The sequence below is a fragment of the Garra rufa genome, chromosome 25 (genome assembly GCF_049309525.1).
Source record: "Garra rufa chromosome 25, GarRuf1.0, whole genome shotgun sequence".
Lineage (NCBI taxonomy): Eukaryota > Metazoa > Chordata > Actinopteri > Cypriniformes > Cyprinidae > Garra > Garra rufa.
Window position 1 is genome coordinate 36,472,562 of NC_133385.1, and position 116,520 is coordinate 36,589,081.

A 116,520-nucleotide genomic window follows, 5' to 3' on the forward strand; every position below is an offset into this window, starting at 1 on the left:
CATTATCGTTCTTTTTGTGAACGGGCCTTAACTGTCATGAACTGGAGTGCAGAGTGCGCATCGCAGAGCTAGACAAGATGAGCATTTGTGGTTAAAAAGTGTATAAATATATATATATATATATATATATATATATATATATATATATATATATATATATATATATATTTTTTTTTTTTTTTTAGAAAATAACCAATCGTTTCGCTGGATAAGACCCTTCTTCCTCATCTGGGATCATTTAGAGCTAGGGCTGGGCGATATGGCAAAAATGTAATCTCGATAATTTTTTCCCATATTGAACGATGACGATATATAATTCGATATAAGCTGTTGATGTTGCCAGCTTTAAAATAGTATCCCAACAATGACTAAAGCCACAAAAATTAAAGGGTTCATTAAATTACATTTTAAAGTATAGTTTATTAACAAAAACAGATTACAGATTTGGCCTTAAAAATTAAAACAACTTGCTGAAATAAATTTAAAAAATAAAAGTTGTGCCAGAGTATGGTAAATGAGAGTAAATGTACAAAATGTAAACATTAAAATTATTGTAAAAACATAATTTGTAACAATTATTTCTTTATTATTTATTATTATTGACACAATTGTTTATTTTCTCTATTATAGGTTGAGCTATTTAAATTAGAGGCAACCACTGCATTTTGAAACAGTCTACAGTATAAATGACAAAAAATTACGACACAGTTCTTTCTTAATAGTATTAAGTGCAGACAATTCAGCCATAATCAAAAGTAGGCTACTCTCTCATTATTCAAAGTGCAAATAGAGACCGCATATTTCAAGCATGATACAGAGCTATAGACATACACAACCTATCATAGTCTACATACTAATAACATCCTAGATATGTCATGTAGCCTCATTTGCGTGCATTGGGGAGTCACTCTCTAAACAAGGGGGATTAAAATTGCTTTTGAATGCGCGTGCGTTTTTTGCTTTCGGTTTCAGTTTTAACAATCGCGCCAAACTCTCAGCTGAGCTGAGAGTAACTTTTCAGATAGCCAAACCACTTTCGTGGTACCTTTCGTGCTACCTTTTTTTGTCGACAATTTCAACAACTTTGGATGATAACTCGAGGTTAGTTTCACTTTCGTCGCTGCTTCCACTCTCTCTCTTTTTTTTTCACGTCCTAAGCCCCGTTCACACTACACGCGACACAGCGACGCGATCCCATTCATTTCCATGGAGAGCTGGCGATTTCCGGCGACGAGAGCGACAGCGGCCGTCAGCGACCGTTGGCGACCGGATGTGGGCGTGTCAAGCGACGCGACAAAGTTCAGAATCTCTAAACTTTATGCAAATGAAGAGCGACTTTCGGGAGCGACAGCCAATAGGAAAGAAGGTGATAGTGCTCATGTGATCATTCTCCTTTCAGCTCCAGCAGAGGAGAAATTAATTCCTGCCGTTAGCACATACAGGGACATAAATTTTAAAAATGAGACATGGAAAGGGGTGGCCAATATCGTGGGGATTCCAAGTAGGTTTTTAATGAACTAATATGATGTAAAATTAGATATTACCTCTTAAAAAATCAAAACCAAAATGTGTTAAATGTATGACAACAGACAAAATCATAAATGATTAGACAGCAAATAAACGTACCACATTAAAAATAATATTAACTGCATTAAAATGAATTGTAACATGCTTGTCTTTGTTTCTAAAGTTGCTTTGGATAAAAACGTCTGTTAAATGATGTTACTAAGCAACCAGTAATAAGAACGCCCACTAGCGACCTCATCGCCAGCCTCTGGCGACATGCAGCGACAGAAGTCGCTGCTAGTGTGAACGGGGCTCTAGTGTTAAATTTGCTTTGCAAAGTGCGGTAGGAAATGAACTTTGCACTTTAACGTGCACACGCACGCTGATTGGCTGTTGTCGCATATTTCTGCTGTGTGATTGGCTCTTAGATTAATCCATATCGAGCAAAAAATGACTAGAGCATATCATCGTTATTAACATAAATTTTATCGCGATTCGATATGATATCGTTTATCGGCCCAGCCCTATTTAGAGCCCTTTGAAGCTGCATTTAAACTGCATTTTGGAAGTTCAAACTTGGGGGCACCATAGAAGTCCACTATATGGAGAGAAATCCTGAAATGTTTTCCTCAAGAAACATAATTTATTTACGACTGAAGAAAGAAAGACATGAACATCTTGGATGACAAGGGGGTGAGTACATTATCTGTACATTTTTGTTCTAGAAGTGAACCTTTAACAGTTTTACATGTGCTATGACTTACCTAAGCCAAGCCCAATCGTAAGCCTTCCACACAGAAGAACCTCTTTGCTGTGTGCGACGCTCAAGATGATTCCTCCAGCAGAGAAGATGAAGCTAGCAATCAGTATACAGATTCTCCGGCCGAAGAGCCCGTTGAGATACCCACCAGCCAAAGCGGAAACGGCCGCAGCACCGACGGTGACGGAGACCAGCAGCTCCTGCCATAGAGAGCTGAGGTTCATCTCCCTCTTGAGCAGGAGCATGGCTCCAGACACGACTCCCGTATCATAGCCAAACAGGAATCCTCCCAGAGCCGAGAAAAAAGCCAGGGTGTAAACGAAACATGGAGCACCTTGCTGGACAGACCGGATCTGATGTGTGGACGTTGGCGAGTCATGTTCTTGGCTGTGGGCCTGGGCATTTGATGGCGTCTTTATCAAGCTCCTCTTGTCCTCAACTCTCCTGTCTCCTATCAGCTCGTCCATTCTCTGTAGCTTATGCACATTGTCTCCTAAAGATCACATGATCAACATTAACAAAAGCCAGGTAGACCAACCCAGCTTGAACACGTCGGCAACACCTGACCTCAAACCATCAGAGTGATATTTACAAATCAAATACTGGAGGTTATGCTATTCTTTTAATGTATAGAGAGAGACCTTTCTGAGTGATTTGTTTATAACACATGCACTGGACAGGAAATCATAAAATATACAGTCCACAAGCAGTGATTCGCAAGCGAATTGTTGTTTTGAATCAGTTCTACCTAATGACTCGGTTGAACCGATTCGCATTTTTGTTTGTGAATCACTCGTTTCGCATTATCTCTAGTGAGCATTTTAAAATATCGTGATGGAATACTGTATTTTAACACATAAACACACACGTACATGCCACACGGTGGACGTCTGTAAACTGAATACAATGAATCAGTAAATGAATTTCGGATTCGGTTCGCTGAAGAGAACCGTTCGAACGAACCGATTCGCTGAAATGATTTAGACTTTTCGGGTTTAAAACACAAACTCCAAATATAAACAAGGCTCTACGCTGAAAGCTAGCGAAATCGTTTTATTAAGTCAAAATGTTTTTTTATTTAGTAAAATGCGAGCGATATCTCGGGCTTGTATATGCATGCATTTGCTACAACAAAATACATCGAAACTAAACGTGTCGCGAAATACGTTAAATATTTTACGTTTAGACAAAAGTCAAAGCTTTTTGATTTTATATTCATATTCTTATAACATTGATTAATAAACCATGAAAATGCATACTTCCTCTATGCACACACAGACATCTACTATAGCAATAGCTAACGCGTTTATGAACAATATAACAATATACGTGCGTCGTTACATATGCATGCAAACAGCTTAAAATAAGTATATTTGCGTTCTCCATTTGTGACCTACCAGCAAGACGCGTTTCTCGGTGCCTTTGCTTTGATAAGGCACTCAGTCCTTCTCTTGCTTTCACTCTGTTGTGCTCGAACAGGAAGTTTGTGAATTCTTGCAGTCATATGATTCATAACGCAGCGCCGAACTACAGGCACGAACATGACCGAGCTTTCTTCTTTTCACCACCGAGAATGAAATCGGGAACTAAAGCCTAGTCACATCAGCCTTTACTCTATCAGAACTCATGTTCTGCTTTGCATAAATATGGCAGAAGAGCTTGTGCGCTGTGAAACAGAAGATGATCTCCAGCAGCAACATTGTGTCCACATGGTCAGTGAGTATCAGAAGGTGGTTTAAACTTAAGTCAGATAGTATAAGATCATGGCTGATAAAGAGGAGTTAGGAATCAGGCTGAAGAAGCTTCTGGTGAGGTTGAACCTTCAAGAGGGGAAGCAGTTGGGCACCATTGTCCAGATCATACAGGACCTCCTGTTCCTGTCCCATACGGATCACTGCGGTGAGTTTTGACCACTGAAAGAGGAAATGTGTAGCCTGTGCTTTGTTAACATTTCTCATGCATGTTTTAATATATTCATAGACAGCTGTGCAAACGTCCAGAATAGACTCCCCCTCTGTGTGCTTTTTCCAGTGGGACAACTGCTGAGATATTTATAGATTTGTGTTCTTCTTTTGTCCTGCAGTTGAGCTCTTTGCCGATCAAAGCGTCCACATGCCTCTGATGCTGGTGCTGTCTTCGCATTTCAACAGCAAAGTTCAGCAGGTAGTCAGCATGCATCAAATTTCCTAGCAAATGCCAAATTAATTAATTCCATGAATTGAATAACATCCTGTCATCATTTAAATGCCCTCTCATGTTCTTCCAAACCATGTGACTTTTTAATACTGTGGAACGGAAAAGGAGATATTTCGAAGAATTCCCAGGCTGCTCTTTTCCACATAATGTAAGCGAATAGGGACTACGACTGCAAAATTATACAAAAAAGCACCTTTAAAATACATTGAAGGTAGATCATGTGCAAGTCATCTGCATAGTTCATGAGTTGAAGTCATAATTCATTGAAGATCCCATTTGTACTTTGGCACACTCTTAAAATCTAAAAAATAAAGGATTTCTTAAAAGTGGCGTAAAAGTGACATTTTTGGTTCCCCAAACAAATATTAAGTGAACAGTTTTAGAAAAAAAAAAGGTGTTGTTTTGGTTTGAAGAACATTTTAAATCATCATAAAAAAAGAATAAAGATTGATCTTCCCTGCTGAACAAAAACAGCTAAAACCAGCCTAAGTTGGTTGGCTGGTTTAGCTGGTCATCCAGTCTGATCATACCTGGTCAGCAGGCTGGTTTTAGATGGGTTTTGGCCACTTCCTTAGCTGGTCTGGCTGGGAGACCAGCTGGAACAACCAACTAAAACCAGCCTGATCAGCCTAGCTAGGCTGGGAGACCGGCTAAAACCAGCTACTTAAGCTTAAACCAGCTAAGACCAGCCAACTATCTTAGGCTAGTTTTAGCTGATAATCCACCTTGGTCTTAGCTGGTCATTCCTGGTCAGCAGGCTGGTTTTAGAGGGGTTTTGGCCACTTTCTTAGCTGGTCTGGCTGGGAGACCAGCTGGAACAACCAGCTAAAACCAGCTACTTCCATCTTAAACCAGCAAACCAGTTTAGGCTGGTTTTATCTGGTAATCCAGCTTGGTCTTAGCTGGTCAGCAGGCTGGTTTTAGATGAGTTTTGGCTAAGTTTTAGCTTGTCTGGATGGGAGACCATCTGGAACAACCAGCTAAAACCAACTACTTTCAGCTTCAACCAGCTGAGACCAGCCAACCGCCTTAGGCTGGTTTTAGCTGTTTTTTTTTTTCAGCAGGGTGTTGAAAGCAGTTATTTTGAGTTTGATGCCAAATGTTCTCCTCATTTGATATTGGAGGGGTGCATACAACATATTTGCCCACCGTCAACTATAGTTGCCGCACATTCAAATACAAATTTCAAGAAGAAAAAAAAGAAAAAAAAAAAATCCTGGGGAATATAAATGCAGAACATGTTCACATAAGACACTATTAACACAACTATGTGAATGAAACCATTCAGAAAAATTTGGGCACAAATGGGTTAAGTATCGCATTTGCATGTTCATTGGTTCTCTGATGTTGGTTATGGTCACATGACATTGGTACGTTTTTTATTTTGATTGTTTTTTTAAGTTATTTTCCTTTACAAACACCAGTTTGCTAAACCTTGACATAATATAATGTTTAATGCACTTCATGTTGTTAATAACAATATTTTATTCTTACTCTTTGTATTTGTATGTCATTATGGTACAGGATTATTCTATTAACAATTAATGTGATAAACAAGCAAAAGTAGTCTGATTATATGACCTAAAATGTGTAATGTAATGAATTACGTTACTAACTAAAATTTGTATCATGTAATTTGGAATCCGCAACGAATTACAATTTGTAAGTAATCTACCCATCTCTGTATATATGTATATATTTGAAATCTAATTACATTCTCACTTAAAAAAATAAAAATTACATTCTGTGACACAAAAACAGTATCATATATAAAATGATAGTGGATTTGGGCATCTGCCGTGACATTCGTTCCGCTATCACTAGAATATTGCACTCCTCTCAGCCAATCAGATGCGAGGACTAGGCTGTTACTTGTAAGATCTTTTCTGCTGTAAATGTAAAGAGCGATATTGTTCTCATCACAGGTAGGCTGGTCTCTGCTGTGTCGTCTGATGGAGATCTGTCCCGCCACTCTGGATAGTCTGGCCTGCCCAGTGGAATATGAGTTTACTGAGGTGCACAAGTAAGTCTCAATAAGTTTGTATGGCCTCCTGTTTATAAGGTGTAGTACACTGCACTATTGTATATTGTATAGTATATATACTGTTTAAAAGTGTTTGACTCAGAGAATTGATGTATGTATATCTGTGTATATATATATAAGAAATCTTGAATTAGTTCGGTTCAGTTTATTTCTATAGCACTTTTCACGTAATATACTGCATAATGAAGAAAGAGTGCATTAGAAAAACTCTCTAGATGTTCAAGTATATAAGCAGAAATCTTGGGTGGAACAGAGGCTCCTTGAGGAATTCTGGGCTGGCACATATTAGACAAATAAGTAAACAAGTTTATACAAAGTATTCATACTCACAGTCACAAAACAAAAACATGCACAGACAAATCCAAATTAACCTGCGACTCGTGACGATACATTGATGTCCTAAGACACGAAACGATCGTTTTTTGAACAGTATTTATATCATTTTTTACCTTTGATACACAGCCACGTCCAATCCGCACTACTTAAGACTGGTTTTGAGGTCCAGGGTCACATATAAAGAAATATAAAACGTTTTATGGAAGAAAGGCAGCTATAAAGAAAAAGTGGAAAAATAGCGAGAAATGCGAGGAGCCATTTAACAAAATATCCTTCATCCACAACTGGATTTAGCTGCAAATAATTTAGTAAAAATAAATAATTATTGATCATAGAACCAGTGTAGTGATGATAATATTGGACTGATAAGATCATACTTTATTTGTAGATCTAGTTAGAACTTTAGACACTGCTTTTTGAAGAAGCTGCAGTGCAGTGTACAGTGCCCTCCACTAATATTGGCACCCTTGGTAAATATGAGCAAAGGTGGGTGTGAAAATAAATCTGAGTTGTTTATCTTTTTGATCTTTCATTAAAAAAGTGCACATAATTCTAACCTTTCATTGAGGTAAAACAATTGAAAGTGGGGTAAACTCACTTTATGAAATAAATGGTTTTCTCTAATGCATGTTGACTACAATTATTGGCACCCCTAGAAATTTATATGAATAAAATATCTCTGAAGTATATTTCTATTCGTATTTTTAAAAAAGTTTAGCGCACCAGAGTGACTAGGAGCATGAAATTGTCCAGTCATGACTTCCTGTTGCACAGGATTATAAATATGAGGAACACAAAGGCCAAATTCCCTTAATCATCCATCACAAGGAGTACAAACAAAGAACATAGTTCTGATGTGCAGAACAAGTTTGTTGAGCTTCACAAAATAGAAAGTGGCTGTAAGAAAAGAGCTAAAGGATTGAAAATCCCCCATTCTCACCATCAGGGCAATAATTAAGAAGATCCAATCAACTAAAGATCAACAAATCTGCCTAGAAGAGGATGTGTGTCTATATCACCCTAATGCACAATAAGGAGGAGAGTTTGAGCGGCCAAAGACTCTCCAAGCTGGAAAATTGCAGAGAATTGTTGAGTCTTGGGGTCAGAAAGCCTAAAATAAAATGATCAAACAGCCCCAACATCACCACATGTTGTTCCAGAGCGTTTCAAGAAAAATCCTCCTGGCTCACCCAGTTTTTCAAACTCCAGCATATTCACTTGTCAGACATGATTGGGACGTCAAACAGGACTGGCTTCTATGGTCAGATGAAACTAAAAATGAGGATTTTGGCAGCTAACCCTCCAGATGGTTTTGGTGCAGACAGGGATAAAAAAGTACCCCATGCCCACGGTTAAAAATACTGCTGGGTCTTTAATGTTGTGGACCTATTTTTCTGCCGGAGGTCCTGGACATCTTGTTTAGACACATGGCTTCATGGATTCTATCAAATACCAGCAGAAAAAAACAAAACCTGACTGTCTCTGTTGGAAATCTTATAATAGGCCATGGTTGCATCTTCCAGCAGGACGATGATCCAAAACAAACATCAAAATCAACACAATTGTGTCACTGAGCAAAGAATGAAGCTTCTATGGCCGTCCCAGTTCCCTGACCTGAACCCTGTACAGAAACTGAAGAGAAGAAGCACCAACATGAAGCTGGAAAGAGAGAGATTCTGGAGAATCTAGAGAGATTCTGTTTGAAGCAATGGTCTTTGATCTCTTGTCAGGTGTTCTCCAAACTCATTAGACATTGTTGGAGAAAACTCAGAGCTGTTATCTTGGGAAAATGACGTTGCAATAATATGGTGCCAATAACAGTGGCCAGCGTGAACTAGAGAAAAACATTTATTTCATAATGAGATTTCACCCCTAGTTTCGATTGTTTTATGTCAATGACAGGTTAGAATTTTGTGAATTTTTTGAATGAAAGCTCAAAAGGATAAACAATGCAGATTTATTTTCACATCCACCTTTGCTCATATTTATCAAGGGTGCCAATATTAGTGGAGGGCACTGTATTTATGAATGCATCCAGCCAAAAGTATATTGCAAGAAATCAAGTCTCGAAGTTATAAATGCATGAACCAAATGTTCTGTTTGAAAACAATGTTATGTAACTTGAATATTTCTGAGGAGGAAGAATGTAGAGCTGATCATATCACCTAAAGGGAGCATGTACAAGGAAACAAGGGCTCAGGACCGAACCCTGTGGCAAGTTAAATTACTAGAGGTCCTGTTTTGGTTTTTCCTTCCCAGTAGAGGTCTGAGCAATACTTTTTTTGAATATTTAGAATTTTCCAAAAGCAGCAATACTTCGTAAAAAATAGGCCATTTGTATGAACACAACTAATTGAGGCTTTTCATGCAAACTATTCCTCTGTAAGGTAAAGCGTAATTGGTAGACACAAAAATTTCTAGAAATGTTGACAGAAAATAAACAAATAATCTTCTTTTTTATTTGAATCGGGTTTATTTGTTTTCAAGGGCAATATTTGGCTTTCTATAAGTGGTTTAATAACTAGATTGAATGGAATAAAAGAAGAGGTAACTATAATTAACATTGATTCAGAAACTACAGTTTGCACTTTTTTTAATGGTTTGGTGATTATGGAATCAAGCATACAAGTAGAACAAGTTTTGAAACTGCAAGGAGTTTTGAATGCCGAACCTTGTAAACTAAAGTCGGTTGTTGGTTGTAACACATCATATTGATACAGCAACCCGATTTTTGTTAATATTCATAAATTCATTGCTGCTATCCATGGTTTATGGAAGTGTTTGCATGTTTATTCATAGGCAGATTCTTAAGGTGCTTACAATGTATGCTAAAGACTCTAAGATGATGATGGTGGGCCTGAGAGCTCTGGCTCTGCTGCTGAAGTCAGGTAAGACTTGCTTTTACAAAATGTTTATATTTACATTGGTTCATCTGGGAAAAAAAATCTAAAAGCCAACCAGGAAACAATACTGTGTACCTAACCTATGTTTGTTGTTTGTGGGTTAGGTGAGATTGTGATGCGAGTTCTGTATGAGAAGGAAGATGATGTGTTTTTCTTGATTCTGGAGGCCATGAGGTCATTTGATGACAAAGAAGAGGTTCAGCTACAAGGATGTGCTGCTTTACAACTACTGCTGCAAAGAAGTAATGGTGAACTGTTACAAATTCCAATGTACAATAGTAATATAAGGCCCTTTGATTTCCGTGGTGAGGAAAACATGGACGAATTGCACAGTTTTGTCTACTACATACTACAGGACATGAACAAATAAGCTTCATCTCCAGAGCTGCTCTGAAAGTCACTTCACCAGCTTTACACCATTTCATTTGATAAAACCAAATACACACAGAAACTTAAAGGCCTTCAGTACAACCCATCAAAATAAAATATACTTGAACTTTTTGGTGAGGGTTTGAGAAATAAATTCTGCTGTCTAACAGTAATATATTTCCCCAATTTCTTCAAGTTAAGCAAAACTTTTAAGTATACTTTATGTAGTAAGTATACAACTATCAGTGTACTAGTAGTATACTTTTAAGTGTACTATTTCAGTACTCTTTGGGACTAAATTGGCCCACTTTCTAGTATATAAAAGTATACTTGTAAGTTTACATCTATGTTTTTAGTGTGTACTGCAAGTATACTAAAAGTGAACTCATAGGTATACTGATAGTTTACTAATTAAATACTTTTTAATGCATTTTAGGACACTGAAGTATAGTCTCAGTAAACTACTAGTTTAGTAGTTTTATACTGCAAGTATACTTGTAAGTTTTCTTTAAGTGAACTTTACATCATACTTTAAGTACACTAAAGTAAAGTAAACAAAAACATTTTATTCTAGCTTCATGCATTCTTTTATAAATACTTGAATGTGGGTAAGTGTCATAAATAATACAAATAAATAAATGAATAAACATTTTAAACAAAAAGCTAAAAAAAGCTATTTATGATAATCGAAACGTAGATGGAGTTGATCAACACCCCAAAGCTTTACAGTCATTATTACCTCTTCATGGGTCGACATTGTATTCAATAACGTTACACAGTTTTCCATATCTATGGTTTTGATGCTGTTTTATGTCTGATGATTGTGTTAGATGACATGTGGAAGCATCTGTTGTTTCGGTGTCTTCTTCACTTGTGTATTTTTTTGGAAATTCTGCACAGACTATGTGTAATAGCACCCCTAGCGAATAACAATGCAAACATGGATTCTCAGAGCACAAGTATAGCTCAAATATGCTTTTTCTAAGTATAAGTCAAGTACACTTACATGTAATTTTAATTATATTTTTACATACTTATATACTAGTATATAGAGCACATTTTTTAGAACTTCATAAGAAGTATACTGAAAGTATACTTTCCTATTTTTAAGTTTAAAAGAAGTGTACTAATAGCACACTTCGATAAACTTCTTTTTAATAAGGGAATGCATAATAACAATACTTATATTGCAGTTTATTTACGTTTTTTAAGGAAAATCACACCGTCTATGTTTTAATTTAAACAGTAGCTTTGTTGTCCAGCACTTTGTTTGCCAAATATGACAAACTTGTTTAAATTTCATTTGATTACATTTTTTAAAGATTAAATTAAAAAGGTTTTATGCACTGTTAATTTCTGTCTTATTAACCTGTGTGATTGTCAGTTTCTGATGCTCATCTGTTGGAGTTCATTGAGAACAAGGACCATGAGGTGATTTTAAATGCACTCAGGCGGTTCATGGACAGTGAGAATGTGGTGCTGCAAGCTCTGAGAGTCCTCATACCACTGGCTGCTCCAGGTATAACACACCTACTACAAACTCTATTCAGTTATACTATTAACTATATTTAATAAACTTCTCTTTCTTGAACCTAGCCAGCAATATTGAGATTCTGATGTCTAAACCCGTTAAATGCTACAGTCTACTATGTCAAGCTATGGACATGTGGCTTGACTCAGAGGCCATACAGGTGGCTGGTTGCTGTTTATTACGGAAATTTACATCAGGTGAGCCCAGGTTAAAGTTCATGCTGCTGTCATAACTTTTAAAAAGTTGTTTATTTTTTAATTATGTCATGTTTGTTTGGCATTTAACAGAGAGTTACCATAACATACTGGTGCTGAATGGTGTCCATAAGGTGGCGGTGAAAGCATGTGTCTCTTATCCTGAGAATGCCACACTGCAGACCGAGGCCTTTTCCTGTCTAAGTGCACTCTGTGAGTCATGATGAACACGGAAATTAACATGATAGTACAATATAGGTTGAGAAGCTGGCTCTCCACTGTACCCCTTAGAGCCCATATTCCATATTTACAGTGGGGGGGGGGGGGGATTATTTGATTATTTGACCAGAGAGAGACAGAATAACAAAAAAATAAAATAAATAAAAATAGTTATAAATTGATTTGCATTTGAATAAGTGAAATAAGTATTTGGTCCCCTGTCAATCAGCAAGATTTCTGGCTCCCAGGTGTCTTTTATACAGGTAACAAACTGAGATTAGGAGCAATCTTAAAGGGAGTGCTCCTAATCTCAGTTTGTTATCTGTGCAAAAGAAAACTGTCCACAGAAGCAATCAATCAATCAGATTCCAAACTCTCCACCATGGCAAAGACCAAAGAGATGTCCAGGGATGTCAGGGACAAGATTGTAGACCTACACAAGGCTGGAATGGGCTACAAGACCACCATCAAGCAGCTTGGTGAGAAGGTGACAACAGTTAGTGCAATTATTTACAAATAAAAGAAACACAAAATAACTGTCAATGTCCCTCGGTCTGGGGCTCCATGCAAGATCTCACCTCGTGGAGTTTCAATGATCATGAGAACGGTGAGGAATCATCACAGAACTACACGGGAGGCTCTTGTCAATGATCTCATGGCAGCTGGGACCATAGTCACCAAGAAAACAATTGGTAACAGACTACGCCGTGAAGGACTCAAATCCTGCAGCGCCTGCAAGGTCCCCCTGCTTAAGAAAGCAAATGTACAGTCTGAAGTTTGCCAATGAACAACTGAATGATTCACAGGAGAACTATGTGAAAGTGTTGTGGTCGGATAAGACCAAAATCAAGTTTTTTGACATCAACTCAACTGGCCGTGTTTGGAGGAGGAGGAATGCTGCCTGTGACCCCAAGAACACCATCCTCACCATCAAACATGGAGGTGGAAACATTATGCTTTGGGGGTGTTTTTCTGCTAAGGGGACAGGACTACTGCACCGCATCAAAGGGACGATGGACGGGGTCGTGGATGGGTATTCCAGCATGATAGTGTCTCAAAACACATGGCCAAGGCAACAGAGGAGTGGCCCAAGAAGAAGCACATTAAGGTCCTAGAGTGGCCTAGCAAATAAAGGGATAGTTCACCCCAAAATGAAAATTTGATGTGTATCTGCTTACCCCCAGGGCATCCAAGATGTAGGCGACTTTGTTTCCTCAGCAGAACACAAACAAAGATTTTTAACGAAAACCGGTGCAGTCTGCCAGCCAAATAATATGAGTGGATGGGCTCCAAACCTTTAAAAGTAAACAAAAACATGCACAGACAAATCCAAATTACACCCTGCGACTCGTGACGATACATTGATGTCCTAAGACACGAAACGATCGGGTTTTGTGGGAAACTGAACAGTATTTATATCATTTTTTTACCTTTGATACACAGCCACGTCCATCTGTCCTGAGTATATGGCTGGCAGACTGCACCGGTTTTTGTTAAAAATCTTCGTTTGTGTTTTCTGAGGAAACAAAGTCACCTACATCTTGGATGCCCTGGGGGTAAGCAGATAAACAACAAATTTTCATTTTTGGGTGAACTATCCCTTTAATTCCATAAAAAAATCTGTGGAGGGATTGCCAAGAAGGATTTTGCCACCAAGTACTAAGTCATATTTTGCGAAGGGGTCAAATACTTAATTCAGTCATTAAAATGCAAAGCAATTTGTTTTTTGGAATGCGTTTTTTTCTGGATAAACCATTATTGAATTTACTTGAGAAGCAGAATGGCTTAAGATATTAAGTCTTGTTTTCTAAAAAATATCTCAAAATGTTGTTAGTTTGTTGTTGTTCTGTCTCTCAATGTTCAAATAAACCTAACATTAAAATTATAGACTGATGATTTCTTTGTTAGTGGACAAACATACAAAATCAGTAGCGGATTGAATAACTTTTTGCCTCACTGTAAGGTGGATCAAAATCTGTAGTTTTTTTTGGCCTGCATGTTTTATGCACGGCTCTGTACTAATATTTTTTGTTTGTTTGTTTGTTTCCAAGTGGAGTGTATTGTACAGAATGAAGGGCTGGGCAAAGAGTGGAACGAGGAAGACGGAGGGAAACAGAAAGTTCTGGTAAAGAAAGAAGCCACCCAAGCGGAAGAGATGCTCATATGGAGAGAGGCCTGTTACACCGCTTTGGAGAGACATGCTGACGATGCCGCAGTGCAGGTTACACAGGACATGTTTTAGCATGCAATATGGAAAAAATCTTATCTCACTCTTTTGCTTTTACTATACTGGAAATTTAACTTTCTCTCCCTTCGTCCAATCAGGAAGCTGCATGTTGGGCCCTAAACAGCTTGCTGCTTCATTGCAACTCATCCAACCATGTGGAACTGGAAGGAAGGTTAGCATTCCTTCATATTCTGTGCTATATTAAAGGGAACCCTGGGTATTATAACATGTATTGTTTAATATAATGTAAATGTCTCTTACTGAATAACATAGTAGAAAACCCATGAACAATTAGCATTATTTAAAAAAATCCACAACGTTTTATACACATTTTGGACTGTGGGGGGCACCATTATGACATGAAATGGTTGCGCTCTGTGAGCTGCTTGTGTTTTTACCGTAACACAATTCAGAATACAAAACTTAAAATATAAAACAATAATATGATGGCTACAGCTACCGAAAGATCTTACAGGTGGCAATGGATGTAAGTGAAGGCTTAAACCAAATGTCATTCCATCAATTTTCCCACAAGAAGTCTGGATATCAAGTGAAATCCGCACTGAGAATCTCCTTTAATTGCTGCGGCATCATGACAAGCATTGGTTTTGTTTACATCCTGCCAGGATGGCATCTAGCGTTTCTTGTCTCTGCCATTTGTAAGCTCTTCCAGTTTACCAGTTTCCAGTTTTCCAGTTTCCAGTCTTCCGTCTACTAAAAACCTCAATGGCATCAGGGCTAAAGTGGAAAGAACAAAGACACTTATCTTTAGGAAGTTTTATTTGTCCACAGGCATCTTCCCATTGTTTTCTCCTCTTCTTATCGCTAGGAAAAACATTGAAGACTTACATTGCTTCTCCTATTGCCCTTAGACTGAAATTTACAACCAAAAGCTGCACAATGTGGCATTGTATCAGTATTTTATTGTGTGAGTTGTGTTGCGGTAAAAATAGCAACAGGTAGCAGCAGTAGTTCACTGAGGTCAACCATTTTACGTCATTTAAATAATGGCGCCCCCCATAGTCCAAAACATGTATAAAGCAATGTGGATTTTTTTTGTCACGTAAGTCTTTCATGGGTTTTCTGCAACATATTTCAGTAAAATACATAATTGACATTATATTAAAGGGATAGTTCACCCAAAAATTAAAATTTGATGTTCATCGGCTTACCCCCAGGGCATCCAAGATGTAGGTGACTTTGTTTCCTCAGCAGAACACAAACGAAGATTTTTTTAATGAAAACCGGTGCAGTCTATCAGCCAAATAATGTGAGTGGGTGGGCACTAGTGTTGCTTTCGTCAACGAAAATTATGACTAAATATGGTCGTCAACGAACCTTTATCACATGACGAAAACGAGACGAAACGAAACGAAAATGCTGGTCATGACGATGACTATAACAAAATGTATAATGCAATATCGTTGACGAATAAAAACGAGACTAAATGTGGTTTACAAAATAAAAACTATGCTAAAATGTCTCTTCATTTTCGGCGACGAAAACGAGACGAAACGAAATGTTATAACGTTAGATTGATGTGCGCATGCCCAGTAGCCAGAGCCTTATCCCTTCTAGCCTAAACCACAGGCGACGTCACTTTCTCAAGCCACACTCGCGGCTACAAACAAAGTTAAGTCTGACACAGAGAAAGGGACCGATGGCTGGTCAGCTGTGGTTCGTCTTTGGGAGAAAAAGAAGAAACGACTCATACATTTTTTCATACTTTTTAGTAGTGATGGGAAAATTAAGCTTTCCAGCACCAAAGCGTTCCCCTCAACTGGATCTAAAAAGCTTCATTACTCGAAGCTTTTCAACACGTTGCACACTAATGACATCTTGTGGTCAAAGGTGGAAAAAGTATCTTTTGCGTCCCAGATGTCAAAGCGATTTTTGGACAGTTTCATAAAATGAATCAATGTGTGCTACGAAAACCATAAGAATTATTTTACTTACACAAATTAATTAATTGGTAAATAAACTTATAAAAGTACAAGCATGATTTGTGCAGCCATAGAGGATCAAATAAATTAAGGATATTGTTAAATTGACTAATATTATTAGAAGTGCTTTTGAAGCGGGAATTACTAGAAAATGAACATGCACAAAACTACACGTACATATTTATTCGTATTATGATTTATTCTTAATAAAGAAGTGAATGACACTTGAATCCTGTGCAAGGGGTTCGTGTTATTTGAATCAGAATACGAAGCAGTCAGTATTTATTTTATTTCAATTTATGTGTGTGTACTTCTAACATGTTTGGTAGGTAAAATAAATGTTGTAATTTCAAATTAGAGCATCTTCCATGTCTGGAATGGATGTATTCTTGAGCTTATAAGGTAAGGTTGAAATGGGTTTGGCTAAAAGAAAACATTGGTTTCGTCTATACTTCTACTTATACTATTTTGATTGGGTTAAATAAAATTGCATTACTAAAAATAGACTAAAATACAATTTTCATTGACAAAAAATTGACTAAATGTCATCAGTTTTCGTCGACTAAAACTAGACTAAAATGTCATCAGTTTTCGTCGACTAAAACTAGACGAAAATAGTCATGGGTAATTCTGACTAAAATAAGACTAAAATGCTCAGACTTTTAGTCGACTAAAACTTGACTAGACTAAAAAGAATATGAACGTGACTAAAACTAATAAAAACTAAAATGACAGCTTCACACAAAGACTAGACTAAAACTAAAATTAAACTCGGCCGCCAAAAACAACACTAGTGGGCACCAGACCTTTAAGAGTAAAAAAAAACATGCACAGACAAATCCAAATTACACCCTGCGACTCGTGACGATACATTGATGTCCTAAGATATGAAACGATTGGTTTTTGCAAGAAACTGAACAGTATTTATATCATTTTTTACCTTTGATACACAGCCACGTCCATCTGTCATGAGCACGAGTTTGGCATCAGGCACTTTACACATGTACGCGCTCTGGCGTAGAATACGCAAACACCGTAAGGGGAAATCGGTGAAAAGTCCCGGATGAGTTTGTGCAAGCAAACGTAATCTTTTAGCTTTAAATCGGTTTGAACAATCAGGATACGCGCAAGTAATTACCATTTTGAATAGCCGCTACACTAGGGTGACCATACGTCCTCTTTTACCCGGACATGTCCTCCTTTTTGGCAATATAATATTATGTCCGGGGGGATTTTGTAAAATATCATAAAATGTCCAGGTTTTTTACCTCATTTTACTGACCGTCATTAATTCAACACTTTAAATGCAGCCACTGCCCACCGGCATTATTCTGAGGTACCTGTCTGATGACGTGAAAGACCCAATTGTCAAAACAAAACAAACGAGGAGCTGCGCTGCAAGAGCTGTGTGTCACTAACATGCCGAAACGCAAATGTAGTTTCACAGACAAATTGCAAAAAAAAAAATACCCGATGTTCATTCGTGGTCGTGATAAATGGGAAACATTGTGCACCCTCTGCAACTATGCTGCCCTCCAAAGGCAAAGTGCAGTAACTACACCAACACTGAAACAGAGAAAAATGCCTTTAAAGTTTATAGGCCAGCTAGTCAAACATGTTGACACTCTTGTTTCTCGGAAACACTCTCGTTTCTTTGGGACAAAATTGATCAGGTGACTTTGCCACAAGACAGTTACTGCACTTTGCCTTTGGAGGGCAGTTGCCAATAAAGGCAAATCAATTTAAATAAGAATTTAAATAAATGTGTGATCTTTTTGGATTCTCAGAATATGGTCACCCTAGCTACACCCACAATCTCTGTGCACTGTGTAAACAACGAGTGTTGTTTTCATGCGACAGATCGCTTCCGGCGTTTGCGTATATTACACCAGACCGCGCTCACATGTAACGAGCCTGATGCTGAACTCGTGCTCATGACAGATGGACGTGGCTGTGTATCAAAGGTAAAAATTGAGATAAATACTGTTCAGTTTTTCGCAAAAAACGATCGTTTCGTGTCTTAGGACATCAATGTATCGTCACGAGCCGCAGGGTGTAATTTGGATTTGTCTGTGCATGTTTTTGTTTACTTTTAAAGGTCTGGTGCCCATCCACTGCCATTATTTGGCTGACAGACTGCACCGGTTTTCGTTAAAAATCTTTGTTTGTGTTCTGCTGAGGAAACAAAGTCACCTACATCTTGGAAATAACCTCTGTTATGATAGACTAACCTCAGCATACTAGTGTAGTTAACACAGTTATCATCAGACAGGTCAGGTTGCTGAATACTGGATATGTGATGATATTTAAATGTAGGCGGTCATATGTTAATGAGCTCAGGTTGTGATGTCATAACTATGAATATTTGGTTTGTTTCTGTCCCACAGGCCTCCTCTTCATTCTCTCGTCATGGCTGCCATGCTTTTGCATTCATCCAGTGTGGGGGTTTTCCAAGCTGCTTCCTGTACACTACACACACTAATAGAGCGCCACAGTAAGCTGAGTGCATTTATTTTTGGTCAAACACAACAAGATCCTGGCACGGTTGCTAAAGGTGCACGGATAGTACACTATTTTGTACTATGATAGTGTAGCCTACTGTGTGCTTTCACTGCCCACAGTCCGGCATTTAATAATTAGCAGGTATTCTCTAATACATAATTAGTGTAATGATGTAAATAGTTCCAATTATGGTGTTCTGCCATGATTCATTAAAGTTTAAATCTAAATTGTTTCGTTTTATGTCCATATTGTTTTCTGTGCATACTTGTCATACAGGGTAAAAAAAAGTATTGAACTGTATGTGCACGTAGTAAATGTTAAAGGTATATTTTTAAGCTGTATTTTAGATTCTAATATATTATTTTCTCTTTTGAAAAGTATACTAAAGTGTACTTCTTAGTATCTGTTTTCGTGTTGTTTTTTAGTACACATATCTAAACATTCATGAATCAAGATAAATTCAGATATGTAGTCATATTAGCAGATTTTTTTTTTCAGTTTTAAGAAAAAATATATTTTATAAAAGATATTTTTTAGAAAACGAGACTTAATATCTTACGCCATTTAGTTTCTCAAGTAAATTCAGTAATGTTTATATGTAAGAAAATCATTTGTTGCAATGTAGAGGTGTCTCAGAAACTGACCAGTTTGTGTGTTTGTACTTCAGGTAGGATGCGGGCTCAGCTGCTGTCACATGGCATTCATGTCAACATTGTGGTTCTGATGCAGAAACATGAAAGCTCTAGCGCCGTGTGTGAAAGTGCCTGCAAACTGCTTCACATCCTCTTCCAAGGACCGTAAGCACACACAACTCCCACATCTGAGCACTTACAGTGCCTTGCGAAAGTGTTCATACCCCTTTATTTTGTTTCACATTATAGCCTTGTTTGCACTGCAGGTCTTGATGCCTAATTCTGATTTGTTGCCAATATCCGTTTTTTGGCTGTCCGTTTACACGTTCAATTGTGACTTATATTTGATTCATGCATTTACACTTGCCATACCATCTTAAACATCGCGTATGCGTTGTTGTCGTTTACTTCCTTTACATGTGCTTCAGCAAAGTCAGACAAAGATTAAAGTTTTCCTCCAGTTCTTTTCTTATTAATAATTACTACATCAATAATCACAATACAGCTTTTTTTTAATCTCTGCTTTTATAAATAAGAACAGATGCGGAAAAAAAAAACAGTATAACAAATAGCCTAGAAAGAAAGAAATAATGCATTTACCTTTATCGTTTTACATTTAAACGAAAGCATTCATGTGCGAAAAACAAATACTCAAATGTGTTTATTAGAAATAAATTGATTAAAGCAGTTTAAAGAAGTGATTAGGTTAGATTAACATTAATGAGACAGACTACTGTACAGATATACAGTACTGTAATGCATAAATCAAATATATAATGGTGCACATCAGATGTTTTTCCCAAACAGTTCCCCTAGCGTTCACTTAAGACAGAACAGATTATGTTTGTGTGAATACTGAAATACTGCAATTCTGTGTATATGAGTATTTATTGGGTTTGCGTGCCGTCGGATGTGTGCACACTTTGGATGAAAGTCAGCGTGAGAAGCGAGCAGAGAAAAGGTAATCATCTCAGTAAATGTACAAATAAAGTTTACAAATAAACGTTTAGATGTTTAATCACTAGTTGGTAGCATTTGGGATCGCCAGACGGGGGCTTACACTTGTTTTGCCAGCAATACATCATTAAACCGCGGAGAAGTACCAAATTGTAGCAATTTTAATGATGTAATAGAAAGCAATGCCTCTGAAAATCCAATCTGCCTTTTTACATATCCAATTTATATCCGAATGCATGCGTTTTTTACACTGTTATAGAACAGATCCGATCTGTCACATATGAGCAAAAAATCAGGAATTTAACTGACAGTGTAAACAGGGCCTATGTTGCTGCCTTATGTTAAACTACTTCAAATGACTTTTGACCAAGAACCTGATGGTCAATCTAGTTGAGCTCCATGATCATATATGCGGATAAGAGAAACTTACAGAAGGAAAAAAACATCACTGCAACACTGCACCGATCTGGGCTTTATGGCGGTGTGGCCAAACTCAATCCTCTCCTCAGTAAGACACACTTGGAATTTGCAAAAAAGCATCTAAAGGACCCTCAAAATCTGAGAAACAAGATTCTGTGGTCTCATAAACCTCAATCCCAAACATCAAGTTTGAAGGAAACCAGGCACTGCTCATCACCTGCAGATCACCATCCCAAAAGTAAAGTGTGCTGGTAGCAGCCTTATGCTGTGGAGCTGTTTTTAGCAGCAGGGATTGAGGGACTCGTCAGAGTAGAAGAAAATCTAAATGCACCAAAATAGCCTTAATGGAAACCCATTGCAGAGCAACAGGACAACGGGACAATGACTCTAAGCACACAGCAAGAGTGGCTTATAGACAACTCTGTGAATGTCCTTGTGTGGCTCAGCCAGAGCCTGGGCTTGAACACAATCAAACATTTCTGGAGAAACCTAAAAATGTCTGCCAGATCCTATCCAACCTGACAGAGCTTGAGAGGTGAAGAAATGAGGTGAAAATGGCAGATAATTGCCAAATGCAGATGTGCAAACCTTGTTGCATCATACTCAAAAAGGCTTGAGGCTGTAAAGGTGCTTCAACTAAGTACTGAGTTAAGGGTATACATACTAATGCAATGTGCCTATAACAGGTTTTTTATTTGTAATAGATTTATGACGTTGTGACAGAAAAAAAAAATCTGTTTTTGCTTTGTCATTGTGGTTTATGAAGTGTTGATGTGGGGAAAAAAGTAATGTACAATAGTTTAACATAAGGCATGAAGCAATGAAGGGGTATGACTACTTTCGAAAGGCACTGTATGTGATGTATATGACAGACAAAAACATACAGCTGGAATTATAATTTCATATCATTCCAGGAGGGCAAGTCTAGATGACGCGACCCTAATTCTCGGTCAGATCCTGACTGCTCTGAAGACACATAATTTCATTCCTGAAGTTCAGCTGGAGGGTCTCAGAGCAAGTTTAGTCCTTCTAAACCCAGGTAGAATGTCTGTCTGCTTCCTGTCTCTTGTTTCTATGGAATGAATCTGCAAGCACTGTGGTTTTTAATTCATTAATGGAATAGTTTTTAAAAACTGTCATATTTTCTTACCCCCATATTGTTCCAAACTCATTACTAAATGACAACAGACAGTTTTTTTGGTGAACTATGATGCCAACATACATAATATCTGATACTGTGTCTTCTTGTGAATGCAGACAGGAGTTTAAGAGAACATGGCGCATCAGTGGCGGATCCTGATACAGTGGATGTGTCCCTGCGGGTGCTGAAGAACCAGTGTGTACTAGAGGGAGCTCACGCTGTTTACCTACAGGCACTTAATAGGGTAAATACTTTGGGACAGTTTCACTAAACTGGGCAAATTAGCGTTCATTTAATGAAACCTGAGAGATTTCTGTCTCTCCTCTTGAAATCCATTCCACCAAAACTTTGACCCTTCAGAAAGTTATAAAAGTAATCCATATGAATTAACCAATGTAATCTGAGTTAATTCATATTTAATTATATACTTAAGGCGAGACACTGCAGGTGTGAATAGGGTAAAAAAAGCGCAAATGCTAGTAATCATAATTCATAAAATACAGGCAGAAAACGATAGATTTTTTTGGGCAATAAAATGTTGTATAAAATAAAGCAAATTATATATGAACAAATCCCTCTGTAAAAATCTTCAGGATATAGTTAGGAGTAAAAATGTAAAGTTTGGTGTGTGTAAGTGCTACTGAAGTGGAGATTTATGGCTCAGTCTAGGAGAAACAACTCATTTTGAGAAAACAGCCATTATACTGTATGTATTGTAATTGAACTCTATTGACACAAATAGACAAAGTACTATAAAAAAAAACACTTAACAGTGTCTTTTGGTTGTTTTCTTTCCACTAGTCTGACAAAACCCATTATGAAAAACCAAAAAGCCCAAAATCTCAAACTTGACATGAAAAAAAAGTGTTTTTGTCTGCAGTGTCTCCCCTTAAACACTGATCAACATACATGTATATAGAGCACATCAAATATAGTAAATGAAAGCTCAGATATATTTCCTTGACCCGAGAGAACCAAGTACAGTTAAACTGCTGTTTATGCTGTCTTTAAAAACTTTTTGAAGCATGAACGTTTTGGTAAATTAGATTTTAAATAAAGGGACAGATGACCATCCTCAGCACCATGAGGATGAGTCCATAACTGATGGCAGAATTTTCATTGTTTGAGATGAACTATTCATTTGATAAGCACTTAAGCAAAAAATATGAACTTTTATGCTTTTATGCTTTTTAAACTCTCTCAAATGGATCTCCCCATAGACTTCCATAGCACTTTCATTACTGTAAACAGTATTTTTGCTCAAACAAACAAATAAATAAAGGATGAGTCAAAATAATGTTAAGCAGTAGTCAACATTTTGCCTGAAATGCTGTCTATAGATTCGTACCATTCCTATTAGACTTTAATCAGGTGGTTTAGTTTAAAATGTAAGTACTGTGAAAGTGGTGTTTCATTTAATATCTATGTTTAGTTTATCAGTAGTGAGGAGATTCAGGAGTGTGGACTGGGTTTACTCTCAACACTGGCTGACTCTTCTGGAGCCGTTGACCTCATGTGCCAGCAGGGCGCGATAGATACGGTTCTTCATACGCTGCAGATGTTTCCACAGGGGCGTGGTAAGTCCATTTATCTCTTCGTGCCTGGAGATATCCAGCTTCTGCTTCTAATCCCAGCCTTTTGACTTTTGAATGTACAGTCGTGGCCAAAAGTTTTGAGAATGACACAAATGTTAGTTTTCACAGAGTTTGCTGCTAAACTGCTTTTTGATCTTTGTTTCAGTTGTTTCTGTGATGTACTGAAATATAATTACAAGCACTTCATACGTTTCAAAGGCTTTTATCGACAATTACATGACATTTATGCAAAGAGTCAGTATTTGCAGTGTTGGCCCTTCTTTTTCAGGACCTCTGCAATTTGACTGGGCATGCTCTCAATCAACTTCTGGGCCAAATCCTGACTGATAGCAACCCATTCTTTCATAATCACTTCTTGGAGTTTGTCAGAATTAGTGGGTTTTTGTTTGTCCACCCGCCTCTTGAGGATTGACCACAAGTTCTCAATGGGATTAAGATCTGGGGAGTTTCCAGGCCATGGACCCAAAATTTCAACGTTTTGGTCCCCGAGCCACTTAGTTATCACTTTTGCCTTATGGCACGGTGCTCCATCGTGCTGGAAAATGCATTGTTCTTCACCAAACTGTTGTTGGATTGTTGGAAGAAGTTGCTGTTGGAGGGTGTTTTGGTACCATTCTTTATTCATGGCTGTGTTTTTGGGCAAAATTGTGAGTGAGCCCACTCCCTTGGATGAGAAGCAACCCCACACATGAATGGTCTCAGGATGCTTTACTGTTGGCATGACACAGGACTGATGGTAGCGCTCACCTTTTTCTTCTCCGGACAAGCCTTTTTCCAGATGCCCCAAACAATCGGAAAGAGGCTTCATCAGAGAATATGACTTTGCCCCAGTCCTCAGCAGTCCATTTGCCATACTTTTTGCAGAAGATCAATCTGTCCCTGATGTTTTTTTTTTGGAGAGAAGTGGTTTCTTTGCTGCCCTTCTTGACACCAGGCCATCTTCCAAAAGTCTTGGCCTCACTGTGTGTGCAGATGCGCTCACACCTGCCTGCTGTCATTCCTGAGCAAGCTCTGCACTGGTGGCACTCCGATCCCGCAGCTGAATCCTCTTTAGGAGACGATCCTGGCGCTTGCTGGACTTTCTTGGATGCCCTGAAGCCTTCTTAACAAGAATTGAAACTCTTTCCTCGAAGTTCTTGATGATCCTATAAATTGTTGATTTAGGTGCAATCTTAGTAGCCACAATATCCTTTTCATGGCAAAGAAGGACTATGCAATTCATCTGATCACTCTTCATAACATTCTGGAGTATATACAAACTTAAGCAGCAACTTTTCCAATTTCCAATATTTATGTAATTCTCAAAACTTTTGGCCACGACTGTAGACATAAGGTCTTGGTCTACACTGCTACTTAGTTTGGCCAAAAAAACTCTCACTTCGAGGTTGTTCACACAGAACACATTTTTGGGTCTCATTGTGTAGCTTTTCCATAGTTTTTCTTTGTAAACATGCAAACAAGTGTTTAGAGAATCTGGCATTGAACTCTCCAAGATTAGAGAAGCAGATCTCTGTAAAATGATGAGTTCTCAACAAAAGGTTTAAATTGTATTGCTGTGGTATCGTGGAAAAAATGAATTTTAACCACTGATTCTTCACATCATCATCTTTCAGCAATGAAAACAAAACAAACTTGCTTTCACAGCGCAGAACACAGCGTCTTCTCGACATGATGTAAACACACCAACTTTGCAGACTGTTTACATTGAAGAATAGCTATGTTACAAACTGCAAAAAGAGATATTTTTCAAAAACCCATATGCCCTGCTCTTTAAGTTCAATTAAAAAGACTTTGTGTTCATTTCCTTTCCATTATTATTCCATGTTACCGATGTAATTTATGCTGTAGTATAAGTCATGAAAACATCTTTAGCTTGTGCTCTTGAGCCTGTATTTTAAAGGTATAGTTCAGCCAAAAATGAAAATGTGATGTTTATCTGCTTACCCCCAGGGCATCCAAGTTGTATATGAATTTGTTTCTTGAGTAGAACACAAACAAACATTTGTAACTCAAACCATTGCAGTCTGTCAGTCATATAATGGCAGTCAATGGGATCCACAGCTTTGAGTCAAAAAAAAAAACATGCACAGACAAAACCAAATTAAACTCTGCGGCTTGTGACGATACAATGAGGTGTTAAGACCAGTGTTGGGCACGTACCTTTAAAAAAGTAATTAGTTATAGTTACTATTTACTTCTCACAAGTAGTAACTGAGTAAGTAACTGAGTTAGATCATTATAAAAGTAAATAATTACCATGCAAAGTAACTATTGCGTTACTTAAAAAACTAATTTAATATAACTATAAAATAAATATAAAACATTGTACACTAATCTACACTATTTTAATGTTGTAAGACAACTATCAAATTTAACATATTATAAATATTATCATTACTATAGTGGAACAATAAAGCACAATAGATGGTTTAGAACTTTTAGAAATATATACTGTAGTGCTAAAAACCTAATAAAATAAAACTCCATGTCCATATCTGACATAAGTTGCACGTTACATAAATATTTTTGCCTTTCACCTCAGCGAGGGAAAAGTAGTGCTTATACTTCCAGTTTGCAAAAGCTACCTTTGAAGTTGTTGGACTTGCTATCTTTGTGACTCCTGGATGTTGGTGTGTGCGACTGACCGTGCGTGTGCTTGTGTGTAAACACCCGCACTACTCTGCCTCTGATTGGCAAACAATGGAAATTTTCTCAATCTAACCAATCATCGCGTTCTCAGTTACACCACGCTTACAGACACACCAATCATCATCACTGGTTATGTGTCACGCCTCGGACCCGAACACACACAAACACACACACCCCAGAGAAAGAGAGGTCCGATGGCTGAGAGAGACGCTGCTCGCATGAAAACCGCTTCAGTGTTCTCAGTTATAGTAACGCGCATTTTATTGTCAGTAACGGTAACAACGTTGTAACAGGGGGAAACAGTAATTCGTTTGATTACTCGTTACTGAAAAAAGTATCGCCGTTAGTAACGCCGTTTATTTATAGCGCCGTTGTTCCCATCACTGGTTAAGACACAAAACGATTGGTCTGTGCAAGAAACTGAACAGTATTTATATAATTTTTTACCTTTGATCTACCACAATGTCCAACTGTCCTGAGCGCATTCACAAATAGCCTGGCATAGATGCATGAGTGGGAGCGATCCGTCGCTCATATACGTCACTCGTTGTTTACACAGTGCATAGCTGCTACTCAAAATGATAATTACAACCATTTAAAAACTAAAAGATTACATTTACTTGCACAGACTCATCCGGGAGTGTTGACTTTTCACCGACTACAATACCAGAGCACGTTCACGCGTTATGCGCCAGTTGTTGTGAATGCACTCAGGACAGTTGAACATCGCTGTGGATCAAAGGTAAAAAAATTATATAAATACTGTTGAGTTTCTTGCACAGACCGGTTGTTTTGTCTTAACGCCTCAATGTATCGTCACAAGCTGCAGAGATAATTTGGTTTTGTCTGTGTATGTTTTTTTGACTATCAAAGCAGTGGATCCCATTAACTGCCATGATATGACTGACAGACTGCAACGGTTTGAGTTAAAAATCTTTGTTTGTGTTCTACTGAAGAAACAAAGTCACCTACATCTTGGATGCCCTGGAGGTAAGCAGATAAACATCAACTTTTCGTTTTTTGGGTGAACTATCCCTTTAACCAATAACCCATTGACTTCAGGATGATGGAACTGGAAGTGCTAAAACTAAGAAATACTGGTCCTTCTCAAAAAATTAGCATATTGTGATAAAGTTTAAAGTTTATAAGTATTTTCTGTAATGTACTGATAAACATTAGACTTTCATATATTTTAGATTCATTACAACACAACTGAAGTAGTTCAAGCCTTTTATTGTTTTAATATTGATGATTTTGGCATACAGCTCATGAAAACCCAAAATTCCTATCTCAAAAAATTAGCATATTTCATCCGACCAATAAAAGAAAAGTGTTTTTAATACAAAAAAAGTCAACCTTCAAATAATTATGTTCAGTTATGCACTCAATACTTGGTCGGGAATCCTTTTGCAGAAATGACTGCTTCAATGCGGCGTGGCATGGAGGCAATCAGCCTGTGGCACTGCTGAGGTGTTATGGAGGCCCAGGATGCTTCGATAGCGGCCTTAAGCTCATCCAGAGTGTTGGGTCTTGCGTCTCTCAACTTTCTCTTCACAAAATCCCACAGATTCTCTGTGGGGTTCAGGTCAGGAGAGTTGGCAGGCCAATTGAGCACAGTAATACCATGGTCAGTAACCATTTACCAGTGGTTTTGGCACTGTGAGCAGGTGCCAGGTCGTGCTGAAAAATGAAATCTTCATCTCCATAAAGCTTTTCAGCAGATGGAAGCATGAAGTGCTCCAAAATCTCCTGATAGCTAGCTGCATTGACCCTGCCCTTGATAAAACACAGTGGACCAACACCAGCAGCTGACATGGCACCCCAGACCATCACTGACTGTGGGTACTTGACACTGGACTTCAGGCATTTTGGCATTTCCCTCTCCCCAGTCTTCCTCCAGACTCTGGCACCTTGATTTCTGAATGACATGCAAAATTTGCTTTCATCCGAAAAAAGTACTTTGGACCACTGAGCAACAGTCCAGTGCTGCTTCTCTGTAGCCCAGGTCAGGCGCTTCTGCCGCTGTTTCTGGTTCAAAAGTGGCTTGACCTGGGGATGTTTCTACTCCAGACTCAGTTCAAGGTCTGGAATCGGTCCTTCTCCACAATCTTCCTCAGGGTCCGGTCACCTCTTCTCGTTGTGCAGCTTTTTCTGCCACACTTTTTCCTTCCCACAGACTTCCCACTGAGGTGCCTTGATGCAGCACTCTGGGAACAGCCTATTCGTTCAGAAATTTCTTTCTGTGTCTTACCCTCTTGCTTGAGGGTGTCAATGATGGCCTTCGGACAGCAGTCAGGTCGGCAGTCTTACCCATGATTGCGGTTTTGAGTAATGAACCAGGCTGGGAGTTTTTAAAAGCCTCAGGAATCTTTTTCAGGTGTTTAGAGTTAATTAGTTGATTCAGATGATTAGGTTAATAGCTCGTTTAGAGAACCTTTTCATGATATGCTAATTTTTTGAGATAGGAATTTTGGGTTTTCATGAGCTGTATGCCAAAATCATCAATATTAAAACAATAATAGGCTTGAACTACTTCAGTTGTGTTGTAATGAATCTAAAATATACGAAAGTCTAATGTTTATCAGTACATTACAGAAAATAATGAACTTTATCACAATATGCTAATTTTTTTAGAAGGACCAGTACATCATCCCTCCAGCACTCTATTGGGTATGTAAACTTTTGAGCACAACTGTATTATATTAACTGAAAGTCATTCCCCTTTGTAGATGTTCACTACTGGGGCCTTAGTCTTCTGTTTCACCTCATCTCTAAGAAGAAGCTCTCTTGTATGATGGTGCCTGTACTGGCATCGGTTTTGGTCAGCTCAATACGGCAACACAGAGATGACACAGTCATGCTTCTAAAGGTAGCTCACTTCAGTTATTACCAAAGTTTTTAATTAAAAGGGTTTTTTTTGCTTTGTTTTTGTTTCTAACAATGTGTGCTTTGGTTATTAGGGTTTTCAGGCGGTGTTGAAGTTGTTGGACACTTGCTCGAGTGCTGCAGCATGGCTACAGAAAGAAGCCTTTGAGAAAGACATCTTCCAGATCCTGCGGGAAAAGACAGCAGACGCGCGCCTAGATCGAGTAAGAAAATGAAACCAAGATCTACTCAAACATGCAAGATACCCTAATAAATCCTACATTTGTTCCACTTCAGTTGCAGGGAAGGAGTTGCCTGTGCCTGTCTAAGATGGTGGCGGACAGCGAGATCATGTACGCGCTGCTGGAGAGAGCGTGTGAGGAAGGTGACGTAGATATGGCAGAATGTCTCATCCAGCTGGGCGCTGACATCAACAAGAAAACAAAAAGTGATTCGCTCATATATCAGGTGTGATATATGAACCTTAATTTCTTAACTCTTAAAAGAATAGCTCACCCAAAAATGAAAATTAGCCCATAATTTACTCAACTACTTTCAGATGAACACAATCAGAGTTTTATTAAATAATATCCTGGTGCCTTTCTTTCAGGAAAGCCTAACTAAAATGAATAATTAAGCTTTGAAGGACATTTTGTTGTGTTTGTGCAGATTTGTGATCGAGGGTCTCCTCTAGCTCTGCTGGAGCTGCTGGTATCTGCAGGTGTTCATGAGCAACAGTTACGTGGAGCTCTAAGCGTGTGTATCAGGAGAGGCGATGACCCTGCGATCACCCTCCTCCTCGCCCGTCTGGGGCTGGACCATGCCAACAACGCCCTGTGCCTCGGGAGCTTCCGCCTCGGACAAATGAAGGCGGCATGGCTCAATGCTCTGCTCTCTGAGCGCAAGACTCAATCTCCAGTCAGCAAGAAGAACAGTGAGTCTGTTCACATGATTAGCCAACAACTGTCATGTGTGTGACATACATGCTCTAGGGGCCATGACCACTAGAAATTTCGGGAATTAAAACCCTGAACTAAAAAAGTTTTAGGAATAAAGAAGCTAAATGAGGAGCTAAGCAAGGCATGGAGCATCAGACGAACTGGAACAATGAGTAATTAAAGCTATTTTATGATGTTTTTAGTCAAAATGAAAAAATAAAATACAACCTCTAGTAATATGATTTAATGGGTTATCACTTTTGACCAATAGGTGGCACTATTATCAAATCGAGGTGAAAATGGCACACACATTGTTTGGTGTCAATATGTCAAAGCTTTGCAGAGATACAGCCTCAGATACAGTTTTGCAACGTGCCTCAAATTTGTTGCAGCACTTTACAAAAACGGTTTTGTGTATTGACATAATTTTTTTTGTCAGCACAGTCTAAAGATGATCTGACTCGATTTTGGTGAAAATTGGATGAATAGTCTAGAAGGAGTAAGAAAAAGGTTTTCAACATAAATCAAAATGGCGAACAGGAAGTTTGGCCGACTATGGCAAAATTGGTATCTATGTTCTCGGCACAAGGAATATTTTGAGACCAGTTTAATTACAAAATTTGCCAAGTTTAAATTGCTTAATGTTTTCTAGTAAAACATATGGCATAATTAACTGGTTATTTTCAGCGCATTAGTGTTATTGTTTTTTTTTAAATAGGTTTAGATTTTTCACTTTATATTTAGTATGAAAAGAATTTAATTCTACATAACTAAAATTAGCCTAACTATTGTTGGTAACTTTTGTTCTTGTATCTTTTAAGATAAAGGTCAGCGTTTGGCCAGACAGATCTTGTCACTCCAGAGGAACAAAAGCTTTGTGGGAGTTAGTAGATTACGGAGTGATGCCAGCACATCAGAATATTTCACCGATGAGGAAAGTGACGACTCACACATGTCTTTAGATGAAAGCTTGGCCCTCGTGTTTGATGACATGGAGAGTGACGGTGAGATGATTCTCGCATAAATAAACAAGTCATTTCATTGGATGTGGGTCTTTTTTCGTCTGGGTTTTCATTTTCAGCCTCTTTTTATGTTAAAATGCATGTGCTGTTCCATTGGGTAGGGAGTGACGGGCCTTCACAAGGATCATTGCTTTTTGGCGATTCACCAGAAGTGGGCAGGAAACCTGCTTGGAGACACAGGAGTCTGCGTAGACGTGCTAATTCAGAGGTACCAGATCAAACGGACACATTTTTGGGGCCAGTTTTACTAAACAGGGCAAATTGCATTTACATTTAGTCATTTAGCAGACGCTTACAAATTAGGACAATGGAAGCAATCAAAATCAACAAAAGAGCAATGCTATGTAAGTGCTATGACAAGTCTCAGATTAGCTTAATGCAGTATACGTAGCAAGGTTTTTTTTATTATATAGTAAATAAAAAGAAAACGGATGTAATAGAAAAACAAATAGAGCATACTAGTGTTTTTTTGTTAGTTGTATGATAATAAAAAAAGATAGAAACAATAGAAGATATATAAAATAGAGAAGGTTTTTTTTTTTAAGAATAGAAATAGAATAGAGAGTGCTAGAGTTAGAGGGTCAAATAAAGACGGAAGAGATGTGTTTTTAGCCGATTCTTGAAGATGGCTAAGGACTCAGCTGCTCAGATTGAGTTGGGCAGGTCATTCCACCAAGAGGGAACATTTAAGGTAAAAGTCTTTTACCTGAAGTGATTTTGTGCCTCTTTGGGATGGCAATAATGGCAATAATGCACCGTTAACTTGCAGAACATGAACTTCTAGAGGGCACATAAGTCTGAAGTAATGGGGTGCAGAGCCAGTGGTGGTTTTGTAGGCAAACGTTAATACCTTGAATTTTATGCGAGCAGCTATTGGTAGCCAATGCAAATTTATGAAGAGAGGTGTGATGTGCGTTCTTTTCAGCTTGTTGAAAATGAATCTTGCAGCAGCATTCTGGATCAATTGTAAAGGTTTGATAGAACTGTCTGGAAGACCTGCCAAAAGAGAGCATTACAATAGTCCAGCCTGGACAGAACAAGAGATTGAACAAGGAGTTGTGAAGCATGTTCTGAAAGAAAGGGCCTGATCTTCCTGATGTTATAAAAAAAAAAGCAAATCTGCAGTACCGGGCAGTTTTAGCAATGTGGTCTGAGAAAGTCAGCTGATCATCAATCAAAACTTCTAGGTTTCTGGCTGTTTTTTTGAAGGAGTTATGGTTGATGTGCCTAACTGGATGGTAAAATTGTGATGAAACGATGGATTTGATGGAAAAACAAGCAGTTCTATCTTGGCAAGGTTTAGTTGAAGGTGATGGTCCTTCATCCAGCAAGAAATGTCTGTTAGACAAGCTGACATCCAAGCAGCTATCGTCGAATCATCAGGATGGAATGAGAGGTAGAGTTGAGTGTCATCAGCATAGCAGTGATGTGAAAAGCTATGTTTTTGAATGACAGAATCTAGTGATGCCATGTAGACAGAGAAGAGAAGCGGAGCAAGAACAGAGCCCTGAGGTACTCCAGTAGTTAGAAGCTGCAACTTGGTGAAAATTAGTGTTAGAGCGCAATTCCATAAAAGCGCTGATGGGACGGGAAAATTCTGCATGTGATTTACTAACAGCGCACACATTAAAGAACACAGATACAGCCAGATCATTCCCGTAATGACCAGCGCAATCTAAGAGCAGCACAAATGCTTTTTTGGGCATTAAATAAAGCCACAAATACCAGTAATTTGACAAGTGCAAATGTTAGTAAAACACGTTGCTTGCTTCATTTTAATACTCTCCTTCTACAAATACATATTCAATAAGATCAGCCGCAAAATTAACCACTGTGTCCAGGCCTTTTCAGTGCTAATTCTTCACTGCGCATCTTTAGTAAATCTTGACAGAACTATTTTAACGGCAAAATACAGTTTGCGCTGGTGCAAGCTGTTAGGGAAACTGGCCCTTGGTGTTCTGTGTGCTTGGATTTTAGCTATGAATTTAATAATTTGAATGTCCTTTTATAGGGAGGCCACGGAGACACGGATCCAAGTGTCCCTCGGCATAAGCGATTTAACTCTCACAACACTAGAGGTACAGATTAAACGCTGTCTGACATCGTAACTACTGCAGTCCTCAAAATTTCACTTGTTAAATCTGTCTTGTTTTGTTTTAAATGTACAGGGCAGGGCTTCACTGAAAGCTCCACTCCTGGTGCTTTCCCTCTGGCCGTAGACAAAGAACCCATCCGTCTGCTCGATCTCTCAGGAAATGAGCTGGGCAATCTGTCCTGTTTGATGGGTGTGAGCTCTCTCAAACAGCAGATTGAAAACCTTTTACGGCTTGATTTGAGCAGCAACAGTTTATCAGAGTTTCCCAGTGTTCTCTGTCAGGTCTGTGGAAGTATTTTGACAGTATGATTTAAGTGATGTCATAGTGAAAACATGAAACAGAAAACCCATTCTCTAATGTTTCTACAATACATGCAAAATGTTTCTGTAAACATTTTAGTTCTTACTTCTAGTATAATGAATTGAATCATGGCATAAATTAAATTATGTTAAGTTCCCTTGTTAAAAAGAAGTACACTTACGCATACGTTTAAATGTACTTTAAAATAATGTACTCAAATATGAACCAAATGTATTGTTGATAGACACTTAATTGAATGTTCATTGCAATTACATAAATTGCATTATAATTTAAAAGTGGATGCAATTTAATTCAATTTGCCTGAACTTCAGAGTGTTTTCTTTCAATGTAATTTCATAATTCTATTGTCTTGGTAAAATAGTTAAAATTTACTGCCTAATGTACTGACAGTCATTTATTGTAATGTTAATTCCACTGATACCAGTATGTCATGTATTTAAATGTGACCATGGACCACAACACCAGTCATACGGTTACATTTTTTTAAATTGAGAGATAGGACAATATATGTAAGGCTAGGTCAATGTTTGTTCGAGATACAATTATTTGAAAATCTGAAATTTGTGGGTGCAAAAAATCAAAATATTGAGAGTCACCTTTAAAGTTGTCCAAATGAAGTTCTTAGCAATGCATATTTCTAATCAAATAATTAAGTTGAATAAATTTATGGTAGAAAATTTACAAAATATCTTCATGGAACATAATCTTTAATGATTTTTGGCATAAAAGAAAAATCGATAATTTTGACCCATGCAATGTATTTTTGGCTATTGATACAGATATACCCGTGCGACTTATGACTGGTTTTGTGGTCCAGGATCACAGATATATTTGTAATTATTACATATTTTAAGTTGCAATGAATGTATGCAGTATGAAGTACATTTAACGTATATTAAATAATCAAATAACTTACTATAATAGAATCAGGAGTATGTGCTATAGCTTGTTAGTTAGTCAGTTACATCAAAACAAGTGTGCTTCTTTAAATCACCAAAAAAATTTATCAAAACATGAAATGTGCAGTAAAACTGTACTAGAAAGTGCACTTTAAACAAGTGTACTTAAGTGTGTTGAGAAACAGTCATGCAGGTGGCCTGTTTATATCACATTTATATAACATTATCTGGAATTACAGTTTTTTTTTTATTCTTTTAAGATTTAAAGTGCAGCACACATGCACAGGTAATACAATTAAGTGCAAAAAGTGTACTTTCTTCTCAATGGGTTAGTAACACTAACTTTGATTTGCAGGGTTATGGTGTTTTTGTGGCAGATAAATACTGCTCTAATTACCTGTATAATCTGATTATATAGCAACTAGTAAACATTGAATAGTAAATAGTATCTACTTATAGCTTGTGTCCATTTTGTGTCTTTGATCTTTGATATTGGTCATCATTTAATCTGGTCAATATTTCTTAACCATACATTTTCCTCGCAATTTATTAAAAGAGTTTTTTTCAATTATGTTTCTTTTTCTCAGAATTTAAGAAGTCTTACCCGTCTAGATCTTCAAGGCAACCAACTGCAGTCACTTCCTGTGGAACTCCTGGGTTTGCCCGCTTTAAGCACGCTCAATGTTTCTCGTAACTGCATTGGTCCTCTTTTGCTCCTGGACCCAACTGTGCGCAGTCCAGCCTTACGCCAGCTCAACCTCTCCTTCAACCAGCTCACTGTCTTTCCCTTCCAGCTGGGGCAGGCCATGGACAGATTAGAGGAGCTCTCCTTGGAGGGGTAGATTATAGGATAATAGTTTTATTTATTCAATTTAATCTTTTAGTTTTCTTACTGGAAATACAAATGGAGTGTAAACTATTGACCTTTTTTTCAGCAATCAGATATCAGCACTGTCTCTCCCACTCTGCCTGCCTGAACTGAAAGTTTTAGACATCAGTAAGAATCAAGTTAATAACATTTCAGACAATTTTCTTACTGAGTGCCTCAAGCTGGAAACTTTCAACGCTTCAGTTAACCAAATCAGTAAGTTTTCCTCTCTTTACTCTCTTAAAAAATATGTGTTTTTAATCATTCATCAAAAAATAATGACTTGAAACAACCCTGAAACACTGTTCCTTTTTGGCTGACAGTGACTACATATGACCTGCATGCTAACGGTTAATGTAGTCAATTTGTTTTAGGCATTTCAGTGTTTATTACTATTTTGAATTAACTTTTATTCTTATATATTTTTTTTTAATTTTAGTTTTAATAATTTGTTTAGGTGCATTTAAATTTTTTATATTTCTACATAGTGTAGTTTTAATTAACTAATTAATTTTTTGTTGTTTTATTATTTTAGCTTTTTTCAATTACCAAATTTAGTTTTAGAAACATAAACGTTTTTGAAAAAAGTGTTTCATAAAAAAAACTAAGATGGATAATTCTGTTCTGTTTTATAATTTTCTATGTTTATCATTTCTGTTGTTATTAACAGTCTTGTTTTCATGCAGGTTCATTGTCACACCTTCCCTCAAAAATAACCACTGTTAAATTATCACAGAACAATTTCACATCTATCCCTGAAATAATCATCAACTTGCCAAAGTAAGTTTTTTCTCAAATTAAAATGGTTCAGTATAACTTTATTAACAGCATCTGTTATGTGCTTTTGAAAAAAAAAAAAAAGATTTTAATCCTATCTTTTTATACCTTCATCTTCACCTTCATCTGGATAGTTTGCGTTCGGTGGATATGAGAAATAACAGTATTAGTGATCTGCCAGGTCCATCTTTCTGGGTCAGTGTAAACCTAAGAGAGCTGATGTTCAGTCATAATCAAATCTCTGTGCTCGACCTGAGCGGCCCGACGTACAAGTGGGCCAGACTGGAGAAACTTACTTTAAGCTCCAACAAACTCACTGAGGTACGGTTCAAATCACACTCTGGGTCTGTCTTTGTGACTAAAATATATATTTGTTAGAAAATGTTGGTAAGTTGCTCTTACGGTTTTTTATTCTTTTGTGCTTTAGATTCCTCCTCAGATCGGTATGTTGGAGGACCTGACGTCTCTAGATGTGAGTCAGAATCAAGGTTTGCGCTCTTTCCCTGATGAGATGGGAAAGCTGGTTCACTTATGGGATCTACCTCTAGATGGTCTGCAGCTCCAGATGAACCTCAAACATATTGGGAACAAAACCAAAGACATCATCAGGTCTAAATCTGTCTACATGTCTCATTTAGACATTATCCCTTACTCTTGTTTGTATTTTAGCTTGTAAACGTGTCAATGATCAGTGGGCATACCTGTATTGTTCAGATTTTATTTTATATTTAAATTTATTTCAGTATTGTGAAATGATAGCGATAACAGATTTTATTACTCCTGAATTTACTTGTTGCATGCAAACCTTGGGATTAGGATTATAGTGTATTTTCATAATATCTTATCAAGTCATTTCAAGTCTTTAATATTGTTTCAGAATGTAAACCCTTTCGATCTGACAGATTCTTGCAGCAGCGTCTGAAGAAAGCTGTCCCCTATTATCGCATGAAACTCATTGTGGTCGGCAGCCCGCGTAGTGGGAAAAGCTCTTTGATTCATCATTTGATGAAACTCAAACGCACTCAGTGGCGATCTGATCAACACACTATTGGTGTTAGCGTCAGAGACTGGTCCATCAGGAACAAAGAAAAGAGGAACATGTTGCTGAATGTATGGGAGTTCTCTGGTAAGCATCTTTACAATAATAGCAACATATCAAATATGGAAAATGTCATTCGGAAATTGCAAATTTTTCTCTTTCTATTGTTGTGCAGGTGGCGAAGAGTGCAGTGGATTTCACCCACACTTTATGAGCTCCAGGGCGCTATATCTAGTGCTGTATGACCTGAGTAAAGGACCCAGTGAGATAGACGCCATCAAACCCTGGCTCTTTAACATTAAAGTAAGTTTAACATTAAGTAGCATCAAAATATTTTTAGTATGAAAACAAAACCAGACCAAACTGTTCTTGTGGAACACTTGGTCTGTATTACAAAATGACATAGTTTATATATTTAAATGAAATGTTTTTTTTTTTTTTTTCAGGCTGTAGCTGGACAGTCTCCTGTGATTGTGGTTGGAACTCATGCAGATGTGTGTGAAGAGCGCCTCCTACAGGAGTGTGTTCTGAAGCTACAAGAGGAGCTGCTGTCTCAAACGGGGTTTCCGGTGATCAAAGAGAACCACATACTGTGTGCCTGTGAGGAGTCAGAGTCCATCAGCAGGTTGCGCAAAGCCATCTATAGAGAGCTCGTTGGGTTCAAGGTGATTTACAAAAATGTAGTTTCTTCTTGACACTGGTTTGCAAATATAATAAATGATATTAACCAATAAATTTACTTTTAAAGAGCAGCTCATATGTCTTTCTCAGAATATACATTTATACATAGAGTCATTTGTCAATGATTTTGAAATGGTTTGTTCGAATCAGCTTTGAGCATAATGTCTGTAAACCCTTCCCTTCCATGAGCCTATTCTGCTCGGATTGGGCAACAACAAGTGTGTTGTTGTGAAAGTTATTTTTATGATAAGTATTGAAGTATGCTAAAGTGTACTTCATTTTCACAAGGGTAATTACATCTTTCTAACAGGTTTTCATGTAATTTATTTAATGAATTTTGTCTGTGGCATTGGCAGATCCAGGGTCAGCCGGTAATGGGGCAACTGATTCCAGACTGTTATGTGGAGTTGGAGAGGAGAGTTTTACAGGAGAGGTCACATGTACCCACTGATTTCCCGGTGCTCAGACACAGCAGACTACTAGAGATCATACAGGAAACACAGCTGCAGCTAGAGGAGGGAGAGTTACCCCATGCTATCCACTTCCTTAGTGAAGCTGGTGAGTTATTTCACTCCTTGATCTTGCTGTTTGTGTCCTATATATTGTTGTTTCTTTAACGTTGAGCACTTGCATGTTCCTAAGAAATGTTCACAATAATTTGTGATGCATGTTTGCTCATTTTAGTAGCCTTTTTATGTTTTGGCATTATTGTTTGTATCTTGTAAACAGACCTTCAGTGTGAGAGTTGTTTCACACCTGAATCTCTTTCTGATGCCTTCTTGCTGTTTATGTCCTATATATAGTTGTTTCTTTAACGTCAAGCACTTGCATGTTCCTAAAAAATGTTCATAATAATTTGTGATGTATGTATTCTCATTTTAGTTACCTTTTTATGTTTTGGCATTATTATTTTTACCTTGTAAACAGACGTTCCTGTGTGTTTGTGTCCAGGTGTCCTGCTGCACTTTGATGATCCAGTGCTACAGCTAAAGGATTTGTACTTCATTGACCCACAATGGCTTTGTAACATCATCTCACAGGTTAAACACTCTCTCACACACACACACACACACACACACACACACACACACACACACACACACACACACACACACACACACACATGTTGGGTTTACATGTTTTATGGGGACATTCCATAGGCGTAATGGTTTTTATACTGTACAAACCGTACTTTCTATCGCCCTACACCTACCCTACACCTAAACCTAGCCCTCACAGGAGATTATGTATACTTTTACTTCGTCAAAAAAACTCATTGTGCATGATTTATAAGCCTGTTTCCTCATGGGGACCTAAGAAATGTCCCCACAAGGTCAAAATCTACTGGTATTCCTATCCTTGTGGGGACATTTGGTCCCCACAACGTGATGAATACCAGGTGCACACACACACACACACACACACATACACACACACACCTTGCTTCTCCCTGTGATTTATTCACAACAGTAACATCTCTTCTGTTATGTTGATTGACAGACGCTGACTCTGAGGAGCACTGGTCAGTGGGACGGCACTAGAGGAGTGATGCAGCGAACCACTGTAGAAAAGTTTCTGAACAAAAGTCGCTGTTTCCCGAAGGATCATCTGACTCAGTACTTCAAACTATTGGAAAAGTTTCAAATAGCTCTGCCCTTCGGAGATGACCAGTTACTTATACCTAGCAGGTAGCGATATAACCTCTTTTTAAGTGAAATTGATAGAAAGTGTTGTATGGTGGTAATTTTTAATGTTTGTAATGTCCCCAGCCTGTCAGATCACAGGCCGGTGATTGAGCTCCCCCACTGTGAGAATTCAGAGGTGATTGTCCGGCTTTATGAGATGCCGTACTTCCCCATGGGCTACTGGCCCAGACAGATCAGCCGTCTGTTGGAAGTGTCTGCTTTCCTGCTCTATGGCAAAGGTAACACAACACAAACACTTGCTACTAGCTGAAAATTGTATTTGGCATGGCACAAACATAGGTTTAATTCTCAAGGTACAAGCATAGTTACATCATGTATTACAAAAGTATTGCTTGAATAATAATTATTGTTATAATAATAATGTATTGCAAATGAATAAGAATTGAGATGGTTTTGAAGGTGTATGTACTCTGCAGAAAAAGCATTGAGACCAAACAGGATCTACTGGAGGAAGGGTATCTATCTAAGTTGGTCTGCTGAAGCTTACTGTTTGATGGAGGCCTTGTCACTAGAAGACAACCCTGCTAGCTTCATCAAGATCACGGTCCCCTGCTCTCGCAAAGGTAAGAGAGAGTTGGTTGTATTGTGATGTATTCTTCTAAACATTCTAAACAGTACAGTAATGGTGATGACGACTTTGATTTCATAATAGGAATGTAATCGTGATGTAGACGGTGACTATGATGGGTTGATGATGTGATGGTATTGATGGTAATGATGGAGATGATGTGATAATATAGTGGTAATTATGATAGTTTTGGTGTTGTAATGATTATGATCATAGATGTGATATACACAGATCACAAGTGATCAGTGATGCATTTGATTCATTGTTAGTGATGGTGATGATTATGATAGTTGGTGATGTTGATGTTGTGACATGATGATGATGGAAAGGAAAGGAAAGGACGTGTGGCCAAGTATGGTGACCCATACTCAGAATTTGTGCTCTGCATTGAACCCATCCAAGTGCACATTATGTTGTCATGTGAAGGTGATAGTGATACATTTGAACTTATGATGGTGTTGTTAACATCACCTGTCCTGTGTGTAGGTTGTGTCTTGTTTGGGCAGGTGGTGGATCACATTGACTCTTTGCTGGAGGAATGGTTTCCTGGCCTCCTCGCCACTGATGTCCATGGCACTGGAGAGACACTGCTTAAGAAATGGGCTGTGTACAGCTTTAGCGATGGGCAAAACTGCCAGAAGATGCTGCTGGAAGATCTACTGTCCAACATCAATGCAGGTCTCTATCCATTTCGCTCACATTCAGGAGCTCCTTTATTGGTAACCTGGTGTATAAAAATGGTGCAAAACCTGTACTGTACTGACTGGTTGTTTGTCTGCAAGATGGTTTGCTGGTGAACCCAGAGGACACCAGCTGTACTCTGCCCATCTCTCAGATATCTCCAGACCTGGTGCTGAGTGACCAGCTGTCCAGCACTATACTGGATCCAGAGCAGCTGGAGATGGAGCTCTCTATGGAGTATATGTTGGGTTGGTACAGTAATCAATTATTCGAATAATAGACAAACTTACTGTGTTGCTTACTGTGAATGTCAACAAAACTGTATTTTTTTTTAAACTAAAGGAGATGGAGGCTTCGGCTCTGTTTATAGAGCTGTGTACAATAATGAGGAAGTTGCTGTGAAGATTTTCAATAAACATGCATCTACGCTTTATGTTCATCGGCTGGTGCGACAGGTGAGTTATGCTATAGAAAAAGAACCTAGGCAAGTCTTTCACTTGGTTAGGAAATGAGCAAGCTTTACCAGTTGTGTCCAAGTCCCAACATTACTACATGGTTTGCAGATTTGCTTTAAAATAATTGTTCTTCAGGAACTGACGGTACTTGGCAGACTGTGTCACCCCAGTCTGGTGGGGCTTTTGGCTGCTGGTTGTAACCCACACATTCTTGTGATGGAACTCGCCCCATGTGGCTCTCTGGACTCACTGTTTGAGCGTGAAAATAGCAGTCTGAGCCGCAAACTACAGCACAGGATAGCACTGCATGTGGCGGATGGTCTCAGGTGCGTACACTAGCTACAAAACAAACAAAAACTTTAAAGAAATCACATTTTAAAAAACATTTTGTATTCAAACAGATATTTGCACTCATCTATGATTATCTACCGAGATCTGAAGCCGCACAACATTCTCTTGTTTAACCTGAAGACGGATGCCGAAGTCATCGCTAAAATCACAGACTATGGCATAGCACAGTACTGCTGCAGTATGGGTGTCCGCAGCTCAGAAGGAACACCAGGTCCCTCTTACTTCCCCACAATCCCTTATGAAAGAGCTATTAAATAAACAGAGGATGTTTACTTTATATATTCTAATATTGAGTCTTCCACACACAGGTTTTAGAGCCCCGGAGGTCGCCCGTGGTAATGTCATCTATAACGTCCAGGCAGATGTATATTCTTTTGGTCTGCTTCTGTATGACCTTTTTACCTACGGCGAGCGGATAACTGATGGAATGAAGTTTCCCAGTGAGTTTGATGAGGTGGCTGTGCAGGGAAAACTACCAGGTAACATGCTGACATCTTTTGTTTATTCTGTAATAATATTCATCAAAGTTGTGTGATTATTTAATCAAAAATACTGTATATATAATGAGTAAAATTGGAAAAAAATAGGATTTAAAATAAATAAGAAATAAGAAAAGCATAAAAACATTAAAAAAATAATTATTGTAGTATATTATTAAATACAAATATTAATTTAATATTAGGATAAAAAAACATTATACTGATAAAAGAATTTTATCAGAACATTAATATTAATATATAATTATATTAATGACTTTCTCCATAATCACTGATATAGATCCAGTTAAAGATTACGGCTGTTCTCCATGGCCTGGGTTTCAGTCTTTGATGAGGGACTGTTTGAGGGAATACCCACAGGACCGACCTACATCTGCTCAGGTTAGACTGACTTCATCCAATTGTAACTGATTGTTAACTTATTACATCTTAGAAAGGACTTCCGTGTATACATTTAAATCATTTAATGTTTTTGTATATGTTTTAGGTGTTTGATCATCTGAATTCTGTAGAGATGCTTTGTCTGATGCGAGAGCTGACATTGATGAGTTTTCCGGGTGAGTGTTTCACTGTCTCTGGTGCCAGCGGAGGTGCAAACGGAGGTAAAAATACTCGTGTGTGGATTGGAGGTGGCAGCAGCAGCCAGAAATTGGGTTGTGTGACATCGCTGGATCTAGAAACAGGGGGAAGCTTGAGCCAGGTATGAATTTTACTGTATGCTACAGTATCTCACAAAAGTAAGTACACCCTCTTACATTTTAGCAAACATTTTAGTACATCTTCTCAAGGGACAATACTATAGAAATGAAACTTGGATATATTTTAGAGTAGACAATGTGCAGTATAGATTTACTGTCCTCTGAAAATTACTCAACATACAGCCATTATTGTCAAAATAGCTGGCAACAAAAGTGAGTACAGTCGTGGCCAAAAGTTTTGAGAATGACACAAATATTAGTTTTCACAAAGTTTGCTGCTCAACTGCTTTTAGATCTTTGTTTCAGTTGTTTCTGTGATGTACTGAAATATAATTACAAGCACTTCATACGTTTCAAAGGCCTTTATCGACATTTATGCAAAGAGTCAGTATTTGCAGTGTTGGCCCTTCTTTTTCAGGACCTCTGCAATTGGACTGGGCATGCTCTCAATCAACTTCTGGGCCAAATCCTGACTGATAGCAACCCATTCTTTCATAATCACTTCTTGGAGTTTGTCAGAATTAGTGGTTTTTTTTTGTCCACCCGCCTCTTGAGGATTGACCACAAGTTCTCAATGGGATTAAGATCTGGGGAGTTTCCAGGCCATGGACCCAAAATTTCAACGTTTTGGTCCCCGAGCCACTTAGTTATCACTTTTGCCTTATGGCACAGTGCTCCATCGTGCTGGAAAATGCATTGTTCTTCACCAAACTGTTGTTGGATTGTTGGAAGAAGTTGCTGTTGGAGGGTACCATTCTTTATTCATGGCTGTGTTTTTGGGCAAAATTGTGAGTGAGTCCACTCCCTTGGATGAGAAGCAACCCCACACATGAATGGTCTCAGGATGCTTTACTGTTGGCATGACACAGGACTGATGGTAGCGCTCACCTTTTCTTCTCCGGACAAGCCTTTTTCCAGATGCCCCAAACAATCAGAAAGAGGCTTCATCAGAGAATATGACTTTGCCCCAGTCCTCAGCAGTCCATTCACCATACTTTTTGCAGAAGATCAATCTGTCCCTGATGTTTTTTTTGGAGAGAAGTGGCTTCTTTGCTGCCCTTCTTGACACCAGGCCATCTTCCAAAAGTCTTGGCCTCACTGTGTGTTCAGATGCGCTCACACCTGCCTGCTGCCATTCCTGAGCAAGCTCTGCACTGGTGGCACTCCGATCCCGCAGCTGAATCCTCTTTAGGAGACCATTCTGGTGCTTGCTGGACTTTCTTGGACGCCCTGAAGCCTTCTTAACAATGCAGTGGAAAGTTTTTTTCGGGATTAAGTTAATTTTCATGGCAAAGAAGGACTATGCAATTCATCTGATCACTCTTCATAACATTCTGGAGTATATGCAAATTGCTATTATAAAAACTTAAGCAGCAACTTTTCCAATTTCCAATATTTATGTAGTTCTCAAAACTTTTGGCCATGACTGTACATCCTAAGTGATAACAGCAGTATGTTGTTTAACCATGCAAAGCCACATGTCACATTCATCATGTTTATGTTTTTGTCTGGTATACATCTTGTATTAGAGCAGTTAAAATTAGGTGCTTTGAGTACAATTCTCTCATACTGACCACTGGATGTTCAACATGGCATCTCATGGCAAAGAACTCTCTGAGGATTTGAGAATTAGGATTGTTGCTCTCCACATAGATGACCGAAGCTATTAGAGGTTCAGTAACACCCTGAAACAGAGTTACACTACAGTGGTCAAAGTTACACTACAGTGATCAGGGTCATACAGATGTTTTCCAAGATGGGTTCCATTCGGAACAGGCCTCGCAAGGGTCGATCAACGAAGTTGAGCACTCGGTTTGTGCGTCAGGTGCAGAACCTGGCTTCAAAAAACAGATTCATGAGTGCTGCCAGCATGGCTTTAAAGTCCCCCTGAAATCAAAATTAAAGTTTTTTGGCTTTTAGTATGAATATATTAGCCTTAAGATTATCTATAAGCTAGTGTGCTTCAAAACAAAGACAAAATTTGCATTTACAAGATATGAGCATTCAAAACGTACAGTCTCGTCACTTCCGCCAATATGAATCAAGGATTTGGATGATATCACCGTGCACTTCAGTTTCTAATCAAACGTTCTGTCCAATCAAATGCTCTCTAGAATCCGTAGTGTCCTGTCCCCTACACAGAGACGCAATACACGGAGCAGATCATATGTGCGATCGGCATGTATTAAACTACACAGCCTCAGCATGATTATGATCACTATTTCGTTTTAGCAAGAGTTTCATATTGAATCTGTGGGTGATTTATTAGTCTGTGGCTGTCATAAGCTTACAAATGCGGCTTTACTGAGCTCAACGGCTCTGGCCGGAGCAGATATAAATGGAACGCTATTGGCTATTCAAAATAAGTGGGCGGGGCTGGGCGATATGTTTTTGTTTCAGTTAAAAGTACGTCACCACATAGAATAATGCTACGTGTTTCAAGGCACTTCAGTGGACCTTTAAAGTTTGCAGAAGTAGAAGGTCAGCTTGTCAGTGCTCAGACCATACTCTGAACACTGCAACAAGTTGGTTTGCATAGGCATCGTCCCAGAAGGAAGCCTCATCTGAAGCTGACTCAAAAGAAAGCCCGCAAACAGTTTGCTGAAGACAACCAAGAGCATGAATTACTGGAACCATGTCCTGTGGTCTGATGAGACTAAGATAATCTTTAGCTCAGATGGTGTCCAGCATGTGTGGTGATACCCTGGTGAGGAGTTCCAAGAAAATAGTGTCTTAACAGTCAATCATGGTGGTGGTAGCATCATGACTGGGGCTGCATGAGTGCTGCTGGTTCTGGGGAGCTGCAGTTCATTGAGGGAAACATGGATTCCATTATGTATTGTACATAGTACAGGGGTGTACTCACTTTTGTGACATACTGTATGTTTTGTTTTTTTTTTTTTGTTAAATGCTATTTCATCTAAACAAGAATGATCGATTATATCATTCTAATTGACTGCTGTTTATTTAGCGGCCCAGTTAACCGTGTTCCTACCCTCTTTTAGGAGATTGACAGCAGTCCTATCCTCTGCATTGTGATCATCAGAGCTCCAGGGTCATGCAGTGACTGGTTAGTTGCTGGTACACAGTCAGGTTCACTCTATATCATGGATACTATAAGCGCAGAGGTTCTGCACTGTCTAAAGTGCGTCAAGGACTCTGTGACATCACTATACTTTCACACTCACAGGTGATTACATTTAAATTTCTGAATAAAAAGTGGAATGGCTCCTGAATGATCTATATTTAGATGAGAGACTAATGTTTCAATTTTTCAGACAACTAAAGAACTATCTTTTGGTCGGGACAGCAGATGGATCACTAGTCATTTATGAAGATTCAGTCCTGAAGGTATAGCTTTTTAATAATTATCATTTTAATAATTATTTAAATATGTAAAGTAAATAAAATTGTACTTTGAAATAGACCAAAGTTTACTGGAGTATCATCTGAGAATGCTTTTACTTTTTAAATTGACAATGAATTCTGAACGTAACTTTTATATTAAAGTGCCCCTATTATGCCTTTTCAAATATGATATTTCATGTAGTGTGTCAAGTAGCTGTATGTGAACATAAACTATCTGCAAAGTTGAGACGCCGACAGTGCACTATAAATGAAGTTTTTGTCTAACAAAAAAAAGAGTCGGCTCACATTCGCCTAAACGAGTCGTCAGCAATTCGAATCTTTTTTCTGTAACGGCCACACGTCACGAGCTACACATTTGCGTAATGTCCGCCCACGTTCAATTTCGCGAACAACTTGCCCGCCCACAAACAGTAGGCCTACCATTTTCACGTGGATTAACGTTACATCATGTCAAGAAGACGCCCTGCGCTGTGAGAGTGAATTTGTTTTATATGCCCTTCCGAAAGATGAAACTACCAAGAATGAGTGGTTAACATTAATTTTTTCAACACCTCAGCAGTCCAATGCCAATCTTGTGTTGTGTTCGCGTCATTTTACTGATGACTGTTTTTCCAATCTTGGGGAGTAACGTTACAACGCGAGATTCACCAAACGCTTGGTTTTAAAAAATGGATCAGTGCCCAGTTTATTTGGACCGGCTTGCTCCTCTGAACTTCTACCTGTAAGTATGATTAATAATTGATGATTGTATTTTCTAGCGATCGTTCAAAATACGTCTTTGTGTACGTTATGGTGTGTAACAACCCCGCACATGTCTTGGTAAGCGGCTAACTTGCGTTTCTGTAGTTCTGTTGTTCAGCTGTGAGTGCAATGTAGTCTAAAAATTGTGATTGATGCAGCTTGACTGTCTGTCTGCCTTATTAGTTTAAGTAATGATAATGATAAACGATGGCTTAACGCAGTGTTATGGGTTGTACGTTACAGTGTTGAAGTTCACAACGTAGAGGTGTGCCCGGTTCGCTTACAAAAGCAAATTGCAAGCACTTTCCACAGTTATAATATGACACCCACTGAGAAACGTCCTGCTCCAGTCATGCTTGCAAAACAGTTTCTTGTCGATGTGCCACTTCAACCGTTTCATCGTCAGACTCCGGCTCGAATTGATAGGGTAAAATCGAGGCTATCTTTTCTATGCATTAACAGGTCTCCGCAGCTGTCATTCAGTTATGCCAATGGGCGTTTCGTTTTGCGCTGAAGCGGTAGACCAATCCAAAAGGACTGCACCATCTGACCAATCACAGCGGTGAGGGCTCACTGAAAGGAGGGGTTTAGAGAGACTGATTCTTCGAACTGCTTCACACGAGTCGTTTACGAATCATTTAGAAACGGGGTCAAATTAAATCTAATTTTTGAGAAAACTAAAGTGTTTTTTGAACTTGCATACATGTAAACCTGTTTTAAGAGACTATTACAACAATATTAACTACCTTAAACATGGCATAATAGGGGCACTTTAAACAAAATCGCACCCACCCCAAACTTTTTAACTGTAGTTCTAGCATGCTTCCACATTTGTATAAAACAGCACTGTACTATCTCAGAGACGCCTGACGTATTTGATATTTTATGACCAGGTGAAGGATGGTGGTCCAGTGAAAACACTGCAGGTTGGTGATGTGAACACTCCTCTGATGTGTCTTGGTCCATTCAGTCAGAATCAGGAGCGAAGAGAGCTGTGGGCGGCCTGTGGCAGCAAGGTGTTCTCACTCTCAGTGGCATATGACATCAGTAGAAGCATAGACACCAAACCCAAACAGCTGTACCCGTGAGTATCCCTGCTAAAGATGAGCATAACTATCTATTGTCAATTTAAAAGAAATGACCACTGGATTGAGTTTTTCTTGTGGAAAACAGCTTAAACTTGTACTATATATAGAGTCGTAAAATTAGAAGGGACTGATCTTGACAAGTTCAAGAAGAAGGGGCAAAAAATGCACTTGCTCAATTAAATATGCTGGGGATGCCACATGGTTCAGTGTTTGGCCCCATACTGTTCTCAGTTATACAATCTTACAGGACATGGATTTTCTTATCTGTTGAGATGAGCATTAAAACACATGTTTCTGTTGAACGTAATAATTAAATTAATAATAGCCAATCAGAGGTGTTTAGATTAGTCACTTTTGTTAATACAAATTTTAGTGGTGTAGGTCTAGCATTCTGATTGAATAAAGTAGTTGGTTAAATTTAATTATTCTATGGTCTGTCTGATTACTGGATTCTGATTGGCTGGCAGGTATGCAGTAAACCCGTTTAATGCACAGGTAGTTCCAAGTCAATGTAATCACCATTCTATATTATTGCACTGATTTAATTGATGCACACTAACCAAAAAACTTAACTCACGCACACACACACAGAGGTCAGAGATTGCAGATTGCACTGCACACACACATGAACTTGTTGTCAACGGTTCCCCATGATTTTTATTAATAAACTAGTCTAGATACTAGATCGCTGCATTATATTCCTCAGCAACAAGGTGATAATCAACAGCTTGCCATGCATTAAAGGATTTTCCCTTACGTATTTGACATAAAAGACAACACAGATACATTTAATAGGGTGGTTATAAAAATTGCCCCTACAAAGGTAAAATAAAATGTCCCTGGAAATCAATATCCCCTTCATTCAAAAGTTAAATTCTGGCCCTTATATATACTGTATACTACATTGCCAAATATATGTGAGCAACCAAATACACCAACCACACCAATATTTTCTTCAGTTAAACAAAACAATGGGTGTTAACAGGATGTTAGTCCTCCCAACGGTTCAGTGGTAAAACATGTAAGGATATGCTCGCCTTCTCAGAGCCCTTAGGGTCATGGCACCCATTTGGCTCTCAAATTCATCCCAAACATGTTCAGGTGTGATCTTTGTGCAGACTTGTCAAAATTTTCTATGCCAAACTCATAATGGCACATGACAAACTCACAAACTCACATGAATTGTTATAACAGAATAGCACCAATCACCACTCTTCTAAAAACGTTACATGGTCATATGTTTGATTTCATGTACTGTACATGCTAGTAATGTGTTTATTTTAAAAAGCTATATTTGACAATTAGAAAGGGGTGTCTACATACTAAAATATAACTCCATTAGAGCAGTCTATCATCAGGGCTTAGAGGCAGGAAAAGATGCATGTTCAAATTGTGGAGTCATGCAGCCTGATGAATCCACAATATTAGCTGAGGTATGAAGGACAGGTAGATCAGATTATCATCAGCACAGGTAAGAAAAAACATTTTCTTTAGAATTGGGATCAGTGAGACTATATACATTAGGAATAGGAAGGGGCTAAACACAGAACCCTGAGGCACTCCTAGTGGTTTGCTGCTGGAAATTTGCCCATGAACTAATACATAGGAATGCAATGTTCAGTTTCTGGGATCTCCAAATCAGAGAGAGTAGATGGCAGGTTGTGGAGGTTCTGGTGATTTGCCATGTCAAAGACAGAAGACAAGTTTAGTAAGATTTTGATGAATAATTTTGTATTTGCTTAAACATCACATTACAAAAAAAAAAAAAAAACAGCTGTGGTTTGCATATCAGTTAAACAGCCTGTTACAAGGAATTTCTTGGCGATGTTCAAATCTTAAAGGGTTACTTCTCCCAAAAATGGAAATGTTTTCCATCAGTTACTCACCCTCATGTCATTCCAAACCTAGAAGACCTTTGTTGATCTTCCGAACACAAAGTATGATGTTTTTGATGAAATCTGAGAGCTTTCTGACCCTGCATAGGCAGCAACGCAACTGACAACTTCAAGGCACATAAGGTAGTAAGGACATTATTAAAATAGTCCATGTGACAGCAGTGCTTTAATTGCAGTTTTATAAAGCTACGAGAATACTTTTTGTGCAAATAAAAACAACTTTATTCAACAATTTCTTCCACAACGCACCAATTGTTTGACCAGCCTTAGTTATTTGAACCAGAATATACAGACAGTGAACTAGGAGAGATGGTTGTTCTACGCCAGAGTGCCGGCTCCTCCGTCAGCAGCACAATACGCATGTGTTGTGGTAATCTCTTGAACACAGGTCGAAGACTGACACAGAAGAGAAGTTGAATAAAGTCTTTATTTTTGTTTTTTTTGTGAACAAAAAGTATTCTCGTGGCTTCATAAAATTCCACTTTCACATGGACTATTTTAACAATGTCCTTACTACCTTTCTGGACCTTGAATGTGTCAGTTGCGTTGCTGTCTATGCAGGGTCACAAAGCTCTAGGATTTCACCAAAAACTTCTTCATTTGTGTTCCGAAGTTGAAGGTCTTACTGGTTTGGAACGACATAAGGGTGAGTAATTAATGATAGAATTTTCCTTTCTAGATGAACTAACCATTTAAGCTTGTTTATCTGTTTGTTCGTTTAGGCAGCAGGGTCGACTCAGCAGTGATCCTTGCATATCACGGTTAGCGGTGGACAAACATATGTATGTAAGTAAAAGGGGAGGCCATACTGTGGAGGTCTGGGATAAGAAGACCGAGAGGATGGTGAACCTCATTGACTGCGCACAGTTACTCGGGTAAAGTGGCACACGTGAACATAACTCAGTTGCACAATTTTGACCCCATTAATAATATAGAAACAGCAGTTCTACTTCCATCCCTGCTGAAAAAAACAGCATATGCTGGATAGGTATGTTTTGGTGCTGGGATGCTGGTTTTAGCTGGTTTATGCTGGTCCTTTGCTGGTTTATGTTGGTCCTCTGCTGGTTTATGCTGGTCCCTTGCTGGTTTATGCTGGCCCTTTGCTGGTTTATGCTGGCCATTTGCTGGTTTATGCTGGTCCTTTGCTGGTTTATGTTGGTCTTTTGCTGGTTTATGTTGGTCCTATGCTGGTTTATGCTGGCCCTTTGCTGGTTTATGCTGGTCCTTTGCTGGTTTTGCTGGTTTATGCTGGTCCCTTGCTGGTTTATGCTGGTCCCTTGCTGGTTTATGCTGGCCCTTTGCTGGTTTATGCTGGTCCTTTGCTGGTTTATGCTGGTCCCTTGCTGGTTTATGCTGGCCCTTTGCTGGTTTATGCTGGTCCCTTGCTGGTTTATGCTGGTCCTTTGCTGGTTTATGCTGGCCCTTTGCTGGTTTATTCTGGCCCTTTGCTGGTTTATGCTGGTCCCTTGCTGGTTTATGCTGGTCCTTTGCTGGTTTATTCTGGCCCTTTGCTGGTTTATGCTGGTCCCTTGCTGGTTTATGCTGGTCCTTTGCTGGTTTATTCTGGCCCTATGCTGGTTTATGCTGGTCCCTTGCTGGTTTATGCTGGCCCTTTGCTGGTTTATGTTGGTCTTTTGCTGGTTTATGTTGGTCCTTTGCTGGTTTATGCTGGCCCTTTGCTGGTTTATGCTGGTCCTTTGCTGGTTTATGCTGGTCCCTTGCTGGTTTATGCTGGCCCTTTGCTGGTTTATGTTGGTCTTTTGCTGGTTTATGTTGGTCCTTTGCTGGTTTATGCTGGCCCTTTGCTGGTTTATGCTGGTCCTTTGCTGGTTTATGCTGGTCCTTTGCTGGTTTATGCTGGTCATGTTGCTGGTCAAGAACCAGCATAAACCAGCAAAGGACCAGCATTAACCAGCAACATGACCAGCATAAACCAGCAAAAACCAGCAAGGGACCAGCATAAACCGGCAAAGGACCAGCATAAACCAGCTAAAACCAGCATCCCAGCACCAAAACATACCTAACCAGCATATGCTGTTTTTTTCAGCAGGGATGTTTTATAAAATCAGAGAATCTTCACATTTGAGACAGTACTAAGTATCAGTTAATAGTAGGCTGACACTAACTTCCTAACCCGTTCCAATTTATATGTCCACAACAGATTAAGTCCCACCAAAAAGCCCAAAGCCCCAAGTGAGGACCAGTCTAGACAAATGGTACCATCTTCGGCGACTGTTAAAGCTCTGTTGGTCCAGCACAGCGGTACTCTGTGGATTGGGACCAAAGCAGGACACATCCTGTTGGTGGAAGTCTCCAGCTGCCAGCTACTGCAGACCATCAGCCCTCACTGCCACTCCATACGCTGCATGGGCTCAGCGCTGCTAGGTACACTTCCTGTACACTTTCATGGCTATGTATTTAACACATTTGTTATATGAATTTTTTAAATCTTTTTACCAGTACATTTTATATAATTATGTTTTAATAATCTTCTGTTGTGCTTGGAAGAAGTACACTTATTTGATGTGTTGACTAACATACTAAAGCACATGTAAAGTACTTGATTGTAATTCGAACTTCAGTGTGATATTCAATATTACATCTAAAATATCTCATAAAATATTTAAACGTACTAAATTGTTTAAATAGAAATGACATTAATGTATGTTTTAGTTCACCATAAATGCTTGTCACTACATTCTTTAAGTTCTTTAATATGTATTTAAGTCCTACTTAAGTGGGTCAAAAGCACTCTAAAGGGTTAGTTTACCCAGAAATGAAAATTAGCCCACGATTTACTCACCCTCCAGGCATCCTAGGTGTATATGACTTCCCTCTTTCAGACGAATCCAATCTGAGTTATATTAAAAATGATCCTGGCACATCTAAGCTGTGGAATTGCATAGACCGGTGTTTTTCTTAATCAGTCTAAAACAAGTCCAATAAAGTGCATCCATCCGTAATAACAAGTGCAGAAGTGATGAGTGTGCCGTGGAGTGATCAAAACAAAACAACAGTCACAAATTTGTTAAATACGAGGATTGGTAAAGCAAAATGCCGGAGGATTTTGATATATAAACCAAGAGGAGACTGGTTTTTCTTTGCTAAAGTAAGCTGTTGCTGTTAACAAACATCACCAGAGACTCACCGGTGCCTGCGCAACGCCGACATCCGACGTCATCCACCTAGAGCTGCTTCCGGGTACGACCAGTTGGCACAAGCTAGATTAAAGTAAATATTACATTTTAAATATGGATGTTTTTCTTAAAGAAACACATCAATTTGCTTCAGGAGGCCTTTATTCACCCACTGGAGCTGTGTGAGTCACTTTTTATTATAGGTGGATGCACTTTATTGGACTTGTTTTGGACTGATGAAGAGAAACATTAATCAAGTTCATCTGGGCTACTTTTCGTTTCTGGAAGAAGACTTGCTGAGAGGAATAAAGCCAGAATTTACCTCAGAAGAAGAATGCAAGGCGAAAATTATAGTATTGCCGCATTTTTTTTTTAATCAGTAACAGTAACGGCATTGTAACGGGGGAAACTGAAAAAAGTAATGCCGTTATCAACACCATTTATTTATAATGCCGTTATTCCCGTCACTGACCATACAACATTTTCATTTTAATTCCAATTAACATGCATTTAGGTGTCTGAAAACATTACATTCACTTAATTATATTCTTTTAAGGTATATTATTTGTGTAGGAATTACTTTTTAAAAGTATGCAAAAGTGGCTTTCTTATTTTCATAAGGGATATATACAGTTTAAAGGGTTTTTGTGTTTTGTTTCGATTAAATTGAGTTACAATTGTTTTAAATAATTTCATACAGAAAGATTTACTACTCATTTTTGTTCTTTACCAGACGCACCCAACAGAAAGAATGTTATTTTAGTATTGGGTAGACGACAACGCATGCCACAAGACCAAATCAAAACACAAGGTAAGAACATTATAAATAAATATAGATTGAATTTTAAAGAAGTTATAACATCTATTATTTTTTTAGTTTTATTGTTTAATTTTTTGTGATTTTAATAATCCAAGCAAATAATTTAGTTTAACTTTTTAGTATCGCTCTTTCTCTGACTGTTAGAATTATACGGCTCATTCTTTGCACGGAGATTATTTTATCTCAAGAATGAGACATGATTGATGTTTATAATCTGTTAATGTTTCCTGCGTTTGTGATAGTCCCAGCTGAGGATTCAGTGCTGACAGTGTGGAATAGTTCACTTCCTCTGGAGGTCAGAGATCTGCTCAGACACTGTGAGCTACGAGACAAGCTCACCAGCAAAATGAGAGAAACGCTTCTCAACTGATCGTCCTCTATGTCTGCACATCTATTCCTGTCACACATCAGCTGAGATGCATGTAACATGAGTTTTTTAAGTGAAAAAGGTTTGTCTACTGTCAATAGCGCAGAACTAAGCAGCACTCAAACAGAACTCCCTTTCAAACGAAGCAAATTTCTGTTTGTCAATAAATTCCAGATTTGAATTGAAATGACTGGATTTGGCCTGTGAATTAGCAACAGTTAATGTCAGCAAGCTTTTACTGTTTTGAAAAGGGACCCATGTGAAAATGCAGTTAGTGTGAAAGATTATTTTATATAATCAAGGGAAACATTTTGTTACATCTCATATGTAGCTGTGCATTCATATGTTTGGATTATGCAGAAACTGACATAAGGTAGACAACCAAAATGAAAATTGCACTCACTTGAGTAAGCTTTACTATAGTATTTATTCATGATATGAAGCCATAACAACAGAGGAGAAAGCCATCATTGATCAAAAATACCTATAATACTTTTTATGCAAATGTATCATGTTTACACTATGATACCAAAGTTACTACTGCTATTAACAAGCACCACTGTCATAATAAAAAAAAAAAAAAGATTATGAAATCTTGCACTTTGTGAAAGAAATCCCACGTTAATGCTAGTAATGAGATTGACGAATGCAAATATTTCAATTCCAGAATTGCTAATGAAGTCTATTTATTAATTCTCTGTGTTAATTTTTTGGAAATTAAATTTTATGATAAGTAATCATATGCTGAATCCTAAGCAATAAGCTATTAAAGTTACACTACACACATTCTCTGACCATTTTACAAATTAAAATCACGTTTTCTTTAATGACCACAATATGCCAGGTTTTTTTTGTTAGTTTAGCAACTTCAAGTTTAATAACCTCATAAAGTCATGCACAACAAAATATAACTGGAGAACAAGCCATAGATAAAGATGCTGTGATATTTTTACAATGGCCTTTTTTTACTGTTGTGTTTTTTTTTTCTGTGTTATGGGAATGCAGTTATTATTGATGATTTATGTTTGTATGTTGCATGCCAAGTATGTTTTTAATAAAGTTTTTCCATTTTGTATGATAACTGATATTTCCTGATTATTTGGTATAATCTGTTTTAAGGAGCACAGGTATATTTGTAGCAATAGCCAAAAATACATAGTATGGGTCTAAATTATACATTTTTCTTTTATGCCAAAAATCATTAGGATATTAAGTAAAGATCATGTTTCATGAACATATTTTGTAAATTTCCTACCATAAATATATCAAAACTTATTTTTTGATTAGTAATATGCACTGCAACTTTTTTATTTTTTCAACATTTAGATTTTTTTGCACCCACAGATTCCAGATTTTAAAATAATGGTCTCTTGGCCAAATATTGTCTTATGCTAAAAAAATCAAAAATCCATGGAAAGCATATTTATTTCGTTTTCAGGTTATGTATAAATCTCAATTTCGACAAATTGACCCATTTTATCAATGTTCTGATATTCTGATAATGATTCTGATTATTTATTTTACTCAATATGTAGGTTATATATTTTTGGATTTGTTAAATATGTTGTTAAATATGTTTGTCTGATATCTGTTAATAAATCATGTTTTAATTAAGATGCAGAATATGTTTGGATAAATAAGGGGTGGAGTGCTTGATCTCAAAATGTTTATTGGTATATACCTGACGAATAACCCTTAATATGAACTATATTTAAACTGAAATATTATAGCTGGGCCTTAAAGTTTACAAAAGTAATACAGAAAAGAAAAAAAACTATCTAAATCGCATGTTTTACAAAAAGTGGCTCACTTTACCTGAATTCACCCTACTACCCTGTTGAAAAAATTAGCATATACTGCTTAGGTAGGTTTTGATGCTGGGATGCTGGTCCTTTGCTGGTTTATGCTGGATCTTTGCCGGTTTATGATGGTCCTTTGCTGTTTTTTGCTGGATCTTTGCTGGTCATGTTGCTGGTCAAGGGCCAGCATAAACCAGCAAAGATCCAGCATAAACCAGCAAAGGGCCAGCATAAACCAGCAAAGGACCAGCAAAAACCAGCAAAGGGCCAGCATAAACCAGCAAAGGACTAGCATGAACCAGCAAAGGGCCAGCAAAAACCAGCAAAGGACCAGCATAAACCAGCAAAGGACCAGCATAGGACCAGCATAAACCAGCAAAAGGCCAGCAAAAACCAGCAAAGGACCAGCATAAACCAGCAAAGGACCAGCATAAACCAGCAAAAACCAGCAAAGGACCAGCATAAACCAGCAAAAGGCCAGCAAAAACCAGCAAAGGACCAGCATAAACCAGCAAAGGACCAGCATAAACCAGCAAAGGACCAGCAAAACCCAGCAAAGGACCAGCATAAACCAGCAAAAACCAGCAAAGGACCAGCATAAACCAGCAAAAGGCCAGCAAAAACCAGCAAAGGACCAGCATAAACCAGCAAAAGGCCAGCAAAAACCAGCAAAGGATCAGCATAAACCAGCATAAACCAGCAAAAACCAGCAAAGGACCAGCAAAGGACCAGCATAAACCAGCAAAAGGCCAGCAAAAACCAGCAAATGACCAGCATAAACCAGCAAAGGACCAGCATAAACCAGCAAAGGACCAGCATAAACCAGCAAAGGACCAGCATAAACCAGCAAAAGGCCAGCAAAAACCAGCAAAGGACCAGCATAAACCAGCAAAGGACCAGCAAAAACCAGCAAAGGACCAGCATAAACCAGCAAAGGACCAGCATAAACCAGCAAAGGACCAGCATAAACCAGCAAAGGGCCAGCAAAAACCAGCAAAGGATCAGCATAAACCAGCATAAACCAGCAAAGGACCAGCATAAACCAGCAAAGGGCCAGCATAAACCAGCAAAGGACCAGCATAAACCTACTAACGACCAGCATAAACCAGCAAAGGACCAGCATAAACCAGCAAAGTGCCAGCAAAAACCAGCAAAGGACCAGCATAAACCAGCAAAGGACCAGCATAAACCAGCAAAGGACCAGCATAAACCAGCAAAGGGCCAGCAAAAACCAGCAAAGGACCAGCAAAAACCAGCAAAAGGCCAGCAAAAACCAGCAAAGGATCAGCATAAACCAGCAAAGGACCAGCATAAACCAGCAAAAACCAGCAAAGGACCAGCATAAACCAGCAAAAGGCCAGCAAAAACCAGCAAAGGACCAGCATAAACCAGCAAAGGACCAGCATAAACCAGCAAAAACCAGCAAAGGACCACCAGCATAAACCAGCAAAAGGCCAGCAAAAACCAGCAAAGGACCAGCATAAACCAGCAAAGGACCAGCATAAACCAGCAAAGGACCAGCATAAACCAGCAAAGGGCCAGCAAAAACCAGCAAAGGACCAGCATAAACCAGCAAAGGACCAGCATAAACCAGCAAAGGGCCAGCATAAACCAGCTAAGGACCAGCATAAACCAGCAAAGGGCCAGCATAAACCAGCAAAGGACCAGCATAAACCAGCAAAGGGCCAGCAAAAACCAGCAAAGGACCAGCATAAACCAGCAAAGGACCAGCATAAACCAGCAAAGGACTAGCATAAACCAGCAAAGGACCAGCATAAACCAGCAAAGGGCCAGCATAAACCAGCAAAGGACCAGCATAAACCAGCAAAGGACCAGCATAAACCAGCAAAGGGCCAGCATAAACCAGCAAAGGACCAGCAAAAACCAGCAAAGGGCCAGCAAAAACCAGCAAAGGATCAGCATAAACCAGCAAAGGACCAGCATAAACCAGCAAAAACCAGCAAAGGACCAGCAAAGGACCAGCATAAACCAGCAAAAGGCCAGCAAAAACCAGCAAAGGACCAGCATAAACCAGCAAAGGACCTGCATAAACCAGCAAAGGACCAGCATAAACCAGCAAAAACCAGCAAAGGACCACCAGCATAAACCAGCAAAAGGCCAGCAAAAACCAGCAAAGGACCAGCATAAACCAGCAAAGGACCAGCATAAACCAGCAAAGGACCAGCATAAACCAGCAAAGGGCCAGCATAAACCAGCAAAGGACCAGCAAAAACCAGCAAAGGGCCAGCATAAACCAGCAAAGGACTAGCATAAACCAGCAAAGGACCAGCAAAAACCAGCAAAGGACCAGCATAAACCAGCAAAGGACCAGCATAAACCAGCAAAGGACCAGCATAAACCAGCAAAGGACCAGCATAAACCAGCAAAGGACCAGCAAAAACCAGCAAAGGACCAGCATAAACCAGCAAAAACCAGCATAAACCAGCAAAGGACCAGCATAAACCAGCAAAGGACCAGCATAAACCAGCAAAGGACCAGCATAAACCAGCAAAGGGCCAGCAAAAACCAGCAAAGGACCAGCAAAAACCAGCAAAGGACCAGCATAAACCAGCAAAGGGCCAGCATAAACCAGCAAAGGGCCAGCATAAACCAGCAAAGGGCCAGCATAAACCAGCAAAGGACCAGCATAAACCAGCAAAAACCAGCAAAGGACCACCAGCATAAACCAGCAAAAGGCCAGCAAAAACCAGCAAAGGACCAGCAAAGGACCAGCATAAACCAGCAAAGGACCAGCATAAACCAGCAAAGGACCAGCATAAACCAGCAAAGGGCCAGCAAAAACCAGCAAAGGATCAGCATAAACCAGCAAAGGATCAGCATAAACCAGCAAAGGACCAGCATAAACCAGCAAAGGACCAGCATAAACCAGCAAAGGGCCAGCATAAACCAGCAAAGGACCAGCATAAACCAGCTAAGGACCAGCATAAACCAGCTAAGGACCAGCATAAACCAGCTAAGGACCAGCATAAACCAGCTAAGGACCAGCATAAACCAGCAAAGGGCCAGCATAAACCAGCAAAGGACCAGCATAAACCAGCAAAGGGCCAGCAAAAACCGGCAAAGGACCAGCATAAACCGGCAAAGGACCAGCATAAACCAGCAAAGGGCCAGCAAAAACCAGCATAAACCAGCAAAGGACCAGCATAAACCAGCAAAGGACTAGCATAAACCAGCAAAGGACCAGCATAAACCAGCAAAGGGCCAGCATAAACCAGCAAAGGACCAGCATAAACCAGCAAAGGACCAGCATAAACCAGCAAAGGGCCAGCATAAACCAGCAAAGGACCAGCAAAAACCAGCAAAGGGCCAGCATAAACCAGCAAAGGACTAGCATAAACCAGCAAAGGACCAGCAAAAACCAGCAAAGGACCAGCATAAACCAGCAAAGGACCAGCATAAACCAGCAAAGGACCAGCATAAACCAGCAAAGGACCAGCAAAAACCAGCAAAGGACCAGCATAAACCAGCAAAAACCAGCAAAAACCAGCAAAGGACCAGCATAAACCAGCAAAGGGCCAGCAAAAACCAGCAAAGGATCAGCATAAACCAGCATAAACCAGCAAAGGACCAGCATAAACCAGCAAAGGACCAGCATAAACCAGCAAAGGGCCAGCATAAACCAGCAAAGGACCAGCATAAACCAGCAAAGGACCAGCATAAACCAGCAAAGGGCCAGCAAAAACCAGCAAAGGGCCAGCATAAACCAGCAAAGGGCCAGCAAAAACCAGCAAAGGGCCAGCATAAACCAGCAAAGGGCCAGCATAAACCAGCAAAGGGTCAGCATAAACCAGCAAAGGACCAGCATAAACCAGCAAAGGGCCAGCAAAAACCAGCAAAGGACCAGCATAAACCAGCAAAGGACCAGCATAAACCAGCAAAGGGTCAGCATAAACCAGCAAAGGACCAGCATAAACCAGCAAAGGGCCAGCAAAAACCAGCAAAGGACCAGCATAAACCAGCAAAGGGCCAGCAAAAACCAGCAAAGGACCAGCATAAACCAGCAAAGGGCCAGCAAAAACCAGCAAAGGACCAGCAAAAACCAGCAAAGGACCAGCATAAACCAGCAAAGGGCCAGCATAAACCAGCAAAGGACCAGCATAAACCAGCAAAGGGCCAGCATAAACCAGCAAAGGGCCAGCATAAACCAGCAAAGGACCAGCATAAACCAGCAAAGGGCCAGCATAAACCAGCAAAGGACCAGCAAAAACCAGCAAAGGGCCAGCATAAACCAGCAAAGGACTAGCATAAACCAGCAAAGGACCAGCAAAAACCAGCAAAGGACCAGCATAAACCAGCAAAGGACCAGCATAAACCAGCAAAGGACCAGCATAAACCAGCAAAGGACCAGCAAAAACCAGCAAAGGACCAGCATAAACCAGCAAAAACCAGCAAAAACCAGCAAAGGACCAGCATAAACCAGCAAAGGGCCAGCAAAAACCAGCAAAGGATCAGCATAAACCAGCATAAACCAGCAAAGGACCAGCATAAACCAGCAAAGGACCAGCATAAACCAGCAAAGGGCCAGCATAAACCAGCAAAGGACCAGCATAAACCAGCAAAGGACCAGCATAAACCAGCAAAGGGCCAGCAAAAACCAGCAAAGGGCCAGCATAAACCAGCAAAGGGCCAGCAAAAACCAGCAAAGGGCCAGCATAAACCAGCAAAGGGCCAGCATAAACCAGCAAAGGGTCAGCATAAACCAGCAAAGGACCAGCATAAACCAGCAAAGGGCCAGCAAAAACCAGCAAAGGACCAGCATAAACCAGCAAAGGACCAGCATAAACCAGCAAAGGGTCAGCATAAACCAGCAAAGGACCAGCATAAACCAGCAAAGGGCCAGCAAAAACCAGCAAAGGACCAGCATAAACCAGCAAAGGGCCAGCAAAAACCAGCAAAGGACCAGCATAAACCAGCAAAGGGCCAGCAAAAACCAGCAAAGGACCAGCAAAAACCAGCAAAGGACCAGCATAAACCAGCAAAGGGCCAGCATAAACCAGCAAAGGACCAGCATAAACCAGCAAAGGGCCAGCATAAACCAGCAAAGGGCCAGCATAAACCAGCAAAGGGCCAGCAAAAACCAGCAAAGGGCCAGCATAAACCAGCAAAGGGCCAGCATAAACCAGCAAAGGGCCAGCAAAAACCAGCAAAGGACCAGCATAAACCAGCAAAGGACCAGCATAAACCAGCAAAGGGCCAGCATAAACCAGCAAAGGGCCAGCATAAACCAGCAAAGGGCCAGCATAAACCAGCAAAGGGCCAGCATAAACCAGCAAAGGACCAGCATAAACCAGCAAAGGACCAGCATAAACCAGCAAAGGGCCAGCATAAACCAGCAAAGGGCCAGCATAAACCAGCAAAGGACCAGCATAAACCAGCAAAGGGCCAGCATAAACCAGCAAAGGGCCAGCATAAACCAGCAAAGGGCCAGCATAAACCAGCAAAGGACCAGCATAAACCAGCAAAGGACCAGCATAAACCAGCAAAGGGCCAGCATAAACCAGCAAAGGACCAGCATAAACCAGCAAAGGACCAGCATAAACCAGCAAAGGACCAGCATAAACCAGCAAAGGACCAGCATAAACCAGCAAAGGGCCAGCAAAAACCAGCAAAGGACCAGCATAAACCAGCAAAGGACCAGCAAAAATCAGCATCCCAGCACCAAAACATGCCTAACCAGCATATGCTGTTTTTTTAACAGTTTAAATTCAATGCATAGCCCTGTACTGTTATTTACTGTAGGTGTGAATTGTTAAATATAAACGTTAATCTCTCCCACGTCGCACTTGTTACTTTTCTCTGCGCTGATTGCTAATCACAACTGTTTGTGATTAACCTACAAAAAAAAAAAAAAAAAAAAAATGCTGCGTTCCAATTCGCATACTATCCGTCCTAAATAGTATTCGAAAACAGAATTAGTATGTCCCAATTTGAAGTATGTTTAAAAAAGTATTCCAAAGATTCCCGGATGGTCTGCGAGGATTCGATTAGAACTACAAACAGGCATAAAAAGTGTAAAAGAAACTACAAAGATGGCGGATATGCGCGACCAACTGAAAGGTAGAGAAAGGGGTTTAAGTGATAAATAATGTGTAACCTAATAAAAAAATATTTACTCAATGTTATCCGCGTTATATTTCATGTGCAGCAACATTATGAACTTTTATAATGATAGGTTTGGTCATTAACTTTTAAATGCACCATTTTGCGGACACAAAAGCAGAGTTCTGGGCATGAAAGACTCGTGAATGAAAGTGCGTCTTCATTTCTCTCTAATAGGATAGGAAATCACAGTCAAAAATCAAAATGTCCCAAAGATTGCCTGCTATGCAGCTACATATGATGTGCTTTTTCTACACAAAAAGAGTATAGTATAGTATATAGTATAGTATAAGTAGTGGTTATTATTATTATTATTGACATTATTATTATTATTATTATTATTATTATTATTATCATTATTATTATTATTATTATTATTATTATTATAGGTATTATGGTTATTATTATTGCTAATAATATATGATATCTCCAATGGCTTCTTTTTTATTTATTGATTTTACTTTATTTTTTATTGTTATTACTATTATTATTATTATTATTATTATATTTGTTAATAATCTGGTAGATATTATTTCAATTATGTGCTACCTCTCCCACCCCAAGACGCAATAACTGGCTCACATGCGCAGACATTTGCATACACACATGATCATAATGTTCACAGACACATGAATACATACACTGTCAAATGAATGCACTTGTAATATTAGATATCAGTATATATGTTGAAATTGCTTCTTCATCTAAATATTGTCATATTCCTTACTTGTTTTTTTATTTTTATTTTTTATGTGTTATATGTTTGGTATAATATTGTCACATTCACTACTTGCATAATAATAAAAAATAAAAAAACAAGTAAGCGAAATGGGACGCAGCTTTTTTATTATTAAAAAAACGTGTTTTTAAAACTATGTAACCCTTAAGCTTTACGCTGCAACACTTAATCGTTCAAATGTTTCTAATACAGTAACAAAGTCCTGACATCTGAGGATTGGGCTTTCTGAGCCATCAAGAGCATAGAGCGCCTCCTGGAGAAAGAACTACTTCATTCATGTCTGACAGGAAACAGCCAATAAAGTGTGCCGCTCGGTGGCCCCGCCCCTTCACTATCACGTGACACAAACAGAGCTCTATCTGGCCATGTACGTCATTCTGACCCACTTCATGACAGCAGAGGTTATATCACACTGATCAACATTAAACTTCATCTAACATCATTTCTGAGAGAAACAGACACTGACACTGGCATGAAACCGCTTCGAGCTTTTATTCCGCTCAGATTGTGTCGTTAGAGCCGCTTACTGAAAGACAAATCTGCTTTAGAGGAAAGTCGGACACAGTTCTAGTAAGTATGTCTGCCATCATTCACAGTAGCGCATGTGTAGTTGAACACTACGTTACTGCGTAACTGGGTTGTTACTCTATTAAGTTCACACATGCTGTTTTGCATGATATTTTCAGTTGAGATAATATATGACAGTTACTAATAGCACTTTCCAACTTTATTTGTCTTATTAGTTATTTTAGTGGCAGTGTGTGGTAATGTACTCTTATTTTCCTCATCAGATCTGGTTTTAAATATGTCCTGCTCATGTGGACCTGCAGTGAGGGTGATCATAAAGTCTGTTCATAAAGGTGAGTAAACCATCAACACTCAAAAAATACAACAAATAACAGCAGATGAAGTCCAGCTAACAGCTTTTAGTTCCTAGAAGGTTTTTAAGGTTTATTATCATCAGCCAGGAAAGTTTTTATCTCAGAAATCCTCAGTGCAATGTTCTGTTATTTCATGTTTGAAAATCCCCAAGAATGTTATTATTTGTTTTGCAGAAACTAATCAAATACTAACCAGTATGTTAAATATCATTGGCGTGTGTGAAAGTCGCAACATGCCTATGGTTGCTGTTTAGTTGGCAGTTGTAGCTTTTGACACACAGCCAACATAATATAAACCACCAGACTGTGTTTATAATGCGTTCATAAATACATTGAGCTCAGTGTTTACTTCACAGTATTTGTGGTGTTTAATAACATGGTCTAATTTTGTTGATTTCGTTTTTTATTTTGCTTGTATGACCAGTACTATGGTATAGTAATGGCATCTAATTCTAGTGTTGTGGTAATTATTATTTTCACATACCATGGCGTTTAAAACAATGGCAAATGCTTTAAAAAGAACACTTATTACAGGAATAATATATATTTTAAAATGAACACTTGCTGAAAATGTGCTAACCCACTGCAAAAAATGCTTTTTCACTTAGATTTTTTGTCTTGTTTCCAATAAAAATATTTAAAAATTAAAATTTCTAGACAAGTAAAAAATATTTTCTTGCAAGCAAAATAATCTGCCAATGGGGCAAGAAAAAAACTCACGATTATTTTTCTTACCCCATTGGCAGATTATTTTGCTTGTTCTAAGCAAAAACTCACTTCATTTCGACTTGTTTTTTTCTGAAAACAAGAAGATTTTTTACTTGTTTAGAAAATCCTTCTTGATTTAAGAGTTTTTAGATATTTTGGCTGGAAACAAGACAAAAAATCTAAGTTAGAAAAGCATTTTTGCAGTGCCCTCAGGCCACCTAAAAATGTTGAGTTTGTTTCCTCATATGATTTGAAGAAAAAGCATTGCATCACTTGCTCACCAATGGATTGTGTATTTTGGACAGTGCATTAACCCATAAGAAGCCGGACCAATTTCTCCTTATAGGAAAATTTCTGCAGTTGTTTTTGAAATGCAACCGTTCTTTGTGAAAGATCTGTAATGTTACATATATGTGACATTGGGCGTTTATAATACATTTTCCATGTTACATATGTGTCACATTGGGCATTTATTTCACAATTGAAAAAAGTGAAACATTTTGTCAGTTTTATTTGCTACATAACATTTTTTTTCTTTTATCTGCTTTTCCATAACATATTTCAAAGCCACATAACTGTGACCATTACATTTTACAACAACTCTTTCGAAACATCAAAATTCGACCTTTTTTGGTATATGGTTGTTCATGTTTTTTTTTGTTTTTTTTCCACAACTCACAATGAGTGAACTAAATAAAAATAAATAACTACCTCACACCTCAACATGTTAAACATGCACATAGAATTGCAATAATTTGTATATTGTGCAATAAAACTGTAAACAAGCAAACAATACAAAACAATTTCATTAACAATTTATTTAATGTGACTTTTTGTTAATATATGCTTTGAAATGAGCAGTAGAAAATATAAAAAATAGATAATGTCTTGATAAGCAAAAGGTTGCAGGCACTGCAAAAAAAAAGAAGAAGATTTTTTTGTCTTGGTTTCCACCCAAAATATCTAAACATTCTTAAATCAAGAAGGATTTTCTTGATGAGTACAAATTATTTTCTAGTTTTCGGAAAAAACAAGTGAGTTTTTGCTGGAAACAGGCCAAATAATCTGCCAATGGGGTACGCAAAAATATCTTATTTCAAACAGAAAACAAAATAATTAGTCTTACCCCATGGCAGATTATTTTGCTTGTTTCAAGCAAAACGCACTTGATTTTAACTTGTTTTTTTTGAAAAAATGTTTACTCATCCTTGAATTATCAATTTTTTTATATTTTGGCTGGAAACAAGACATTGCATTTTTTGCAGTGTGTTTGTAAGAAACAAATCCATCATTTAGACTTTTTTAACTTTAGCTTTCAACCAAAATTTTAGTCAATCTTGTTGTGATTCAACTAGCTAAATTCTTTGGCATTATATTCTGTACTTTTCTCTTTCAGGTTTTCCTCGTTCACGTGTTCAACTCTTCAGCCACACTAGAGCAGTGTGTGACGAAGTTCATCTTCCTCCGTTTGTGTACGTGAGATCGTTTTCTCAAACAGCGGTGTGTTTCGCCTCTAAAGACAGTACGACCAGAGACGGTGATGGCGGAAAGGTACATTAGAGTCTTTGTGTTACGTTTACACGAATGTTTCTCTGATCTATAAAATATTCATAGTTATCGATGGTGCTGTTTTGCAGAAGGGTGTAAGTGAGGCGGGTGGAAAGCGGGCGTCAGGTGCTGGAGGTTCAGGGAAAGGTGGCAGTCAGCTGAGATGTCCGAAATGTGGAGATCCTTGTACACACGTGGAGACTTTTGTGTGTAAGTATCACTCTTTCCATTGACAAATATATAATGTTCATTATCTTAGGACTTAATAATAAATATAGCTGCTAGCAGCCATTGCGGGGCCAAGCCCCATTATGGCCAAAAGATAATGCAATTAATGATGAATTTCAAAATGGCGTACACATGGTTCAGCCAATCCTGGCAAAATTGACATCCTCAGATTCGGCATGACCCAAGGAATACTTCAAACTGTTCAAAAGTTATAAGCAAAAATGTGCATTTTTGGTATCTCACGACCCATAGGTTGCGCTGTTCCCAATTTTGGCATGGACCCTCAGAGCATTGTATTGATGAAGCATACCAAGTTTCATTTCAATTGATCAAAGTTTGGCCAAGATATAGCCTCTGAACCAATTTTGGATCAACCTTTAACCTTTAACTTTGCTACATCATAACGTTTGAACAATGATGAAAAAAAATGTTCAGTCATTTCAGTGCAGCTGAACCCATTTTGGGAAGAATTGGATCGATTTTCAAGGAGGAGTAGCAAAAAAACTGAATACTGTACTGTTTTAAAATGGCTGCTACTGTAATGGGTGAAGAGAGAAATCAGGTGTACTAAGTTTTTTGTAGAATTAAGGGTTCAGGAGTTATTACCATTTTAATGTTGAATTTTTGAACTAGTGGTGGTGCTATAGAGTTGGTTCTAGAGACCCCAAATTCGGTCAGATCACTATTTATGGCCATCACTACAAGCGTGCCAAATTTGATCATTTTCCTATGCTCTGTTCATAGGGCTGCCATAGACTCCCACTGGACGAAAATAATAAGCAAACATACAGATACAGCATCTAAGGGCTGTAGCCCCTAATAACTAAAGAAATGAATAACCAGATTCTGCATGAGCTTTCAGTTTATGTTCAGTCATTTACAGAATTGTCAATGCTGCCATTAAAAGAAAGGAAAAATATTTTTAAAGAAAGGAAAAAATCCAGTTTAAAGCACATTGGCAGATTATTAAAAAAAAAAGTTGTGCGTTTTTGCTATTTTTAATGAAAGTAAAAAGTAATTCTATATATCAAGGTTAATTTAAGTTACTTAGTTGTTTATTTTATATTTTTTCTTTTTTTTTAACAAATCATGTCATGGACTGTTAATTCATAAAAACATTAACATGTTGGTTGCACCACATGATTTTGTTGACCATGACTTTGATGTGGCATACAGTTTTTTTGTTTGTTTTTTTGGTCAGATGTTAATAAACAGTGAAGTTTTCCACAAAACTGTGACCCTGGACAACAAAACCAGTCTTAAGTAGCACCGGTATGTTTGTAGCAATAGCCCAAAATGCATTGTATGGGTCAAAATGATCGATTTTTCTTTTATTCCAAAAATCATAAGGATATTAAGTAAAGATAATGTTCCATGAAAATAGTTTGTAAATGTCCTACCATAAATATAACAAAACTTATTTTTTGATTAGTAATATGCATTGCTATGAACTTCATTTGGACAACTTTAAAGGCGATTTTCTCAGTATTTAGATTTTTTGCACCGTCAGATTCCAGATTTTCAAATAGTTGTATTTCGGCCAAATATAAATAGCAAACCATACATCAATTGTAAGGTTTTTTTATTCAGCTTTCAGATGATGTATTAATCTTAATTAAAAAAAGTAAAGAAAATCTAAGAAACATTAAAAAGTATAGAAATTAATTTTAGTTCAGAAATTTGCTGTATTTAAGTCATTAACAATGCAATTTATGAATAAAATGGTTCTTGTAATAAACAATAGGTAGGACAAAGAATGAAAAGAAGACAAATATGGCCAGAATTGATATCCTCAGATTCGGCATGACCCAAGGAATCTTTCTGACGTAACTGTTCAAAAGTTATAAGCAAAAATGTGCATTTTTGGTATCTCAAGACCCATAGGTGGCGCTGTTCCCAATTTTGGCATGGACCCTCAGAGCATTGTATTGATGAAGCATACCAAGTTTCATTTCAATTGATCAAAGTTTGGCCAAGATATAGCCTCTGAACCAATTTTTATTGTAGGTCAATTAAGTGACATTCATTCTTTGTCCTACCTATTGTTTATTACAAGAACCATTTTATTCATAAATTGCATTGTTAATGACTTAAATACAGCACATTTCTAAAATGTACAATAAAAAAAATGGCCAAAGTAAAATTGGGATCCTGAAGTATAAATGAGAGATTCTATTTCTCCAAATCAAAATATTGAGAAAATCGCCTTTAAAGTGGTCCAAATGAAGTTCTTAGCAATGCATATTACTCAACAAAAATTAAGCTTTGATTTATTTAGCGAATTTACAAGTATGGTATATAGAAATGTCCGCTTGCCAAGATTTACAAATGTCTGTGCTAAAACCTTTATTGCATTAACTGAACTATCTTGTTTTATTGCTCCATACAGCCTCCACACGGTTTGTGAAATGTGAAAAGTGCCATCATTTCTTCGTAGTTCTGTCTGAGGCTGACTCCAAGAAGGGTTTGAATAAGGAAGCGGAGAGCTCTGAGCATGTTAAATTTGCATTAGCTCAGAAACCCCCTCCACCTCCTAAAAAGGTACGATTCCGTCACACCATTCAGACATTATTACATTAACGTAAGCTAATCTTTGTGTAATTGGGTCAACTTTTTGAAAGTAAGCTACTCAAAGCTAATCCTGTGCAACTGTTCCTAGAAATGCAGTAAACATCTGCTCACATGGGCTTCTGTTGTCTCAATGTTTTTAGATTTATGCCTACCTCGACAAATATGTTGTTGGCCAGTCGTACGCCAAGAAAGTGTTGGCAGTTGCCGTCTATAATCATTACAAACGGATCTTCAACAACCTCCCGGCAGCAGGCCGACAGCAAGCGGAAACAGAGAAACAGAGTTCCCTCTCTCCCAGAGGTTTGTATTAGATTAGAATCTGCCATTTATTGTTTAAATAAATACCTAAATGCTGTAAACACGGGTCAAAGATGTAAGGCTTTAAGCATAAAAACAACTGCTTTAAATTGTTGTTGTTACAAAAAAACTGTAAAAGTTTTCTGTTTATCTTCATTGCATTTTTGCTTTTCTGAGCAAATAATAAATATCATACATTTTTCCCTAATTTACAGAAGACACCCACTAAAATTTAATTCAGTGTAACAGTCTTGTCAGTTATATTTACAACAAAAATGAATTTATTACTTATTAAAAGATTAATTACTTTCACCCCAAATACTAATTAGTTATAATTCTACATTTTAAAAATGTTCAATTGTCAGTAAGATTTTTTTACTCATTTAAAATGCAATAAAATGTAATATGCTCCCTTAATCTTTTGAATATTTTAATATGCACGAGTCAGAATAAGCATGTTTTGCTTATTTTTACATAAATATATCGTTACACTGAATGACAATGTAACATTATTTCAACCAAGTTTGAGATTTTATTCTCCAAAAACTTATTTGAAACTTTAAAAGTAGACACTTTACTTACATTTAATGTGCTTTCTATGGTCATAAAATCACTGTTGTACATTTTGTAAAACGTGGACATCTTTTCTGTTTACTTTCATTGCATTTTTGTTTTTCTGAGCAAAAAATAAATATCAAGCATTTTTCCCTGATTTACAGAAGACACCCACTAAAATGTCATTCAGTGTCAGGCATATTTAAAACAAAAATCAATTTATGACATATTAAAAGTAGTGCTGTCAAACGATTAATCGCGATTAATCGCATCCAAAATAAAAGTTGTTGTTTACATAATATATGCGTGTGTACTGTGTATATTTAATATGTATATATAAATACACACATATGCATGGATGTATTTAAGAAAAATATTTTATGTTTATATATTAAATATATTTATATATAATATTAATTATTGAATAAAAATGCATTTCAAAATAAATATGGAAAATATTCTCAAAATATATACTGTATGTGTGTGTATTTATATATGCATACTAAATATACACAGTACACACACATATATTACAAAAACAATAACTTTTATTTTGGATGCGATTAATCGCGATTAATCGTTTGACAGCACTATTTAAAAGACATAATTAGTTGTAATTCTACATTTTTACAATTTACCACTATCCTAGGTTTTGTCCACTTGTCAGTAAGAATTTTTCCTCATTTAAAACCCAATAAAATTGAATATGCTCCTATATTCTTTTATATATTTTAATACGCACAAGTCAGGATAAGCGTGTTTTGCTTATTTTTACATAAATATTGTGTTACACTGAATGACAATGTAACATTATTTCAACCAGGTTTTGACATTTTATTCTCCAAAAATTAATTTGAAACCTTAAAAGTAGACACTTTACTTACATTTAATGTGCTTTCTATGGACATAAAATCACTTTTGTACATTTTGTAAAATGTGGACATCTTTTCTGTTTGCTTTCATTGCATTTTTGTTTTTCTGAGCAAAAAATAAATATCAGAAATGATTCACTAATTAACAGAAGACACCCACTAAAATGGCATTCAGTATAAGTCTTGTCAGGCATATTTACAACAACAACCAATTTATTACATATTAAAAGTCGAATTACCTTCACCCTAAATACTAATATGCTCCCTTATTCATTTATATATTTTAATATGCACAAGTCAGAATAAGCATGTTGTTTGCATTTGTACATAAATATTGTTACACTGGATGACAATGTAATATTAATTTGACTAAATTTTGACATTTTATTCTTCAAAAACTTATTTGAAACCTTTAAAGTAGACACTTTACTTACATTTAATGTGCTTTCTATGGACATAAAATCACTTTTGTATATTTTGTAAAATCTAAACGTCTTTGACCCACTTGCTTTGAAAATGTAGGGCTGTCCCCCTAATAGTCGTTGACTAAAGGTTAGTTGACTAGAAGAGGTTTAGTCAACTAAATTGTAATATTCAGTCACAAAAAAAAAAAAAACTGTCCGTGTCCATGACGGACAGATCGTTAATGGCTGTTTCTTGAGGTTATTGCAGGATATTAGGCAGAAAATTCAAATGTTCACAAATTTAACATGTGATTTTCTCAATATTTTGATATTTTGCAACCTTTTGGATTCCTGATTGATCCTGAATAGTTGTATCTCTGCCAAATATTGTCCTGTCCAACAAACCATACATCAGTGTATGAATCTCAATTTAAGAAAATTGACCATTATGACTGGTTTTGTGGTCCAGGGTCACATATATTAATGGCTCATTATGGTTTAGTTCCCCAGCCCCCAGTATATATTTAATTGATTAAATAAATATTAACGTCTGATTACTTGACTAATCGCATGTTTAGTCGACTGCTAGTGGACTAGAAAAATCTTTAGTCTGGGACAGTCCTAAAAAAATGTTGTTTATTGCTTTTGGTGTCTAATGTTAACAAATTGAACCTTATTGTAAAATGTTACCACTAATTTGAGTCATTTGACAACATTTAGTACATCTAAACATTTACAATTAAAGTCAAAAGTTTACATACACCTTGCAGAATCTGCAAAATGTTAATTACTTTACCAAAATAAGACGGATCATACAAAATGCGTGTTATTGGTTATTTAGTACTGACCTGAATAAGATATTTCACATAAAAGACATTTGGATATAGTCCACAAAAGAAAATAATAGTTGAATTTATTCAAATGACCCCGTTCAAAAGTTTACATACACTTGATTCTTAATACAGTGTTGTTGTTTTGTTTAGTGATAGTTGTTCATGACTCCCTTGTTTGTCCTGAACAATTAAACTGGCCACTGTTCTTCAGAAACGAAGACTTCAGGTCCCACAAATTCTTTGGTTTTCCAGCATTTTTGTGCATTTGAACCCTTTCCAGCAATGACTGTATGATTTTGAGATCCATCTTTTCACACTGAGGACAACTGAGGGACTCATATGCAACTATTGCAGAAGGATCAAACACTCACTGATGCTCCAGAAGGAAAAACCATGCATTAAAAGCCAGGGAGTGAAAATGTTTTGAACTAAATTTAACCTTTTTTTTTTGTCTTCTGGAAAACTAAATGGAAAAAATAGAATTCTTTTGCAAGAAAAATGTACATATCTTCATTGTCTTCAAAAGTTTTCACCCCCCCCCCTCCTCCCAAATTCATAATTTTTCCTTCTGGAGCATCAGTGACTGTTTGAACCTTCTGTAATAGTTGCATGTGAGTCCCTCAGTTGTCCTCAGTGTGAAAAGATGGATCTCAAAATCATACAGTCATTGTTGGAAAGGGACAGTTTAACTGTTCAGGACAAACAAGATACTTATAAACAACTATCACTAAACAAAAAAACACAGCTGTGGATCAACTATTTTTTTCTTTTGTGGACCATATGTAAACATCTTATTCAGGTCGGCACTAAATAAACAATAACATGCATTTTGAATGATCCTCTTATTTTGGTAAAATAATTAACTTTTTGCAAAATTCTGCAAGGTGTATGTAAACTTTCGACCTCAACTTTATTTGAAATATGTTTTGTAAAAACGTAAATAGTCTTTACTGATACTTTACCTTCAGCTCACTGATCTGTTGAGTCATTTGAGGTTTGTATAGTTGGTCATTTGTCCAGCGGTGTATCTATATTACTCCAGACATCTAAAGGTAGAGTTAGCGTAAGCATCTGAACTTTCCCCTGCTGTTGCTGTTACACAGCTCACATTGAGTACGTTTACATGGACAACAATATTCCGATTTTAACGCGATTAAGACAATACTCTGATTAAGAAGCAACCATGTAAACTGAGATTTTTGATTAATTTAATCCGACTAAAGTCATAATCGGAGTAAACACAAATCGAATTAAGACAGGTGGAGTATTCCTATTTTAGTCGCATTATGGAAGACATGTACACACCTTAATCAGACTATTCCCCTTGTGTAGGACTTTTCGCCACATTTTGTGACAGGATACACACTAATGCTGCGTTCCAGGCAGGTTTTTGAGCTCGTAAATCACGTGTTCAAACCACGACTCAGGACTTTGTAGCGTTCCAGGCAAGTCACGCCAAGCATTTATTATTTTTATAGTATTAATAATTTGATTGCAACGTTATATTGTCCTAAACTCTATTTTTCCACCGTGTGCCACTGAACACCGCACCCCTAGAGGCTTTATTGTTGTTTCTCGTGCTATGTCACGTCAGAACTCGGAACTGGGAGTACGTCGTCGATCTAGTACGAGTTCACGGGTGGGAATTCACGGGTTTGAGTGCCGTTCCAGTGCACTTTCACGGGTAGAAGTTTGGAAAAACACGGGTAACGGGTTGTCTGGAACGCGGCATAACGCTCTCAGTTGGTTGCGCTTTGGTTTCATTTTTATTTATTTATATTTTGCTACAACATGGGCTTAATCAATGCTCATTGCTGATAAATAGCCTAGTTTGTTATCATAATTTTTAGTTTTATGGAAACGTTTTAACATTCAACCCCCTTTTTCATTAGTATAATTTGTAAGTATTTATTTTAATTTTGTGAACGGGATTTCCGCTATTGGAATGTCTTAGGATGCTTTTTACTTTTACTATCGAATTCATGATCTTGGTTTTGCTTGCATATATAAGGCTACACCTATCAATTTTAAGATTAAAACAAATTCTTAAAAGATGGATTTGTTATTTTTAATTAAACAGCATAACAAAAATAAATTAAAACTAGCTTATATAGCATTTATTAACAAAAACTAATAAGACGAGGCATGGACTCCATCACATGCTGTTATATGCCGACTAAACAATTTATTACAGGGCGCGCAAACACTGAGCAATCAAAATAATTAATAAAAAATAAAATAAAAGAAAGCCTCCAAAGCGTAATGTGAGGTAAACGGCAAAGATAACAGGGTTTTCAAAATGAAAACAAACAAAAAAAGTAAAACTAAACTGGCTTTCAGTGACTGTGCTTGCGTGTGTTTTTTTTTTTTTTTTGTCCTAAAAACTGACTGGCTCTGAAACGCTCGCTGTATGGATCAGACGCTTTGGAGCAGCACAGCATGCACTCGCACAAATGCGACCACGGCAAATTTTAACTCACACATTCTAAAATATTTGTTGCATATGTCCAGAGCCACTTCAAGCTTTTGGAAAATTAAAACCCAAACATCCAAAAGTCTATAAGGAAGATGAACTGATAGCGTCGCGTGTGGACGTAATGATGTGTGTCATTAATCGATCTATGCACTATAACATGTAAAACGGGAACATGAAAGGAATATTCTAAAAGCAACTCATGTAAACAGCTTAATCATATTATTGTTTTATTCAGAATAAGGTCATTAATTAGATTACTGGTGTCCATGTAAACGTAGTCATTGTGGTGTTAGATGTGATCATCATGCTAAGTTTAATGTCCTTTTCTCTGTAGAGTTAGAGATCAGAAGACGTGAAGATGAATACAGGTTTACAAGTAAGTGGTTGTTTTATGTACTGCACTTTCACATACAGTAGAATAACCTAACAGAGCAAACATTTGAACCAGATTTTGTTACTTTTTTTTTTTTTTTTGTGGTACAAACGGTAAAATTTATAGATGCAACGTGACTCCATGTTTACGTGTACACACATCAACCGTCTGCACTTATGTGTGGGGCACCTCAGGCTCTGTTGGGTTCATCACTGACCTCCATAAAGTGGATGAAGTGTCACAATGACCTAGTTACAGCTCTCATGGTCTCTGGCCATTCAGATTTCACACTGGGGCTTCTGTCCGTTTGGTTCTTATTTATAGTGTGGACGTGGGCCAGCAAAAGACCTGCCGATCTGGCTCATACTGGACAGGGCTTGGAAACTAGGCCGTTCGGATGACGTAATTATGGTTTGCATAATAGTGACCGCTAGCCCGACTTAGATCCTGAGATATGAAATGAAGATATGAGTAAGCTCATGTATAAGAGTTCATCCAGAATTAAAAAATTGTCATTATTTAATCTCTGAAATACAATTAAATATTTTTCATGCACCTGTCAAGTTTGAGATTTTGGTCTTTTTGGTGTTTCATAAAGTGTTTTTTTCAGACAAGTAGAAAGAAAACATCCAAAAAACACTGTTATGTGTTGCTTTTATAGCACTTTATCTATTTGTGTCAATAGACTTTAAATACAGTGCATATTTTTAAAGGCCGTTTTCTCAAAATGAGTTTTTTCTCCACTTCAGTAGCACTCACACTCACCAAACTTGACATTTTTATCCCTGACTATATCCTGAAGGTTTTTACAGAGGGATTAGTTCATATAATTTGCTTGATTTTATGCATTTTATTCCACAAAAAAAAAAAATGCTAAAAATGGTAGTCTGTTCTACGTTTTTTCGTCACTAAATGAGATTCCTCTGTAAAAACATTTGACTCTAATATTTCACAAAATTCAAACAACAATTTTGAAACTGACTTCATCCAGTGTTATATTTTTGTACTAGAAATGTATGCAAATTAGTGCATATTTAATTAAACAATGCCTCATTTGCATGTTTAAACATAACATTTTAGAAAACTTGTAATGCAAGAAATATTTGAAATTATCAATGCAATCAATCAACTGGGTAAGTAAGGTGAAAACTATTAGTTATTTTTTTTACCCTATTCACCTGCAGTGTCTCACCTTGCTTTTTTTATGCAGTGAAAGCTCCAGAACATCTCCTCTAAAAACAAACACATTCCACACTTGACTGAAAGTATAGGAAGCAAAATCTGTGTTTGGTTATTTTGTACTTTTAGAGAGATTTAGCCCAAAGGATTCCGGGCAAAAGCTGCTTTTACAGCATAATTCCTGTGGAGTCGTGTTGCTTTTTCATGGTTAAATAAATAACACATGATCTGCTGGATGGAGATGTGAAGTGTGGTGTGGTTGTTTACTTAGAGCTGCTTCAGATCGCTGGCATCAGTCCCCATGGCAATGCTCTGGGTGCGTCTGTTCAGCAGCAGACCAATCAGCAAGCTCCTCAAGACAAAAGGGGCAGAGACGTGCTTGAATCCACTCACACTGATATTAAGCTGGAAAAGAGCAACATTGTGTTGCTGGGACCTACTGGATCAGGTTAGTGCACTCTTTATAGCACCAACTGGTGGCCAAATTGATGTATTATTGAATGGCTATTGTTAAATATTTATCCAGTCTATAATTTGGGGGATAATGAGAATTTGAGGAGAAATGTGCTTAGTTTTCATGAAAATAATGGAAAAAATATCTTAATGGCTCTAAAATGGGATTCATTTTCTATACGCAAAATATTAATTCTTATTATTTTCATTTACTTATTTCTTTTTAACCATTACCCGGACATTTATTTGTGCGATTTATCTTTTTAGGTTATGTTAGCACTTGTATTAAAGACAGAACAGCAAGAGGGTGTCATACTCTAAAGACATTATCAATACAAAGTCTGTGTGATGTCTGAATTAAAATCTAGTCAACTGAATGAAATGTTAATGTTAGTTCATTTTGATTTACACGACCAGTCAAAAGATTGTCTCTTCTGCTCACAAATTATTTGATCAACAAAAAACAGTAAAATTTTGAGATATTTTTACTATTTAAAATAACTGTTTTCTATTTGAATATATTTTAAAATGTAATTTATTCCAGTGATTTCGAAGCTGAATTTTTAGCCTCATTACTCCAGTGGCATGATCCTTCAGAAATCATTCTAATATTCTGATTTGCTGCTCAAAAAAAAAACATGTAGTATTATTATTATTATGTTGAAAACACTTGAGTAGAATGTGTTTAGGGTACTTTGATGAATAGAAAATTCAAAAGAACAGCATTAATCTGAAATAGAAATCGTTTGTAACATTATAAATGTCTTCATCACTTTTGATCAATTTAAAGCATCCTTGCTAAATGAAAGTAATAAATTATACTGACTGCAAGCTTTTGAATGGTATAGTGTATAATGTTACTAAAGCTTTTTGTTTCAGATAAATGCTTTGGATCTTTCTATTAATCGAAGAATCTTGAAAAAAATTTACTCAACTGTTTTAAATATTGATAATAATAATAATAATATTGCTGCAAGCAGCAATTACGGGGCCAAGCACAGCGGCAAATAGGGAGCTAAGCATGGCATAGAGCACCATATCAACTGTAACAATGAGTAAAGGAAACCATTTAAGATGATTTTAGTCAAATTGACGGAAAAATAATGCAGAACTCTTAGAAATATGATTTAATGGCTTATCACTTTTGACCAAAAGGTCATCAATGTTGTCGGCATTAACCAAATAACATTTTGAGACCACTGTATAGGCTAATGCAATAAAAAGTTCTTAGCATTTTTGGAAATTTCATACTTGTTGGTTAATGAATGGTTTCGTATATCGACACAAAATCCATAACTTTTTGTCAGCATGGTCTGAAGATAATCCGAGTCAAATTTGCTGAAAATCGGCCAAGGATTCAGAGAAAAAAAAATATCTTAGATCCTGTGCCTTACGGTTCAAAAGTTATTAGCGTAAAGAAAGTGAAACTTTGGACAAGTGGTGGCGCTATAGAGTTTGAGTTAGAGACTCCAAATTGGCTATGGTGACATTTCAGATTGTCCTTTATCAGTGTGCCAAATTATACAACTTTCCCGCAAACGGTTCTATGGGCTGCCATAGACGCAATGGCGGAAGAAGAAGAAGAATAAGAAGAATTCTAACGGATACAATAGGTGCCTACGCACCTTCGGTGCTTGGCCCCTAAATATAGCTGCAAGCAGCAATTACGGGGCCAAGCATTCAAATGGCAAAATGAGGAGCTAATGATGGCAGGAACAGCAAACCAACTGCAACAATAAGTAAAAAGAAGCCATTTTAGGATGACTTTAGTCAAAACGACTACTACTGTAGAACGCCTACTGATATGATTTAATGGCTTATTAGGTTTGACCAACAGGTGGCGCTGTTATCAAATCCATGTGGTGTGTTCAGTGTGAGGTGACAAAGGCACACACAAAGTTTGGTGTCTTTATGTCAAAGCTTTGCAGAGATAAAGCTTCCGAGTCATTTTGGCATTAAGCCTAAAATTTGTAGCGGAGCTGTATGAAAACGGTTTTATCTATCGACACGAAATCCGTAACCTTTTGTCATGCAGTCTAAAGATGATCTGACTCAATTTTGGTAAAAATTGGACGAACGATCTTGGACGAGTTACAAAAAGTAGGTTTTCTATATAAATCAATATGGCGGACAGGAAGTTTAGCCAACTATGGTATAATTGGCATCAATGTTGCCGGCATTAACCAAATAACATTTTGAGACCACTGTATAGGCTAATGCAATAAAAAGTTCCTAGCATTTTTGGAAATTTCATACTTATTGGTTAATGAATGGTTTATCACTAAAGGAAAACCGTTTCGTATATCGACACAAAATCCATAACTTTTTGTCAGCATGGTCTGAAGATAATCCGAGTCAAATTTGCTGAAAATCGGCCAAGGATTCAGAGAAACAAAATATCTTAGATTCTGTGCCTTACGGTTCAAAAGTTATTAGCGTAAAGAAAGTGAAACTTTGGACAAGTGGTGGTGCTAGAGAGTTTGAGTTAGAGACTCCAAACTTGCTGTGGTTAATGTTGAGACTGTCCTCTATCAGTGTGCCAAATTACACAACTCCACAACTCACAGCACCTTTGATGCTTGGCCCCGAAAAATGTTTCTGGAGCAGCAAATCAGCATATTAGAATAATTACTGAAGGATCATGTGACACTGAAGACTGGAGTAATGATGCTGAAAATGGCTTTGATCACAGGAATAAATGATATTTTAAAATATATTCAAATAGAAAGCAGTTATTTTAAATAGTAAAAATATTTCACAATATTACTGCTTTTGCTGTATGTTGGTTCAAATAAATGCAGGCTTAGTGAGCAGAAGAGACTTCTTTAAAATCATTGTATTTTGAAATCTTTTGACATGATTTTGTTGACATTTCTAGGTAAAACTCTGCTGGCCCAGACTCTGGCTAAATGCTTGGATGTGCCCTTCGCCATCTGCGATTGTACCACCCTGACGCAGGCGGGATATGTAGGCGAGGACATTGAATCTGTGATTGCCAAACTTCTGCAGGATGCCAACTATTCAGTTGATAAAGCCCAGCAAGGTCAGTCTCTAAGACTTCACGTCTTCTAACATTTAATCTTTTAAAAAAACAATGCCGCCCCATCTATATGTAACAATTCCATTTAATAAGCAATGTCATAATCTTTCGTTACGAGGAACAGAAGCTGACTGAAATAAAACGCCTCTGTGCTTGACCTTTGAGCATTTCACTGAAACATTTTGATTCCTCTTTCTAAGTGAACTTACTATTTTTTTAAATGAACCTTTCTGTTTGAAAGTCTTGTGATTTGTCATTTATTTGTCATTCTCTTGTAGGCATAGTGTTCCTGGATGAGGTGGATAAGATTGGCAGTGTGCCTGGAATTCATCAGCTGAGAGATGTTGGAGGTGAAGGAGTTCAGCAGGTCTGTGATTATATTTCAGCCACATTCATCTCTCCCAAAGCTCTATGATTCTGTCACTGCCAATACACAGGGTTACTGGCCTACTCAACTACTTCACACTGCTTTAAATCATGCATCAGAGCTACTGGCAAAACGTACCAGAATTATTGAGTAGATATTAACATGCATTTTAGTTATGTGTGACCCTGGGCCACAAAACCAGTCATAAGAGTCAATTAAACAAAAATTCTAAAAAAAAATTCTAAATTTAAGAGAATTGCCTTTAAAGTTGTCCAAATGTAGTTTTTTAGCAATGCATATTACCAATCAAAAATGAAGTTTTGATATATTTACAATTGGAAATTTACTAAATATCTTCATGGAACATGATCTTTACTTAATATCCTAATGATTTTTGGCATAAAAGAAAAATTGATCATTTTGACCCTTACAATGCACTTTTGGCTATTGCTACAAATATACCCATGCTACTTAAGACTGGTTTTGCGGTCCAGGGTCACATATATACAAGTAATGAAATATAAGTAAGGCACAGTGCAATTGTGAAGCTTTTTTTTTTTTCTTCTTCAAATTAGACTTGTCCATGTTAATCTACACTGCAAAAAATGCCTTTCGTTCTCGGATTTTTCGACTTGTTTCCAGCCGAAATATCTAAAAATTCTTAAATCAAGAAGGATTTTCTAGACGAGTAAAAATGAGTCTTGTTTTCAGAAAAAAAACAAGTCAAAATTAGGTGAGAAACTTAGACAGAAAACAAGATTATTTTTCTTACCCCATTGGCAGATTATTTTCTTGTTTCAAGCAAAAACACACTTAATTTTGACTTGTTTTTTTTTTTTGTTTTTTTTGAAAACAAGACACTAATTTTTACTTGTCTAGAAAATCCTTCTTGATTTAAGAATTTTTAGATATTTTGACTGGAAACAAGCCAAAAACCACAGCAAACAACAATAGGACATTTTGTTGGTCAGATGGTCATAATTTCTCTGTGGCCTAAAGGGTTAATCTATCTCAAGTGGCCTAATGGAAGTTGCTTGACTTTGTTTAACTGTAAAATGTGCTTGTGAGATCAGTTTTGTTCCAAAGAACTCCTGAGCTGAGGTTTTTCTGTAAACATGCGTTTAATACATATTTTACAAAGATGGCCACTGTGGTTAAACAAAGTAAAATAAAAACAACAATTGTCCAAAGCCAATACATATAGGTAATAAAAAATGTATTATATATATTAAAATAAATAAATCCAGTCTTCAGTGTCAAACAATCCTTCAAAGATCATTCTAATATGCTGATTGGCTGTTCAAGAAGGATTTTTTTATCAATTTAGTCATTTTTTTTTGATGATTCTTTGATAAATGGAAAGATCCAAGATCCAAGATAATTTATTTTAAACAAAAAACTTTTTTAACATTATACACTATAGTATCGAGGAATTATAGAATTAATGCTTTTATTTAGCCTGGATGCTTTAAATTGATCAAAAAGTTATGATAAAAACATGACAAAATATTTCTGTTTTGGATAAATGCTAAATAAACTTTATATTGACCAAAAAAATTTGAAAAACCCCAGCTGTTTTCAACATAATAATTATAAATGTTTTTTAAACAGTAAATAAGAATACTAGAATGACTGGAGTAATGATGCTGAAAATTCAGCTTTGAAATCACAAGAATAAATTACATTAAAAAAAAGGTAAAATAGAAAACAGTTTTCAAATAGTAATTTTTTTTTTATACTGTTTATTTGCTTTACTTTGGATCAAATAAATGCAGGCTTGGTGAACAGTAGAAAGAAAAACATTAACAGTCTTACTGTTCAGAAACGTTTGACTGGGCTGCTACTATTTTAGGACTGTTTTTGTCTCTGAAAACTTATTAGATTATGCATGGTTAGAAAACACTGTAAATCGCCAATTTTATTATAAAAAATAACAAAACTAAAACGGATCAGTAATAAAGGCTGCTGCACATTTTCCCCAGAATCTAGACCAGATCCAGACAATCTGGGCAACTAATAGCAAACAGTGCGGTGTGACTGAGCAGTGTATGGGTTCATTGAAGACCAGATGTACCGTAGCATTTTGAATCATTTGTTGAAGTTTAATTTCACAAGCCAGATGGCCGACCAACAGAGCATTGCAGAAGTCTGCGTTTGAGATGATAAGAACCTATACAGCAGAAAGGAAGGACAGGAATGATCTGATCTTGATGTTAAGAAGTATTAATCTGCCTCACAGTGTAGTCTGGTAAGCTGGTAATCAAACACTATCCCATGGGTTCATATCTCACATCGCTGCTGTTGTTACTGTCATGACTAGCTAAATAATGTTATAAATGGGTTAACCTTAAAGGAGTAGTTCACTTTCAGAACAAATATTTACAGATAATTTACTCACCCCCGTCATCCAAGATGTTCATGTCTTTCTTTCATCAGTCATGAAGAAATAGTTTAAGGAAAACATTTCAGGATTTCTCTCCACATAGTGGACTTCTATGGTGCCCGAGAGTTTGATCTTCCAAAATGCAGTTTCAAAGGGATCTAAACGATCCCAGCTGAGGAAGAAGGGTCTTTTCTAGTAAAAAGATTGGTTATTTTCTAAGAAAATTGACATTTTATATACTTTTTATCCTCAGATGCTCATCTTGTCTAGCTCTCTGTGAACTTTGTGTATTCCGTTTCAAGACAGTTAGGGTATGTCGAAAAACTGTATATACATATTGAGACTACAAGCTAGCTAAAGCTGCAAACTAAGCACATAAAGTGCAGCTACCCTCTTAACAAAATCCATGTCAGCCAATTCGCAACGAGACTGGAGCCGCCTGGCAAAAGCCCCTCCCATGACACGAATTCGCTTCTGTCGTGAAGTGAATTTCATGCGTGAATAAAGCGAGTAAACTCAAAATGTTTAAGCGTCCAACTATGCACGGATATCGCAATTTATTTGCGCAAGTCGTGTCTGGTGTGAACGCCCCATAAGAGCCCTTTGAAGCTGCATTTAAAATGCATTTTGGAAGTTCAAACTCGGGGGCACCATAGAAGTCCATTATATAGCCCAGAATCGATTCTGAATCGTTGAAGAAAGAATCACGATGCATCGGAGAATCCATTTTTTTTCTCCCACCCCTAATCAACCTGTCAAGCAGAACACAAACCAGCAATGAGTAGTAGGATGAACAGAATAATGTGGTAATTCACTGCAGAGCTGAAAGCTCTTCTTTGAATGTTGATGTTCCTGTGTGTCTGCTTAGGGTTTGCTGAAATTGCTTGAGGGAACAATCGTTAATGTTCCAGAGAAGAACAGCAGGAAGTTGAGAGGAGAAACTGTGCAGGTGGATACAACCAACATTTTGTTTGTGGCATCAGGTGCTTTCAACGGGCTGGACCGAATCATTAGTCGTCGGAAAAATGAAAAGGTTACTTTCCCTCAGTATAATGTAATTATTTACATGTTGTTCAGCATTTATCTGACTATCAGTATGTAATACTTTCTTGATGTTCCTCTACAGTATCTTGGTTTTGGGACACCTTCTAACCTGGGTAAAGGGCGTCGAGCGGCAGCAGCTGCAGATCTGGCCAACACCTCAGGGAATGAAATGGACGCAATTGCTGAGATTGAGGAAAAGGACCGGCTCCTGCGGCACGTTGAAGCACGGGACCTCATCGAGTTCGGCATGATCCCAGAGTTTGTGGGCCGCCTGCCTGTGGTGGTGCCACTGCACAGTCTTGACGAAGAGATGCTGGTGCAGATTCTTACAGAGCCTCGCAATGCAGTGGTCCCTCAATATCAGGCCCTCTTCAGTATGGATAAAGTATGTATAACATGCTGCATGTACAACAAGGGTGTCCAATCCTGCTCTTGGATGGCCAATATCTTGTGATGCCTTGCTCCAAACTGCTTCAACACAATTGCCTGAAAGTTTATAGTTAGTCTCAAGACCTTTTTTTTAGTTCGGATTGGTTTAATTAGGGTTGCGAGACAGTAGCCCTCCAGGTGCAGGATCGAACCCCCCATGCACCAACCAACATTGTGATCACCCATATTTTGTGCTTTTTAGTGTTTGTTCCTTAATCAGTAGTAAGTCTAGTTATTCATCCTTTGGTTTTGTGATTTTTGTTCCAGTGTGAGCTGAATGTAACCCCAGATGCATTAAGGGCAATCGCCCGTTTTGCACTGGAACGGAAGACAGGAGCCAGGGGTCTTCGCTCCATCATGGTAAATGATAGGAATCAAAACCACATTTGAGATCTGCCTGTCTTATGTTCTATGTCCAATTCTGATATGTTGAATATACAGTAGTCAACATTTGAAGTGGATCAAAATCTTTCATCAAAGCTGTCCTAAAACCAAAACAATACCTGTTCTTGTCTTAGAACAACTTTGATGAAGTTTTTTTTGATCCACTTCAAATGTTGACTACTGTATATAAAAAAATCTTGATAATTTACTCACCCCCTTGTCATCCAAGATGTTCATGTCTTACTTTTTTCAGTTGGAAAGAAATTAAGGTTTTCGAGGAAAACATTCCAGGATTTTTCTCCATATAGTGGACTTTGATGGTGGCCAATGAGGTCCAAATTGCAGCTTCAAAGGTCTCTACAAAATCCCAGCTGAGGAATAAGGGTCTTATCTAGCAACAGAATCGCGTCTGACTTCACACATAAAGTAATCACGTTGGAAAAGTCTTGCATGGTTAGTTCTTCATCTGTGGATTCCGTTTTAAAAAAAAGTAGGGTAGGAAACACTTACTCTCATTTTCTCCTGCAACTTTAAAATTATCCGACATCGTTGTTTTACCTTTTTTTGAAAAGGGGGCGTTTGACTTTCTTTGCACGCTTTGTAAACACTACGCATGTTGGTACTTCCTCCTACGTCATGCATGACCTTTTCAACTAGACTACATAATGCATGAGGTCGAGAAAATGTTTAACTAGAGAAGACCCTTGTTCCTCAGCTGGGATTGTGTAGAACCTTTTGAAGCTGCATTGAAACAACGCCTTTTAAATCTAAAATTACGAGTATAAAGTTGAAATGTTTTGAGAATAAAGAGTATAGCCTGCGCATGCAAATGGCCCAAATTGGGAGCACCAGGAGTTGCCAGGTCACCAGAACAGTATGCTTGAAAATAATATTTGACGTCTTTGATTGCATTCATTAGGCCTATTTCTAGTGTGCCAGCCACCCAAAAATAATAAGCTCTGTGCTTTTGGTACTTTTAATATAAAACAAAGTCTCAGCTTCAAGTCAGTTTTAGTGACTTACAAACAGTGTGTCTTACAATAATGTGTTTTTCACGTTCTTTAATGTGGCTGGACAGATCGCTGTATTCATGTGAATCAGTCTCGTTTTAAGTACAATGAGACATTAGTTTCATTAAATTTGCTGTTTTCTTTGTAAAATTTCACCACCTACTCGTCAAAAACGTCTGTAGCGTCCAATTTTTCATTCTTCACATGTATTTAATTAAAAACAGCAATATAACGTTCTGAAGGTTGAAGTGGACTCGATAAAATAAGTTATATTGTTGTCTTTTCTGAGGTATATAAGTGACTATTCACAATTTGTTTTATTCACAGTACAATACAGTAAATGATTGGAAATAATATTTAACATCTTTCATTCATTATTTGTTGAGCGCCAGCCACCCAGAAATCAACACAGCTCATCTTTCAAATTCAAATTCAATGAAATACAAATTATAGATGTCTTTTTCCTCTTTATTTCAAGTTTATAGCACCAAATAAATCTGAAGGAACATCAGAAGGAATGAAAAAAACAATATAGGCTAGTCTAATTTAATAAAACTAATGTCTCGCTGTAATCGGAAAGATGACTGGTTTACATGCCGCTTAAACTGAGGCGAATCAGTCGTCAGCGAATCTGTCACGCCACATTAAAGACAAAGAAAAACACATTATTCTAATAGACATAATGTTTTTATTTTACTGTGAAACTGACCGATTTTGAAAGCTGAGACTTTGTAAGTCTCCCGGTGCTCCTAATATGGGCCATTTGCATGCGCAATAGACTAGAATATACTCTCAAAATATTAATAAAACTTTAATTTCTTAATTGCTATGAATTAATTTTCGTAATTTTGACTTTATTCACACACTTTATTCTCAACACATTTAGACTTTAAATCTAGACAAAAAACAAAAAGGCCAAATGTGCTGCACTGGCCTCTCGGTGTAATCAACGGTGCTCTTTGGATATTTAGAGGTACATATCAAACTAAGAAGATGAAGTACTCCAAGGCACTCGTGAAGTAAAAAGCCTTTAATTCAATGGGCTAAATCTTTTAAAAAGTTAAAAGAGTAGATCTACGTGTTTCGGCTCAGTCAGCCTTCTTCAGGATACACATCAAGTGCCTTGGAGTACTTCATCTTCTTACATTTAGACTTTATTCTCAAAACACTGACTTTATTCTCATAGTTTTGACTTTATTGTCGAAATATTACAACTTTATTCTTAAAATATTTCGACTTTATTCTCGTAAAATTTCAACTTTATTCTTGTAATTTTGACTTTATTCTTGAAAAATTTGAGTTTAAGCTCGTAATCTTTTTTTTACATGGCACTTAAACGTCATCGTATACGGGAATCGCCCTCTATCGAAATAGCGAGGGGGGAAAAATCGCTACAACCTACGGCAACAATTCCTGATTCCACAGAAAAGCTGAATACTTAGCAACACTGCTGATACTGACCTGAAAAGGCATCCACCTGAGTTGACTTTATTCACCACCTTTGCTTTTTTACTGATGTACGGCTCTCATTGACAGGGGAATATCCAGTTTGTCCACTTACATGGCAGATGCAAATTTATATCAGATTTATTTCAACCTACGAATGAGGGCTGAAACTGATCTGAGAATATCAGAATCCATGCCCTTTTTTACTGCTTACATGTTCGTGGGTCATATCTGATCTGTGTCACATAGGAGGACAAAATTGAAATTAAGTTACTTGAACCATGTAAAGTAAATGCGGCCTAAGTCAAGGATGTCTTATCCTGCTTCTTGAGGACAAACCTCCTATGGAGTTTAGCTCCAGCTTACCCCGACACACCTGTCTGGAAGATAAAGTGGGGTTGTAGTAAACAATCGAGGACAGTGTTCCTCCAGGAGCAGGACTAGACACCCCTGCTATAAATCCTGCTAGTCCAGTACATCTCTGATGTGTGTCATCTCTGGTCTTTCAGGAGAAGCTCTTGCTGGAGCCCATGTTTGAGGTGCCTCAGTCTGACATCATTGCTGTGGAACTGTCTAAGGAGGTGGTCCAGGGCAAGTGTGGACCACGCTACATTAGGTATAACCAGGTTTTTGCCGTTTTAAAGCAACAAAATTAAAGGGTTACTTCACCCCAAAATGAACATTTTGTCATTAATCACTTACCCCCATGTCGTTCCAAACCCGTCAAAGCTTTGTTCGTCTTTGGAGCACAATTTAAAGGGGTCATATGATGTTGCTGTAAAGAGCATTATTTTGTGTATTTGGTGTAATGCAATATGTTTGTGGTTTGAGATTCAAAAAACATATTATTTTCCACGTACTGTACATTATTGTTGCTTCTCTCTGCCCTGCCTTTCTAAAAAAACTTCGATTTTTACAAAACTCATCGTTGATGAAAATCGAGGTGTTCTCTGATTGGCCAGCTATCCGGTGCGCTGTGATTGGCCGAATACCTCAAGCGTGTGTAGGAAATGTTACGCCCCTAACCATGTTGTGATGCCGTTTCTCAGCGCGACAAGACAGAAACAATAAAACCCATTATAAACGAGGCATTTGTTGCATCCAGTGGGGACATAACTTCTGTTTATAAAGACTCATACTGTCTTTTTACGCGATTGCGTTGCGTCGCATAAACATAACACCATGTCTGCATTTTCAAATGTAGAATGAGAAACAACAAGCACTACTCTACACTGCTCAAAACTCACGTTTATATAGTCAGTAGCAAATTCTTTAAAAATGAAAACGTACTTACAGGCTGTGAGTCAGAAGCGCAGAGTTTCCTTGCAACATTGGAATTGCCCCACTTTATAGCCTTAACCCTTTGTGTACAGCTGGCATTGTAAGCTGCTCTCCAGGTTCAGGAAACAGTCCTCCGTGAAATGCTCATGACCCACTCGAATATTTGCATTGTACTGTTCCAGAACAGTGTTGTAAATATAACTTCACCACTGATAGTTCTAGTTGTGTCTTCATTTGGAAGGCCAAACAAAGTACTTTCGCTTTCGCAATGAAACCCACTGCATCTCCACAACATGGCGGCTGCAACACTACTACAGCTGGTAAAAGTTACGCCTTCTTTCTTTCCATATACATACGGGTGGTGTTATGCCAATCTACCCACGCTGTGACGTGGACAAGTGAGGACGTGTTTGAACGAGCTGTTACAGGGAGGCGTGGCTGAGTCTTAACTTTTATAATAAATATCTCTTTAGGTTTGAGACTTTCAGCTTTGCAACTTTACAGATCTTATCTATGCACACACAACTTGTAACACTCCAAAGACAAAGGAAAACAAGAAACAACAAGCTTTGTGGCTGTCCCATTGGCTGCCAAGTAAATACCACTGTCTAGGCCCAGAAAAGTATGAAAGACGTCGTCAAAGTAGTCCATCAGTGGTCCAGCCATAATTTTACTAAGCTACGAGAATACTTTTTATACACAAAGAAAACAAAAATAACAACTTTCAGCAATTCTTTTCCAAGAGTTTCCTGTTTGGCGGGTACGACCGCGTTTTAAAGGTGCAGTGTGTAGATTTTTGCGGCATCTAGCGGTGAGATTGTGAATTGCAACCAACGGCTCCCGTCCACCGCTCACCCCTCCCTTCACAGAAGCTACGGTGGCCCACATGGGATTAAGATGTCGTCGTTTTAGACAGCAAAGAGTAATGAGGTTTCTTTTAAAACGTAAATTAAGGAATTATATTTACTTAATAATTAAATAAAACGATGTTATTGTGAATATTACAGTTACTTGTTCATCATTGTGTCAGTGTTTTTCCGCTAGAACAACAGTGATGAAACGCGATCTGTAGAGCAGTTTGTCCGTTTAGGGCTACTGTAGAAACAATACGGCGACTTCCATGTGAGGGGACCCACGGTCTATGTAGATATAAACTGATAATTCTAAGGTAATAAAAACATAATGGTTCATTAAGTAAGGTATTTATACACCCATAAAAACGTAGTTATGTATACTATATTGCATTTCTGTCTAGAGATCCTCTTAAATATTACACATTGCACCTTTAATGCCACATAAAAAAAAAGTAAATTATGAGGATAAAGTCGAACCTCGAAACGCTTTCGAGGATAACGTCGAATTGTTTCGAGAATTAAATCATAGCAAGTAAAATTATAATATTTTGAGAGTATAGCCTGCTCATACAAATGACCCAGATTGGGACCACCGGGAGAAGTTGCCAGGCCACTGGATTGATTTGAATATATGTGGGATTACTAGCAGAAATCATACCATGTGTTATACTCGCAGGGAACTGCTTGGAAATAATATTTCACGTCTTTGATTGCATTTATTTTGATTGATAGGCCTATTTGTAGTGCGCCAGCCACCCAATAATAGCAATTAGCTTTGTGCTTTTGGTACTTTTAAGATTAAAACAAAGTCTCAGCTTTCAAAATCTGTCAGTTTTATAGCGAAATACAAAAAATGTCTTGCAACAATGGGTTTTTCACGCTCTTTAATGTGGCTGGTCAGATCGCTGTATTATCACTGTTATTCTGTCAGTTTTATCACAACAATTCGTCTCCTCCACACCATCGTAGCGCCATTTTGGAGAGTATCCCCTGGACGCAAACAGTGTACACTGTTCTCTGTCAGCTGCATCATGCGGATACACTGTTTTTGTTTAAATCAAAGCGTAAATAAATGTAGAAAATGTATCCATGTGATGCAGCGTTCGCTGTTTGCATCCAGTGGATACTTTCCAAATCCAATAAAGTCATTATTTTTGTTTTCTTTGTGTACAAAAAGTATTATCGTAGCTTCGTAAAATTATGGTTGAACCACTGATGGCAAATGGATTATTTTGAGGACGTCTTTCATACTTTTCTGGGCTTTGACAGTGTTATTTACTTGGCAGTCAATGGGACGGCCACAAACCTCCCTGTTTTAATCCAAAATATTTTAAATTGTGTTTTGAAGACGAACAAAGCTTTTACGGGTTTGGAACGACATGGGGATAAGCGATCAATGACAAAATTTTCATTTTGGGGTGGAGTAACCCTTTAAAGGATTGGTTCACTTTCAGAACAAAAATGTACAGATAATGTATTCACCCCCTTGTCATCCAAGATGTTCATGTCTTTCTTTCTTCAGTCATAAGGAAATAATGTTTTTTGAGAAACATTTTAGGATTTCTCTCCATAGAGTGGACTTCTATGGTGCCCAAGAGTTTGAACTTCCAAAATGCAGTTTAAATGCAGCTTCAAACGGCTCTAAACGATCCCAGTTGAGGAAGAAGAGTCTTATGTAGTAAAATGATATTTTCAAAACAAATTGACTATTTATATACTTTTTAACTTCAAATGCTCGTCTTATCTTGTATCTGTAATGCGCATGCGTAGTCTGTGAGATCCGGGTCAATACAGTTAGGGTATGTTGAAAAACTCCCAACCCCTTTTTCTTCCCCAACTTCAGAATCGTCCTACATCGCTACAGAAGCACCTACCTAGTGTTTACAAAGTGAACATACAAAGATAATCAAACGCCCTTTACAAAAAAAGGTCAAACAGCGATGTACGACTATTTTGAAGTTGAAGACGAAAACGACATGGGAGTTTTTTGACATACCCTAACTGGTTTAAGGTTAAAAAGTATATAAATAAGCGATCGTTTCACTAGATAAGACCCTTCCTCCTCGGCTGTGATCGTTTAGAGCCCTTTGAAGCTGCATTTAAACTGCATTTTGGAAGTTCAAACTTGGGGGCACCATAGAAGTCCACTATATGGAGAGAAATCCTGAAATGTTTTACTCAAAACACATAATTTCTTTACGACTGCAGAAAGAAAGACATGAACATCTTGGATGACAAGGGGGTAAGTACATTATCTGCAAATCTTTGTTCAGGAAGTGAACTAACCCTTTAAGGCTTTGAGCTAATTTATTTGTTTTCTTTTGGTCCTGAATCAGTCCAATCCTTTCAGACCTTCAGATCTTTTTTAACTTCAGTTGATCCACCTGTAATGAGTAGATCCATCTCAACCTGTAATAAGCGATTTTTTGTGATATGGCAACCCAAAAAGTAATTTAACTTTTTGTTTTATTTTAGTGAGTCGGTGGCTTCTTAGTCAGATTTTGAGTCTGGAGCCCCAACTAAGAATATGCAAAATAAACTTTGATTTGTGTGTGTTTGTGATCCAGAGCTCCTCCCAAAGAAACAGAGGAAGAGTTTGACTCTGCCGCTGAGGAAGACAACTGGCCCAGACACGCTGACGCCGCCAACAACTGAACGTGAAGCTGTCGCGTGCACACCACGTCGTTATTGCTTAAAGGAGTAGTTCACTTTCAGAACAAACATTTACAGATAATTTACTCACCCCCTTGTCATCCAAGATGTTCATGTCTTTCTTTCTTCAGTTGATAAGAAATTGTTTGTTGAGGAAAACATTTCAGGATTTCTCTCCATATAATGTACTTCAGTGGTGCCCCGTGTTTGAACTTCCAAAACGCAGTTTAAATGCAGCTTTAAAGGGCTCTAAATGATCCCAGCCGAGGAAGAAGGGTCTTATCTAGCAAAACAATTGGTTATTTGAAATAAACTCACTGTTTATGTACTTTCTAACCCCAAATGCTTATCTGGTCTATGTCTATGTGAACTCTTTTTTTGGGTCAAGACAGTTAGAGTATGTCGAAAAACTCCCATCTTGTTTTCTTCCCCAACTTCAAAATCGCCCCACATCGCTGCAGAAGTACCGACCCAGTGTTTACAAAGTGAACATGCAGAGAAGATCAAACGTCCTCCAAAAAAGAAAGGTAAAACAGTGATGAAGGACAATCTTGAGGTTAAAGCAGAAAACAAGATGGGAGATGGGATCACATAGAGTACGCATGCGCATCGCAGAGCAAGACGATGAGCATTTGAGGTTGAAAAGTATATAAATGATCAATTTGTTTAGAAAAAGATCGTTTTATTAGATAAGACCCTTCTTCCTTGGCTGGGATCGTTTAGAGCCCTTTAAAGCTGCGTTTAAACTGCATTTTGGAAGTTCAAACTCGGGGGCACCATAGAAGTCCATTATATGGAGGTAATTTCTGAAATGTTTTCCTCAAGAAACATAATGTCTTTACAACTGAAGAAAAAAAGACATGAACATCTTGGATGGCAAAGTGGTGAGTAAATTATCTGTACATTTTTGTTTTCTGGAAGTGAACCAATCCTTTAAATATCACTGTGGTGGAGTCCTTCCAGCCGGACCTGAACAGAAAGCAGTGTTTGTAGATTTTTAAATGACAGCACAATGAACAACAGTCGCAATATGTATTACATTAAATATGGTGCAGTTAATAACCTAAAGCAGAGCTATGAAACATGTTATTTAAAAAACATATACACTAACATAGTGGAGGTCTGTCTTATTTTCTGGTGATTGATAATGTTTCTATCCGTCTAAAGATAATTGTTCTGTACTCATAAAGATGTTAGAGGGTGATTTGTTGTCGGTGTGTGAGCTTTATAAGGGAAGATGGATGATGTGAAATTGCAAAATGTTACATTTTAGTATTTCTGGTGCATAATACACCTATGACATACAGTACGTCCTGTTTCAGCGGGACACTGATATTGCACACGTGTGATATTTTCTTATGCCTCTGTTTTAACCAAGACGTTCAATTCTACAGCACAAGCATATGTTACATATCTAGTTTTAAGGTTTTACTGTTTTGAGACTGTTAAGAACTGAACAAAAACAATGTGACAGTAATAAATTTGACAAAAGTTGCACACATTTTCTACGCTTTAGTTTCTGTTGCTTTATTAGCTTTGTCTTGTATGTTGTGTACTCAAATCCTATTTCGGTTTCTGTTTAACTCTACACACAAATCAAGACAACACTATCATTTATAGTTTACTCTGGTTTCTCTTTTGATCTCTTAGTTTTTTTTCTGCCCATCATTTAATTCCCCATTACAGGCAGAAACCAAATCCTTTGAGATAAAAATTGAAACATTTTTTTGGAAAAGCCCTAAAGAGCAATGAAATCCAGTTCTGTGAATCATTCATTGTTTTTGTAAGTGGAGCATGTTGTTCATGGTCCCCTGGGTGGCAGCATAGAGCAACATTATACCAGACATTAACTTTCGTAATTACTAGAAAAAATTTAACTTTTTGGTTGTCAATTCATATCATGGTCTGCTATTATAAAGCAATTTAATGCATAATTCATAGTGGAAAATGTATTAGTATCATCATTAACTTTATAGACCTAACAAAATGCCATATTGCCATGGCACAGGCTGAATAGGAAAACTAACAAGTTGCACTTGCATAAACGAAAACAGAAATGTGATTTACCAGAGTTGCAGTAAAACTGCACCTGTATTTTTAGTAGTTATTAACCAGTTTGCATTCTTGTCCCATGCTGTACTTGTCTAATTAATCATTTTAAGTATGTAATTATAATGAAATAGACAAATAATGCTACCAGAATTGTTGTAGGCACCTGAAAAAAATATAGAATAGTAATAATAATTTCTACTCGTATATAACTTTGGCTGTTATTAGACTACCGCTCAAGCGTTTGGAGTCAGTGAGATTTTTTTATTTAATTGTATTTGTTTGTGTTGTGTCTCTAATGCCAAGGCGACTTGTGTTTAATCGAAAATACAGTAAGACAGTAATGTCAAATATTTTGACAACTAAAAGTAACTCTTCTTTACTGTCACTATTGACCAATTTCATGCATCGTTGCTGAATGAAAAAGTTGATGAGGGATCTATTTAAATGCCTGTTTATATCACAAACTGTGAAATCAGAAACTTGTGTAAACGAACAGAGTAGATAGAAATGCTATTTAAATGTTGTCAAAAATGCTCCTCAACAATATATTTTTGTGACTCACAAAATACATTTGAACAGTTTTGAATCTCTTTAGGATCTTTGTTGCTTATTAGGAACCCAACAGGAAGTAAACAAGCTATTTGCAAAGAGGACTTCTAGTTTCATTTATTCAGCGGGGGGACAACTCTCTATAATATAAAGACAGAATACTTAGCATTAATAAGCACAAAATAAGTTAAAGTTTTACTTATTTGAGTGGATGAAGAATGTGGAAGTCTAAATGTGTCAAAAACGTTCTTTAGCTTTTGGCTGTTTATATGAAAAACTGTGAAATCCAGAAACTTGTGTAAACGAACAGAGTAGATAGAAATGCTATTTAAATATGTTTTCAAAAAAGCTTCTCAAATGTTTTTATTTTTATGACTCACAAAATCCATATAACAGGAAGTAAATAAACTTATTTGAGTGGATGAAGCATATGGAAGTCTGAATAAATTGACGTCCGTTAGTTTTTGGATGTTTTTGGATCACAAACTGTGAAATCCAGAAACTTGTTTAAACTAACAGAGTAGAAATGCTATTTAAATATTTTGTTCAAAAATGCTCCTCATATTTTTGTGAATCCATTTTAACAGTTTTGAATCTCTTTAGGATCTTTGTTGTTTATTAGGAACCCAACAGGAAGTAAATAAGCTATACTTTACTTATTTGAGTGGATGAAGAATATGGAAGTCTAAATGTGTCAAAAAGGCTGAATAAATTGACGTCCTTTAGTTTTTGCCTGTTTATATCACAAACTGAAATCCAGAAGCTTGTGTAAATGAGTAGATAGAAATGCTTTTTAAATATGTTTTCAAAAATGCTCCTCAATAATATATTTTTGTGACTCACAAAATACATTTGAACAGTTTTGAATCTCTTTAGGATCTTTGTTGCTTATTAGGAACCCAACAGGAAGTAAACAAGCTATTTGCAAAGAGGACTTCTAGTTTCATTTATTCAGCGGTGGGACAATTTTGTATAATATAAAGACATAATACTTAGAATTAATAAGCGTAAAATAAGTTAAAGCTTTTCTTATTTGAGTGGATGAAGAATATGGAAGTCTAAATGTGTCAAAAAGACTGAATAAATTGACGTTCTTTAGCTTTTGGCTGTTTATATCACAAACTGTGAAATCCAGAAACTTGTGTAAATGAGTAGATAGAAATGCTTTTTAAATATGTTTTCAAAAATGCTCCTCAATAATATATTTTTGTGACTCACAAAATACATTTGAACAGTTTTGAATCTCTTTAGGATCTTTGTTGCTTATTAGGAACCCAACAGGAAGTAAATAAGCTATACTTTACTTATTTGAGTGGATGAAGAATATGGAAGTCTAAATGTGTCAAAAAGTCTGAATAAATTGACATCCTTTAGTTTTTGCCTGTTTATATCACAAACTGAAATCCAGAAACTTGTGTAAATGAGTAGATAGAAATGCTTTTTAAATATGTTTTCAAAAATGCTCCTCAATAATATATTTTTGTGACTCACAAAATACATTTGAACAGTTTTGAATCTCTTTAGGATCTTTGTTGCTTATTAGGAACCCAACAGGAAGTAAACAAGCTATTTGCAAAGAGGACTTCTAGTTTCATTTATTCAGCGGTGGGACAATTTTGTATAATATAAAGACAGAATACTTAGCATTAATATGCGTAAATAAGTTAAAGCTTTACTTATTTGAGTGGATGAAGCATATGGAAGACAAAATGTGTCAGAAAAGCTGAATAAATTGACGTCCTGAAGTGTAACATGTTAATTCCATTTAATAAAGCATTTTTAAAAAAATTGGGCTATTATTCAAATGGCATTATTGTTATTGTGCATGCACTTTCATGACATGACACGTGTACTTTTTAAAATGCATTGGTCACACCACTGGACAGTTGAAATAGTGATCAAAAAAGCTTATTAAAAGTGGAAAAACCCATGCAAGCCTGTGCTGTACTCTTATACAAATATGTAAACTTTAACCTAAAAAAAATGTCTTTTGTAGTCCATTTGTGAGCTACTCAAAATATTACATATCCGTTTTTTTACCTATACGTATTATATATCCCTGAGATTAAATGTTTTGCAGCAGAACAATGGCAGGAGAGAATCTGTGAATATTCTAGGTAAGACAGACTGGATGTAAAGGAAAAGTTTTGAGTCCAGAGTTTCAGTGATGATACTGCCTCCTATCTGTAGTCATCCTCCTCATCACCTCGCTGCTGAACTGGTACGTGAGCTTCTTCTTGACCTTTTTGACCTCGCCGGTCTTGCCGTAGTTGCGCAGGGCCCTGGCCATCTTCTGGTAGGTCATTCTCTTGCGGTTGCCCTTCTGCTGGCCCCAACGGCCGGCGAGTGTCTCCTTGTGTTTGGAGGAGAACTGAAAGATGCCTCGCTCTCGGTCCACCCACCAGATGCAGTCCCGCATGTCTCCCTCCTGCAGAAGGTCCAGGAGGAACTGATAGAGACGCACTTTCCGCTTGTTTCCTGTAGAAGTTGACGTTTAGTTTAAAGTCTGGATGGTGCACAATCCAATCTGCTTGCCACTTTTGATACCAAATAAGATTCTTTTCACAAACAAACTTTAAAGAAATGTTGTGACATAATTCAAGATCTGGGTAACACTTTAGAGTACATGTCAACTTATTCTACTAACCCTAACTTAAACCTAAAACAGTCTGCGCTGATAAAAATGAATTTGTGGTGAAGTATATAATACAGAAAAAACAAATGTAATTTCTACATTAAATAATTGAGTTCAGGCAAGAATAAAAAAAAGAGTAAATTCAATATTAGTAGTCAATTTAATCTTGTACAATTTAAAATTTGAATTTATAAGTATATGTTACTTGGAATCCTTTCTTAATTTTACATTCCATCATTCACTTGGGCATGAATAAGTAATAAGTTTACATTTTAGCTGTTTTTTGAGGTGTATTTACACTGTTTAATGGTTGCTTTTGTTGTTAGGTTAAGTAACTTGCTGTTTTGCAACACCGAGAGTTCATTTTGTACTCAAAATGACTCATTCATACTCAAAACTATTCACTGTTTGTTACCGTCATTGTGAATCATGTGCCAAGTATTGAGGTCTCTGTGTTCAATTGGTTAGTATCTACACTGAGCCAACAATTGTGACCCTGAGCTGCAAAACCAGTCATAAGGTTTTTTTTTTTTTTTAGTACGTTCCCACTGATTTATGGTTTGTTACAACAATATTTGGCTGAGATAAAAAAAAAAAAAAATCAAAAAACACAAAAAATTCTAAATTTGAGAATATTGCCTTTAAAGTTGTCCAAATAAATTCTTAGCCATTCGTAGTAGTACCAATCAAAAATTAAGTTTTGATATTTTTGTAACTGGAAATGTACTAAATATCTTCATGGAACTTGATCTTTACTTAATATTCTAATGATTTTTGGCATAAAAGAAAAATTGAGCATTTTGACTCTTACAATGCTACAAATATACCCATGCTACTTAAGACTGGTTTTGTGGTCCAGGGTCACATATAACCTTAAAAAAACAATAAGGAGCCGTCTACTTGTTTACATACATGTTTGTAAGCACACATGCAATGGCATTTTTTACAGTGCTGTAATGTTTGAGTAATGTTTATAAACCATGGCTGAGTAAACTTAAAATAATTCAGTATAAATTACTCACCAAACTCTAACTACATGTTAAATGTACTTATTTCCTTTGCTAATTTTACTTAAATTAGTTAAGTAGATTTGACTTAAGTCCATAGTTGCGGGCAAAAACTTGGCAAATGAAATAAATGTACTTTTTTCAGTGTACTAATACTCTAACGGGAGTGTATTTTGGGGAATTTTTAGTAATGAGCTTGCATTAATTCAAACTATAATATTAATAAAAGTGCAACTGTCGTAAGCTGTCTAGTTGAGACCAGTTCATTTGAGTCCAATACAAGTCTAAGACCATGAAAACAGCGTCTTGTGTTTGTTGCTCACCTGATAGAGTGCTGGAGATGCCTGGATGTCTGTCGTTGTCCTCCTCACCCTCTGACACCTCAAAGGGTGGACTGCGTCCCCCGGGGTCCTCTTCATCAGTACTGCAGTGGGGGACGGGGGACCGTTGGTACAGTGGGTGTTGGACGTAAGCATACTGTAGAGATAGACCAACAATCATCAGTCTTGCCTTAACACTTCTGTGGCTCCTTATGCTACAAACAAAGAAATAAGTGCTTTCAGCCATTTTTTTTATGAAGTGCACAAACTCTCAGAATTAGGATGTATCTAATTCACCTAACCTGCATGTTTTTGGACAACAGGGGAAACCAGAGAACCCTTGAGGAAACCCCCTGACAAGGGGAGTGAATATGCAACCCTGGCTCAGTTGGGACTCGAACCAGGGATCTTCTTGCTGTGAGGCAATAGAGCTGCATCCATAACCTAAGCCATCCCTGAACCCTACCCTCAGTGGGATGTGAGCAATTTATACAAAAATTTGCATAAGAAGTTGGTACCAGTGACATAAAAGTGCGAACTTGCACCCTAAAACTCCTCACTAATTAGGTCACCAATTTTCCAAAACAGTCGAAAATATATAATTTGCATTAAAAATAGTGAAACTTGCACCCCTAAACCCAACCATCAGTGGGACTTGAGCAGGTCACCAAAAAATTATGAATGAAAACTTACAAATTCACACAGATTTGCAAATACATATGAAAACATACAATCTTTAATTAAAAAACTGTAAACTTGCACCCCTAGAAAAAACCATCAGTGGACATGAGCAGGTCATACTAAAACGTACAAATGAGATTATACAAATTCATATAGATTCATCACAACCCTGCTGAAGAAATCAATAGACACCAATCACGAAATTTGTAATGGTTTTATTGGTTATAATGAGACTTGCATTGGTTTTAATGAAAACTGTAATGTACCCTGTGGGTTTCTACTGGTAATTGGTCTATCTGTAGCTTGATAAAAGCAATAAATCTTAATGGAATATGTCCTAAAACACACTACAGGAAACCATTTTAATGGTTTTAATGGTTAAAAGTTGATGGTTTGTAATGGTATTTGTAGTGGAAACCATTAGAATTTCTGTGATGGTTTTGATTGTTTTTTGATTGTTATATGAATGCATAAGAATTCACAATAATTTAGCTAAAACATGACATTATTAATAATGTTAATACAATAATATTAATAAATAAAAAAGTACCTTAAACTACCCCTCAGTGGGCATGAGCAGGTCATATGAAAACATACAAATGAGATCTGTAAATCTCATCACCAGTTTTTCAAAACATACAAGAACATGTGATTTTTTAGTAAAAAAGCAACAACCTGAACCCCTAGACCTAACCCTCAATGGGACCTGAACAGGTTATATGAAAATGACATTGTATGAATTTATAAGAATTTACAACCAGTTTGCCAAAACGTGCCATTTTTAATAAAAAAGCGTTAATCTGCACCCTAAAACTATGAGCAGGTCATAGAAAATGTTTAAATGAGACTATAAATGTTTATATGAATTTGTCATCAATTTTCCAAACCAGTACAGATTCACACAAAATTTGCCACCAACTTGCCAGTATGAATGAAAACTCATAGGCAATGTATCAGTGAGATTATACTAATTTATATGAATTTGTCACCATTTTTTTAAACAGTTTTTTAAAAAAAATAGTGAAACTGCACACCTAAACCTAACCCTTTGTGGGATGTGAGCATATGAATGAGGTTGTACAAATTTGCCACCAACTTGCCAATAGATATGACATGTACACTTTTTAATAAAAAAACTGTAAACCTGCAAACCAACCCTAAACAAAACCATTAGTGGGATGTGAGCAGGTCATACGTATGCATGCAAATTATATTGTACAAATTCATTTAAATTCACCACCAGAACGTGATTTTGAGTAAAAAAGTATGAACCTGCACCCTGAACCTAACCCTCATTGGTACGGCAGCAGGTTATACGAAAATGACGAATGAGATTGTGCGAGTTCATAAGAATTTGCAACTAGTTTGTCAAAATGTGACATTTTTAATAAAAAAAAAACATAAACCTGCATCCTAAAACTACTCTGTGGGTATAAGCAGATCACAGAAAACTAATGAATGAGATGGAATTTATACATAAATACATTACTTGTAATTAAAATAGTGAAAATAGTGCTTCTAAACCTAACCTTAAGTGGGACATGAGCAGGTCATATGAAAATGTACAAATGAGATTTGTAAATTCATGTAAATTTATCCAAGTTTCCCAATACGAGAATGTTTTTTTTCTTTTACAAAAAAACACAAAGCATGAAGCTAGAGATGAGCAAGTCATAAAAAATGAACCAATGAACCAATACAAGTTTGCATGAACCTGCCACTAATTTTCCAAAACAGTTGAAAATACATAATTTGTAAGAAAAATAGCACAACTGCATCTCTAAACCCAACCATCCTAAGCAGGTCATTCAAAAACGTGTGAATGTGGTTGTACAAATTCATACAAATTCGCCACTAACTTGACAATACTGTCCTCCAAAGGCAAAGTGCAGTAACTACGCCAACACTGAAACGGGACACAATTTAACCAGGAGACTTTGCCACAAGACAAAAGATAAATAACAATAAAACTACCCCTCAGCGGGCATTAGTTATCTATCAAATATTTTATGGCAATACTTTATAATTAGTGTATCAATCGGACATTCCCCCACACTTATTTTTTTAAGCAAAAAAAAAAAAAAAATGCTGGTTTGGCATGCTCTTGTATAAGTATAAAATACTTGGAAACCACAGAATTACTTTACATTGAAAGAGGAAGTACAAAAGCACAGTGTCAACAGAAAGGGACACACAATGGTGTGGTCCCAGATTTACAAATCAAGTGCGCATCACGTTTTTGCTTCCAAATCATCCCAGAAAACCACAAAGTTTCATTTCTATCAGCACATTCACACAAACACATTTAGCGCATCAGTAAACGTTTTACAGTGCCTTGCCATTTTTTTCACATTTTGTTTTGTTGCAGCATTACGTAAACTGCTTTAAATTAGTTTTTGCCTTTTCACCTTTTCACCTCTCCATCTCTGTCAGCTTGGATGGGGGCTGGCAGACATTTTCTAAAGTCCTAGTTGTTCCAGTCGTCTTCCATTATGGATAATGCTTCTGTGAACCTTCAATGCAGCTGAACTCTTCCCTAGATCATTGCCTTAACGCAAATCTGTCATCTTGAGTTATCTTGACCTCAGGACTTGGTTTTTGCTCTGATATGCACTTTTTAGCTGCCTTTCTAAATCAGACTCATTCAAATGAATTTGCCACAGTTTAACTCGAAGTGTAGAACTAAATTTCGAGTGTCCCAGAAAAGGGTATGAATACTTATGCAACGGGATCTTTTCAGTTTTTTATTTCTAATAAATTTGCAAAGTTGTTACAAACCTGTTTTGTGCTTTGTCATTATGGTGTATGAGAAGTAGATTGATGTGGAAAAAAAATGAAGGGGTATGAATACTTTTGCAAGGTACTGTACATGGCCTGTATTTAATTATATTTGTAGGGGTGTATCTAAAATGAAAGTTATAGTTCATTTAAACACATTTAAAGAGATAAATGCACGTAAAACCAAGTGCTATGCTGTATGTTTATAATGTGGTTCAAAATAAATACTTCTGGAACTAAGTGACAAAAATGCTAATTGAATTATTACTTCCGCATGGTGTCAATGCTGCATGCACTGATAAAAAAACAATAAGTAAATTTACCTGATTTTTATTTGGCAAGTTCTTCCAACATTTTTTAAGTAAAATCTACTTGACTAAGTTAGGTAAAATTAACAGAAAATAATGAAATAAGTAAACTTAACATGTGGTTAGAGTTGTTTCTACTTAATTATTTTAAGTTCACTCACCCACGTGTAAACATTACTTAAACATCAAAGCATGTGGGTCACTTTAAAACATGCATATAAGCAAATAAATGATTCCTTATTATTTTTAAGATTATATGTGGACCAAATGAACACAGAGACCTCAATACTTGGCGCCTGATTCACAATGACGGTAACAATCAGTGAATAGTTTTTAGTATGAATGGGTCATTTTGAGTAGAAAATGAACTCTAGGTGTTACAAAACAGCAAGTTACTTAACCTAACAACAGAAGCAACCATAAATACATTTCGAAAACAGCAAAAAATGTTACCTTATTAATTATTCATGCCCAAAGTGCATGATGGGAACAAAGGGATCCTGACATTTACTTAAACAATCTTTGTAAAAATAACAAACTATTCCAAGTAAAATATACTCTATATATTCTACAAGCATAAACGGAGTACTAATATTGAATTTACTCTCTTTTTTTATTCTTGCCTGAACTTATTTATTTAATGTAGAAATTACATTTGTTTTTCTGCATTATTTACTTCACCACAAAATCATTTTTATCAGTGTGAGTATGAGCGAAACAATGCAACAATGATCACACCTGGTGTAGACACAGTAGGTTAGCATTTACATGACCAATCAAATCTTTAGAAATGTATGTGGGCAGGGTTTGTGCTTAAGTGGTTTAGAAAAACGGAAGCTGAACTGAATGGCTAAGCCTAGTTTTATGATGTGTTTATTTTGTGTGTGTGTGTTAACATGCAATTTATTCCTGTGATCAAAGCTGAAATTTCGGCTTCGCTACTCCAGTCTTCAGTCTCACATGATCCTTCAGAAGTCATTCTAATATGCTGATTCGCTGCTTAAGAAACATGCAATTTCATTATTATTATTTTTAAAACATGATTATCATGATGTCAGCATGTTTCTAGCATGATTAACAAGTTATTAGCATGTTTCTAGCATGATTAACAATCTGCTAGCATGTTTCTAGCATGTTGTTAGCATGATTACCAAGTTGCTCGCATGTTTCTAGCATGATTAGCAAGCTGCTAGCATGTTTCTAGCATGAATAGCATCTTACAAACATGTTGCTAGCTTGTTTCTAACATGATTAGCAAGTTGCTAATATGTTTCTAGCATGATTAGCAAGTTTCTAACATGTTTCTAGCATTAATAACATATTACAAGCATGTTGCTAGCTTGTTTCTAGCATGATTGACTTGTTTCTAGCATGTTTCTAGCATGATTAACATGATGCTAGCAGGTTTCTACAATGATTAGCAAGTTGCAAGTATGTTTCTAACATGATTAGCAAGTTGCTAGCATGTTTCTAGCATGATTATCATGATGTCAGCATGTTTCTAGCATGATTGACAATCTGCTAGCATGTTTCTAGCATGTTGTTAACATGATTACCAAGTTGCTAGCATGTTATAGCATGATTAACATGTTGCTAGCATGTTTTTAACATGCTTAGCAAGTTGCTCGCATGTTTCTAGCATGATTAGGAAGTTGCTAGCATGTTTCTAGCATGAATAGCATCTTACAAGCATGTTGCTAGCTTGTTTCTAGCATGATTAGCAAGTTGTTTGCATGTTTTTAGCATGATTAGCACGTTTTTAATGTTTCTAGCATTAATAGCATATTACAAGCATGTTGCTAGCTTGTTTCTAGCATGATTGACTTGTTTCTAACATGTTTCTAGCATGATTAACATGATGCTAGCAGATTTCTACAATGATTAGCAAGTTGCAAGTATGTTTCTAGCATGATTATCATGATGTCAGCATTTTAGCATGATTAACAAGTTATTAGCATGTTTCTAGCATGTTGTTAGCATGATTACCAAGTTGCTCGCATGTTTCTAGCATGATTAGCAATTTGCTAGCATGTTTCTAGCATGAATAACATCTTACAAACATGTTGCTAGCTTGTTTCTAGCACGATTAGCATGTTTCTAGCATGATTATCATGTTGCTAGCATGTTTTTAATGATTAGCAAGTTGCTAGCATGTTTCTAGAATGATTAGCAAGTTGCTAGCATGATTAGCATGTTGCTAGCATGATTACCAAGTTAGCATGTTTCTAGCATGATTATCAAGTTACTAGCATGTTGCTAGCATGATTACCAAGTTACTAGCATGTTTCTAGCATGATTATCAAGTTACTAGCACATTGCTAGCTTGATTAACAAGTTACTTACATGTTTGTTGCATGATTATCAAGTTACTAGCGTGTTTCTAGCATGATTATCAAGTTACTAGCGTGTTTCTAGCATGATTAGCAAGTTGCTAGCATGATTAGCATGTTTCTAGCATGATTATCAAGTTTCTACCATGTTGCTAGCATGTTTCTAGCTCAGAGTCTCAAAGGATTCTGGGAGTTTTGACAGTTGGAGTTTGAATAGTGTTGGCTCATTTGAACATTCCGTCAATGTAAGTCTATGGGATTTCCCCCAGTTTTAATCATCGTTTTTAGGAAAACCGTGAGTCCGATCAGTTAGAAACGATAAAGCAAATAACTTCAGACAGTCTGAAGATCTGGGCTGAGTTTGTAGAGTTAAAGCTCTAGGAGTTGATCAATTTAGACTCAGAAGAATAACAATAACTGTAAGTTTAAATAGCATTTCAGTAAATTGGCTTTCTCAATCCAACTTAATTACAGTTAAAAAAAAAAAAAAAAAAAATCAAATAAATTTTTTTTTTTTTTTTTGATTTTTAATCAAATAAATGCAGCCTTGTTGAGCAGAACAGACTTATTCCTGGCAGCGTATGTGCTGAAGAGCTGCTTTATGTCTGAAACCATATGTTCAAATATTTTATACTAAAACAGTAGCAAATTCAAAACTGCTAGTTTGCATCAATTTCAGAGGCTGTGATCGTCCTTGGCTCACATGTCTTGTGTAAATGTGGGCAACAGCAGCAACAGCCTTCAGTCAGGAAAAGACAGTGTTGAGCAATCAGTCTGTCTCTCCTTCACTCACATCCTGCCCATCTCTCTTTCTTTTTCTTCATCACTTCTTTCTTTCAGACCTTTTCACTGATTACAGTACACTATTAGTCACTAAATGAATATCAACTAAAACTGATGTAAAATGAGCACACCTTTAATATATTTCTTATTTTACTGAATAGAACATATTGCAGAATTGTGTACTTCTATTGAAAGGCAACGACTAATCAGTTCATAGACGTAGATAGAAAGATCGATTTTATTATAGCGTTTGCAGACTAACCTGTGGAGGAACTACAGGTAAAAGTGTCCCAATCCCTGAATCTACAGATGGATGGAAGGACTCCACGTCTCCATAGCGGTATGTGCTGGGATGAAGCTCGGTGAAATGGTTTCCTTGAGGCGGCTCAAATTCACTGTGATGGCCATGAACGCCTGCGTACTCCCAGCCACTTTCTTGCATGACGAACAGCAAGGGAGAATACATTTGTAAGTTTGAAAGTTAAATTAAAAACTGGTTGTTGGGTAAAAGATGTTCAGTCTGTCTCTTTTGATTCTTTTTATGCTGTTAAATGTATTTATTTATCATTTTTTTTAAGTAAATAAATGAATTCATTACAGAATCGGTATCCAACAAACCAGTTCAGGAGATTTAGAACCATCACATAATGCATTACCAACAAGAATCAATTTTCTATAAATGTGATTATATATATTATACAAATGACACACTTACCAGGATGAGTCTGAGGATCAGTACTGAGATACGGGTAGAACGGGTCATATATCGGCCGAGTTTCTGGATCATAGGGAATTAATTCTTCTGACAGCTGAAAGAAAACAAAAATAATAATACTAATAAAATTCTTAAATTACAAAAAAGGCAAATAAAAAATACTTTTTTTTCATTTTCACCTGGAAAAGTTTACAATGTTTGAAACCAAATGCATCTCTCATATACTTACAGGTGAAATAACACAGCTGCCATCCATTCTGTAATGCAACATGAAGCCCTTCACTCATATATCTTCTCCTGTGGCGTCTATCTCACAGTTTCCCACCTGTTTACAGAATATTGCATAACGTGGAAATTACTTCACAAGAGCGCAGTGCTGTGGTGTGTCGCTTTTCAAATGGGCAAATGCGTCAGATCTTGTTTTAAAACACTTCTGCCTTCAGCTTGACTGTCCTGGTGTGAGAAAGACCAAATTTCCTGTATTGCCCATAAGTGATTAAGCTAACTTCACTGAAGGGTCTGGCCTCTGATTGGTCAAAAGTGGCGATGACTCGTGATTTTTCATTTAGGACACTGTCAAGGGATTTCGGCCAATCGTGATCTGGTTGATGGGCTGGCTTTAGGTGGATCTCCACCATCTCCTATGATTATGTGTTTTAATTATTAATTAGTTAAGTTGAAAGGTGATGCATTTGATCAATTCCAGAAATAATGTTTAATAGATTGCGTGTCTACTCGCATGAAAATACATAAAACTTTCTGTTCTTAAGTAGAATTATACTTTAGATTGTTGCATGATCTTATTCATGGATTCTATTGAACAACACAATCATATTTGTAATAGAATGAGCGAAGCAAAAGAAAAACACTGTAATTTTTTAGTGTTTCTGAGTAGTTGAGTAAATAAGGCCATGTTGTGGCCTTAAGTCAGAGGGAAATTTTTCATGTGCTATTGTCTGAGAATCATAAACTTCAGTGTTCACCCAAAGTGAAGTTCTGAGAGAGCTTTGTTCCCTTTTTAATCAAAGCATCGCACTGTTATCGCAGGTTTTGAGGAAGCAACTACTATTGCAGCATAGACCAATGCATTATTCTGTGTATGTCCTGGATTTTCATATGCAAAACTTGAATGACATTAGGTGTTTCCGGCATAGTTTTAAAAGTGGAACAATTTTAGAGAAAATACATGTTTTTTTTTTTCTATCTATCTACACTATTTTTGTTGTTGTAAATAAAACAGACTATTGGGGTATATTTTGCAGGAAAATACTGTTTTAGTTAACTTCAATGTGTTACTTGCAGTGGCGTATAAAGTACCTGAAAGCTATACTTAAGTAAAAGTGCAGATATCTTACCAGAAAAAGACTTTGGTAGAAGTTGAAGTCACTGTTTAGAATATTACTTGAGTAAAAGTCTTAAAATATGTGATATTTATTGTATTTAAGTACAAAAATTTTTTTTTTTATCTTAAATGTACTTAAGTATTGAAAGTAAATGCAATTTTTTTTTCGCAATTGCGAGTTTATATCATCCATTTCTGACAGAAAAAAGTCTAAATTATCAGTTTATATTGCAATTCTGACTTTATTTCTCACAGTTGTGAGTTTATATGTGACCCTGGACCACAAAACCAGTCTTAAGTCGCTGGGGTATATTTGTAGCAATAGCCAAAAATACATTGCATGGGTCAAAGTTTTTGATTTTTCTTTTATGCCTAAAAAAAAATAAAGAAATTAAGTAAAGTTCATGTTCCATGAAGATTTTTTGTAAAATTCCTACTGTAAACATATCAAAATGCAACTTTGATTTGTAATATGCATTGTTAAGAACCTGGGACAACTTTAAAGGTGATTTTCTCAGTCTTTTTGATTTTTTTGCATCCTCAGATTTCTGATTTCAAATAGATGTATCTCGGCCAAATATTGTCCTATCCTAACAAACCATACATCAATAGAAAGCTTATTTATTGAGCTTTCATATGATGTATAAATCTCAGTTTTGTCAAATTTAACCTTTTGACTGGTTTTGTGGTCCAGGGTCACATATCAATTTCTGAGAAAAAAAAAGTTACAATTCTGACTTTATATCTCGCAATCCTGAATTTATTTCTCACAATTGCAAGTTTATATCACCCAGTTCGGAGAAAAAAAAGTCAGAATTTAGTTTGTATCACACAATTCTGGGAAAAAAGCCAGAATTTCCTGAAAAAAAGTCAGAATTGCAAGATACAAACTCGCATTTGTGAGAAAAAAAAAAAGTCAGAATTGTGAGTTTATAAACTTTGTTTTTGCTCACAAAAACTTTTGTGATGGAAATAAAGAGGTAAAAGAAAGCAAACACTGTTTTTTGAGCAAACACTTTCTAGATAGAACTGTCACGGTGCATGAGAAGGACTGCGCAATACGAACACGCAACACAAAATGCAAAGTCTTTAATTAATCCACAAGCAGGGTATACAACAGGCAGGGTTGACAGGAACACACATGCACACTCTATGTAACCTTGTAGCCGGACAAAGAAACATCAGCTGAAACAAACTAATAAAGGGGTGCTAATTACAAAGACAGGTGATGGGAATGACGTTAATTGACAGGAAAAAACAAATATGGGCATACAGATTAAACCAAAATAGACAGAAAGACAGGGGTGTTACATTACTCCCCCCTCCCGACCCCACGGTGTAGCCAAATGGGAGCCATGAGGGTGGAGGAGGTGGTTTCGGCGGAGGACGGACTCCCGGGAGGAGTCCAGGGTGGTGATGACGGAGGAAGGTGCCAAGGAGGAGACAGGAGGGATTCGGAGCAGGAGGAGCCAGGTGAGACCCAGGCTGCAGCCATGATGGAGACCCAAGGTGGAGGCGACAGAGGAAGGAGCCATGGTGGAGGAAGGTCTGACGACTCCAGGGAGCCGACCGATGGAGGCAGAAGATCGAAGAGCCGAAGATCCTGGGTAACACCCAGGATCAGGAGGGCCAAGGCAGAGCCCAAGGCTCTGGTGACCGAGGCGGAGATCCGGAGGTTCGCGGTGGAGCTGGAGCGACAGAAGACTGAGGCGGAGCCGCAGGGAGGGAAGACCCCAACGGAGCCGGTGGGACGGAGCATCGAGGCGCAGCTGGAGGAGTTGAGTCCTGAGGCGATGGCGGGACGACGACTGTCCAAGGCGGAGCTGGAGGGACGAGGGAGCTCGGTGGAGCTGGTGGACCAACTGGCCACAGTGGAGACGAGGGAGCTAGGGTGGAGCCGCAGTGTCGGAGGGCTGAGGTGGAGTCCGGGACTCTGAGGCTGGAGGCGAGGGATCCTTCAGCCATGACGCCGATGGCTGACCTGCGGCGAGCCCACCGCACAGATAGTGGGCTGAGGTTGAGCAGAGGGGGCATGGCAGATGCAGCATGGCAGACAGAAATTGGCAAAAGAGGGAGAGAAGGTGGGTGGGAAATCCAGGCAGACAGGTAGTTCATAACAGGTAGATCATTCAGTATTGAAATCCATTCAATCCCCAGAGTCTTGCTCAAGCTCACCCTCAGCGGTGGTGCAGTGGGCGGGGCTTTCCATAGCCCCCTCTCGCTCCACACTGACTCCCACTGTCGCGGGCGCCATAGCCAGCTCTCGCACCTGGTCGGACGTGACGGGCTCAGGCTGTATGGTGATTTTCCTCGCTGTCGCTCCATTTGACGACGGCTCTGTCGCTTACAGCTCTGTATCTCTCTGGCTTTGCATGTCGGGGTGATGGTTGGCTGGGCTCTGGGTCTGGAGTGGGGCTGGTGTTGTCCTTCGTGGTCAACGAAGCTCTGCTGGACACCAGCACTCACTCCATATAGTCGGCTAGGCTCTCCTGAGGACCATCCCCGGACAGCTGCGCTTTTGTGGCGGTGTTAAGTCCTGCTCGAAAGAATGTACAGAGGCAGCGGGTCGTTCATAGTGAAAAACAAACAAACAAAACAAAAAAAAACAAACAGACAAAACAAATGCCATTTAACTGTTTCAGTCCGGCTATCTGTCACGGTGCATGAGAAGGAATGCGCAACACGAAGTAAAAGCAAAATGTAAAATCTTTAATTAATCCACAAGCAGGGTATACACCAGGCAGGGTTGACAGGAACACACACTCTAGGTAACTATGTAGCCGGATAAAGAAACATCAAATAAAACAAACTAATAAAGAGGTGCTAATTAAAAAACACAGGTGATGGGAATGATTACCCTGGAAATCCAGAGGTCTCGCGAAAGCACAATTTGAATTGTCTCTGCAAGACACTCTGGTATCGAGCAATGATGCATGTTACTGCAATACGTAAGCAATTCTGGGAACCAATCAAATCGGTGTATCTGATGTAGGCGGGACAGAGGCGAGCTAAGCTGATGACGACAGCGCTGCGACGTCCGGACTCTGGAATCATTTAGTAAACATTAAAGGCATTGAAAGAGATCTACAGTACAGATGAAAACCAGTTGTTTCAAACGGCTTTGGCCGCTACAATGACCGAGTTAGACTTGGCTTTTCATTTAAAAGAGGAACAGAAAACCGCGCTCGAATCGTTCCTTTGCAAGAAGGACGTTTTTGCTGTTTTGCCGACTGGATACGGCAAGAGTTTAATCTATCGAAGCGGGCAATGCCAGATAGCATTCGGCAGTCTCGAGTCCTGGCTGTTAAAAAAGAAGTGGCGATAAATGTTATCGAACAAGGTCTACCGGGACAACCTGATCGGGATTGTGGTGGATGAGGTCCATCTCATTTACAAATGGTAAGAGTCACTTGGTAAACTTACTGTAACGAAAAACTGAACTATTCAATAGTAATACAGTAGCCTAACTTGAACAGGACGATATGTCTCGCTGCTGAATGAAACGCTAGTGTCCATCCACATATTTGTTGATAGTTAATGAATAGTTTGATCGGACCTAATTGTTTTATGAGGTTGATTCGGCTGTCGTAATTAATACTTATTAATCTTGTCACATTGTTTATGTTATAACATTGAAATCCACTCTTATATGTTCACCATCGCTCTGGATACGTCACACCATGTATTGTTGTGATTGGTCGTGGCGTTATCCAATTGCGTGCAGTGAGAGTTTCAAATGCACACTTAGTGCCGCCCCTCGAGTTTCCCCTTTTCATTGCTATTTCATTAATAGATTAGGGTCTGGATTTTTCCAGGCTAGGGAATGATGCTAATTGACAGGAAAACCCAAATATGAGCATACAGACTAAACCAAAACAGAAAGAATGACGGGGGTGTTACAAGAACGTCATACAGTTTTGCAAAATTAAAAACACAACAACTTTTTTTTTTTAGTTGCGATTTTACATCTCACAATTCTGACTGAGATCCTGACTTCTGACTATTTTTTAGTAAGTAATGAATGTGCTTCGGGGAAATGTATCGGAGTGAAAGTATACATTTTAATTAGGAAATGTAGTGGAGTAAAAGTAAAAGTAGGCTGAAAAATAAAAACTCAAGTAAAGTACAGATACTCCCAAAAAAATCTTCCAGGCATTATTACTTCGTTACAATACACCACTGGTTACTTGCGATTACTTTGTAATTATTTGTAACATTTACTGCCATCTATTTTGAATAGATTACTTTAAATACATGACAGGCTTATTGAAAACACTCCATAAACACGCAAACACACACACACAAAGTAAATGGGGAAGTTTGGAGCTTTCACATTCACTTCCCCAAAATGCGAATGTGAGAGACTTTTATGGACACTTGTGTAATGTCATCTCTTTTCTGGAGTTGAGTACACTGCAAGTCTTTTATTTTTGGATTTAAAAAAAAAAATCCCTTCAAACCATAGATTCAAACCATACAAAAGTGAGCTTGGAAGATTTAATCAGATGTTTAAATGTTTGTCCTCCTCAATAGTTGATTTTGATTATGTACCAAAATAAAAAAAAAAGTCTTTAACTAGCTGACCAGTGCATTGTGACTCCTGAGCGGGAACCCGATGGTTTTGAGAGTCTGTGTGTTCTCATGTTTTCCCAATAGTGCATTGCAGGGTATTTTTTAGGCACCACAGGAAGTCCGTTACATCTGCACACACACGCACTCTCTCTCTCTCTCTTACTGTCTCTGTTGCACAACAGTCCTGAGGAGCTCTTTAACTATCTCACTCTTGAGCAGAGGGCTACAACCAAAACACCATCATTCAGTTTAATAAAAGTTGAATTTAAGTATGTTTTGTTATGTTGTTAACAGTAATCACTCACAAAAAACATTCGTTATACAGTCGCTTTAGTACATTTCTCAGATTACAATTAAAATTCTACTTTTTCAACCTCACATCATCTAGTCAGCACATCATAAAAGCACAAAAAGTTCCAGTGCTTTGGTCCATTTCTGCAGTTGATCAAGTACAGTTGTCTGCTGCCTACATTATCAATTGCTTATGACGTGTTGGTCAAAATATATTTCACTGGTTCTCTGTTGAATAGTCTTACCTCCAAAACAGGCATTAGTTAATTGTGTCATTAAATGTGAAATGGTTCAACTAAGTGTCATATAATTGTTCAAGCATATTTTCTATTCATTTCTGTTAGACTTTTTTTGTAAAGGTTTCCTGAATTGATGAATTTCGCAGGTAAATATTAAATTTCACTAATGGAAGGGAAGGTAAAGTGTTATATTCAGTGTTGGGCACCTTACTTAAAAAAAAAAATAGTTATAGTCACTAGTTCTCACAGATAGTAACTGAGTTAGTAGGTAGATCATTACAAAGCTACTAATTACATTAAAAAAAAAGTTTGTCAAAAGAAACTTTAAGTTGGCTTGAGAAAGCCAGGCCAGAAAGTTTAAAAAGTTTAAAAAGTTCAAAAAGTTTAAAAAGTGTAAAGGGTTTAATAAGTTTAGTAAGTTCAAAAAGTTAAAAAAGTTTTAAAAAGTTAAATTTTTTATAAAAAATTGAGTTTAATGGTTTTCAGTCTAAAATATTGTTTTAAGTTTAATGTAGTTTTAAAAGCTTAAAAGTTACTAGCATGATTAACAAGTTGCTAGAATGTTGTTAGCATGATTAGTAAGTACTAGCATGATGCTAGCATGATTAGCAATTTACTAGCATGTTGTTAGCATGATTTGCAAGTACTAGCATTTTGCTAGCATGATTAGCATGTCACTAGGATGTTGCTAACGTGATTAGCAAGTTACTAACATGCTAGTATGATTAGCAAGTTACTAGCATGTTGCTAGCATGATTTTAGCATGATTAGCATGTTGTTAGCATTATTAGCATGTAGCTAACATATTTACAGCTTGATTAACATGTTACTATCATGTTGTTACTATGTTTTAGTATGTTTAGCATGTTACTAGCATTATTTAAAAGTTACTAGCATGATTTTATTACGATTAGCATATTACTAGCTTGTTGCTAGCATGTTTCTAGGACGATTATCATGTTACTAGCATGTTGCTACTGTGATTATATCTCAATTAGCATGTTACTAGCTTGTTGCTAACATGTTTCTAGCATGATTATCCTGTTACTAGCATGTTACTAGAATCTTGTTAGCATGATTAACATGTTTTAACATGATTCTAGCATGATTTGTAAGTTATTAGCATGTTTCTAACATGAGTTGCATGTTACTAGCACGTTGCTATCATGATTAACCAAATACTAGCATGTTGTAGCATGATTCTAGCATGATTAGCATGTTTATTATTTTACTAGCATGTTACTAACATGTTGTTAGCATGATTAGCATGTTACTAGCATGTTTTTAACATGATTCTAGCATGATTGGTAAGTTATTAGCATGTTTCTAGCATGAGTAGCATGTTACTAGCATGTTGTTAGCATGATTAACAAGTTTCTAGCATGCTGTTAGCATGATTCTGAATGATTAGCATGTTACTAACAAGTTTCTACTATTATTAGCAGTTAGTTTAAATTAATTAGAAATATAGTACATAGAAGGGAAGCTTAACTGAGTCTCAAGGGATTCTGTTTCCCATTTTTTCCCCCGTCTAATCAGTTAGAAAACAGTTAACAGTTTTTGTAATAATAATAAGATTAAATAGCATTTCAGTAGGGTGGCTTTCTCAAGCCAACTTAATTATCAGAGACAGTAACTATTATGTTATTTTTTTTAAACAAATTCAAATATGTCAAATAACTTGGATGCCCCAACATTAAATATGGCACATTAATTAAACATTGTCCACTAATGCAGTCATTCCCAAAGGCGGGGTCCCGACCCACAAGTGGGTCGCGGGAAATATTGTATGGGTCGCCAAGTCGAGCACTATTTTTCAGTGCGCTATATACTCTTGATTAAAATTTATATGTGTAATTCACCTATTAGCCGCACGAGGGAGCTCGTTGTTTTCTTCTTCTGCTTTCTTTTTTGTTGTTGTTCTTTAGCTGCGCTCTGCATCGCCTGTTTCATACTCCGTCTGCAGTGCGTATGCGTTGCGTATTTTTTTCCGCACCCATGTTAACGGATTGGAGCGTTCACACTGCACGCGGTTGCTGTCCAGCAGTGCGTCCCAGAAGCAGTGCTTTTGCAGCAGAGCAGCGATCATTTCGGCAGAGTCTATTTTTTGCTGTGCTGCAAGCGCTGCATGTGCTGAATTAAAGTGCATTGTTCGCTGTAAAAATGAACATGGATTGACACGAAAATGTCCCATAAATGCATATAAATGAAGTCCACTTTTTCACAGTCAACACGTGGCTTTTTGGCTAGGTTTAAAATGAGGAAAAGTGCAGTTTTAAAGAAAAAGGCAACATAATACGTGCACTTGTCCAGGCAGAAAATTTCTTTAAAGCATTGTTTTTAATAAAGATTTAATGCGGAAGAAAAGCATGAGAGCCGACTGTTTCTGTCTGTGGTAAGTTTTAATTAAAATATTTTTAGATAGCCCAATTTCAATTAGAAAAGGAAGCTATAGCCTCCCTATGTTGTGTTTAAATTGTGTTGCAACTTGCTTGAGCAACTTAATATACAAATCTAGAAGTCAAGTGCATTGAATAATACGTTGTTTTTTATTGAGTTTAAACGTGAATATGTCTGTTATTGTAGTAGTGTACTGTGATAAAAGAGGATCACAATGCTGAAAAAGCACTTGTGGATTTGAAATCAAAATAACGGATAAATATTGTGTTTGTGGTAAACAGCATTTTCTGCAAATCTGCATTTTACTTAAAAAAAAAGTGCTTTGTCAAATATCTGTATCTCTTTTAAATAGTTAAGTGGAAGCATGACCTTAAAAATGGTAATACATATTTTGTTAATCCATAAATTCTCTTCGTGATATATGAACTATATGGGCTTAATGTTTATTGGGTCACAAAGATTTATCGACTTTAAAATGTGGGTCCCCAGGAAAAAAGTTTGGGAAACACTGCACTAATGTACACTATTTTAATGTTGCTGTGGGACAATGTGAGAGATACCCTCCAAGGGCTAAATATCATGTTATTGGGGGTTGCTTCAATCCACGGACATGTAAAACATCCCACGGCAACGCTGTTGTCGCATTGGTGCGGTCAAGGAACTTAAAATACTAATATCAATTTTGAAACTGGAAAGGGTCTACTTTTATTTTGTGTATAGTCATAATAACAACAAAACAATATGCTTTTGTAAAATAAATTAAATAAACAGAATGTGCTATCTGCATCCTCGGTCTCCGTCACCTCTCTTCACAGAGACGTAAATAAAACAACCTGAATCTCTGTGAATACGTGCCTCACAGACGTGAAATATATATATATAGTGTTACAAACGGGACGACTGAGAATGAGGATCCAAATGCAAGCTTTATTGTAAGAATTGTAGTCCAGGCAAACAGGGTCGAACACCAGCAAACAGGAACAAACAGGGCAAGACAAAGGCATAAATCCAAAAGACGGGCGGGGGTCAAAAACCAAGAGGGCAGTCCAAAGTAACAAAGAAACCAAACAATGAAACTAGGAAGAACTATGGCTAAGACTGAAAAACAAAAACAGAACTATGGCTAGGGAAAACAACAAGGAAACAAGGAAACAGGAGCGACTCCTGGCGCTCAAACAAAACACAAGAGCAATAAGTCCCAGATAGTGGGGGGGACAAGGTGGAAAAGGGGGTGGGACGGAGGGCCAGGTCCATAACGGGGAACAGGAACAGATTCGGGGCCTGGACAATGGGGCAGCGTCAGACTGGATCCTGGAACAGAGGTGGGCCTGGACCGTGGAGCAATGGCAGACAGGGAAACAACGGAGAACCTGGGCCATGGAACACAGGTGGGCCTGGACAGTGGAGCGATGGCAGACAGTGAAGTTCTGGAGGACCTGGGCAATGGAGCAGTGGCCGAATGAGGAGTAGTGGTGGCCAGGGCAGTGCAGGCAGAGCAGAAAGCCTTGGCGTTGTAGGCTGAGCAGGAAGCCTTGGCGGAGCAGATAGCTCAGGAGGGCATGGCAGATCAGGGAGCATGGGTAGCCATGGCAGAGCAAACAGTTCAGGAAGCCATGGCAGATCAGTCAGAGCAGGAAACCATGGTGGGGCAGGCCGAGCAGGAACCTTGACAGGGGTTGAGCAGACAGTGTTCAGTGACAGTGACAGTTCATCTGTGGGTGTTACCCCCTCTTGAGGATCTGCAGTGGGAGCTGCCTCCTCAGGGGGTACCGCCGTAAACGCTGCCTGCATAAGAGGCATTGGCGCAGCGGACGCATGGACAGACGAGGCCTTCAGAGCAGACTTGTGCACAGATTCGTGGACAGGCGTGGCCTCTGGAGCAGACTCGTGGACAGACTCATGGTCAGACGAGGCTTCTGGAATGCAGTGTGCAGCCCATACACTTAAAAAGGCGATGGCCGTCACAAGTAGTGCAGTGGTTAAAGGGATGCCCACCGGGTTTGAGAGTACGTTGCTTGAGAGTGTAGGCTCTGCGTGGCTTGGAAGTGAAGGCTCTGCGTGGCTTGGAAGTGAAGGCTCTGCGTGACTTGGGAGCGAGGGCTCTGGCAGATCGGGCGAGACGTGACTTGGCTCTGGATGCTCGGGCGAGACGTGATTTGGCACTGGACGCTCGGGTGAGGCGTGACTTGGCTCTGGATGCGTGGGCAAGACGTGACTTGGCTCTGGACGTTCAGGCGAGACGTGACTTGGCCTTGAGGGAACAGCTGTGACTTGACTTGGCTTTGAGGGAACAGCCGTGACTTGACTTGGCTCATAGGGAACAGCTGAGACTTGACTTGGTGTGGCTGGAATGGCTGGGACTTAACTAGACGTTGAAGGAGCGGCTGTGACTTGGCTTGGCTCTGAGGGATTAGCTGTTATGTCTTGGCTTGACTTAGGGTATGACGCAGTGTCTTGACTTGACCCAAGAAGTGAAGTTGTGTCTTGACTTGACTCAGGGAGTGCTGTTTGACTTGATTCAATAAGTGCTACTGTGATGTGACTTGACTTAGCTGAAACAGCAGCTGTGACATGACTTGACTTAGCAGG

At 37.7% G+C, this 116,520-nt stretch overlaps 3 protein-coding genes across 3 annotated transcripts; 2 read left to right on the forward strand and 1 right to left on the reverse strand.

Moving 5' to 3' along the window:
- The first annotated feature begins 4,019 nt into the window (after window positions 1-4,019).
- Window positions 4,020-55,084, forward strand: lrrk2 (leucine-rich repeat kinase 2). The gene is made up of 51 exons (XM_073831702.1): window positions 4,020-4,165; window positions 4,350-4,429; window positions 6,388-6,485; window positions 9,642-9,730; window positions 9,850-9,987; window positions 11,499-11,633; window positions 11,711-11,842; window positions 11,933-12,052; window positions 14,110-14,279; window positions 14,384-14,457; window positions 18,616-18,722; window positions 19,398-19,527; window positions 21,654-21,778; window positions 21,997-22,124; window positions 23,313-23,457; window positions 28,854-28,993; window positions 29,085-29,213; window positions 29,287-29,457; window positions 29,659-29,923; window positions 30,749-30,931; window positions 31,051-31,157; window positions 32,961-33,027; window positions 33,118-33,326; window positions 34,853-35,103; window positions 35,201-35,349; window positions 35,820-35,913; window positions 36,045-36,231; window positions 36,338-36,519; window positions 36,813-37,036; window positions 37,125-37,252; window positions 37,396-37,614; window positions 37,987-38,188; window positions 38,582-38,670; window positions 39,131-39,318; window positions 39,400-39,554; window positions 39,753-39,899; window positions 40,391-40,582; window positions 40,687-40,833; window positions 40,928-41,040; window positions 41,176-41,366; window positions 41,442-41,602; window positions 41,700-41,870; window positions 42,169-42,269; window positions 42,376-42,588; window positions 45,592-45,776; window positions 45,865-45,937; window positions 47,590-47,780; window positions 50,402-50,554; window positions 51,841-52,064; window positions 53,550-53,627; window positions 53,885-55,084. The coding sequence occupies exons 1-51, from the start codon at window positions 4,030-4,032 to the stop codon at window positions 54,004-54,006; spliced, it is 7,608 nt and encodes a 2,535-aa protein (XP_073687803.1). The 5' UTR covers window positions 4,020-4,029; the 3' UTR covers window positions 54,007-55,084.
- A 7,956-nt stretch (window positions 55,085-63,040) lies between these two features.
- On the forward strand, window positions 63,041-92,430 carry clpxb (caseinolytic mitochondrial matrix peptidase chaperone subunit Xb). Its single transcript, XM_073831778.1, has 15 exons — window positions 63,041-63,231; window positions 63,453-63,521; window positions 65,647-65,801; window positions 65,888-66,008; window positions 68,416-68,567; window positions 68,738-68,897; window positions 74,369-74,410; window positions 75,858-76,034; window positions 78,918-79,082; window positions 79,358-79,446; window positions 82,698-82,862; window positions 82,956-83,258; window positions 83,570-83,662; window positions 86,652-86,758; window positions 90,845-92,430. Exons 2-15 carry the CDS (start codon window positions 63,467-63,469, stop codon window positions 90,930-90,932), a joined length of 1,872 nt encoding a protein of 623 aa, XP_073687879.1. The 5' UTR covers window positions 63,041-63,231; window positions 63,453-63,466; the 3' UTR covers window positions 90,933-92,430.
- A 2,752-nt stretch (window positions 92,431-95,182) lies between these two features.
- spi1a (Spi-1 proto-oncogene a) lies at window positions 95,183-105,561 on the reverse strand. The gene is made up of 5 exons (XM_073832065.1): window positions 105,317-105,561; window positions 105,088-105,181; window positions 104,635-104,807; window positions 97,496-97,649; window positions 95,183-96,008 (listed from the first exon to the last, which is right to left on the reverse strand). The coding sequence occupies exons 1-5, from the start codon at window positions 105,356-105,358 to the stop codon at window positions 95,692-95,694; spliced, it is 780 nt and encodes a 259-aa protein (XP_073688166.1). The 5' UTR covers window positions 105,359-105,561; the 3' UTR covers window positions 95,183-95,691.
- Window positions 105,562-116,520: the final 10,959 nt, after the last annotated feature.

Bases quoted from the DNA above. Each gene is read 5' to 3' on its own strand.
- lrrk2 (XM_073831702.1), top strand. From the start codon at position 4,030: ATGGCTGATAAAGAGGAGTTAGGAATCAGGCTGAAGAAGCTTCTGGTG. The intron at 39,319-39,399 runs GTAGCGATATAA...TAATGTCCCCAG, and splicing joins CAGTTACTTATACCTAGCAG to CCTGTCAGATCACAGGCCGG. The intron at 45,938-47,589 runs GTATAGCTTTTT...TTTTATGACCAG, and splicing joins ATGAAGATTCAGTCCTGAAG to GTGAAGGATGGTGGTCCAGT.
- spi1a (XM_073832065.1), bottom strand. From the start codon at position 105,358: ATGTTGCATTACAGAATGGATGGCAGCTGTGTTATTTCACCT. The intron at 97,650-104,634 runs GTTAGTCTGCAA...CTATCTCTACAG, and splicing joins TACCTGTAGTTCCTCCACAG to TATGCTTACGTCCAACACCC. The intron at 96,009-97,495 runs GTGAGCAACAAA...CAACTTCTACAG, and splicing joins CATCTCCAGCACTCTATCAG to GAAACAAGCGGAAAGTGCGT.
- clpxb (XM_073831778.1), top strand. From the start codon at position 63,467: ATGTCCTGCTCATGTGGACCTGCAGTGAGGGTGATCATAAAGTCTGTT. The intron at 79,083-79,357 runs GTCAGTCTCTAA...ATTCTCTTGTAG, and splicing joins AGTTGATAAAGCCCAGCAAG to GCATAGTGTTCCTGGATGAG. The intron at 86,759-90,844 runs GTATAACCAGGT...TTTGTGATCCAG, and splicing joins TGTGGACCACGCTACATTAG to AGCTCCTCCCAAAGAAACAG.